Source organism: Squalius cephalus, assembly GCF_949319135.1.
Source record: "Squalius cephalus genome assembly, chromosome: 12".
In the NCBI taxonomy this organism is placed as follows: Eukaryota; Metazoa; Chordata; class Actinopteri; order Cypriniformes; family Leuciscidae; genus Squalius; species Squalius cephalus.
Window position 1 is genome coordinate 25,773,388 of NC_137133.1, and position 106,617 is coordinate 25,880,004.

The 106,617-nt window shown below is 40.9% G+C and overlaps 1 protein-coding gene across 8 annotated transcripts; it reads right to left on the bottom strand.

The window, feature by feature from the left end:
* Window positions 1–24,634: 24,634 nt before the first annotated feature.
* Window positions 24,635–102,266, bottom strand: rock2b (rho-associated, coiled-coil containing protein kinase 2b). 8 transcript variants are annotated; one of them, XM_079887732.1, is made up of 34 exons: window positions 101,571–102,266; window positions 98,189–98,270; window positions 97,020–97,120; window positions 96,407–96,544; window positions 95,361–95,621; window positions 94,077–94,221; window positions 93,839–93,977; window positions 73,949–74,040; window positions 71,703–71,865; window positions 70,641–70,725; window positions 70,204–70,292; window positions 66,094–66,142; window positions 65,852–65,987; window positions 65,371–65,462; window positions 64,299–64,545; window positions 63,011–63,117; window positions 62,741–62,900; window positions 62,183–62,343; window positions 61,657–61,841; window positions 59,415–59,484; window positions 59,192–59,295; window positions 58,752–58,938; window positions 58,539–58,632; window positions 58,342–58,436; window positions 58,010–58,192; window positions 57,722–57,893; window positions 50,469–50,669; window positions 47,833–47,900; window positions 47,661–47,749; window positions 46,584–46,662; window positions 46,225–46,489; window positions 45,264–45,540; window positions 36,542–36,623; window positions 24,636–25,380 (listed from the first exon to the last, which is right to left on the bottom strand). In XM_079887732.1, exons 1-33 carry the CDS (start codon window positions 101,667–101,669, stop codon window positions 36,545–36,547), a joined length of 4,494 nt encoding a protein of 1,497 aa, XP_079743858.1. In that variant the 5' UTR covers window positions 101,670–102,266; the 3' UTR covers window positions 24,636–25,380; window positions 36,542–36,544. The 8 variants fall into 8 exon arrangements, 6 of the variants coding, with proteins under 6 accessions (XP_079743863.1, XP_079743858.1, XP_079743859.1 ...); XM_079887733.1 differs by having other exon boundaries at window positions 36,528–36,623; XR_013822894.1 differs by lacking the exon at window positions 36,542–36,623 and adding an exon at window positions 37,296–37,380 and having other exon boundaries at window positions 24,642–25,380.
* Between the last annotated feature and the right edge of the window lie 4,351 nt (window positions 102,267–106,617).

Here is a 106,617-nt window from a genome sequence, read left to right on the forward strand (position 1 = left end):
TTAATGTAGTTTCATCATGTTGAAAAAGTTTGGTACGAATAAAATAAATAGTTTAAGAGGAGTGGCTAAAAATTCAGAGGCTGATTTTGCAAAAAAATCCACATTCAGACCGAAATATCTGACTTCCTGATGGCCAGAGCTATTGAATGTAAATTAGAAAGTTGTCCGGCTTGATGAGAACAATATACAAACTATTTTTTCTTTACTGTAGTTAAAACTAACCCCCCCACTTTTGTCAAAAGCATGTTGAAAGTGACACACTTCCTGCTGCCAGTTGGTGGCGCTATAACTTTGACTCACAATAGCTACATCCATCTGATCGGCCTCTTACCACGAACACACTGCTGAAGTTTCATCAAGATCAGTTAATGTATGCAGAAGTTATTCCACTTCCGTGTTTCTCTTTTCTCGCCATAAATTCGATTCCTCGCCACAGCCAAACCGTTCGAGATATCAAAAATCCGTCCGCAATTTAGCATCCTCAATGTCTTGACTACATCCACACCGAGTTTGAAGGGGGCACGGTGAATTTTCTAGGAGGAGTATTTCACATTCCACAGCAAGCGTTTTCCAAACAACCCATAATAGCCGACTTCCTGTTGGGCTGGCGTAAAACTTGACCGGGGTAAAGTTGTTCGGCCCGATGAGATCTATGTGTGTACCGAGTTTCATATTAATTCATGCGAGCGTGTTTGATATATGGATCAAGTTTTAGAACCCCGTTCAAGGGGGCGCTGTTGAGCCCCCCAGCCACGCCCGGGTCCCAGCTTCAGCCCGGCCCTGATGGCCGTGGGTTCTGACCTGTGTGCAAAGTTTCAAGAGTTTTTGAGCACGTTAAGGACCCCAAAAGCCCCTGAAACCTTGATTAACAATATAAAAGCAATAGTCAATTCCCCCCCCCCCTCCCCTCACACACACACAGACACAGAGAGGGAGAGAAAATTCTTCAGAAAATCCACATTCAAACCAAAATATCTCTCTTCCTGTTGGTCAGAGATGGTTAATGTAAATTAGAAAGTTGTCCGTCTTGATGAGAACAATACACATACCAAGTTTTGTTGCTGTTGATAAAACTAACACCCCCACTTATGACTAAAGGTGGCGCTACTGAGCCCCTCACCACGCCCGTTTCTGAAACTTTGCACATGTCTACTGGATAATAAATGTGATGTGTCTGTCGAGTTTCATGCAATTTCAAGTATGTTAAGAGTCTCAAAAGCATAAAAAAAGAATATTAAAGTTTGATGCGTTGCCACGGCAACAGTATCTAAGATATCAATAATCCTTTCACAGGTTTACATCTGCCGTGTGTCTACATTGTACACATAAAGTTTGAAGCAAATCTGGTAAAAATAAGACAGTGATTTCAAAGCATTTTAATAGTGATGTACTTCCTGCTGCCTGTTGGTGGCGCTATAACTTTGACTCACAATAGTCACATCTGTGCGATCGGCCTCTTACAACGAACACACTGCTGAAGTTTCATCAAGATCAGTTAATGTATGCAGAAGTTATAACACACTTCCTGTTTCATTTTTTCGCCATAAATTCGTTTCCTCGCCACGGCCAAACCGTTCGAGATATCAAAAATCCGTCCGCAATTTAGCATCCTCAATGTCTTGACTTCATGCTGACCGAGTTTGGAGGAGATTGGATGAATTCTCTAGGAGGAGTACATTAAATTCCACAGCATGCGTTTCCAAACAACCCTAAATAGCAGACTTCCTGTTGGTCTGGCGTAAAACTTAGAGCACGAAAGTTGTTCGGCCCGATGAGATCTATATGTGTACCGAGTTTCATATTATTACATGCAAGCGTGTTTGATTTATGGACCAAGTTTTAGAACCCCGTTCAAGGGGGCGCTGTTGAGCCCCCCAGCCACGCCCGGGTACCAGCTTCAGCCTGTCCCTGATGGCAGGGGGTTCTGACTTGTGTGCAAAGTTTCAAGAGTTTTTGAGCACGTTAAGGACCCCAAAAGCCCCTGAAACCTTGATTTAACAATATAAAAGCAATAGTCAAATTCCCCCCTCCCCTCTCACACACAGAGACACAGAGAGAGGGAGAGAAAATTCTTCAGAAAATCCACATTCAAACCAAAATATCTCTCTTCCTGTTGGTCGGAGGTAGTTAATGTCAATTAGAAAGTTGTCCGTCTTGATGAGAACAATACACATACCAAGTTTTGTTGCTGTTGATAAAACTAACCCCCCCACTTATGACTAAAGGTGGCGCTACTGAGCCCCTCACCACGCCCGTTTACCGTTTTACTTTTGTAAAATAATTTCAAGCAATCCACCCCCCGAAAGGCGCTAATTGTAAAATTAAACTAAAATGCTCATGGCTGCACGGGCATTCATAACAGTGCGCATCCACGGCGAGGAACGAGCAGAACAGAGTGAACGTTTTTCAGTTAATTCCTACTTCCATAGGAATTCATTTGAAACGCTCGCTCAACCACTATCAATGTCAGTGCGGACGAGCATATTTTACTTTCGTTTTTAAGTTGGCGATTCAAAAGCCCCCAGCGGTGTCACACATAGATTAACCAGTGGTAAAATATTCTCACCGTCACAAACCTAGTATATTTTTATGTAGATACAATAGGCCTACCTGATTTTGAACACAAGAGGGCAGTATAGCCCTATGTATGACTTGACTTTTATGGGACTAAATAGTACAATTACTATTTTTAAACTTATAAATAATTATTAAATTGAAAAAAAAAAAGAATAAAATGGGTTTAGTTGTGATATTTGTATACTTTTATATAGAAATAAATGTTTTTTAATTACATTTTTAGAAGATGAGGCTTTTAGTTTCCTTTTTGTACATTACTTTAGTCCCTCACTATAGCAAAACTGTTTGAGATATTTATTATCCATTCACAATTTAGCATATTTAATGTATTTTCATCATGTTGAAAAAGTTTGGTGGGAATAAAATAAATAGTTTAAGAGGAGTGGCTAAAAATTCAGAGGCTGATTTTGCAAAAAAAATCCACATTCAGACCAAAATATCTGACTTCCTGATGGCTGGAGCTAATGAATGTAAATTAGAAAGTTGTCCGGCTTGATGAGAACAATATACGTACAATTTTTTTTTACTGTAGTTAAAACTAACCCCCCCACTTTTGTCAAAAGCATGTTGAAAGTGACACACTTCCTGCTGCCAGTTGGTGGCGCTATAACTTTGGCTCACAATAGTTACATCCATCTGATCGGCCTCTTACCACGAACACACTGGTGAAGTTTCATGAAGATCAGTTAATGTATGCAGAAGTTATTCCACTTCGTGTTTCTCTTTTCTCGCCATAAATTCGATTCCTCGCCACGGCCAAACCGTTCGAGATATCAAAAATCCGTCCGCAATTTAGAATCCTCAATGTCTTGACTTCATGCACACCGAGTTTGGTGGGGATTGGATGAATTCTCTAGGAGGAGTACTTCGCATTCCACAGCAAGCGTTTTCCAAACAACCCATAATAGCCGACTTCCTGTTGGGCTGGCGTAAAACTTGACCGGGGGAAAGTTGTTCGGCCCGATGAGATCTATATGTGTACCGAGTTTCATATTAATTCATGCAAGCGTGTTTGATCTATGGACCAAGTTTTGGGACCCCTTTCAAGGGGGCGCTGTTGAGCCCCCCTGCCACGCCCGGGTACCAGCTTCAGCCCGTCCCTGATGGCAGGGGGTTCTGACTTGTGTGCAAAGTTTCAAGAGTTTTTGAGCATGTTAAGGACCCCAAAAGCCCCTGAAACCTTGATTAACAATATAAAAGCAATAGTCAAATCCCCCCTCCCCTCACACACAGAGACACAGAGAGAGGGAGAGAAAATTCTTCAAAAAATCCACATTCAAACCAAAATATCTCTCTTCCTGTTGGTCGGAGATAGATCATGTAAATTAGAAAGTTGTCCGTCTTGATGAGAACAATAAACATACCAAGTTTTGTTGCTGTTGATAAAACTAACCCCCCCACTTATGACTAAAGGTGGCGCTACTGAGCCCCTCACCACGCCCGTTTCTGAAACTTTGCACATGTCTACGGGCTAATAAATGTGATGTGTCTGTCGAGTTTCATGCAATTTCAAGTATGTTAAGAGTCTCAAAAGCATAAAAAAAGAATATTAAAGTTTGATGCGTTGCCACGGCAACAGTATCTAAGATATCAATAATCCTTTCACAGGTTTACATCTGCCGTGTGTCTACATTGTACACATAAAGTTTGAAGCAAATCTGGTAAAAATAAGACAGTGATTTCAAAGCATTTTAATAGTGATGTACTTCCTGCTGCCTGTTGGTGGCGCTATAACTTTGACTCACAATAGTCACATCTGTGCGATCGGCCTCTTACAACGAACACACTGCTGAAGTTTCATCAAGATCAGTTAATGTATGCAGAAGTTATAACACACTTCCTGTTTCATTTTTTCGCCATAAATTCGTTTCCTCGCCACGGCCAAACCGTTCGAGATATCAAAAATCCGTCCGCAATTTAGCATCCTCAATGTCTTGACTTCATGCTGACCGAGTTTGGAGGAGATTGGATGAATTCTCTAGGAGGAGTACATTAAATTCCACAGCATGCGTTTCCAAACAACCCTAAATAGCAGACTTCCTGTTGGTCTGGCGTAAAACTTAGAGCACGAAAGTTGTTCGGCCCGATGAGATCTATATGTGTACCGAGTTTCATATTATTACATGCAAGCGTGTTTGATTTATGGACACGTGTTCGGATCCCGTTCCAGGGGGCGCTGTCGAGCCCCCCTGCCACGCCCGGGTACCAGCCTCAGCCCGGCCCTGATGGCCGCGGGTTCTGACCTGTGTGCAAAGTTTCAAGAGTTTTCGAGCATGTTAAGGGCCCCAAAAGTGCCCGAAAGGTTGACAAAATAATAATAATAATAATAATAATAATAATAAATATAGCTGCGAGCAGCGATTGCGGGCCCAAGCCGGTGGCACCGCCAACCTGGTGCCTTTAGTTACACTAAAGGCACCGGGGTGGCGGTGTCACCGGCTTGGGCCCTCCATCGCTGCTCGCAGCTATATTTATATATATATATATATATATATATATATATATATATATATATATATATATATATATATATATATATATATATCAGACAAGTAATATTCTTTGTCTTGTCACTTAAAAAAAAAAAAAAAAAAAAATATATATATATATATATAATGACCTTTTTTTGGATGCTAAACTATTGTTTATTATATGCTTTGTACTTCACTCACGTTCCAATATCGAAGGGAAAAATGATCCTCTTCACATGCGCAAAAATGTCCTTGGAAAATTCACAGTGGAGCGGTGCTTACTGTGATTGTACGAATTGTACTACTGACTATTTAGAGCAGTGTAATCTTTATATGTTAGGTTGACCATTTTATTATTATATTTTATTAAGTCTATAATGAACAGGCTGCAATGTCAAGATTGCAATGCTAGTGTGTGTGTGTGTGTGTGTGTGTGTGTGTGTGTGTGTGTGTGTGTGTGTGTGTGTGTGTGTGTGTGTGTTCATGTTTTTCTGTCCCGGTGGGGACTTTAACCTGAATGCACACAGACTCATGGGGACTCGTATCACAGTGGGGACCTAAATAGAGGTCCCCATGGGTAAACAAGCTTCATACAGAATGAGTTTTTTTGGAAATGTAAAAATGCAGAAAGTTTTCAGTGATGGGTAGGTTTAGGGGTAGGGTTAGTGTAAGGATATAAAATATACAGTTTGTACAGTATAAAAATCATTAAATCTATGGAGAGTCCCCAAAAAGATAGTAAACCGTGTGTGTGTGGGTGGGTGTGTGTGTGTGGCGTGGGCGCGTTTGAACAGTGGACACATAAAAACATACTCCGTCATTATACAGGACGACATTCAAACTGCAAAGTGTTAACTTATATTTGTGTACAGTCGCAATAAAACACAACATTGTGCTTTTGTAAAATAATTTCAAGCAATCAACCCCCGAAAGGCTCTAATTTTAAAATTAAACTAAAATGCTCATGGCTGCACGGGCATTCATAACGGTGCACATCCACGGCGAGGAACGAGCAGAACAGAGTGAACTTTTTCAGTTAATTCCTACTTCCATAGGAATTAATTTGAAACGCTCGCTCAACCACTATCAATGTCAGTGTGGACGAACATATTTTACTTTCGTTTTTAAGTTGGCGATTCAAAAGCCCCCAGCGGTGTCACACGTCGATTAACCGGTGGTAAAATATTCTCACCGTCACATACCTAGTATATTTTTAAGTAGATACAATAGGCCTACCTGATTTTTAACACAAGAGGGCAGTATAGCCCTATGTATGACTTGACTTTTATGGGACTAAATAGTACAATTACTATTTTTAAACTTATAAATATTTATTAAATTGAAAAAAAAAGAATAAAACGGGTTTAGTTGTGATATTTTTATACTTTTATATAGAAATAAATGGTGTTTAATTACATTTTTAGAAGATGAGGCTTTAAGTGTTACTTTACTTTAGTCCCTCACTATAGCAAAACCGTTTGAGATGTTTAATATCCGTTCACAATTTAGCATCTTTAATGTATCTTTATCATTTTGAAAAAGTTTGGTGTGAATAAAATAAACCAGTTAGGAAGAGTAGCTAAAAACTCAGAGTCTGAAATATCCAAAAAATCCACATTCAAACCAAAATATCTGACTTCCTTTTGCTCTGAGCTAATAACTGTAAATTAGAAAGTTGTCCGGCTCGGTGAGACCAATATATGTACTGATTTTTGTAACTGTTGGTAAAACTAACCCACCCACTTTTGTCAAACGCATGTTGAAAGTGACACACTTCCTGCTGCCAGTTGGTGGCGCTATAACTTTGACTCACGATAGTTACATCCATCTGATCTGCCTCTTACCACGAACACACTGCTAAAGTTTCATCAAGATCAGTTAATGTATGCAGAAGTTATAACACTTCGTCTCCTCTCTTTTCTCGCCATAAATTTGTTTCCTCGCCACGGCCAAACCGTTCGAGATATCAAAAATCCGTCCGCAATTTAGCATTCTCAATGTCTTGACTTCATGCTGACTGAGTTTGGAGGTGATTGAATGAATTCTCTAGGAGGAGTACATCACATTCCACAGCAAGCGTTTTCCAAACAACCCATAATAGCCGACTTCCTGTTGGGCTGGCGTGAAACTTGACAGAGGGAAAGTTGTTCAGCCCGATGAAATCTATATGTGTACCGAGTTTCATATTAATTCATGCAAGCGTGTTTGATATATGGACCAAGTTTTCAGACCCTGTTCAAGAGGGCGCTGTTGAGCCCCCCTGCCACGCCCGTTTCTGAAACTTTTCACATGTCTACTGGCTAATAAGTGTTATGTGTCTGTCGAGTTTCATCCAATTTCAAGCATGCTAAGAGTTTCAAACGCATCCGAAAAGAATATTAAAATTTGATGCGTTGCCACGGCAACAGTATCTAAGATATCAATAATCCTTTCACAGGTCTACATCTGCCGTGTGTTTACATTATACACATAAAGTTTGAAGCAAATCGGGTAAAAGTAAGAGGGTGACTTCAAAGCATTTTGAAAGTGACACACTTCCTGCTGCCAGTTGGTGGCGCTATAACTTTGACTCACAATAGTCACATCCATGTGATCGGCCTCTTACAACGAATACACTGCTGAAGTTTCATCAAGATCAGTCAATGTATGCAGAAGTTATAACACACTTCCTGTGTCCCATTATTCGCCATAAATTAGTTTCCTCGCCACGGCCAAACCGTTCGAGATATCAAAAATCTGTTCGCAAGAATTCATCCTCAATGTCTTGACTTTATTCTCACCGAGTTTGGTGGCGATCGGATGAAATCCCTAGGAGGAGTATTTCACATTCCATTGTATGCGTTTTCCAAACAACGTATAATAACCGACTTCCTGTTGGGCTTTTGTAAAACTTAGAGCACGAAAGTTGTTCGGCCCGATGAGATCTATATGTGTACTGAGTTTCATATTATTACATGCAAGCGTGTTTGATTTATGGACCAAGTTTTCGGACCCCATTCCAGGGGGCGCCGTCGAGCCCCCCTGCCACGCCACGGTACCAGCTTCAGCCCGGCCCTGATGGCCGCGGGTTCTGACGTGTGTGCAAAATTTCAAGAGTTTTTGAGCATGTTAAGGGCCCCAAAAGTGTCAAAAAGGCAAAAAAAAAAATAATGAAGAAAAAAAAAAAAAATAATCCTTACGGAAACAATAGGGCCTTCGCCCTTTCAGGGCTTGGGCCCTAATAATAATAATAATAATAATCCTAACGAAAACAATAGGGCCTTCGCCCTTTCAGGGCTTGGGCCCTAATAATAATAATAATAATAATAATAATCCTACCGGAAACAATAGGGCCTTCGCCCTTTCAGGGCTTGGGCCCTAAAAAAATAATCCTTACGAAAACAATAGGGCCTTCGCCCTTTCAGGGCTTGGGCCCTAATAATCCTACCGGAAACAATAGGGCCTTCGCCCTTTCAGGGCTTGGGCCCTAATAATCCTACCGAAAACAATAGGGCCTTCGCCCTTTCAGGGCTTGGGCCCTAATAAACAGAGCAATTCCAAGAGGGTCCTCACACCATCGGTGCTCGGGCCCTAATAATAATAATCCTAACGAAAACAATAGGGCCTTCGCCCTTTCAGGGCTTGGGCCCTAATAATAATAATAATCCTAACGAAAACAATAGGGCCTTCGCCCTTTCAGGGCTTGGGCCCTAATAATAATCCTAACGAAAACAATAGGGCCTTCGCCCTTTCAGGGCTTGGGCCCTAATAAATAATCCTACCGGAAACAATAGGGCCTTCGCCCTTTCAGGGCTTGGGCCCTAATAATCCTACCGAAAACAATAGGGCCTTCGCCCTTTCAGGGCTTGGGCCCTAAATATTGTTATGGCTGAGTCATCTGATTCCATATGATTGCACTAAAAGTGGCAGAACATTTAATTTGTTTTATACTGTATTTTCCCATGTGAATATTCATTTGATCCTTGTGAGGCCACTGGAGCTGCACAATGTTTGGTTTTACTACAGTAAGACCACGATTGTGTTAGATTCCACCCATCTATTTATTTATTTTATTTTTTTAATTTTTTTTTTTGTAGTGTAACTAGGCTCTGTCATTTAGAAACATGACTTTTCCTATCACTTAATGACACATATCTCTACCTTTCATTCCAGCCAGAGGATCTGATGGTTGGCTGCTCGCATCTCAGCCTACCTGATGGAAAATTCTTGCTGGATGAATGACCTTCACCTTCAACTCAACCTTGCCAAGACAGACCTGCTTATGGTTTCAGCCAAACCATCCTTGCTGTGTGATCCTGCTGATTTGCCTTATACAACACCAGAAAGATCCGGCCCTTCCTATCGGAGCCACACAACTCCTTGTCTAAGCTCTTGTTCTATCCAGACTGGACTATTGTAATGCTCTCCTGGCAGCTCTTCCAGCATCAGTCAAACCTCTGCAACTGATCCAGATGCTGCAGCAAGACCTAAACTCACTGCTTCAGATCTGTGTCTCCAGAAGCTTGTGTTCTGCAAGTGAACGGCGCCTTGTGGTGCCATCATCCCAAAGAGACACAAAATCACTTTCACTGACCTTTCCCTGGACTGTTCCCTGCTGGTGGGATGACCTGCCCAACTCAACACATTTTCAAGAAACTGCTAAAGATCCATCTTTTCATAAACACTTGACCCAATAATACTAAATCTTTGTTTTAATAAAAAAAAAAAAAAATTGTGCACTGTGCTACACTAACTGGGACTTGTCACTGCACTTGTTGCTTCTATTGTTCTCTTAATATAAATATAAAGTCTTTTAATGTGGAAATTTTTACATGTTCTAAATGATATACTAAGCCTGTATTTCCTATCATTCACGCATATTGATGTTCAGTGTTTGTTTAATGAGTAATACTGTAAATGTGCAGGTATTCCGTACTTGTACCTTTAGTTAATTTAACAGAAATTGACTGTACATTTGCTATTATTAAGTACTTAATTAGAGATTGGTCAAAGTTGTGAAACTGGATCTGCAAAAAAATAAAAACTGTAAATATACAAACTTTGTATTTGAATTTATGGACTTATTACATTTTTATACATAACTTCATAGTTATTTTACATAGAAAAACTATATATTAAAAGATAATTACTGTAGATAGACAGAGCATTATTATAAAATAACTTTATAAAACCCTAAATTTACAGTTTAACCTTAAAGTTAAATGTTCTTTTTATGTAATTTGACATAATTTATCTGTTTTTCCACGGTTTAATAAGCCATTATTAACAGTAATGTACTGTAATTTAATTAATTTTGACCGTAAAGTCAATTCTGTATTTTTACGGTTTTTGCCTGTAATTTTGTGAAATGGTAATTTGCTGTAATTTAACAGAACCCGTCTGGAAACTTTGCTGCCAGAGATTTACCGTTTTTTTACGGGATTTTTTTTTACAGTGCATGCTTAAGTGACACTGTTTAATAAAGCAGATACATTGTGTTATTTAAAGTGATGATTTTACTTGTTTTATTATTAAAAGGTAATATTAAAGGTTAAAAATTACCCACGGTAATAGACCTGCACGATATTGCAAAAAACTGATATTGCAATATTTAATTTTTTCTGCAATATATAATGCAATATGAAAAACTATTTTACCAAATTACTTAAATAGCTGTATTTGGGAAATAATTAATCATTCTAGAATGATTGGTGTGATTTTGTAGGGGTTTCTGCACAGAAAATAATAAATTGCAAGCATAGGTTAAAAAAATGTAACAAAGATGTAAAATAAAAATATTCCCCGTAAGTCTAATTTAGGTACAGAAATTGAGTAATCAACTGTAAAATAACATGGCATAGTCTTTACATAGCCTGACTTCACAAAGGCCTATACTGCAATATCACTACCACAGATAGGTATGAATGATAAAACAATATGTTCATGGCTTTAATGCATCACATAACATGCGTGTTTATTACAGTGTGTCAGGTTATATGTGTCTTGCACCTGTTTTATGAGGACACTGTTTTATGAGGACATCATAAGTACATGTTCCTGATGTTTAACTTGACTAGAATCTCAGTGTGTTGTGTTAGTTTGACAGAATCCTGGTCTATGAGGACACTAGTTTTACCAGGACACATTTAATGGAATATTAGGATCGATACTGATAACCCATAATTCACAGCTCATTGTGGCTATACCAATATCGAAAACTATTTGTGCTTGTTAGATTAAATATAATCATTGAAGAAGTTGGTAAAAATAGCAACCTCTGTTGAAATTGGCTTTCAATAAGTAATACTAAAATTTGTATTTATTTGTCTTTTATATTTTTTATTTGCTCTTCTTTCCTTTTTTCAGATGATAACTGAGAATAATCAGATGAAACCTGAACAAGATAGAGCAACTCTAAAGGTATCTAAGAAGTTTATAATATAAATGTCTTACTGTGTTTCCCAACGTTTTGATTGTTAACAGCCTAGTGTCTTATTCTAGTTGAATGTATTGATAATTTAATATTTTGAAATGAAAGATGGAGCATAGGCCTACATTTAATAAAATTCGGGAAAAAAATACCCTTTATAAAGGTAAAAGGTTTTCCAACAGTGATGCAATGAAACATTGATAATTTAAGTTCTAAGGGAGTAAAGCCTCTGTTTAGGTTATTAAGGAAATGTAATTTTGCCAAAAGAAGAATTTCTTTTAATTTAAATAAATGTTAATTTTAAAGCAGCCTACTTCAGTGTGATATGTTACCATATTATCATGCTTAACACTGAGAATTGAATAATTGTAATGTGATGATCAAATGCAGATATCATATTTTGGGCGGTTGGCGGGTGGATTATTTTTAACAGCGGATTCGGGTGCACCAGATTAATTAATTTATCTTTAAAATGTAAAAAAATGTGTTCATTTTTTGGTCAATTTTTTCCTGGAGGGGCATGCCCCCAGACCCCCCTAGAGGTACTGATCTCCACCCTCAAAAATACTGTGGGAAACACAGTATATGATGGTTTACGAAAAATACTAATTTAATTATCTTACTATTAAAATACATGATCAGGATTTTACCACCTCCGCCTCGTTTTGAGCCAGGAAAAACCGTTAATGTAATAGTAATGTTTTCTTATAATATCTTTGTACTTTTACATTTCATCATATCATTGGGTAACTGTTGAGCAGCTTTTTTTGCTCGAGACCCAGCTTTCTTTCCCATTCAATAGTGCTGCGGCTCTGCAGTTTGATACTATTATGGGCGTCTGTTTTTAAGAGCAAAAACGCTAACTTGACTAAATTTCGGTGCATCCCTAACCTGAACTATCTGTTTTATAATTTAAAACCATGGAGAAGGTTAAATAACAGATGACTGTAATGCTATGAACATTACATGACTAGTGGACAAAGTTCACAGCTGGCAAGATCTTGAATCTGCTCAAAGTACGCCCAAAGATGTTGGATGAATATATTTAAAAATATAGTGTATGGATAATCTTATGCACTGGTAATGTGGTTTAAGAGGTACATTGTCCTAATGAATTCTCCTTCTTTTTGCAGGTCTAATCATTCAGCCCCAGTGAAGCCACACAATGTAAAAGAATAAATGTGAATCAAATAATAAAAATGTAATATTATTGCATTGTTTTGTGTCAGATGTTTATTTCCATCTGGGTTGAGTAAAAAAGCAGGTCTTACTGTATATCATTTTTATTTCAGGTGCATGTTCTTCATTCTTTGCTAAACAAAACCTGAGCTGTAAGCTATTGAAAAGTTGGTGTGCAGCTTATATCAGTTGTGTATAATTGTAATAATAATTCAAATTAATTAATTAAAAACTATAATTAATGTCCTAATTATTAACAGCTAAATGCATTAAACCTACAAATCTTAACCAATACAAAACTGTAATGGAAACCATTAAATATGTGCAATTCAAGACCAATACAAATTTGTAATGAAACCATCAGAACCAATACAAAACTGTAATGAAAACCATTAAATATGTGCAATTCAAGACCAATACAAATTTGTAATGAAACCATCAGAACCAATACAAAACTGTAATGGAAACCATTAAAATACATGACCAATACAAATTTGTAATGGAAACCCTTAAAACCAATAAATCCTAATGGAATATGGCCCAAAACAAACTATGTAATGGACTCCACTTGGTAATGGTTTTAATGGTTAACGGCTGATGGTTTGTAATGGTTTTGTAGTGGAAACCATTAGCAATTCTGTAATGGTTTCTATTGGTTTTTTCAGCAGGGATGTCAGGGGAGGATTTGGAGAAGTTTCACAGAAGACAAACAAGTTTGTCATCAAATATTTTATTGCCCTGTAAACACCCATTTACAGTCTCTGACTAATGTCTGGTGAGGAGAACTGGCCCCATTCATGTTCTTTTAATTTAAATCGACCAACCTTTCACACCTCTGCCGGTAATGAGACTTAAAGGTGCTGTATGTAGTTTTCAGCGACCTCTAGCGGTGATGTTTCAGATTGCAACCAATAAGTTTACAAGCGCGTGCTCTTGCGCGTGCTCGAATTTATGAGCGAGCACTGTGGGTACCTTCAGACTGAGACGCAACACACCGGAGAAAGCATCACACAACATGCTGAAAACTCAGGTAAACTCCCACTGCAACGTTACAATAATAGGCTACTTTTATCAGCTTGACGTTGAACTAATGCTCCATGCTCGTACCATGATAAGTATGGCTATCAACCGTGCCGAATTTTGCCACTGCAAGCACCACTTCACATTTTCTTCAGGAAATGTACATTCTAGGTTTGTAGTAGATAAGGTTTCTCCATGATTCAAATGCCCTGCCGATGTTGATCCGTGTTTTCACATGAAGTTGATCCGATTCACGTCTGGCCTGACGAGCTTCAGCAGATACAACTTTTTTGGTTTTTTATCAATATGTGGAGTTTGTGTTGGAGTCTGTGTTGTGCTGGGAGCAGGTCGTTTCTTAGTGTTATCAAACATGTCATAAGTTGCATAAGTTGCAGTGTCGTCGCTGTTGAGTGCAAAGTCAGTAGGCTAGACGAGGTGAGAGGCTCGGGAGCGCGCATGCAGGTCACGTCACTGGATTTCGCGGTAAATCCGACCCGGCACCTTCACATAAAAATAATACTTGCTTTCTGAGGTAATAGCAAAACCCGCAAAGTGGATCATTTTAATGTGAGATTACAACCCCTTTACACACAGGCAATAAAAAAAGGATTCATTTTAGTAGAAAAGTTACATACAGCACCTTTAATCTTCATTATTCTTTTATCCTTATTCTTTTGTTTCACGAGTTCACACTTACATATAATTTGAAGGGGTAAAGTTTAATGCGTATTTGGCGTGCTGTCCGGAGGGAGGGCTCCGAACCCAGAGTACTCCCCCCGTATGTAAGTGTTTAGGACTAGAAGCGTGGAGAAGGGGTGGTGGAGGGATGCTGCAAAACTGTCAATGGAATGAGGTGAGACTGCTGAGTATATATACACACCTCTTACCATTGATTGCTGAGTGCTCTCCACTTGTGTTAATTATCTGAACGTGTTCCTCCCGAACCTTGTTAATAAAACATCATGTGAATTCAGCCATTATAGCCTTTCTTCTGGCATAACTTAATGCTTGGCCATCGACAGCTGTAACCCCCTAAACACGAAAAAGGGTTTCTTTAAACTGATTCCAGGTAAGCTCTATCCACACTGTAGGATTGAGTGTGAAACAAACACAAATGAATCTTCCCGGTGAATTGTTCAAACATAATTTCTCACAGAACTGAACATTCCAGACACCAAATCACCAACCCCAGAGCCATAAAAGAAGGCTCCAGCCAGCCAGTCTCCGCTGACCAACGAAAACCCCCAGCTAAGAACTTTATGGCCATGCAAGCTTCAAAGAAGATGAGCCCAACTAAAGGAAGAACTGGTCAATGTGAGATAGCTTGGAAAAGAATGATTGGCTCAGAGATAGCACAATTCAGCCCGATCAAGATAACAGCAGAAGCTGCTCGAGCCCACAACATTCCAGACCCCCTCCTCCTTAAGGACCTCTGAACGAACAAACCAATTCTCTTCTTTTCAAACCAGAAAACTGAGATTCTTCCTACAGTATACGTAAAACTCATTCAAGAACAATTTTCAATGGACTTAAAACATCATACATCATTCTAGGTGTTTCCACAATACATGTGTCCATTTAATATGCTTTAATCCCATATAATTCATTTAATTGTTATAACTGTTAGATGTTTGAATGAAAGTGTGTTGTGTTTCATATCAATATGATCGTATGCTCATGATTCAAAAGATGGCTTGATTGAAATCTGTGTAAAATGTTCGTATTCTTATAATAGTAATAATATCTAAACTGTAGCCTCTGTTCTCTCTGCTAGTAAGGAGATCCCAGATAACGCATGATTTATGACTTTGAAAACAAAGCCAGTGTCTAATTGGTCCGATCTCTTCAGGAGGAGGGACAAACTTTGAGTTTAAAAATCTTAGACAGAAACAAAGCTCTCTCTCTGCTCTCGCTCTCTCAGACTAGGAACCATGTAAACGCGCAGACGAAATAACCCAAATCAAGATCTGAAGAACATGGGTTAAACAGCTTCATTCAAGCCATCATCTACTCCTCTCAATTTCCTTTCTTTTCTTAGTTTCCTTTCTTTTCAGTTGTGAGTCTCGGTTCTAAGTTAAGTTTTGCGACAAGATTTCGAGCCACGTTTCTTCTGCAAAGCCAGCTTCAAACAAAGACTTTCATTCCGCCAGCACGCCACGTGACTGACCACGTGACCCAGACATCAGGCACGAGGAGACCAGCCAACGGACCGGGAAAACCCCTTTCATGCAACAAAAGGGAATCCCCAAAAGCAAAGACAAGCAAGTACTGCCTCCAGACTCTTAAGCTGAACTGGTGTATTTGATACAGATTTAATAACCTAGGAAACGATAAAAGGGTTAAACTAATGATTGATGGTTCATTCAGGTTGTGTCTTATAAGTGCATAGAAACTTGGGATTACATCATCTCACTCTTAAACTCGCTCTTAAAACTTAATCTTTCCTTACTCTTTTCTTTCTGCAACGCGTATGAATGTGTATGTGTGTGTTTGTGTTAGAAATTAGTTTTATGTGTTAGAATAATCAATAAAGTCTTGTTTGTATTTTAAAGAGAAATATTACTTGTGTGTAGCGTGGTACGTGTCACACTGGTGAGTATTTCACTATGGGCCAAAGGATCAGAAGATAGGTGCGACTACTGGAGAGAGGAAGGCAGCACAGTGGTGGTGAATTATCGACAGAGTCTGTTTTATGATTCAACTGGGGGTTTTGTATTAAACAAAATTATCTTTTTCTTTTGTTGTTGTTTGAAACATGCAAATCACAAATGTAATCAACTAATTAGCAATGGACAATAAGTGACAATATTTGTTCTCCACAATCTTTTGTAAGTACTTGAATGAGCAACCTTAACAGCTCGACTCAGATGTAAATCAGATTATTCTCTTTGTACAATAAAATAAAATAAAAATAAAACAATTGGAAAAATTCAATACTTCAAGGAAACGGTAAGCAATATTCTCAAACAAAATAATGCATTCACTTGAATACTCAGAATTCGTATAAACAGTCAATTTGATTCAATGTACAGAATGTAATTCTCAATTTCACTTTTCAAATTCAAATAAACACTTTTTCCCACAAAACTGTGGTATTCTTTTCAGGTTGTGAATCAAATGCTCAAGATTCAATTGGTGGAATCGACTCAGACGAACAGAATCAATTGACTCAGTTCAAGAAAATGTTTGTTCGTTTAGGACAGTTCAGTTCAAAGTCAATGTCTTTTGGATGAAGATGGAGAGGAGAAAAATAATAAAAAAAACAGTTCGCAATGAGTCCAAGCTCTTTTTGTCCAAGAGCAACGAAAACAAAAAGAAAGGAATTCTCCTACCAGAGATGATGAGCACAGTTCAACAAGGGAATCGAGTTCGTGGATGGCTCGCCGTGTTTATACGCTTATTGCGTCTCGTGTGTCCGATATGGAACAGGAAAACTTCTGATGGTGAATCACAATCTCTCACAAAAAACCCAGCCTTGTAAAAACACAAGGCAGAACCAATAATTAATACTCAATTCAGTCTCATAAACAATTCACATGTACAGTAAAACACAAATTAACTCAATATTTCAACTTATTAAACACGTTGACAATTAAACATGAATCTGCGTCATATTTCATTGACTCGCTAGCTTTTTTTTTCACATTTGACTAGCTTTAGCCCGCGTGCAGACTAGCTGGCTAGATCGTTATGCACGCACAATCAAGTTAATATCAACCTCATATAAGTTCGCTGAAAATCTGCAACATTTTTTTCTTGTATATTATCAAGTTTATATTTGAAATAGGACTCACCAAGGCAAGAAAATAGTCTATATTCAAGCAGGGAAGTTAATACGCAGCACTTTAAAGTTGCGTTGGTCTGCATCAGTCACTATTTCTTTGACTCGTCCTCTTCTCACTCCGATGACAGCTTATCAACGTTTCATTCAAATATTCAACTTTATTTTATCTGGTCTCTTTTCACTCTGACTCTTAGGGCTCTTTTCACTCTGAATCTTTAGCTTAAATGCGGGAAATTTCTGGAGATTACTCCGCACAGCCGCGTTCTCTGACTTGCTTTATCTCATCTGCCGCTCACATTCAAAGAGGGACTTGCGCAACCTGATGCGCTGCTGCCATTGGCTCACAGAAGTGTCAGTCACTGCAGCGCAATGTGTGATTCTCTTTTCAGTCTAGAACAGTCTTTTTCTCTTTTTTTCAGCTGTTCTTTTTCGATTAACTCACATACTTATTTGTTTACTAGAAGCCTGGGTTACATGTGTTATTGTGCTTACAAATTTAATGTCTTAAACTTCTGATCTAAGTTACCTTGCTAACTATATATAGTGTTTCACTATAGTTCGGATATTTATATCCGTTGCAGAGTTGATAGTTACAGCCAGTTCAAATGAACCGCGAACGAGTCATTTGCTCGGTTGTAATAAGTGACTCTTTTGAATTCCCTATAAATTAATTAATAATTCCTTTGAGCTAAATTGTAATCACTACAAATTACAAATATCTTACAACACACAAAATAGAAGCAGCATTTTTTAAGCCACTACATCATCACCTCTCATAATGGGAGTGGGGGAACGGATTCTGACAGCTGGTTTGTTTGCCGTCGGATTCTGTTCCCCCCGTGTTTCTTACTCAAGGAGGTTCTTCCTATATTAATCACACTGATGGTAATTAGTCCCCCACTGCCTAGTGGTCAGTGCACTGACATTAAAGGGACACTCCACCCATTTGCATTAAGCTTTGCATTGTTAGAAACCCAGTCATACTATTGAATGGTCGTGCAACACTCTATCATTTTCCCCTGAGACGGGAGAAATCCGTTATTTACCTTTTACACTTCCTCCTACAATGACGCAAAAATCGTCATTTTGCGTCATTGTAGGAGGAAGTGTAAGAGGGGGGGGATTTCTGTTGAGACTACAAGCACTAGTTCCTCATCTTTCCCAGGGGGCGGGACCCGCTCACGCTACAGACCTATTACAGATCAGACTTTACTCTCTGAAACTGAAAGCAATATCCTCCATCTTGTTTAAAGCTAAGCTAACAGGCGCTGTGGAGACAGATGTAAAGTAATGACAATAGCGGAGGAGAGTGCTCAATATAGAAGAAGAGGATTTCGGAAGTCTGATGCTTGAATCAGGTGTTTGTGGCTACCTTTACAAGCCGCATTATAGCGAAGAGCAGCCGAGGCAGAAGACCTGCCTGCCGCGGACGAGGAGCCCGGACTGGCTCGAGTTAGGGCGGACTGGTGGCGCCGGTGATCTCACTATGCAACTCATAGACTGTAAGATGCAACTACGAACACAGAGATAGAGTCCGTCTGCGGCAAAGAATTTCAACGATGACAATTTCTCCTGGACGAAATCTCTGAATCAGACGAGGACACAGACGTTTGTGTTGAGAACTATCCTAGTTTCGCACCGCATATGTTCTGACTGAACATCCAGGTACCATGCAATAATTCACCTTTTCGAAAGAAATACAAATGAGGAGTAATGCACTAATGAGTTCGCCAACTAACTAGACATTTTGTGTGAATGTGAAATGAATTTCAAGCTCTGGTGGTAGCTAGCCTTGTAGACGGAAGAGTGATTTCTCTTATAGGCAGATATGCGCTTTCTGGATTAGTGGGAGTGGCTTGCGGAGCTGTGCAATGTGGTGCATTGTGGGAGTTGTTGTCTTTCATACAAATGCGTCCTGAAGTTATTTTTTGTCTTTCCTCGGTCACGAAGGCACCAAATTCAAAATTTATTTTACATTTCGACTACATATATGACCCACTTTAAATAAAAAACAATGTTCAAATGGGTGGAATGCCCCTTTAAGAGTTGATGATTTTTAGGTGACACGAGTTCAAGTCCCGGTTCGTGGACTTTTTTTGATCCTATATTTTCCTATCATAATAAAAGGCAAAAACTCCAAAATGTATTTCTTTAAACTGGTGCCAGGTAAGCTCCATCCACACGCAAAATAGAATCAGCATTTTTAAGCAACTAAATCAACATCTCTCATCATGGGTGTGGGGGAACGGATTTCGACAGCTGGATTGTTTGCCGTCGGATTCCGTTACCCCATGTTTCCCCCCAAGTTGTGTTACGTCCCTTTTAGATTTGGATAGGGGTAAGGGAGTATAACATTTAAATAAAGATGTGTGTGTAACTCAATATGAAGGACAGGGCAATAAAAGGAAAAAGATCAACTCAAAAACTCTGCTCAAAAGTATTTATTTTTACAGTGCCAAAAGTGAAAGAATGAAGAGAAAATAATATTTACAATATTTACACAGACAATGAGGAGAACAAAAAGACAAATAACAATACTAAACAAAAACAAACATAGGTGGGAAGGCGAGCTTGAGAGATGCCAAATAAAATAAATAAATAAAACAGAACAAACTAGCTATAGGATTAATTCAGCTAAACTAACTACCAAACGGAAAATGTAGAAAAGAAAAGTCTTCAGCGTCAAGATGCCCAAACCAAACTACACTGACTGCAATATAACAAAAGTTACAGGGTGTGGCACTCTCCTAAACCTAGTGTGTCTAATACAATTCAAGATGTCCTATGTGGTTCGCAATGTATGTCGTGTGACTTGCTGACCTGCTCCCTCCTTCCCAGCCTCACACACACCGTGATGACTGAACAAGGATGAACAGTATGAAAAACAAAAACACTTCACAACCACTATACGACAATTGATTAACTCACACGATAAACACACAGAAATCAGCGACAGCGAGCCAAACAAAGACAAATGCCAAAGTGAGCAAAAAGCTGGGGACGTGGAAGAGATACGGTATTTGAGGAAGGTGGTGTAATGTGATTGGATGGGTGAACCGGTACGTCATCATCCTTCAGGAAGACTGATAGGCTGTAGATTGATCCAATGAACATCTGAAACACACACACACAACAACAACAACAACAACAACAACAACAACAACAACAACAACAACAACAACAAACTACCCACATATATCCCTTTTGCAACACTCTAAATACGTACACGTACGTAACACTTCCCCCCTTAAAGATTTAAACTTCATAAACATCAGACATTAATTGGTAGACCCCCCAAAAAAATGTATACAGTGGGGAGAACAAGTATTTGATACACTGCCGATTTTGCAGGTTTTCCTACTTACAAAGCATGTAGAGGTCTGTAATTTTATCATAGGTACACTTCAACATTGAGAGACGGAAACTAAAACAAAAATCCAGAAAATCACATGTATGATTTTTAAATAATTAATTTGCATTTTATTGCATGACATAAGTATTTGATCACCTGCCAACCAGTAAGAATTCCGGCTCTCACAGACCTGTTAGTTTTTCTTTAAGAAGCCCTCCTGTTCTCCACTCATTACCTGTATTAAAGCTGCAGTAGGGAGTTTTTAGAAAACGTTGACTTAGCCTGAAAATTTGAACAAGCACAACTTACAGGTCACTCCCCCTGCGCTACAGCCCTCCCTCCACAGCTCCTCCCCCACAACGGAGCCTGCCAGGAACGCGCAGGCTAGTAAGCAGGGCCACCGATGACAGCGGATAAACAGTTATGGCACATTCACTGCTAGGGACGAAACATCAACAATATGCTTTACATTGACTATGGCCTGCCCATACTTTGACTACAAACTTGGTCCTCAAATCATTACATATTTTGCAATACATGTAATGTAACTTTATAACGTTGCACTCTTTCTATAAGTTATAAATAGCTAGTAAGATAATATAACGGTAACTAACGTTACAGTATGTGAGTAATTATTCTAGCGATATGTAATGCTAAATAAGGTTTGCTAGTACATTATTTCAGCAACATGACAAGCCAGTTAATTAGCAGGCTTCAATTTTTGCTTTGCACAGTGCATGACATTTTATCTGTATGTTATGCGGCTAGAGTTTTGACACTGAGTCAATGGGCTCCGACGGGCTTGTTTATCGTCATCAGTCTTTTTCTGTTTACCTGTCTTTGTTGTATGAGCAGGTGCCACTCGAGAAATTGGCAGTTTTGGTTGTTTGTCCGCCATTAGCACATCTTGATTTTGAACGATGGACGGTGCACGCTGTGCAAGAGAGGGGTGTGATCAGCGCGTACACAAGCTTGATTGACACTGCTAAGACATTCCTCCTGGCTCTGATTGGTTGTTTCTGACCGGGAGCGGTGTATTTCTGCAAATGGCAATAGGACCACTGGGAGGAGCCAGAGGAGCTTGATTTTTTCACAGATTATCGGTCTCATATTCTACTGTCAGGACATAATGACAGTTTTAACAAATATGTAAAAAATACATTTTTACAAAAGTTACCTACTGCAGCTTTAACTGCACCTGTTTGAACTCATTACCTGTATAAAAGACACCTGTCCACACACTCAATCAAACAGACTCCAACCTCTCCACAATAGCCAAGACCAGAGAGCTGTGTATGGACATCAGGGATAAAATTGTACACCTGCACAAGGCTGGGATGGGCTACAGGACAATAGGCAAGCAGCTTGGTGAGAAGGCAACAACTGTTCGCGCAATTATTAGAAAATAGAAGAAGTTCAAGATGACGGTCAATCTCCCTCGGTCTGGGGCACCATGCAAGATCTCACCTCGTGGGGCATCAATGATCATGAGGAAGGTGAGGGATCAGCCCAGATCTACACGGCAGGACCTGGTCAATGACCTGAAGAGAGCTGGGACCACAGTCTCAAAGAAAACCAGTAGTAACACACTACGCCATCATGGATTAAAATCCTGCAGCGCACACAAGGTCCCCCTGCTCAAGCCAGCGCATGTCCAGGCCCATCTGAAGTTTGCCAATGACCATCTGGATGATCCAGAGGAGGAATGGGAGAAGGTCATGTGGTCTGATGAGACAAAAATAGAGCTTTTTGGTCTAAACTCCACTCGCCGTGTTTGGAGGAAGAAGAAGGATGAGTACAACCCCAAGAATACCATCCCAACTGTGAAGCATGGAGGTGAAAACATCATTCTTTGGGGATGCTTTTCTGCAAAGGGGACAGGACGACTGCATCGTATTGAGGGGAGGATGTATGGGGCCATGTATCGCGAGATCCTGGCCAACAACCTCCTTCCCTCAGTAAGAGCATTGAAGATCGGTCGTGGCTGGGTCTTCCAGCATGACAACGACCCGAAACACACAGCCAGGGCAACTAAGGAGTGGCTTCGTAAGAAGCATCTCAAGGTCCTTGGAGTGGCCTAGCCAGTCTCCAGACCTGAACCCAATAGAAAATCTTTGGAGGGAGCTGAAAGTCCGTATTCCCCAGCGACAGCCCCGAAACCTGAAGGATCTGGAGAAGGTCTGTATGGAGGAGTGGGCCAAAATCCCTGCTGCAGTGTGTGCAAACCTGGTCAAGAACAACAGGAAACGTATGATCTCTGTAATTGCAAACAAAGGTTTCTGTACCAAATATTAAGTTCTGCTTTTCTGATGTATCAAATACTTATGTCATGCAATAAAATGCAAATGAATTACTTAAAAATTGCATATTTCTGGATTTTTGTTTTAGATTCCATCACTCACAGTTGAAGAATACCTATGATAAAAATTACGGACTTCTACATGCTTTGTAAGTAGGAAAACCTGCGAAATCAGCAGTGTATCAAATACTTGTTCTCCCCACTGTAAATATTTAAACTGATACTGGTTCAGCTCTATCCACACACAGAAAAGAATCAGCATCTGTTAAGCCATTACATCAACATCTCTCATCATTTGAGTGGGGGAACGGATTCCGACAGCTAGATTGTTTGCAGTCGGAATCTGTTCCCCCCTTGTTTCTTACACAATGAGGATCTAATATTTATCAAACTGATGCTGGTTAATCTCCATCCACGCACAGAACAGAATAAGCATCTTTTAAGCCACTTCATCAACATCTCTGTCATGGGGGTGGGGGAACGGATTTCAACAACTGGACTGTTTGCTGTCGGATTCTGTTCTCCCCATGTTTCTTACAAAATATTTAAACTGATACTGGTTAAGCTCAATGCACGCAGGATAGAATCAGCATTTTTTAAGCCACTACATCAACATCTCTCATCATGGGGGTGGGGGAATGGATTCCGACAGCTGGATTGTTTTGCAATCAGATTCTGTTCTCCCCATGTTTCTTACAAAATGAGGTTTTAATATTTACAAAAGTGATGCTGGCTAGTTGGTGCCGATAGCCTTGTGGCCAGCGCATTGCACTGTTGCATTTTGGGCAACCTGGTTTGAATCCAGGCTTTTGGATTTTTCCTTATTCCTTAAAGGATTAGTTCACCTCAAAATGAAAATTTCCTGATAATTTACTCACCCCAATGCCATCCAAGATGTCCATGTCTTTCTTTCTTCAGTGGAAAAGAAATTAAGTTTTATGAGGAAAACATTTCTGCTCACAAAACTGTGCAACTGCTCACCCCACCCTTTCTTCCATTGGGTGTGTTGACACAAGACACATAAAGTGCTGCCTTGGTGGACAGTATACAAATGGCAGAGGAAATATGCTAATACAGGACAGTCCGTCAGTGGTTGTTGGCGGAGCATGAGCAATATGACATCATATTGCTCAGAAAATCCAAACGGCTTAATTATTGAGTGTTTAGGCTTTTTGAGGATAAAAAAAATGGAGTGAATGGATATTTTTCATTGTATGGTGGTTGTGTCCACACACTGCAAAGACACATTAAAATGCAAACACCATGTAAAAGTGAATTTTGCATCCGATGACCCCTTTAAGTTATTATGAACAAGTAATGACAATTATGCTAAATGAAGACATTAATGCAATGTTTATTTTAACATAGTTAATCCCTTATCTTAACTTTTAACATTTCTGTGGGGACATGCACAGCCTAGTCCACTCCAGTGGTGATGTCTGCATAATTTTGTATCCTAGAAACATGTGTTTATAGTTCTATATATATATATATATATATTACAGATGATTTTGGATCATCACACACAGAGAGTCAGAGGTTTTCCATCAAATAAAGCTTTTTTATTAACAATTTCTCAACAGTTTGACAGAAAAATGTTTGGACCGGAGGTCATCATGTTCCACTATGCATACAGTTGTGTCTAATTTTTGTTACAGCATTTAATAAAATGAACTACAAATAGCATCTTTGCATCATGTCTTCAATAATGCATATATTTTGAGCAGATAGTTCTGACAATAAGTAATGCACCTACACCTAATAAGTAATGAAAAGCAGTGTCCTTTCATATAATGCCTGATCAAAAATATAATCTGTTCCACTAAATGTCTTTTTCCTAACAAAAAATAGATACAATACTTGAGTATATAAATTCAGATGATCATATAACTGCAGAACCTAAGTACATATTCTGTTTCAAACACACACAGCCAAACAGACACACTTACTGACAACCTTGTAAGGAATGAGATAAAAATAACCTCTGAAATTTAAAATGCTTTTACTTTAAAAAACGTTTATTTTTATTTTTTTAAGAATTGTATAAATCTACAAAGACATGAAACACTAAAACTGACTTAAAATTTAAACTACACCCTTTAGAGAATTTATGGTTTGAGCTGTATTAATATTAGACCTACCCAGTCATTTATACTTGTGCAGTTTGACACTTGGAAGTCCTGCGATTTGAAAAAAAAAAAAAAAAAAAAAAAAAGAACACACAATGACATTCTCTGCTTTCAAAGTTCCCAGATTGATCATCATCTATCCAGCCTTCACCAATGTTAGCTGAAATTAAGAGAAAGAAGAGAGAGAGAGCATTGAGTAAAAAAAATATATAAAAAAATCCCAAAATCAAATATGGCAGACATACAGTATTGCATCCCATTTTTTTTCAACCACAAGCAACAGTTGACATTGCCACAACACCATCAGTTTTCAAATTCACCTTGTTCAAAGTAAGCAAGATGTTTTTAATTGAGCCAAACATGTACACACAAACATGCCCACGCAGATAAGTACATCAAACACATTGGCAATATCGAAAAACGTACTCGGTTACTAACGTAACCTCGGTTCTCTCTAGAAAAGGGAACGAGTATTGCGTAAGTTCCTTACGCTACGGGTAAAGTCATCTTTTCTCGAGATATTGAAGCCAAAAATTATCCTTCATTTTGTATTTATTGTCAACGCGTTGCAGCAGCTAGCAGACCTAGAGTGGGCTTACTAGCGCGCTCATTGGCTGCCCTGTGGCAACTGCAGCAGCCTATCGCTGAGCCCTGCGTGACGTCGCGCCCCCACTGGACCAAGCCCACGAAGAGGCCATGCCTCTAGTGGAATGAGCCCTAACGCCCAAAAGGCACTGCAGGTCTTTAGACACATATGCTGCCGTGATAGCGTCAACAATCAGGGATGGAAATTAGCACCCGCCACCAGCCAAATGCGGGTGATTTTGTGTTGTGGCGGGTAAACTCGCTTCACCTACCGGCCACCGTGGCGGGTAAATAAAAATAGCATACTGTTTCACACGGATGGCGGACACTTTTAGAGGCACACCTTCAAAAAAATGTGGTGTTACATTGCAGGCGTTAAGAGGTCTGCAGAGAAAACATCTCAGGAGGAGCCAGTGGACAAAGAGGCGAAGGTCAAAAAAACGTTTTTTTTAAAGAACGATGGAGAAAAGAAGACAATGGGGAGTCCCGCGATTGGTTAGTTTACGACGAGACAAGTTCTGCTCGGTATGTTGTCAACACGCTTCAGACGATTGTGTGTGTCAGGCACGGCGCCAGGATTTCAGTTTTGGATGGGCCAGACCAATTGTGGGTGGGCCTTAAATTAAAAACGTTATTCAATCACTGTTTAACCTAATAAAAATTACGAACTAATATACTGTTATATTATCTGTGCGTATAATATAGATTTTAATAGCTTGATGCTCTTTAAATATTTTGTTGCATTGTAAAAAGTGTCGGTGCATAGGACGGACCTCTCCGCGATCGCTCTCCATGGTTCTGACCAAAGAAGAGCGCTTTGTAATCTCCATTACGCATACCTGGCGTTGTCTCTTAGTGCGCTACGAAGACTCTTGAGGTATAATTAAAGGTATACTACCACTAAAGGTATACCATTGCTAGGCGTCTTCAGGGCTATCATCCACTCGCGAGGCAGAGGCGCCAGTGATGCGCGGGTTGATCCGAAATGAGCGGGTGCCTGCGGTCACCCGCGGTTATGAGTCATCCAAAAATATTTGTAATGATATTCGGGTCGCGGTCGGTCGGGTCGTTTGAAATAAAGATGCCAATTAAACCTTTGTAATTTATATAGTACTAGACAATTTTCTATGAAATACATAGGCCTACACTTTATTGGCTGAATAACTGGCGCGAAGATGACACACGAGCTCAGTCTGCAGGTAGAGATGGAGGCGGCAAGAGAAAAGGTGAAGACTGGGGAGTGGAAGCTCCGCAAATACACAAATAGAAAGAGCAAAGTGTGGGAGACATTTGCCGAAATAATGAAAGATGATGACCAAAGTGCTGGCTTTGTCATGTGTACTTGCGATGCTATTTACACATGTGATAGCCACAAAACTGGCACGACCAACCAGGCACGGCGCCAAGATTCCAGTTTTGGATGGGCCAGACCAATTGTGGGTGGGCCTTAAATTAAAAACGTTAAATTAAAACAAAAAACATTATCCAATCACTGCTTAACCTAATAAAAAATATTGACTAATATAGCCTACTGTTATATTATCTGTGCGTATATAATATAGATTTTAATAGCTTGATGCTCTTTAAATATTTTGTTGCATTGTTAAAAGTTTCGGTGCATAGGACGGACCTATCCGCGATCGCTCTCCATGGTTCTGACCAAAGAAGAGCGCTTTGGAATCTCCATTACGCATCATACGCATCATGCGCTACGAAGACTAAGGTATAATTTAACTAAAGGTATACTACCACTAAAGGTATATCATTGCTAGGCGTCTTCAGGGCTATCATCCACTCGCGAGGCAGAGGCGCTGAAAGGCAGAGGCGCTGGCGCCCTCCTACCAACGGCGCTGTTTTTGGTAAAACATGATTTTGACCACTTCATTAAGTTTTGTTTTATAGAAAACTCTTTTTAAAAGATTTTCGTTTTGTATAAATTGTATCTTAATTTTGATCAATGTTTTATCAATCAGTTGGCCGTATTTAATAAATAAGAAGCAAATAGCAGACAATGTAATAAGGCGCCGGCACGATCACTTGCATTGCATGTGAACTGGAGGGCGCCGAAACGCCTCACAGATTTGAGAAATATAGGCTATAAATTACAGAAAGCTTGAAATGTCTACTTTTAAACGAAAATATTCAAACCAAAATAAATAGGCTACTCTCTGATTATAATCCATATGAAATGTGCATTTCTCTCTGGCGTTCATGGCGAGTCTGCAATCTCCGCATCGTCAACTTCATCTTTGCAGCGACACAGAAAACACCAGTTTATTACTAAACAATTAAATGTCTCCTTGCTAATTTAGACAAATTCATAATCATTACTTTAACCGGTTCTTTGTGGCAAGCTTTATGCGTGCGGTCATAACGCTTTTTATTATCCTGTAGGCTATAGCCTATTTAAGTAATTAAGTTAATATAAAAGGGCGATTTGTCCACGAATGGCTTAAATGAACAACCACTAGTTGACTAGAAAAAAAAATTAGTCGGAGGCAGCCCTTATTCCACATATTTTCGAACCAGCAGGCCATTCTGGGTTGAGCGAGCGACCCTGCGGAATGAGTGAGCGGAGCAGAATATTCAGAAATGCGCTCTCCGCTCACGAGCTCTGATCGGAGCTCACACACCCCCGCACCCCTAGTTACTACGTCTATGGCCCAATGACGCTACGATGAGCATTTACTACTTTTAAAAAATGCGGGTCAGGAAGCCCTACAATATTTTCTTTTTCTTTTTTTGCGGTCCGAGTTGCGGGCGGGTTAGTTGAAAACGTCGGTCGGGTGCGGGTTGTTTATACATTGACCCGCGCATCACTAGCCGCGTTTCCATTACAGATTTGCGCAAATGTTTTGCGCTATTATCTAAATATCGATAAAAAACTATTGCGAAATGACGGCGTTTCCATTAACCGATGTTATGCGACTAAAACGTCTTTTTTTCTCTCGCGATAAGTCATTCCTAAAATCACGGCAACGGACGTTGGTTATAATATCACAGCCACCGCATTAGACATTATTATTATTATTAATGGAAGGAGACGTGGCGTGTTATCCAAGCATTAATGGCAGGGAAAGACCCCCGAACGACACATATAAGGAGTTTCTGGGTGTTTCGCCCTCATTTCTGCTCCGATTGTGGCATTTCTTTGAGATTTAGAATCCAGTATTCCTATAGGCTAATTATTGTTTCTTTTATGAATTTAATAAAGAATTCTGTCTCGTATTCTGTCCAAACGATCCATGTAGGCTACTTTTGAGTCTATTTGTTTTTCCTTTTTTAACCCCTAATTGAAAAACGAAAAATGAACGGTGGTTGTCTTTTTAAAACGCAAAGTTGAACACCAAAATTTTAATTTGAACTGGCTACACACAACTGCTGTGCTTTGTTTATGACTTTTTGCCCCTTTATTAAACATTTAAAATATTCACAAATTAATATGGAAAACATGTCGATTTTACTGGTTTTCTAAGGCCAAATTAGAAACTGGAATTGATGTCTTTCCCGCAGTGCTGAATGAGAAGAGCCGTTAATATAATCAATAAACTATTGTTTTCTAAGTGTCGGCTAAAATCACATCTCCATCTCCGCTGTTAAGCAGATGCGCTTTTAGAGAGAAATGCAACTTTCATACGGATTAGCCTACATAATCAGAAGGTATTAGCTTTTAATTCGAATTTGTTAGTTTTAAAGTGGACATTTCAAGCTTTAGCCTAGGCTATATTTTGTTCCAGTTCTCGTGCTCCAGTTTACGGAGATCATGAAAGTGCGTCTGATTGTTTCTTTTATTTTACAAAAGCACAGCGTTTTCTTGTTATTGTGAGTTTACACATATAAAAGTGGTTGAGAATAATGTATTATTATTTTCTGTCTGACCAGAAATGGAGTATTTTAAGTTGTTTCCACTGTTGATAGGAAAATGCAAGTGTTTGCGGCCGCGCCTCCGTGTCATGCAGTGCGCGCTCCACGCTCAGCTTTGTTCCTTTTTTTGCATAAAAGCGTCTTCTAAATATAGCCTATTAAATGTTATAATAAAATAATATAAAATAATTATTTGCGTAGCTATACATGGACTTCAAACACACTGCGTCTTCTAAGTCAGGTGACTGTAAATGCGCAAAAACTGTTTCCATTGCAGTTTTGCGAAATATTCCTTTTTCGAATTGACTGAAAAACCACCTCATGAGAGCGTAAAAACTTTTTTGCGATAAATGGGAGTTTTTGCGAAATTAGCCGCGTTTCCATTACCCTTCAAATTGCGCAAATTGAAATTGCGAATTAAAAATACGCTCAATGGAAACACGTCAATTTCGCAAAAACTCCCGTTTATCGCAAAAAAGTTTTTACGCTCTCATGAGGTGGTTTTTCAGGCAATTCGAAAAAGGAATATTTCGCAAAACTGCAATGGAAACAGTTTTTGCGCATTTACAGTCACCTGACTTAGAAGACGCGGTGTGTTTGAGGTCCATGTATAGCTACGCAAATAGGCCTAATAATTATTTTATATTATTTTATTTTAACATTTAATAATAGGCTATATTTAGAAGACGCTTTTATGCAAAAAAAGAACAAAGCTGAGTGTGGAGCGCGCACTGCATGGCACGGAGGCGCGGTCGCGAACACTTGCATTTTCCTATCAACAGTGGAAACAACTTAAAAATACTCTATCATTTCTGGTCATACAGAAAATAATAATACATTATTCTCAACTACTTTTATTTGTGTAAACTCACAATAACAAAATAAAACGTTGTGCTTGTGTAAAGTAAAAGAAAACAATCAGACGCACTTTCATGATCTCCGTAAACTGGAGCGCGAGAACTGAAACAAATATAGGCTAAAGCTTGAAATGTCCACTTTAAAACGAACAAATTCGAATCGAAAGCTTTACCTTCTGATTTTGTAATTCGAAAGGTGCATTTCTCTCTAAAAGCGCATCTGCTTAACAGCGGAGATGGAGATGTGATTTTAGCCAAAACAATAGTTTATTAATAATATTAATGGCTCTTCTCATTCAGCACTGCGGGAAAAACATCAATTCCAGGTTCTAATTTGGCCTTAGAAAACCAGTAAAATCGACATGTTTTCCATATTAATTTGTGACTATTTTAAATGTTTAATAAAGGGGCAAAAAGTCATAAACAAACATCTGAAAATTCTTCGATATTTACTTTTTTGCGCAGCAGCTGGTGTAGTTCAAATAAAAATTTTGGTGTTCAACTTTGCGTTTTAAAAAGACAACAACCGTTCATTTTTCGTTTTTCAATTACGGGTTAAAAAAGGAAAAACGAATGGACACAAAATAGCCTATGGATCGTTTGGACAGAATACGAGACAGAGTTTTTTATTAAATTCAATAAAAAATAATAATAATTAGACTATAGGAATACTGGATTCTAAATCTCAAAGAAATGCCACAATCAAAACCTCGGAGCAGAAATGAGGGCGAAACACCCAGAAACTCCATGTGTCGTTCGCATTATAAGGGTCTTTCCCTGCCATTAATGCTTGGATAACACGCCACGTCTCCTTCCATTAATAATAATAATGTCTAATGCGGTGGCTGTGATATTATATAAACCAACGTCAGTTGCCGTGATTTTGGGAATGACTTATCGCGAGAGAAAAAAGGACGTTTTAGTCGCATAACATCGGTTAATGGAAACGCCGTCATTTCGCAATAGTTTTTTATCGATATTTAGATAATAGCGCAAAACATTTGCGCAAATCTGTAATGGAAACGCGGCTATTGACGTGTTTCCATTAAGCGTATTTTCAATTCGCAATTTCAATTTGCGCAATTTGAAGGGTAATGGAAACGCGGCTACTGAGAGGCGCTGGCGCCCTCCTAGCAACGGCGCTGGTCGCCGAGAAAGATATGATACATCATGAGAAGCGCAAATATCTCTGGAGACATGACATGTAAGACATGATTTTGACCACTTCATTGAGTTTTGTTTTGTAGAAAGACTCTTTTTAAAAGATTTTCGTTTTGTATAAATTGTATCTTAATTTTGATCAATGTTTTATCAATGTTTTATTGCCTGTATTTAATAAATAAGAAGAAAATATATAGCAGACAAAATGTAAGGCGCCGGCATGATCACTTGCATTGCACATGAACTGAAGGGCGCCGAAACTCAGCTTGTGCCTCACAGATTTGATAAATTGAGGCTATCTATTATAGAAAGCTTGAAATGTCTACTTTTAAACGAAAATATTCAAAACCAAAAGAAATAGGCTCTCTGATTGTGGAATCCATATGAAATGTGCATTTCTCTCTGGCGTTCATGGCGAGTCCACATTGTCAACTTCATCTTTGCAGCGACAAAGAAAACAGCAGTTTATTAATAAATAATTAAATGTCTCCTTGCTATTTTAGACACATTCATAATCATTACTTTTACCGGTTCTTTGTGGCTAGCTTTAAGCGTGCGGTCGTGCGCTTGAGTGCGGCTATATTACGTAAACGCTCATTATCCTGTGTAGGCTATATAGCCTATTTAAGTAGCATAATTAAAATAATATACAACGGTGATTTGTCCACGAATGGCTTAAATGAACAACTAACTACTAGTCGACTAGAAAAATTCTTTTTAAGTCGAGCCAGGCTCAGGCCATTCTGGGTTGAGCGAGCGACCCTGCGGAATGAGCGAGCGGAGTGGAATATTCAGAAATGCGCTCTCCACTCACGAGCTCTGATCGGAACAAACCCGAACTACTGTCTGCTGAATTTGCGCAGAAACATCAAAATAGACATAACCAGCTTTTAAAATTTTTTCAAACTAAACATTTAGACTATTTTAGCACAAATTATGAGGTTATTGACGATTTTTTATAGTTCTTGACAAAATTAGAATATATTAAAGGGTACATAACATGCACAGTTTCACCTAATCTCATGTTAATCTTGAGTACCTATACTATAGAGTAGTAGTGCATCCTTAATATCTCAAAAAAGTGTTTAGTTTTATTATATTTAGAAAAGAAAAATACAGCTTTCCGATTCTCTCCGGAAAAAGCCGAGGTCCTGGAGGCGGAGCTATAGAGTCAAGCGGTAGTACTTGATTTCCAGCAAAAGACAGAAATCTGATCCAGTTGTACTTACATGAATGGGGTCTTTTATCACTGGGACCGCTCCACGTTTTAATAGCAAACGATTTGCAAATCCAGCATCGACCTGAGCCTTGTTAATAAAACATTCGTCACTGAAACGACCAGAACACACAACCGCACTTCCTACACTCCGTTGCTGCCCCGGAAAAACAAACTGCATCCACTGTTCCTGTAACACTGGGTTCTTTAGAAAACTGAACACGGTAAGCTTTCCCTCACATCCAAATACACACTTTTTTGGAGACATTCTTGAACAAATCCTATGCAGCGCTGCCGATGATTTCCTGTTGAAGCGCGTTGATGTGCGCGGTCTCGCTCTCCTCTGGTCGACGTGCTCGCGGGCGAGCTTTTCCGAGAGAAATGCTCATATAAGGAGTTGCACTCTGATCTACGTCATTAGATCCACGATCTAAAAAAAAACAGCCGAAACTTGTACCAACCCGGAAGTAAGATTTTCAGCATAGAAATTCTCCGTTATTCGTCCAAAATATTTTTTTAAAACTTTGCCCATGTTTAGCATGAGAATCTATCTCTTTAACACTGTAAACAACTCTGAATACATGAAACACCATTGTACCCCCCCTTTAAAGGTTTTTTTTTTTTTTTTTTTTTTGGGTGGGCCTGTTGAAAAGTGGATGGGCGGCCTACTAACGCACCCATTACGCCGTGCCTGGTGTGTATAAGAAAGAAAGAAAATGTCAGTATTTCATTGAGACTTGAGATTAAATAAACTGCTTAAGTATTGTAGATCTTGTAGTATTAATTTTCACATGCAGTTACACATTGTCGGTTAAAAACAAGAAAGTGGCTGGTAAAAACATTGAGTGGCTGGTAGATTTTGAAATCCACCAGCCACAGTGGCCGGTGGACAAAAAAGTTAATTTCCATCCCTGTCAACAATCCACCTGGACAGACTCTGTTTCGAGGTGGCGAGACCCTTAGTGCGTCCACCGAACGAAACGAATAGCTGCTCCGAGCGCCTGAAGGCGGCGGAGCGTGCGATGTAAATCCTCAGCGCTCTGACAGGGCAGAGGAGGTTAACATCGACTTTGCTACCGGACCCCGACAGGGCCGATAACGTAATAACCTGCGCTCGGAAAGGAGTGCCGAGCACTTTGGGGACATAACCATGTCTCGGCTTGAGGATGACTTTAGTCATTAGGCCCAAACTCAAGACACGCGGCGTTAACAGATAACGCGTGCAAGTCACCCACGCACCCTGATGACAGGGCTATCAGAAAAGCGGAAAGGCGAAAGGTACTTCAGATCCACGGTCTGTAACGGTTCAAAGGGATGTGCTTTCATGGCCTCCAGGACCACAGAAAGATCCGAAATAGGAACCGACGGGGGTCGCGGGGGATTCATCCTCCTGGCTCCTCTAAGGAAGCGGATGACGAATTCGTTCCTTCCTATTGTCTGGCCGCGCGTCGACTCAGCGAACGCCGCAATGGCCGCAATGTAAACTTTGAGCGTGGAAGGGGACCTGCCCTTTTCCAGCAGCTCTTGAAGGAAAACAAGCACCTCAGAGACCCCACAGGTTTGTGGGTCCAGGTCTTTCCCCGCGCACCAGTTAGTAATCACAGACCATTTCGACGCGTAGAGCCTTCTCGTGGAGGGAGCTCTAGACTGTATGATCGTGTTCACCACCCCTTCTGGCAGGACAACGGGTACCCGTTGATTATCCATGCATGCAGAGACCAGCGCTCTGGATGAGGATGCCAAATTGAACCGCCGGCTTGAGAGAGGAGATCCCTTCTCACCGGGATTGGCCATGGGGCTAGATCGGTCAGCTGCATCAGCTCTGGGAACCAGACTTGGTTCTCCCATCGCGGGGCCACGAGGAGTACCACATGGCCCGCCTCCCTGACTCTCCTGATTACCTGTGGTAACAGCGAGATCGGGGGGAAAGCGTACAGCGGGCAGTCAATCGTTCTTTGAAAAGAACCGTGGGCAATGAGCATTATCTTTCGATGCAAACAGGTCGACTTTCGCTTTGCCGAAACGGCGCCACAGCAGCTGGACTGTCTGAGGATGCAGGGACCATTCTCCCAGGGGAACATTGTCCCTGGACAGTCTGTCTGGACCGTCGTTTAGGCATCCAGGCACATGGGCGGCTCTCAGCGAGAGCAGGGAGTGCTGAGCCCAAACGAGAAGGCGTTCCGCCAGAGCGTTGAGATTTCTGGATCTGAAACCGCCCTGGTGGTTCACGTAGGCTACCACTGACATACTGTCCGTGCGGACCAGCACGTGGTAGCCCTGTAGGTGTGGGAGGAAGTGCCTCAGCACGTTCTCGACCGCCATCATCTCCAGACAGTTTATGTGAAGGCATTTCTCCTGGTCTGACCACTGGCCAAAGACCGGTCTGCCCTCGAACAGGGCACCCCAACCTATGTTGGAGGCGTCTGTCGAGATAACCTTCCGGTATGAGATGGCTCCCATCGTCACCCCGACTGGTACCACATACGTAGCAAACCCAGCTAAAGCACCGCTGCGGCTGAAGCCATGCAGCCTAGCATTCTCTGAAAAATTTTCAGGGGAACAAGGCTGCCCGTCTGGAATGAAGCGGCTAGGTGTCGAATGCGGCGTGTGCGCCGCGTCGACAGGCGGGCCGTCATAGACACAGAGTCCAGATCTATCCCCAGAAAAGAGGTCGTCTGGCTGGGCAGTAACGAGCTCTTGATCCAGTTGACCGTGAGACCCAAATTTTCCAGGTGGCTGAGAAGCCGCGTTCTGTGTGCAATCGTCCAAATAATTCAATATTCGCATTCCCTGACTTCTGAGGGGAGCGAGAGCCGCGTCCATGCACTTCGTAAATGTACGGGGTGCTAGGGACAGGCCAAACGGGGGGACGGTGTGTTGATATACCTGACCATCGAAGGCGAATCTCAAGAATGGCCTGTGACGGGGTATTATCTGAATCTGAAAATATGCGTCTTTCAGATCGAGAGATATAAGCCAGTCCCTCGGGCGAATTTGCGCGAGGATTTGTCTGGTCATAATCATTTTGAACGGTCCCCTCATGAGGGCTTTGTTCAGGTGTCTCAGATCTAAAATGACGGAGGGGGGAGTGTTGTTTGGGGAGGTTTTGGGGTAGTCCTACTATGATATTAGACTACATAGCCTATAATAAAATGAATTTTCAAACCTGAACCAAACATATTTTTATTCAAAGATCAACAGTCTGACATTAATATTTAGTCTGCCACAAAAAAACAACATTAAAATCATGAACTCAAATGTCATTGTGACCAAAAAACAAAACAAAAAAAAAGACTATTGTAACAGTGCGTAAATCAGACATTTCAGGATTCAGGACAATTAGGGCCGGATTCGGGATTCGGGACAACAGCTTAGATTTCGGGACTGTCCCGAATTTTTCGGGACGTCTGGTCACCCTAATCTCGAGAAACGATGACATTACCCATAGCGTAAGCAACTTACGCAATATGAGAGAACCTCTCGTAAGAGAACTTGCCCTAGTTATAGTCCCTCAAGGGGGAACAAAACACACTATTAATACCAAACTTAAAAAAAATATACTTTTAAGCAATAGCATGAACAACACACAGACACAAATACATGCTAATGCTTCACTGCGGTTACCCCACAAACTCAACTCCTCAGAAGTCTAATACATCGTCATCATCCATTTCAACATCAAAAGACCAACCCCAGTCCTTCAGGCCCAACTCAAGCAATCTGGAACAAAGAGGAGTCATTCGGCCTCATGTACAAATATCATTAAAGAAGTCAACATTAAAAAAAATTATGGCCACCCATGTTTAACTGGAAGAATATCGTTTTTAAGCATTTTAAGTGTTTTCTTTAAGCTCTAAAAAGACGTGGGGGTGACAGATGCTGACCTTCATATACAGATTATTGTAATGTAAAATCACATTTTTACCAAGGCAATATTTGGTAGATATTTTTCCCCAAAAAACCCTCATGATATTAGTTTTTTTTATGTGTAGGGGTGAACACTGGGAAGCGGGCACATTTTCCAGTGTTTACCCCTATACATAAGCACGGTTCCCCCGGTGTCATTCACTCATGCAGCTGGCGTAGGCCGCTTATGAAGCTGGCGTAGGCCGCTCGAGTGTTAAATGTAGGAAATGTGCCCACAGATCAAGTATAGGATATTGGGTTGAAAATGTCACAGTTCAGTTAGAATAATATTCCAATATTATTGAATTAAAAGAGAGATTGCATTGTTAGTGGATGTTTTTTTATGTGTTGACACTCAAGCAAAGAGGATTTCTGTTTCAGATACATATAGAGAAGAGTACAGACAGCCACACATCTGAAGGCGAGGTTTTAGAGCTGCACAGGCAAGCAGAAAACCTGGTCGAAGCAGTGATGCAGTGTACTTACTGTCCACACATATGCACAAGTGGGGAAGGTGAAATGTCAAATGTGAACCGGTCAGTGAAGAATGATACGGAGCATGGGGCCAGGGCTATAAAAGTTTAGCAGTATAATGTAAGCAATTGAGAACCTGCACAACTTCACAGCCAAGTCAAAACCAGGTCAACATATACTGTAACAGCACTAAAAACAGCAGAATCTACATTTACCTCAATTAAAGCAGTAGTTCACCCAAAAATGAAAATGCTGCCATTATTTACTCACTCTCTTTTTGTTCCAAACTGTGTAACGTGGAGTTGGAGGGAAGCTAAGCCACGAGGCTATTAGCATAGCTCCGGCATGAAATAAAGTAGCAAGGCAGGAGATGAAGTGGAGGGATTTCCACACTGTATATTTATTTCTCAGATACAGACCATACAAGCCAGGTCTCATGGCATATAAACTATTACCTTCAGCAAAAATAATAACCGGACAGAAATGTTCGTGACCTATAGCCTTCACCAGCGTCCACATTACTCGAGTCAAGGAAGTCGAGAGAGGGTTAAAGGTGATACCCAGTGACAAAACAAAAAGGAGGCACCACCGTGTGGCGTCAACTGGTAATGCTCCGCTACACTCCGGCTGTTACATATTCCCCCCTGGCAATAACAAGGCTGTCCTCAGCCGTACACAAATGAAGAAGCAGCCAAGCTACGCTTAACACCTCATTATACATGAACTTGATGAAAAGTTAGCCGTTACACACAGAGAAAGACACAATGACTAGCCTACAGATATACATATCAATGAACAGAGTATACAATTAAAACAGAGAAATACCTAGTAAACATATCAGGTGAATGAGTACAGTGTAACATCCCAATTTTATAGTGTTTTGCAAAATCTGTTTTTTTTTTTTTTTTTTTTTTTAAATGGTGGCCTATAAAAGCCTGAACCACACAGCAAAAATGAGGAGATAAAGACTTCAGAAACACTCTGCAAGGAAATTTGAACTTTAGCAAAACCTATACCACCAAAGTAGGATACACAATGTAAACACAAGGTATGCAAAAAAAAAAAAATAGTACCATAACTCTGAACTGTGAAAGGTGCATTGCATTTCAATCTATAACACATGCGTTGCATAACAAATCCTTGCTTATTACAGGTCAAGTCTGTCAGTATGGTAAGCGTTTGTCCATCTGCTGGCCGACCAACCGGACGTGATTCTGGGGTGACGTCTTGGTCTGAGGTCGTAACGGTCAGTGTTACCAGGGTTTGAGTCAGACACGCTCATAGCTGAACGGTCCACAGAGTCAAAGTCCATGACTGGCGCTGGGCCAGAGTCAGTGTTACCATACGAGTCAAAACACATGTCTGCAGCAGGGAGGTGAGCCTGGCTGTCAATCTGGGTGATGGGCTCATCGTCATCCCGAGCCCAAGTTTCAGTTTGCTCTTCAGCCGCAGTACGCCTGCCGGGGGAAACAGAGTCCCAAGTGTGGAAAGGTTGCAAGTTAACTACATGAAAGACCCCAGCATCCAAACCGGTGTCCGGCTTAGTCAGTCTGTAGTTGACATCTCCCAGTTTTTGACTAACACGGAGTGGGCCTGTGAACAGGGGTGCCAGTTTAGCAGTAAAGTTGGACTGTGAGTCCGATCTGGGATGCGTCTTAACCCTAACAAGGTCACCAACAGCATAAGAGGCCTGACGGCGTCTCAAGTCATAATAGTGTTTTTGTCTTTTGTGACTGTGGTCAAGAGCCGCTCTTGCGTGGTCATGAGCTTCCTGTAGAGAGGCCCTGAGTGTCTCTGGGTACGGCACACCAGGATCATCCACACCGTCACTGGATGGGTTTGTTATGAGCTCAAGTGGGGTGTCCAGCTCCGGACCATAAAGCATCATGGAGGGGCTGAGGCTTGTGCTGTCATGCGGGGCTGTACGCAGAGCAAAGCAGATTTGTGACAGGTATTTATCCCATGCAGTGTGTTTGTCCCCAACATAGGCACGTATGGCAGTTTTGAGAGTCCTGTTAACGCGTTCAGTCGCATTTGTTTGAGGGTGGTAGGCAGTGGTGAGCCTGTGCACAGATCCCAGAGTGGAAACAACATGTTCAAACAACTCACTGACAAAGGGTGAACCTCTGTCGGAGATCAGGTAGGTTGGGGCACCATGTCTTGCAAACACCTCACTGACAAATTTTCCTGCTGCCACCTGCGCTGTTGCTTCCTTAACTGCACACACTTCAATCCACTTAGAGAAATAGTCAACAAAAACCAGCAAGTGGGAGTTACCAGATGCCGTCCGGGGCAATGGGCCGACGAAATCCACACCTGTGTACTGCCAGGGCTTTTGGGGAGAGATGGGAACCATGAGACCAGCCGGTCTCCTCTGGCTTGGTTTAGTGAGCTGACACACTGAGCAGGACATGACATATCGCTTGACATCTGCTGCTATCTTGGGCCAAAAAAATCTTAACCGCAGCCTTGCTAATGTCTTTGAAAAACCGAGATGACCTGCAGTGGGGTGGTCATGATAATAGGACAGCAAGGTGCCACGGATTGATGTAGGCGCGTAAAGCTTCAGTTCTTTCAGAGGATGCAAACCACATCTGGCTTTCGGGTCAGAGTAGAAAAGCAGACTATCATGAACAACAAACTGTGGGGGGCTGTTTATGTCTGAGTCAGTGTGCGGATTCACCTCTAGATTTCTGAGAAGCTGGCCAATGTCCGGGTCATCATTCTGTAGCTGTTTCAAATGCGAGCGATCTGCCAAGAGCACTGGGGGTAGAGCGCGGAGGTCCAAACTGCCGATAACAGCGTAGTCGGGCAACAGGTCTATGGGAGCGTCGTCAGTCAGGGGCAGGGGGTTGCGTGATAGCGCATCTGGCACAGTGTTGCGAGTGCCGGGCTTGTGCACTATTGAGAAATCAAAGTCTTGGAGTCGCAGTGACCAGCGAGCCAGCCGGCCCGAGGGGTTTGGGCGGGACATGAGCCACCTGAGGCTGTTGTGGTCGGTGAAAATGGTTACATGGAGACCTTCCACGTAAGGTCTGAAATGTTCAAGAGCCCAAATCACAGCCAAACACTCTTTTTCTGGGGTGGAGTATGGCCTTTCTGCTTTGTGAAGAGAGCGACTTGCATAAGCCACAGCAACCTCTCGACCGTCTGAGTCTTTCTGCATCAGTGCAGCTCCAAGCCCAAGGTCACAAGCGTCAGTGTGAATGAAAAAAGATCTTGTGAAGTCGGGGAATCTTAGGACGGGTGCAGATGTGATGAACTTCTTCAAAGTTTCCATGGATTCTTGACATTTGTCATCCCAGCGGAAGACAGCATCTTTCCTCGTGAGCACATGGAGGGGCTCTGCATGGCGAGCGTAGTTCGGGACAAACCGCCGGTAGTATCCGGTCAGTCCGAGGAACTGTCTGACATTTTTCACGGTGGATGGGGCCTGGAACTTTGTCACAGCTTGTATTTTGTCCTCGTCAGGTTTTATGCCAGAGGGTGTGATGCGGTAGCCGAGGAATGTGAGTTCACTCAGACAGAACTGACATTTCTTTAGCTTCAATGAGAGACCGGCGGTTTTGAGTCTTTCAAGTACCTCTTTCAGGTCCTTCAGGTGCTGCTCGAAGGTGGGGGAAGCAACGACGATATCATCTAGATACACAGCACATGTTTTGTAAATGAGACCAGCCAGTACAGTGTTCATTAGCCTCTGAAACGTAGCTGGGGCGTTGCAGAGACCAAAAGGGAGTACACGAAATTGAAAGAGACCACAGTGTGAAATAAAGGCTGTCTTTGATCGTGACTCTTCTGCAACTGCCACCTGCCAGTATCCTCGTGCTAAATCCAGTGTTGTGATGAACTGCCCCCTCGCCAGAAAGTCAAGCGAGTCGTCAATACGTGGTAAGGGGTATGAGTCTTTTTGTGTGACTTGGTTGACGCCTCTATAGTCCACACAGAATCTTGGGTCAGAGCCAGGCCTGTTAACAATAACGACAGGTGCAGCCCACGGGCCAGTGGAAGGCTCAATAATGCCGTCTTGTAACATCTGCTCAACCTGTTCTTCAATGATTCTTTTCTTTGTTGGAGAGGTGCGATAAGGAGGGAGGTTTATGGGCTTCGCGTCCCCAGTGTCAATTTGGTGTTCAGCCATTGAAGTGCGCCCCAGATGACCATCAAACATGTCGCCGAACTGGGTGAGGAGATTGAGCATCGCTGCTTTCTGTCCATCCTCAAGGCTTGCCTCAGCGACTTTGGACCCGAGACTGGTTTGCAAGGCGTCCAGTGACATGATGGCTCCCCCTGCAGTGAATGATTCATCGATACAGTCCTCATCCTCGTCCACCACAGGGCAAGGGATGTCATCCATTAAGACGGTTCTGGATGGGACGTGGATGGTCAGGGAGGCTCGAATCATGAAATCCATGCCTAGGATGAAAGGGGACGACAGGTTAGGGATTATGGCAAAACGTTGGTAGAAGCGTTTCCCCATGAAGCCAATAGAGAGCCAAGTCACACCGTCAGGTGTACATGAATCATTATTGGCAAGGCTCACTGTTGGACCTATCCATTGATGCGTTTTCCTTGGATAAGAGTCATTAACACAGATGAGATCTGCACGCACCGCAGATAGTGAAGCGCCTGTGTCTAAGGTTGCTTTCACAGGCACAGCATTAAAGTTCACTTTAGTTCTCAGTGGTGTATTCCAGGGAGCCTTGGAGTCAGTGTCCTCAACGTGACATAGGACGTGCTGTTCTTGTGGGATTGAGGCAAGTGGATGAGGCTCAGTCAGCGTCTGGAGGGAGGATTGCCTCTGCGAAATGTCCTCCCTCCTCTGAAGTTTCCCGACTGCCTGTATGGAGGTGGTGTGTCAAAAGACAAGCTGTCTGTCTCGACGCGTTGCACACCGACATCTGTAGACACAGGTGCTGGGGTTGAGGAATTTGGTACAGGCTGTGACTTAGGAAGTGATGGCACCTGAGATACAGTGTTGCAGGTTGGGCAGGTGCGAGACGTGAACCCCGGTCGAGAGCATTTATAGCAATGGGGCTCAGTATTCTGGTTTCTCCTCACATGTGGGGGAGGAGACTGGTGTCCACTTGGCCCCAGGACCTCATGGAGTTCATGTGCACGCAGTAACAAGTCCATCACTGAGGGGATAGGGGCTCCATACAGTGCAACTCTATATTTTTCCAAAGAATGTTTACTTATCAGTTCAATCTGCTCTTGTTCAGGTGGTGGGCTCCTTAATTTATTAAACTCCCCCAGCATGTGAGCTACGAATGTTGGGAGAGGCTCATGTGGTGCTTGGACACGGTCGAGAATGCCTCTCAGGACACGTTCTTGGCGGTCAGATGGCAGAAAAACAGTTTTAAACAGCTGGCAGAATTTGGCCCATGTGGTGACATGTGAACTGAGAGCTTTAAACCATTTACCTGGCTCTTTTGCAAGGAAACGTGGCAGCTCGTATAGTATCTGCATGTCTGTCAAGTTTAGTGAAGCTCTGTAGGTGTTGACAGCCTGCAACCAGTCTTCAGGGGGCACTTTACCATCACCGGCAAACACAAGGGGCTCGAGCTTTGCATGATGTAATGCAGCAGCGATCACTCTAGATGTGTTGCTCAGCTCGAGTGAAGGGGGCTGCAGAAAATAGCCTGAGTGATTACCTTGAGCACCAGAATCTGATGTGGGGCCCGATTTGGTAACAGCAGGTGTGAATGGGGTTGAAGTGGCCATGGGGGTTGGTTTCAGTTGCTGAGTGCCAGGACTGACAGAGTGGATTTCATCCCACCGTTTAAGTAAGCCTCGCTGTAGTTCCAGCGAGTCGTTCAGACACTCACGTAGCTTTTCAACCTCCGACTGCAGATCCTGAACTTGGTTTTCTAGGTCCGCAGTAGTGCGGTGGGGGACAGTGTACCCAGTCAAACTTATAAGGTCCATGTCTGGGTCAAAGTCAGAATCACCAGCTTGTGTTTTTGGGCGAGTTGCCATTATCTGCACTTTTAAGTCAAATACCTACAATGAAATCAGCTTTAACGCTGTCAAGGAGCAAGAGTAATATAACTGCCCAACTTTAAACTTAATAACAAAAGCTCTACTAGAATACACTTAGCACTGCATATGAACAACACGTGCACCAAACGCATTAAATACCAAAAAGTATGGCAATATGAGAAAATCAATGAAAATGTGATACTACAGTGGCACAATACAGGCAACTCAAAACTTCAAATACATTTAACTCAATATATATATATATATATATATATATTTTTTTTTTTTTTTTTTTTTTTTTTTTTTGATAGTCACACGGTTCTCCGAAATACTCACAGAGTCCAACTCACAGAGTCCAACTCCCCGAGAGAAAATTATGTTCGCGAGTGTTTAGCAGGCCGTCAGCAGACACATATCCAATGCACTCGGCAGGCAGGGAGGCAACGTGAAGTTCACACAGTTATCAGTTCTCACGGCTGTAATCACGGTAGCTTTAGCTCTAGCAGAAGGGGACACGTGCGTCGAAGAGGACGGCGAAATACACACTCACGCGGACACCCACGGTGGAGAAAAGTACAAAGCAGTCCGGTCCGGTCTAGTCCTTCTTCGCGTGCCCACGCGAGGTCCAGGTAATAATGTTCGGGCGCCAGTTGTAACGTGGAGTTGGAGGGAAGCTAAGCCACGAGGCTATTAGCATAGCTCCGGCATGAAATAAAGTAGCAAGGCAGGAGATGAAGTGGAGGGATTTCCACACTGTATATTTATTTCTCAGATACAGACCATACAAGCCAGGTCTCACGGCATATAAACTATTACCTTCAGCAAAAATAATAACCGGACAGAAATGTTCGTGACCTATAGCCTTCACCAGCGTCCACATTACTCGAGTCAAGGAAGTCGAGAGAGGGTTAAAGGTGATACCCAGTGACAAAACAAAAAGGAGGCACCACCGTGTGGTGTCAACTGGTAATGCTCCGCTACACTCCGGCTGTTACAACTGGTATGTTATTTTGTCCCCATTGTAACAATATATATATATATATATATATATATATATATATATATATATATATATATATATTTTTTTTTTTTTTTTTTTTTTTTTTTTAAGAATTTTACGCTGCTTTGTTTCTAAGTAACCACAACTGCCAAGCTCTAAAGGCCTGTTCACACCAATAACAATAACTATAAAGATAACAATAATTAAATGAGTGTCCACTCCAGCAGACTGACTGTTCTAAGCACGCACTGCAGCTTTGCTGTCTGACACTTTAAATGCTCAAACTCTTAAAGCAGGGTGGATTCTGACTGGCTGTCAATGTTCTTATCGTTCATCAGCTGGAAAAAATACTTCTGAAAGTGATACCAATTGTTTTTCTGTGCGTTCTAACATTAAAGTTGTATATGGACTCTGCTATTCTTTTTCCTTTAGAACAATGTTTAGAACTACATATTTATCGTTATCATTATATTTACCGTCCTTAGACGATAACTATAACAATAAAAATGGACAAAAAAACGCCACAAGATTACTGCAAGTAGTTTATTCATTCAGTTCCTTTTTCACTAATTTAGCAAATGCTGATATATAAAGCAAAAATAAGGAACTATACAAATATAAGTGATTCATTATAAGAAGCAACATCATTAGTAATGCTGAAATACACATTTTGAAAAGATGAGCAGAAGAGTTCAAGCTAATACAAAAGTGTAAGTAGGAAACAGTAAAGCAGATTTTAAAGATTATAGAAAAAGCCTTTGTATAAATGGTTATGAATTATGCATTGAGATGTTCATGGAAGAGCTGTGTCATCAAACACTGATAAAAGATCAGCCTATTCAGACAAAATTGTTGTTAAAAAAATGGCATGGATTTGGCCCCTACATTATATCATCTTAACAGAACTGTATCATATGTTACATGATAGTGTACCTTCATGTAACAGAACTCTTACTCAAGCTCCTTTTAATGAACCTGTTGATCTGTCAAGTGGTTCTCACCTGGTCTTGGTTGAGGGCTGCTGTCTGGTGGAATGCACTTTGACGGCTCCTCTGTGTGAAAGCCTGGGAGATGAATGGGAGGACAGAGGAGGAGAGGGCACAGGGGACAGGCCAGTTGGTGATGCCTCAAGGGCGGGAGAGGCTATAGCTATGCTTGAGGAGTGGGCTATTGGTTTACGCGGGACCCGCTTGAGTAATCGGTTGACCCATTTCTGCTGCTCTTCTGTGGAGTTGGCCAGCAGCAGCAGCTCTTTCGCAGTGGACATATCATAGTTCACTGGAGAAAAAAAAAGGCCAAACAAAACAGGTTAGTTTCAACCCAAAGTACACAATGGGGATGTACAAAAGTCCATGTTTAAATAAATAAACAAACTTTCTACAAAATTATTAAGCAGCACAATTGTTTTCAACATTGACAATAATAAGAAATGTTTCTTAAGCACCAAATCAGCATATTAGAATGATTTCTGAAGGATCATGTGACACTGAAGACTGGAATGATGCTGATTTTTTTTTTGTCATCATAAGAATAAATTACATTTACAACAAAATATATTAAAAATAGTAAACAACAATTGTAGTTTATTTCGATAACATTTTCAGTGAATATTACAGTTTTTACTGTATTTTTGATCAAATAAATGCAGCCTTGGTGAGCATAATAGACTTCTACTCATCTACTAAATCTTACTTTTGAATGATAGAGTAAATAAATAAATACATAAACAATAAGAATTTTTTTTTTTGAATCAATAGTATAAAAAATATTTTATAGCCATAATCTTTATCTATAATGCAGTTATAATATATACAGTCTATGTATATAGTATAACATTGAAAAATTACAAATATAATATGAAAAAAATGATCTATATTAATTATAATTATTATATAGCAGAGCAAATTATTAAATTTTCTAATGTTTAAAAAGCTATAGTGAGTGTGAGTGTGACCTCCTGACCTCTGCAAGGAGCAAGGACCTCTTCCTTGCGATCTATGTGGTCTTTATGGCATTTAACTCGGCACCGCCTGCACTCCAGGGCTGGTGGGGGTTTGAAGACGTGCCACAGAGGCCTTGGACATGCTTCACAGCTAGAGGGGAAGTGGTAAAGCGTGAGCACGAACTCGTGACCTTTGTGTGGGATATAGGACGTCCTTTCAGCTGCTAATAAGGGTTCCACAGCAAGCTCCTCTTTCTTGCTCTCCCCCTCATTAGCATATAATATCTACAGACAGAACAGAAGATGAAAACCGAGGTTTAATAAAGTTAATATCAAAGCATGCTACAACATTTCTTGTAGGACAAATGAATCATGTTACCTGGAAGATGCGTGGGATTTCTCTGGGATCTGCACGGTACACGTCTGTCTGAGTGACAGGTCTCACATGGAAGAGTTTGCTAAGAGGGGAAAATGAGACATTAAAAATAAAGGCTTATGGTGTGCAAGAGAGCAGTAAATGTGTGTACTCAAAAATATTTAGGCCTAAATTTAATATTTATGTAATTGAATCACGTATAAAATTTCCATCCATTTGGATTACACAGATTTTAACATAAATAAACTACAGATTTTCACATAAACAAACTATTAGAGTGGTGCAGGGATGATGTATTTTTGTAGGCCAAAACCTGAAATCTTCGTCCTGAAGTCAATAGGATTTTTGAATGGGTTTTTGGTTAAATGCTTTAAATAAGGACTGAGGAGAACACGAGCTCAAGATATTTTCACGTTTTATTCTACAATATGACATACATCAGTAATACCCTCTTGTGATTTTTTTAAAGCCTTTACTTGTCTTGTAAAAGGCGGTTGCTAACAAGTGGCTAAATGGGACAACAGAGATTGTCTGGGATGTTAAACATCATCACGCCAAACAGGTAAACTCATCTAAAAAGTTGTGTTTATTTGACTATCACTTGATTTAAATACACAATAACCAAGTTTATATATTTATCATTAAATCAATTCAATTACTTTCAATCTCATACATTTTTACTAACTGAATATTGCTTGTTCCACAGCTAGCCATATTTTAACCATGTTCATACTTTTTAACTCAATAAATGTAATTGTTTTGAACAGTTTTAAGCTGATTCGTTTGAACAAATGCAGTTTGAAAATATGATTTAAATATCAATATATCATACTGATATATCGATATTTTAAATATCATCAAATAGATGCAAATTGTTAATAAACCAAATATGCCTTTTTGAGTGCAGATATATTGCTTGTTTCATTGATGACTGATAAATATGCATCACATTAAGTTTATTAGTTTATATGTAAACTGTGTAATGCAAAATAATGGACATTTTTTATGCAATTTAAATACATAAATCGTAAATTTAGGCCAAGATATTTTTTGATTGCGAGTAGCATTTTCCAAACTCACTCTATGTCCAGAATCATGAAGGGGCTGGCCTGCTCTCTCTCTTGCTCTGAGTCATAAAACAGGATCTTCTTGCTGCTGACCACCACATACTGCAATTTACACAGAGATACATGCAAAGATGATCAGACAGGGTTTGTTGATGCGATGTGAGTGTGTATGTTTAAACCTTTACCTTCTTTTCCCATCCAAACCGTTTGGTGTTTTTGGTAGGCATTGAGAGCCATCCCTCAAGATTAGAATCTGTGGTTTAAAAAACAACAACAGAAGAGTATTTTATACATTAGAGAACCACACAGGTTTGAATATGACAAGCAGAGCAAATTTTTCTTAAAGCAATTTCAGAAACTTCAGAAACATCTTTCCCAGGTGCAGAATGCAACCTGTACTAGAAGTCTCTTGGAATAAAAAGGTTTTGCTTTCCGGAGTGTTAAAAGTGCAGTATGTGATTTCTGAGAAATGCTGTTGAAAGTGGATCGGAACGTGCACCACAACACACTGGGGGAGGAGAGAGTGAGCAAAAGGGAGATTTGAAGAAAGACTTAAAAAAAGAGATGGCTGAGAGACTTTACCAAAGAGAAAAGGTCAGAGGAATATCACTGGGCTATGAAGGGCTATGATCAGTCATAAGATTTTTTACCAGTGTTAATATTAGAAAAGCTTTCCAAAGCTGGAGAGACCTAAGCGGGAAGGCCTGAAAACGGACGCAGAGATTGCGTTGTTTCTGCTCCATACCTGAGTAACATTGGTTTTACTGTGTTTCACAGAATCAAGATATGTTGCTGTAATGTTAGCTGTAGAAACAGGACAGTTTTGTGTCTCATTGTCTGGAGCTGGTATGCCGCTGGCGACTCACAACAAACACTTACTTGTATATACTCTTGTGTACTGTATGTTCAATTTTTGTTCTTTCTTTGTAGTTCGTTAGTTATCTTCGCTTTATTTTCCGCAAAGCATTATTTGATAGAGACATCCACTCTTGCATTGCGTGTTTAAGCATTTTGGGGGTCGAGCAATGAAGGAAGCGGTGTATTTGTTTGGGTTGATTTCAGATATCAACACTGTTTCTCAGAAATCGCTGACTGCACCTTTAATGGACTGTTTTAAAACATGCAAGGTGAGTAGTGTGATTATGTGCAAAATAATGTCACAACTAATGAGCATCACACCATGTTGGAAAGTGTGGCTGTGGTTCAAAACATAGTGCAGTGGTTCCCAACCTCTGTCTTAAGCCACCGCAGGAACTTTCCCTAGAAACTACGTTCTTTGGGGTGGTCCTTGGTGCGTTTCGACCGCAGGAACCAGGGTCTAAATTAAGTTCCGGGTAAAAATTCCCCATCAGAAAGTCCCTGCTTGCGAGATAGAACTTTTTCTAAGTTCAGGAACTTTCAGGGTGGGAGTTGGGTGCTGAACATGCTGATTGGTTGAGTTCATGCCGCATTTTGATTGGTTGACTCCATGCAGCATTTCATTTCAACCACCATTTTAAAAAATCTGTTGCGATGCGTGCAGTCCTACTTCACCGGACTAATTTGCCAAATCTTCACGGTACTTTAGACCGCGGTGGGAACACAGAAAGCAACAGGTCTGGGGGAAAAAAGTTCCTGGGACAAATTGTTCTGGGTAATTTCGGTGGAAACGCGGCTTTGCATACTCCAACAGCCCCATTAGGGCTTCATCATCATCAAAACAGAACTGTTGTAGAGAGGATATATTCTGCTACGAGAGTCATCTACACAATTAACTCATCTTAATATCTAAACTATTTTTGGTAACATTATTTTGCAGTGTTCTGTTACATGCACTTACTATAGAAATAACAGTAAATTATGCTAATGCTAAACTAAACCCTTTTCTTAACCCTAACCTTATAGTAAGACCTATTATGCCCTTTTTCAAAGACTTAAATTTGTTTTGTGGGGTCTACTAGAATAAGTAATAATGTTTGATTGTTGAAAAACACATTCTTTTTCACACATTTTACAGCAAGCTCTTTTAATTTGCAGCCTGTCAGTAACGCTCTATTTAGTTCCAGTCTCTATGAAGCCCCTTCTTCCGAAAAGCACAAAGTGCTCTAATTGGTCGGCTGGACTAGTGTGTTGTGACTGGCCACGCCCCTTACACAACAGCAAGTTTCAACACACTACTAACGTGTCAACCAGGCCTTGCCCCTTTTATTTTGTATGCCTTGGGTGGGAATTATTTTATTGAGGAATATTGTGACATGCTCGTTCCCAGAAGAAAACTCAAGACTACAACTGAGGGGTTTCAGGGAGTTCAGGAACAGTGCTTTCTGATATAGAGAATAACTCCCTTTGGAGTAACTTTGTGCTTTGTAACTTTGCAGACCTTTTTCATGTTTAAACGACAACATTACACACTGAAGAAAGTCGAAAATGCAAAAAAGCATAATAGGTCCTCTTTAAATTTCTCAGCATGTTATGCCATTAAATACATAAATTAATCAATAAATAAATATTGTTTTAAGTATTTGCATTTTTTGACATACCTAATCATTTTTAAGTCATTTTATATAGGTTGAACAAAGCAATTATAGGTTAAATAAAGCAAAAGAGAAATATTTCCAAGTACTTCTAGAAACCTGCTTGGGGTATGTGTATACCTGGTTGGAAATCACTGACCTAGTGAGCTGCCTACCAAGTCAGCATTTTTTGGCATCATAGGCTCATTTGAACCTTCACTACGCCCAAAAATGCTGTCTAGGTGTTCAGTATTCAAACTCCACACTGCATAAAAGTGAACGAGAGCAAGGGGCAGTATGCGTGCTAATTTGTTTCCATGCAGGGTCACCTGCAGTCTCTTGCTCAATAGGCTTCTCATATGTCAGGGCAGGCCTTTGCCTCCACTCGTCTTCCTCATCCTCCTCTTCCTCTGAGTCGGAGGGGAAGCAAGAAGTGATCTGGCATGGCCGGGTATCAATACACACTGACTTGGAGCTCCGTTGGTACGTGAAGGACATAGACTCTGAGGTGTGTGAGTGTGTGATGCGCACTACACCGGCATCAAGGTGAGAGGGAAGGAATGAAAGAAGAATGAGGTAAAGAAGCAAAAGGATGAAAATCACCTCCATCCCCAGCTCCTCTCGTCCAGTCACGATTTGGCATTTTCTCTGAATCAGACTAAATTCTTGAATTATGTTGCACATTAAAATATTGAATTAATTATATATCTGCAATACATTCATGTTGGTTCTGTTCAGGTTACTCTAAGGGAGGTTATTGCTGCTCTTATCCATGCTAGGCTGCATGGATGCGCAGGGAGTTCTTGCCCAGAAAAGAACCCTACCGAAATGAAAGGATGAATAAATAACTGACAATTGATTTGCCGGGTGTTTTGAAGTTTGTTTTGAAGTTACAGTGGGTGCTTCTAAAAAAAACAGTGAAGTTCTCTTACGAGAGGTCTCTCGTATTGCGTAAGGTTAGCTTACGCATCGGGAAAGTCTTCTTTCTTCGAGATCTGAAGCCAAAAAATTATCCTTAATTTTGTATACATTGTCAACGCAGTGCAGCAGCCGACAGACCTAGGCAGGCTGTATAAGCGTGCTCATTGGCTGCTCGGCGGCAACTGCTTAAGCCTATCGGTGAGCGCTCTGAACGCGGCAACCAATGAGGGCGCTTCGCGCCCTCCGCACCCTTCTAACCGTCAGAATGGGTGTGGCCAGCGTGTATATATTCAGCGCTCATAGGCTAAAATTCTGATTTTCTTGTCTTCAGCGACGCTCTTCGCATCGCTGGATCTTGAGAGCCGCCGCCGTTGAAACCAGCGACCAGCAAGCTTAGGACAGCGCCTGAGGAAGCCGGCCGTCTTCGCCGCCTTCAGCCATCCGTGCCTGCTACGCTATCCGGCGACATATCCTTTACATTATTACTGTTTCTGTGTGTACTCTAAAAGAGCACGAGGCGTTTTTGTAAAAACGCCTCGTTTTTGCGGCTCGTGCCGCGCCCCGCTCAGCAACGGAGACCGCCACCTCTCTGCGCTCTCCGCCTGGGCCGCGGGCACGCCGCCACCGCACTCTCCGAGTGCGAAGAGCTTTCAATGTCGACCCTGCGGGCTCGACTTGAAGCTTTCGACCAAGCTGTCGCTCCGCCTGTCCCTGCCGGGCCGCGCAATAAGAAGCGCCGCTCGCAGCGACCACCGGAGACTGTTGTGACTGAGGAGCTCGCCGGAACCTCTCCCTCGAGCTCTCTCTCGCCCTCTCCCTCCCGGCCGCTCAACCGCCGGCTCTGCCCGCGCCGCCGCCGCGTCAGGAGATGAGGCGAATGTGATAGATACCCGTACTCTCCCTCTGTTCGAGCCGTGCAACTACACCGCTCACAAGGGATGGCAGAAGCGGACGGTCTCGGAGCGAGTTTCCTCTCCCTCTGTTCGAGCCGCGCAAACTGAGCCGCTCACGAGGGATGGCAGGAGCGGACGGTCTCGGAGCGAGTTTCCTCTCCCTCTCTTCGAGCCGCGCAAACTGCGCCGCTCACAAGGGATGGCAGGAGCGGACGGTCTTGGAGCTCTCTTTACGTTACAAGAAAGCTACTCCGTCCTCGCGCGTCACTCACCGGTGTAAGGGGAACAGAGTGTTTTCGTCCCGCCGTGGCCTGGACTATAACCTCCATTCTCACACATTTCTCAGTCCCCTCTTAAGTCAGGCGACTGGAATTGTTACTATTGCAGTATACGAGCCTGTTATAAATACACGCTCGCCTGCAAGCAAACGCCGTCACAAGGCATGATGACGCTAACCGAATACTAATGTATTCTCCCCTGTGACTCAGTGGCGGAATCCTAGACTGTCAAGCTAGAGACCGGGGTTCGGTCCCCGCTCTCGCGGCAGTTAAAGTTTATGCTGTTCGCTTCTCCGAGCTCGCGGCCAGTTTTTCTTACATACAGAAAACAAGCCCGCTCCTCTCCCTCGTTGGGCCGCGCAGATTGCGCCGTTCAAGGGATGACAAAGCGGACGGTCACGAGCAGCGTTCAGCGTGCGCGCCTCACTCGCCGGCGAAAAGAGAAGAGAGTGTGTTAGTCTCGCTACGGCTGGACAACCGCCAATCCTCACACATTTCTCAGTCCCCTCTTAAGTTCAGGCGACTGGAAATATTACTATTGCAGTAAACGAGCCTGTTTTAAACACACGCACGCCTGCAAACAAACGCCGACGCGACACATGAGGTCGCTTTTTATATGCTCGCGCTAACTGAAAGCTTATGTGTTTTCCCCTGTGGCTCAGTGGCAGAATCATACGCTTTCATGCGAGAGATCCGCGTTCGATCCCAGCTCTCGGGGAAGATAAAATTTTATGCTGCTTGCTTCTCCGAGCTCGCGGCCAGTCTTTCTTACTTACAGAAAGCGAACCCGCCTCTCGCACCACACCTTCTCAGGGTGCTCGAGTATTTTTGAGCGTCTAAACACGAGAGAAGAAAAGACGGTTAAATCCCGCAGCCCTGCGGCTGGACCACCGTCGAAGCTTAACGCTCTGTCAGTCCCCGTTGCCACGGCTACTGCAGCTGTTTACCCCGCAGTCAACGAGCCGGTATCTACCCGCTCGCCTGCGCGCATCCGCCGTTCTCACGGCAACCCAGAAAAATTTCAAAAGAGCATATGTCTGGTTGCACGGCTGACGCCGTATGTGTTTCTAGTACAGTGAATGTGCCCACGTTCTGTGCTCACCCCTGTACACAAGCACTATACATCCCGTGTCTCTCACAGAGCCCACTCTCATGAAGCAGGCAAAAGCCGCTTTAGTGTTAAAAGTAGGTCACGTGTCCACTTCTCCGTGCCCACACCTACTCACTGCCCGCTCTGTCACACGGCCTCGCACGACCGGTCATGTTTTAAATGTAAGTCCTGTGCCCGCCCTCGAGCGCTCACACATACTAACTACATTTTCGCCCCGACGCCGACATCGCGCGTCGCGCCTCACACTATATGTTCCCCGTCCAAAGCCACCGGGACACTGTGTGTAAAATGGCCAGCTATCGCTGCGTGCGATCCGCCGTATCTAACCACCAAGAGCGCGCGCGCCGCGCCCGCCCCTGAATGTAAGTCCTGTGCCCGCCCTCGAGCGCTCACACATACTAACGAACATTTTCGCCCCCGACGCCGCCATCGCGCGTCGCGCCTCACACTTTATGTTCCCCGTCTAAAGCCACCGGGACACTGTGTGTAAAACGGCCAGCTATCGCTGCGTGCGATCCGCCGTATCTAAGCACCAAGAGCGCGCGCGCCGCGCCCGCCCCTCCGTTTCGAGCTCTCGAGCCCGCGATGCGCGGCGATCGGAGCCCGGAGGCCATTCTGCCCCTGGCTGCACACGCAAAAGCGTGGGAAACTATTCCAGGCGCATCAGAACGGGTGCTAAGCACAGTAAAACAGGGCTATACTATGCAGTTCGCTCGCCGCCCTCCGCGCTTTCAAGCGCGTATCGAGACCAGAGTGAATGGGGAAGTAGCACATCTACTTCGAGCAGAAATAGCTACACTTCTGTGCAAAAGGGCTATAGAACCGGTTTCCCCTTCCATGAGCGAGTCGGGCTTTTACAGCCGTTATTTCCTCGTTCCCAAGAAGGACGGAGCTCTCAGACCAATTTTGGATCTGAGACGTTTGAACAAGGCTCTTATGAGAAGACCGTTCAAAATGCTCACAACCAGACAAATTCTCGCGCAAATTCGCCCGAGGGACTGGTTTATATCTCTCGATCTAAAAGACGCGTGCTTTTCAGATCCTGATAATACCCCGTCACAGGCCATTCTTGAGATTCGCCTTCGACGGTCAGGTATATCAGTACACGGCCCGCCTGTCGACACAGCGCGCGCGCTGCATTCGACGCCTGGCCGCATCCCTCCGGCCGGGCAGCACCGTACCTCTCAAAACATTTCAGAGGTTACTAGGTTGTATGGCCTCAGCCGCAGCAGTGCTTCGGCTGGGTCTTTTACGAATGCGCCCGCTACAACGCTGGCTGAATGCCTGAGTGCCTCACAGAGCATGGGCTTCCGGCGGTATCCGCATCAGAGTGACTCAGAGCTGCGTTTCAGCTCTGAAGCCCTGGTTAGCGGACGACTGGTACCAGCGGGGAGTGACAATGGGAGCTATCTCACACCGCAAAGTTATCTCGACGGACGCTTCCACCTCAGGCTGGGGCGCTCTGTTCGAGGGCAAACCGGCTTTTGGCCTGTGGTCAGACCGGGAAAAATGCCTCCACATAAACTGTTTGGAGATGATAGCGGTCGAGAACGCGCTCAGGCGCTTCCTCCCATTCATACGGGATCACCATGTGCTAGTCCGCTCGGACAACACGTCCGTGGTATCCTATGTGAACCGACAGGGCGGTGTCAGATCCAGGAATCTGTGCAGGCTGACAGAACGCCTTCTCATGTGGGCTTACCGCTCGCTGCGCTCGCTGAGAGCCGCGCACGTGCCGGGCCACCTGAATGTCGGTCCAGACAGACTGTCCAGGGACAACATTCCCCCGGGAGAATGGTCTCTGCACCCCCAGACAGTCCAGTTTCTCTGGCGCCTATTCGGCAGAGCGGAAATCGACCTCTTTGCGTCGAAAGACAATGCTCAATGCCCGAAGTTTTATTCGAAGAGCGAGGACGCGCTGTCCCAGACATGGCCCAGCCTCCCGCTGTATGCTTTTCCTCCGATCTCCCTGTTGCCACAGGTCATTTCGAGGATCAGAGAAACGCACCACTCAGTGCTGCTTATAGCCCCGCGATGGGAAAACCAAACTTGGTACCCCAGAGCTAGTGAGGCTGTCGCACTCACCCCCATGGCCGATCCCGGTGAGAAAGGATCTCCTCTCCCAAGCCGGTGGATCGATCTGGCATCCCCATCCAGAGCGCTGGTCGCTGCATGCATGGGTGATCAACGGATACCCGTTGACCTGTCAGAAGGGGTCATGAACACGATCACACAGTCGAGAGCCCCCTCCACGAGACGGCTCTACGCGTCTAAATGGTCGGTGTTTTCTAAATGGTGCGCTACTAAAAACTTGGATCCGCAAGCATGCGGGGTCCCGCGGGTGCTCTCCTTCTTACAAGAGCTGTTGGAAAAGGGCAGATCCCCTTCCACGCTCAAAGTATATGTGGCCGCTATTGCAGCGTTCGCTGAGACGACGCGCGGCCGGGCAATGGGAAGGAATGAGCTCATTATCCGCTTCCTCAGAGGAGCTAGACGGATGAATCCCCCGCGGCCCCCCTCGGTTCCCTCGTGGGATCTGTCCTTGGTCCTAGCGGCCCTAGAGGCTTTTCCCTTTGAACCGCTTGAATCCGCGGATCTAAAGTATCTGTCGCTTAAAACCGTTTTTCTGATAGCTCTGTCTTCAGTCAAACGAGTGGGTGATTTGCACGCGCTATCTGTTAGCCCTGCATGTCTTGAGTTCGGGCCGAATGACTCGAAAGTCATTCTCAGACCGAGACACGGTTACATCCCCAAAGCGATTGGAACCCCGTTTAGGGCACAAGTTATGTCCCTCTCGGCTCTGCCAGCATCCGACAGTGGGGACAGTGATAACCTCCTATGCCCTGTCCGGGCGCTGAGAGTTTACATCACGCGCTCCGCCGCTTTCAGGCGTTCAGAGCAGCTCTTTGTTTCCTTCGGCGGATGCACCAAGGGTCTTGCCGCCTCGAAACAGAGCTTGTCCAGGTGGATAGTGGACGCGATAGCAGCAGCTTATGCCTCCAGACACCTGCAGTGCCCTCTGGGCATCAGAGCCCACTCCACTAGAGGCATGGCCTCGTCGTGGGCCTGGTCCAGCGGAATTTCTAATCACGGTATTTGTATGGCGGCGGGCTGGGCCTCCCCATCAACATTCGTGAGGTTTTATAACCTGGAAGTTCCTGCCCTACAGGCAAAAATACTGTCAGCATAAGTGACATGTATGCTCTGCCCATTTCTCGTGTGCAGACTACGTTCATATGCTGGCGCTATTCTGGTACTATACTCAGGGTGAAGTGTTTGACTCAGACCGGCTGATCCGCTCTGTTTCCTATTTCCCGTTACGCGCTGTTGTCGGTGCTGGCCCGCGCTGCTGGCCGCCCGTATTATTCTCTGTCGCGCGGGAATTTTTCCCTTCATGTGAGACCGACTATGTCGTTTTTCTCCTACCCTTATGAGTGCTTATGTACTGTATGGGCTCGCTCTGCCGGCCCTACTGTTTGTACTGTTATATGTTTATAGACCGGCCGCGCCGCTCTATTTCATATGCTGCATGAAGTGCCTGTACTGCGCTGGCCCGTCTCTCCGACCGGCCACATTTCCCAGCAGAGTGTTTTCCCCGGTTTCCCTGGGATTCATGGGCTGGATGCTCGGCGCACACGGCGTTGACAAAGGGTTCCCGATGCGTAAGCTAACCTTACGCAATACGAGAGACCTCTCGTAAGAGAACGTACTCGGTTACTAATGTAACCTCGGTTCTCTCTAGAAGAGGGAACGAGTATTGCGTAACCTGCCGTGTCGCGCCACGAGCTTTTGCGCTTCAGACTGCGAAAACCAGAATTTTAGCCTATGAGCGCTGAATATATACACGCTGGCCACACCCATTCTGACGGTTAGAAGGGTGCGGAGGGCGCGAAGCGCCCTCATTGGTTGCCGCGTTCAGAGCGCTCACCGATAGGCTTAAGCAGTTGCCGCCGAGCAGCCAATGAGCACGCTTATACAGCCTGCCTAGGTCTGTCGGCTGCTGCACTGCGTTGACAATGTATACAAAATTAAGGATAATTTTTTGGCTTCAGATCTCGAAGAAAGAAGACTTTCCCGATGCGTAAGCTAACCTTACGCAATACTCGTTCCCTCTTCTAGAGAGAACCGAGGTTACATTAGTAACCGAGTACGTTTTGAGTCATTATATACTAAAATTATACATTCATATTGTCTGGTTTGTAATAACAGAATATATTTTATGGTTCTAAATGGATTACATGAAAGACAAAAATTACTATTCAGGGCTTTACTAAAAGCATTTGGGGCTTAAGCTCACCATAGCACCAATTATGCCACATGAATGATAATAAACACATTAGGCAGTCCTGTGCTTGATGGGACGTAACCTGTATAGTTACCTGGATAAGCATCTTCACCCTCCAGGTCGTTTCCCGTGCTACTGATGCTGGTGGTGTCCAAAGAATGGATGCTCAGAGAAGTGATCTGACAGCGCAGACGCTCAATATCACTGTCTTTACTGTCCAGGGCCATCTGCATCTCCAGTCGGACCTGAGAATCCTCTGCTATCATCTGCAAAGAGAACAACACTTCTTCTGTGCTTTGTTTATTTAAGTATTGTAGATAGACCGGTGAATAGGTTTTCTAGTGGTTACGTTTCTTTTGCATTTATATTTAATGTCACTTACAGCCTGCATATCATTCATTTCTTTCTGGTATTTGAAGATGGTGTTGTTGAGTTTTTCTTTCTCGGTGCGGAGCTGCAGCTGGAGCTGTCTGTTCTCCTTCTCCTTCCTTCGGATGTCACTGTTGTTTCCTTGCTGTGGCCTGACATCAGTTTTCTTCATAACCTCTGCCAGCTTGTTTATAGCCTACAATACAGACATCTGATGCTATAATTTACCTGAGACATGCTAGTAACACCTATTTATACTATGAAAATAATGGAGTAACATGTATAGTTACAAACCCTTGATTAAAATTCAATAAACCTTAAGTTAGGTGTTTCTCCAAAACACACCTGAATCTTGAGGGTTTTCTCAGACTGTATCTGCTTCTCTAGGGACAGTGTCAAAGATTTCATCTGTTTCTCTTCTTCTTTGACCATCTCCAGCTCTGTGTATATACATTTATAAATGTTAAAGCACATATATTAACATATGTGGACATTATGACATCAATCCATTCATATTTTATATTAACTTCTGCAACACTCACTTTGCTGTAGGTGTTTGAACTTATTGTTGAGCTCCTCTTTCTCACTAGCCAAGTTGGCCACATCCGCAGTGAGTGTGCGGTTTGATTCCTCCAGCTTACATTATGTAGAAGATTAAATTAAAATGAATTAATGTTTATGTTGTGTGGACACACGCACACATTCACACACATAAACACACATATATCCATTCTTATACTCTCTTGTATTCTCACCGAGCTGATGGTATTGTCCTTTTCGCAGAGCTCCTGCCGATGTCTGGCAATCATATCTTTGATCTCTAGCTCCTTCATGATCTTTTCTTTCTCCAGGTCTGAGTACTGCTCCTCAGCGATGGAGCGTGCCAACTGTTCAGAATCTGCCTTAGTAAGGCTCGCCTCTAGCTGCGTTGCTAACGAGTCCCTATATAAACACACACAAAACAGTTTGTATTGAACGAGAGTTCAGCATATTGTATAAATTGTTATCTGTTAATTCATTCTTTAACTAATTGCATCTAACTACCTTACTTTTCATCTAACCTTTCTCTAATTGATATGGTTTCACCTTTAAAAAAAACATAAGCCCTTTGATATGTCCCAACATCCTTTTTTAATAGCAAACACACACACACACACACACACACACACACACACACACACACACACACACACACCTCTCTTCTAGCAGATCCGCTAGTCTCTGCTGAATATCTTTGTAGAGTTTAGCCTTTTCATCATTCTCCTCTTTCAGCTCTTGAATCTGAGTTTTATACAGTTTCTGGAATCAAGGAAAAATTTTAATTTAAAAACAAATATGAGCAAACAGATACACAAACCAATCCAAATACATCCCTCCACATATTCACTGGCTAAACATAATAAAGCTGGCAGACATACTGTGAAGTACTGCTCTGCCTCCAACTGGTCCTTCAGCTCTTTCAACTGTATGTCAGCTTCTTCTCTCTCCCTGGTTGGACACAGAGAAAAGTGACTTTTTATAGCATGCTGATCCTCAGTGAATAATATTTGTGTGTACTATGAATTATGCTTATTAGTGTATCGCTTTGTAAGTTCAGCAAACAGGCTAAGGGCCTGTTCAGACAAAGAACGATAACTATAATGATAAATATAACTATACATTTATAATAATCATTCTAATTCTATGAGAATAGGGACATCCACACAACAACTATAATGATAACACAGAGGAACAATATCATTGTAATCACTTTCAGAATGATTTTGTTTCCAGCTGATGAATGATAAAAACACTGACAGCCAATTAGAAACCACCCGACTTAAAAGAACTTGAGCAGCAGCTATGACATAACTACAAAAAATAAAATAAAATGAATGTTATCATATGGTGTAGGTGCTAATATATTTATTGTTATAGGTGTGAATATGCACTAACACGCAACTCTATTGGAACTTTGCTATTGAGATAATGCACAATGATGGAGTGTTCCACTATGTTCATTTAATATCAGAATTTTGCTGTACATTTTATTATCTTATTCTTATGTACATCTTATCTATCAATAGATAGATAGATAGATAGATAGATAGATAGATAGATAAACTCAGCAAAAAAAGAAACGTCCTCTGACTTTCAACTGTTTTTACTTTCAGTAAACTTAATGTGTAAATATTTGTATGAACACTAAAAGAGTCAACACCATAAGACATAAACTAAAAATGTTTCACAGACATGTGACTAACAGAAATAGAATAATGTGTCCCTGAATGAAGGGAGGCTCAAAATCAAAAGTACCAGTCAGTATCTGGTGTGGCCACCAGCTGCTTGAAATACTGCAGTGCATCTCTTCCTCATGGACTGGACCAGATTAGTCAGTTCTTGCTGTGAGATGTTACCCCACTCTTCCACCAAGGCACTTGCAAGTTCCTGGACATTTCTGGGGGGAATGGCCCTAGCCCTAGCCCTCACCCTGCGATCCAACAGGTCCCAGACGTGCTCAATGGGATTGAGATCCGGGCTCTTTGCTGGCCATGGCAGAACACTGACATTGCTGTCATGCAGAAACTCACGCACAGAACGAGCAGTATGGCTGGTGGCATTGTCCTGCTGGAGGATCATGTCCGGATGAGCATGCATAAAGGGTACCACATGAGGGAGGAGGATGTCTTCCCTGTACCGCAAGGCATTGAGATTGCCTGCAATGACAACAAGCTCAGTCCGATTGTGATGTGATATACCGCCCCAGACCATGACGGACCCCCCACCTCCAAATCGATCCCGCTCCAGGGTACAGGCCTCGGTGTAACGCTCATTCCTTCGACGATAAACACGAATCCGTCCATCACCCCTGGTGAGACAAAACCGTGACTCATCAGTGAAGAGCACTTTTTGCCACTCCTGTCTGGTCCAGCGAAGGTGGGTTTGTGCCCATAGGCGGTGTTGTTGCTGGTGATGTCTGGTAAGGACCTGCCTTACAACAGGCCTACAAGCCCTCAGTCCAGCCTCTCTCAGCCTATTGCGGACAGTCTGAGCACTGATGGAAGGATTGTGTGTTCCTGGTGTGACTCGGGCAGTTGTTGTGGCCATCCTGTACCTGTCACGCAGGTGTGATATTCGGATGTACCGATCCTGTGCAGGTGTTGTTACATGTGGTCTTCCACTGCGGGGATGATCAGCTGTCCTTCCTGTCTCCCTGTAGCGCTGTCTCACAGTGCGGACATGGCAATTTATTGCCCTAGCCACATCAGCAGTCCTCATGCCTCCCTGCAGCATGCCTAATGCACGTTCACGCAGATGAGCAGTGACCCTGGGCATCTTTCTTTTGGTGTTTTTCACAGTCGGTAGACAAGTCTCTTTAGTGTCCTGCGTTTTTAGAACTGTGACCTTAAATGCCTACTCTCTGTAAGCTGTTAAGGTCTTAACGACCATTCCACAGGTGCATGTTAATTAATTGATTATGGTTAATTGAACATGCATGGAAAACATTGTTTAAACCCTTTACAATGAAGATCTGTAAAGTTATTTGGATTTTTACAACATTATTGTTGAAATACACAGTCCTGAAAAAGGGACGTTTCTTTTTTTGCTGAGTTTAGATATCACTACTCACTAAACACTAGTATCAGCATTGAAAAAATTGTGGATCACTAAGTCATTCACCTGCGCAGTTCCTGATTTAGTTTTTCCAGGCTGAGTTTGAGCTCCAGCAGATGATTGAGTTCTTGTTTGAGCTGTTTCTCCGAGAAGCGTAGGGTGCTGATCTCCTCCCTCTGAACTTTGAGATCATTCTGACACAGAGTCTTCCTCTGAGTCTCCTGATGCACACGCACATTTAGCACCTCCACCTGACACACACACACACACACACACACACACACACACACACACACACACACACACACACACACACTGGATTCAATCAAATATCTTGGACTTCCCATGAACTATGTGATGCATAAATGTAATTTTTAATTGTGTTTTTAATACTTTAGATACATATTTATATGTATATAATATTTATAAAATATATATTTACTTTTATATATTTTTTTAAATTATGTAAAAGAGTGTTGAAAATATGGACAGAAGACACTACATTAACATCCCAGAGCAGTAAGTATGATATAATTAAAATCATGAGGCAGACAGACAGCTACAGCCAAGCAAGAAAAGCAGACAGGTATACCTCCTCAGTGAGTTTTTCTTTGAGTGAGCGGAGCTCCTGAAGCTCGTGTTTGGCTTGTTTGTAATCACAGTCTAATCCTGAGTTTTCCTTCTCCAGCTGCATCAGTCTGTTTTCCAACTGTTGCTTCGCAGATCGTTCTTCCAGCAGCTTATGTTCCATAACTGTCACAAAAACACACCCATCACACAAACACACAACTCCTTGTACTTGTACTACAGACTTCAGAAAGATTTGCTCATCTAGAACAGAATGCAGAAACGATATTTTCGTTTTTATACAGAGGCAGAGATCAGAAATGCAAGGCATGTCTAGAGGAATCAAGTAAATCTTGACGAGAAAGTTTCTAATGTCCAAGTCAAGCCTTATTTTGTATTTTGTTGTGAGTCCAAATTATGTCTCAAATACCTTTAGGGAAGTAGTACTAAGGTAACCAGAATTTGTTTTCCATCAATCTAAACTGTGCTCCCCATAACAACATTTTTAAAATTTGTAGTGAAAATCTGAACAGATATACACATTTTAAGAGTTTTTAAATTAGAGGCTACTGTCTAATCTTACCTTTCAGGGTCTCAGACTTGGCCTCCTCGATGGATTGGTTGATTTTGTTGTTGTCGGCCAATCTGGCTTTAGTGGCTTTATGCTCCGCCTCCTCCTGCTCCAGACTCTGTTGAACTGCTTTGAGTTTAAAGGAGTGATCAATCTCTTGCTTGTTCTTCTCCTGTGGGTGAAGGGACAACATTAATGGGGTTTCACAAAAATACACAACCACACAAACATCATGTGCTGAAATTGTAAATCATTCAATCACTTGCTAAAACACACAAGCACCTTTTCCAGGGCAGTAAGATCCTCCTGTAACTGTCTTTTCTCTACTTCAGCCTTTGATAGAGAACTCTTTATGTGTTTTAACTCGTCCTCCAGTCCGGAGACATGACCTGAGAATGACAGAAAGATAGAAATGCATATAAAAAAACAGAAGACCGAAGTTAAAGTCAAATGTCAGCAATTCAGGTTAACATTAATGTTAAACCTGAAACCATAAAACCATAAATGGGCAGTTTCTTCAACTATGGACACTTTTAGGCCTGAGTGTGGACCTTTAGAAAATAAAATCTCTTAGAACACACTTCACACTCTGACTAGCGGGAATGATGGTGATAGGAATGATATTTTAAACATTATCAGAATAAAAATGGATACAATTAATTAAATATTTTGACAATAATACTAAAATTTATTATTTTTTAAATTAATACTTTAACAAAATTACATATTGATCAGAAATGACTCTGATCAATATGTCTGATCAAACTTAGAAGTGATTTTGCATTGTTTTCTTCACATATCAAACCTCATATTTTACATCAAACATAATCCTAAACTAATTTGTGATAAAACTTGTGGCAAAATCAAAAGACTGAGGAACAGTCAGAATTTGAGTAAAAATAAAAACAGATATAAATTATTTTCACACAATACATTTTGTGTGGTTCATGATTTGTTTATTTCACAATTTGTTTAGATAGATGTGATTACAGTATATTTTTATAATGAATTTTCATATTTTAAGATTAAAGTCTTGGTCTGGGGTAAAAATCAATGAAATCTAAACGTAAAAGACATCTGAAATGTAGCAAAAATGAATAAAGGCATGGTCAAAAGTTTTAAAGTGACCTTCCTTAATTGAAATCTGTTTATTTAAACCACGTAACAATCTACCGGGACATTAAAGAGTCTGCAGAAACAAATCCTTTAAATTATGAAAATATGACCGAAAATAAGATATATTTTCTTGTTTGCCCATTTGTCCGTCTAGCGACATAATATCAGCCTCTGACCTCAAAATAACGCACTACTGATGTTTACATTCGCTGCGAGCAGCTCCACCCCAACACAACAACACTGCCCAGCAGACAAGAGCCCAGTGTGTCTTTCAGCAAGAGCTGACCACTACACGCTCAAACATAAAATCAGCTTTCACTCGCTCACATAGACCGGCACACAAGTGTGATCCCTAGAATGTAACGCAATCTGCTTCTAGGAAGCTCGGTAGATGTTGATTCACAGCTACTTCTGTCTGACGATCACAAACTGGCACAGACCCACATGCACCCACCCTGTAGTTCATTGATGGTCTCTGAGCCAAGGCTTCTCTCTCGCTTCTCCTCCTGCAGTGAGGTTTGCAGACTCAGTTTCTCCTGTTCCAGACCCAGCCTGCCGCTCTCCAGCTGGGCCAGACGCTCCTGGAGCTCCCTGAGAGAGACCTCCAGCTGCTGGGACTGTCTCAACACCTCGCCCTGGGCCTTCTTCAGCCTCTCAGACTCCTCCACCTCAGCCTGAAGCTTAGCATTCACCTCCTCCAACTAAGGACATATTAATTTACTATCAGAATCCCTTTTATTCCATAATACTGAACATCTATATATCCTTAAAACAAAATATAATTTACATTACTGTTCAAAAGTTTAGGGGATTTTGAAAGAAATCTCATGCTCAACAAGGCTGAATTTATTTGATCAAGTAATATTGCGAAATAATTTAAAGAGATAATTTCTATTTTTATATATTTTACAGGTAATTTATTCCGGTGATGGCAATTACTCCAGTCTTCAGCGTCACATGATCCCTCAGAAATCATTATATTATACTAATCTGGTGCTCAAAAAAACAGTTCTGCTTATTTTTTTATTTTTTACCAGGATTCTTTGAATCCAACATAGAAATCTTTTTTAACATTATAAATGTCTTTACTATCACTTTTGCTATAATAACTTACTGACCCCAAACTTTTGTTTATAAGAAGCCAAACTGATATAAGGGCTTTAGAAATGTATAAGAATATAAGCACATTTGAATATAACAGTATTTTATTGCATTAGAAATTGTCTAAGAACATTTAAGAACAAACCTCAAACTATTATTTATTTATTTTACTTTTAAAAAGTTTATTTTTCAATATTTTAAAATATTTTAGCTGGGATAGGAGAAATTATTTTAACACTGGCAAATTACGTTAGTATCAAGCACAAACCTCAGTAGGTTTACTATTTTATTTTTCTTATAGCCATTTTTTTCTGTTTTATAAATGTTTAAAAACTTTTTTAAATGTCCTTGCCTCTGGCTATTTGTTAAATAGTAGTTATTGTTCTGAGGTTAAAGGTTTGGTAAAGTTTTGCTGAGGGACCAACCTGTCTCTCCAGGTGAATGTTCTTCTCAGCAGAGAGATGAGAGTCCTGGTTCTTCTTCTTCAGTTCGGCTAGCTGATCTCTCAGGCTGCCCACTGCAGGACAGAGAAATGCCAAATATGTTAGCATCATAACATCAGCAAAGCAGAACTAATAGTTTCTAGATGGGAGAATGTCAGAGGTTAGTACTGAGCAAATCGTGTAGAAACTTTGGACCAGTGCTTAAGTGAATCAAGAATGAGCGTCAATATTAAACATGCAAAAGCGGCAGAGAAGCTGAAGCAGCATATTCAGTAATGTTGTAGGTTAAGATGGTTAAAGATGCACCAGTTAAAAAGTATGTATGATCATGATTTTTTTGTAGATTGATCCAGTATTATTGTATCAGTGAATAGATTTTTTCCCACCCCTAGTACTCAGTTTAGTCACTGTTCTGTGTCAATGTTGAGTGTCAATGGAGTGTGTTTCTGTCTGCTGTTCTCACCCTCATTCTCAAGAAGACGCTTTCTGTCTGTCTCCTGGCCAGCCTTTCTTATGCTTTCAGAACGCTGGTGCTTCAGTAAAGCTTTCTCTCTCTCCAGTCCCCTCAGAGAGTCTTCTACCATTTGTCTCGCATTCACCTACAACAAGAAACAAACAGTTAGAGGAACTCGTTGCACTTTGTTTCTGAATGGTTTCAAATCAAGTGCCTTTGTTGGGTGAATGCAATTTAAAGATGTGTCTTACTTCTTCTTCAAGCTCTTTGGACAACTTATCCAGCCGCTGATTTGCCGTCCTGTTGAGATACAACATAGTTTACATCTGTTGTAAGTAGGGTTGTAACGGTATGAGATTTTCACGGTATGATAATCGTCTCAGAAAATATCACGGTTTCATGATATACGGTATTAAACAATCATTATTATTATTTGAATCATCTGCTACAATGGCTCTTAAATGAATGAAAACAGATAGGGTTTTTTTGGTTGAACATATGGTTTATTAAAACAAACTTTTTTAATGAAAAGAAAAAAACTTTTTTGTATGAGTCTACCTTTTGAAAAAATAAGAAAGAAAGAAAAAATAAATTCCCATTTGAACAAACATGTCTAAACAATTGAATTCATAAAACCTTAACTTATTTTTATTTTTATTTTTATAAGATAATTATAAGATAGTAGAGTCTTATGAAATGTATTTTATTTCCTCAGAAATTCTGGGTAACTTGTCTGATATAATTTGTCTGGATTCTATGATTTAATACAAATATATTATTGAAAATGCAATCAGATGAAATGTAACAACTTTTATTTGTGTGCATACTCTGCACAACACTAATTAAAACAGATAAAACACTATATTTCTTAATGTTTAAATAAACTTTATTATAATTTTTTGTTGTTATAACTTTAAGTTAGTTATAGCTATTATATTGTACAATAGTAACATATTTCTTTAAGCTAAATCAAACTTTTATTTTGACAGGTTGTACTAAACACCTATGAGTTTTAGTCAGAGTGTATTTGATGATGATTCTTTTAAATAAAAGCAGAGCAGCTCTGGATATGTTCATGTGTTCACGTCCTCATATAGAGCTGGTAAGTCCCGCCCCTTCCGCAAAACCCCGCTGGACCTCAAAGTTGAAAAACCGTCAATGCAAGTGAATGGGAGAAAATAATTATTTTCTGGTCCCGTTTGAATTGTGCCATGAATGTGAACATATGTTGTCTGTGAATTTTTTATATAACTTTTCGTGTAAAGAATGATACAATTTAGCGGGTAGAAGTTTGATACAGTTAGACTTTGTGTGAGAGCACTTTGTGGACTACAACTCTCGACGCGTTTGAAACGTCAACACCACTAGCACACGGACTAGCTCACGGATCCCGCTAAACATGGCTGTGTCTTTGGTGCACTTCACCGCCTTCTTTCAGGGAGAGGACAAAATCATTGAGGTTGGCGAAAACCACAGGTAAGTCAACTTTATGGGGTGACGTCACATAGGCGACATGTAGTCTTTCTCGTTATGTCTTTTCCACAACTGCTAGCCGAAGAATCATACCATATACTGTCAAACTCGTAACATGAAAAGTTATATAAAAAATTCACAGACAACATATGTTCACATTCATGGCACAATTCAAACGGGACCAGAAAATAATTATTTTCTCCCATTCACTTGCATTGACGGTTTTTCAACTTTGAGGTCCAGCGGGGTTTTGCGGAAGGGGCGGGACTTACCAGCTCTATAGACGAATCCGGCGAAACTACCGGAAGTAAGCGGGCGCCATTACTGAGCTGTTGCTGGGTAGCGTTGCGCCATTGCCTCCTATTGGTTTGGTTGCGTCCACTGGAATAAACAGCCCGCGATTTACGACTGTCACTAACGTTACATCTACAACTTTCCTATTCTTCCTCTGCCGAGTTATTTGTACAGTATGAGTGTTGTTAATGGTCTGTGAAAATCGGACAGGTCCTTTTAGAACTAACGTTATGTGTTTATCATCTGGTAGAGTGTGCATTATTTAGCTAACCAAACCATCCGGAGCTCAGATAATTTTTACCCTCAATCAGTGACCTGTAGTTGGCATTTTGTTGATCATCGGATGCCAGGCGAAGGAGAAAATACTCTTGAATACCTTTAAAACAACCGAAGGGGCGCGTTGGGGCAGTAGTAACATTACTTATGTCTGTTGTTAATGTTTGATTTGCTTGACTGTGACTCTCACTCTGAGAACCAACAACGCTAGCAGTTAGCTTTACCACCCTTTCCTTTTGAAATGTGAAAATGAGATAAATAATGGTCACAAATGAAAAACATGAATTCGTTTATTTAATATTCATTTATTTATTGTTGCCAAATGGACAGATCTTTGTATAGTTTCCTCGTTAGCTAGCCTAGCTAGCATAGTTATTGCCAAGCTATTTTCATAAATAATCTGTAAGATCGTTTGTACCTTCATCTGTGACTGGAGCCCACTGTCTAACATCATCAAGTCATACTGACTGGCTGTAGCTGTCATCGATGGTGCGTTATCACGGAGGTTTGTTTATACTAGTAACAGCTCAGTAATGGCGTCGCCACAAGATGGCAGCCTACACAGAACGCTCGTCGGATTCGTCTATAGTGAGTGAGACGGCAGACGCTTAACTGTACGTTCACACCGCCGCCGGCGAGAGCGGCAAAATTCGCTCTCGCCGCCCTGTCACCGACGCCGTAGAAAGATTCGGGGACGCTCTGACGTAGATTAATGCGTGATTTTATAAAAAACTTTATTTAAAGGGGCCACAAAAACCGTTGCTGCAATTGGTCAAAATCATTATTATTTTGAGCAAATGAATTGCATTCCTGCTTAAAAAACAAGCGTTTTTAGTTCAAAGAAGTTCTAGCGCGAAAATGTTGCCTATAAATAGTGTTGCGCAGCTTTTTCTAATCAAACTGACAACACCATGGATGACAAGTCGTACAATAACGGGAAACCCGCAACAGAAATTATTAATTTTTCCTCCATTTTGCTTAGGAACTAATGTGGTGGGAACCAAAGTTTACAGAATTGTGTTCTCTCGTATTCCCTCAGGCGGAGGACTTCTACATTCCGACTGGTTGCCGCCGTTGCCGCCGAACCGCGTCATAGCTTATTACCATAAAGTTGACTTGATTTCAACTCTTCTCGCCGCTCTCGCCGTCCAAGACGCGCCGCGCCGCCCTCGCCGGAGCTCGCCGCCGGCTCTCATTGAAAATGAATGGCTTCCGGCCACTTTGACGCTCTCGCCGCCGGCGGTGTGAACGCACAGTTAAACACCAGAGCGTCACCCATACTTGAGTATGTACTAGGCGAAATGGCGCTGCTCATTCACACAGACACGCAGAACAAGCAGAATATAGTTTTACAGTATAGCAGTTTTTTCCGCTGTATATTAATAGACACACTCATATAGCGATTTGATTAATTGCGCAGCTATATTTTAGATTTATTCATCTATCTATAAAATCGAGCATTTTACGTGACATCTGTTATATTGTAAATTTCCTCAGCAACACGGAAATAATATGGCCTTAAGTTATAAATGGTAAATTTACCATTTATAAATTTATCTGCAGGGAGGGATGGTGTTCGCGAATATGGGAGAACATGTTCGACATATTTCCTCCTTTTGCAGCCACTCTTGGTCCATATTTCTGGACACAACTGGATATCCATCTTAAAGGAAAATCCCGCGTTCGTTTTTCAGATAACCAAAGTATTCCCACACTGCAGATTTTAACTTTGTTTTCGGCGGGGGATAGAGATTAGAATTCGCAGCCTCTGTCTCAGACATTTTCTCTGCTGCACATGTATGGGTGGAGTCTAAGCAGTCAAGTGAAAAGAAGTTGCATATGCGCAGGTGAGATCTGGTTTAATTTTTTTTCCAAAACCGTGGATTAGCAAATGTTTACGATATGATAATCGTACATGCCAATATCGTGATAAATCGCCATACCAGTATACCGTTACAACCCTAGTTGTAAGTGAAGATAGAGAATGTTTTGATTTTTCCATATGTGACACAAATAACAAAAATCTGGATCTCTGAGGAATTTAAACATTCATTATTCACTATACAACAATTACAACATATACATGCATACACACACACACTCTATGTATACATGTGTGTATATATATATATATATATATATATATATATATGTAGAGAGAGAGAGAGAGAGAATTCAAATTCCCACTTAAATTGTTATGCTGATAATATTCTTTTTAAAAAGTTATTTTTAAAGATTTTTTATTTTTTTTTAAAAAATACAAAAAATATGTATTGCAACATTTTACATTTGCACATTATGTTTATGAGTATTTGTACCGGCATTTATTTTCCAGTTCCTCCTTTGCTTGCATTTCATGTTTGACTTTTTCTTCCAACCTTTTCAGCCTCTTCTGCAGGTCACTGGACTAGGGACATGCAAAAAACACATTTGAAGAATCAACAAACAACTGATGCAAAGTTGTTGTTTTCAATTCTATTAAAAGCAGCACTTATCTAAAGAATGTGGAGAAACACTCCAATTATGTTGAGTAACGACACCAAACAAAATGGTTGTGGTAAATTCTGCTGCAGAATAAGTCACATGAGCTATTTTAGTAATCTAAGTGCTAAGTTTGTGCCACACAGCTCTATCAGTAAGGCTCAAGTACCCCTTCATTGACATAAAACAAAAAGATTATAGTGGCTATCATTTAACATAAATCATTATTATTATAATATTATTTAAAAGAAAAATGAAAAAAAAATATATGCACCTCTGCATGGTTTAAACCATGATCCTCAATGAGACTATTAGCACTTGAGTCCTCATCTGAACAGTAATTTTTTGAGGTTAATAACCTGTAAAAGAGAGAGAGAGAGAGAGAGAGAGAGAGAGAGAGAGAGAGTGTGTTATGGAAAATTCCACTCATCACCTGCTAGCGTCGTCCTTGTTTACTCAGCAGCAACACACTTTAAGGTTTCATAAATCAATTCAAGATGAAAAAGACTAAGTCAGAAGAATAAGAAAGAGAGAGGAAATGAAAGAAAGAAAATCTTAAAGCAACTTTTCAATCTCCTCAGCTCTGACAGCGGCCCATGTGGCTTCACTCAGCCACACTGGAGAAACTGAGAGAGCCAGGGAGGAATCAGTGAAAGGATAAGGGAAAAAGGAGGGAATTGTGATGGAACAAATGCAGCACTCATTCACGGCTACCATAACCATGCAAAAATACTGTACATCCTGTCTCTATCAATCCATAACAGGAGCTTGTTTTACAGCTGTTTAGTGTTCATCTGTGAGTGAGCGAGAACAAGATACCTGTGTAAAAGTCAAACAGCGCTACAGTGTTTAAAATGTGGGATTTAAATTTTTTCAGGTCACAGATTTCATTTATTTATCTCTTTTTACAGTATATTAAAAAAAAAAAAAAAAAATCAGATTTTTTCTTTTTTCTTTTCACAGTCACAGAAACTCATTTAAAAAAAAAATTATATCCAGGCCTGGCATAATCAGAATTTTTTATGCGGAATATATTACTTTCTAGTTATGTTCAGCTCAAAAATAATTCACAGGCTAGAAACTGTTCTTTGTAAGAGCAAATCTCTAAAATCTTTATCCAGTAATCAGAAACAGCAGAAAAAGTCATGGAAATTCATTGGCCAAAAAGAGTGGGAACCCTTTTGGGACTCTTTGAATCCTTTTTCCACAACCATTAGTTATTTTACATGACTATAGTATGCAACAAACAAATTATGAAAAATATATATTTTTAAAGAATCCATCAGAATCCATCTAGTCACAAACAAACACAAAATGCACACATTTTCACACTTACTGGTCCTCCCTGAAATAGGTGAAGCCCACAAACGGTAGCTGATTTCCTGCAAAGGCACGGGGAGGGGGGAAGGTCTCGTTTCCTCCAGGATCATCCTTTATATCATCATCAAAGTTACTGGTGTCAGTATCGCTCCTCAGCTCCGGCACCACTGGAGCCATGGCTGAGAGACAGAGAGAAACAGGAGGGGGAGGGGGGGGGGTTGGAGTGTGTGAGAGAATATTGTAAAAGATTTGAGCAAAAATAGTGTCTCCTGTTTGAGTTTGAGTGTATGTGTGTGTGAGCGAGTGAGTGAGTCTCACAGTGAAAGGCTCAGTGTGTGTAGCACACAAAGCAGACACTGTACTGAAGGGAGGAGTGGCACGTATGATTTGCCAAGCTGGCCGGTGCTTACTCACTACCTACTGTGCTTACACACACTCACGCTCACTTACATATCCAAAACACTCCCTGGTTCTGGAGCTAACACACTGAGCATGCTGAGAGAACATGTGTCAAACATCTAATGGGAATGAGGCTGAATTAATTACTGTAATTCCATTGTAGTACAGAGTAGCCTTTCTCTGTACCACAATGGAAACACTCATATTTTCTCAATTTACTTTACAACCACTTTAGACAACTTACCAAAGATGTAGCAAAGAAGAAGATAAAAAAGCATGTCAGAATGTGCCTTCTTTGAATGGGAAGAAAAACAGTCTTGGAGTGAAAATATAATTGGTTTCTTTCCAACAACACAATTTGTTGTATTTTATTCTGAAAACCAAGAAAAGTATATGTTGCCATATGGCAATACCACACCATGCAGATACAGTGCTATGCATAAGTTTAGACACCCATGCTAAAGTTGACTAAAAAGAGGAATAAAAAATCATCTTTTGGAAATTGAACTTAATGCCTTAATTTAAAAAATTAGGAAAAATCCAACCTTTAAGGACACCAATTTTCTTTGAGAATGAATAATGTATCGTAAATAAATAAATGTTCTTCCTTAAAATACAGGGTGCATAAGTTTGGACACCCCTATGTTAAATTCCCATAGAGGCAGGCAGATTTTTATTTTTAAGTATTTTTTATTTTTTTATTTTTAGGATACTATGCATCCTGATAAAGTTCCCTTGGCCTTTGGAATTAAAATAGCCCCACATCATCACATAGCCTTCACCATACCTAGAGATTGGCATGGGGTACTTTCCATAAGATCATCTCTCAATGCAAATCAAACTAGCTATTAGGCTAACTGAAATAAAACCATGCCAATCTCTAGGTATGGTGAAGGCTATGTGATGATGTGGGGCTATTTTAATTTTAAAGAGAGAAGAGGGAAAAACAAGTTTAACTCTGTGGTTTTGAGGCTCTTCTCTCGTTAGTAACTGTGTATGGGCCACATGTTGGGTTCCACCCTTACTAAAACCAACCCAATACCTCTTTAACTCTGTCCCGAGCACCATGCCCCGCCCCACGAAAGGAGCAAAAGTTACAACATGTAATGCATTACTAAGTAATCAACTACTGTAATTGAATTAGTTTTCCTTTGAAAAAAGGATTACTCTTAAATTTTCTGTAATTTAATAACAGTTACTTCTGATGTAATTATAAATACTGTATAGACTTTAGAACAATTCTATATAAAACAATAGTGGATTTAACATAAAAATTTTAAAAACAGCAGAAATCTAATGTTAAAATGTATGTTGTTAATGTAGCTTTCTCCCTTTAAATACTTTGGTCAGTTCAAGAATAATTCATGCAATGCAGGCTTTAGTAATTAGTAGAGTAATCTAATTACACTGTTGTTGAAGTAATTAGTAGCTAGTAATTAATTACTTTTTTTTAAATAACTTACTCAACACTGGTATGCATGACTGAAATTACTTTCCTTTTTACCAGAAGCATAACATGAGGGTGTGAGGTGAATGTTTGCATGTGTGTGGAGAAAAATAAAAAAAGGAGGAATTTCAGGAAATTAAAAAAAAAATCAAAATCAAAATCACATATCTATAATTTGAACAGATACTGTATGAATGACTCAGTTCAAAACTCCTCACTCACAAATGAAATATCCAATCCAAGACTTGAGTATATTCTAAATTTCTTTGATTTTTATCAACCAGTACATGTATAATGTTATAGTAAGTAAATAACACTGACTCAGTCATAAATAGTGATTAGTTGTTATTTTAATGAATAAATGTGACTATTAAGTTATGATCACAGATCAGCCACACTCACACTCAGAGGCTTACTGTCTCGTATGGTGTCGAAGGTCCACTGATCATTCTTGAAGAAGGGGTGACATTTTATTTCATCCACTCCAGTCCGGCCAAGCCTCACCTCCCTGAACATATCAAAACACTGGTCAGCAAACCAAACGGAGAACCACAACCACACTCACTAATCTGCTAAGTGATGTGTGTGTGTGTGAGACTGGAACATCCAACAGCGACTGGCTGATGGGAAATGGCAGAGCATGGATGAGATGAGGAATGAAAGCGACACAAACTGCAACATCCAAAAATAAGGAACAGTCATTCCCCTCCCTTTCCTTGCATCTGGATTCAAAGGGGTGCAGCAGTTTGGACTGCCACATGTGGGACATTCCTGCAGCCCAGAATGCAAAGGGAGGGGTGTGTGTTATGCTTTACATGAACACAAGGAGAAGAAATCATAAAGCCCCTCTCTGGATATTTGATCAGGAATGCTCGTATATGTGCGCACAGGGCCGTTTCTAGGCATAGGCAAACTAGGCGGTCGCCTAGGGCGCAAACAGCTGGGGGGCACCAGTGAGTATTTATATATTCATACAGGACATCATTTAAATTGCAATGTGTTTACTTATATTTATGTACACTCACAATAAAACACAACATTGTGCTTTTGTAAAAAAACATTCAAGCAATCCCACCCCCGAAATGGTGCTATTTTTAAAATGAAACTAAAATGCTCACGGCTGCATGGGCAATATGTGTCTACAGCGAGGAACGAGCAGAACAGAGTGAATGTTTTTTAGTTCATTCCTACTGGACGTCCATATTTCACTTTCGCTTTTAAGGTAGCGATTTAAAAGCCCCCGCCGCGCTGTCACACATCGATTAACCAGTGGGAAAAAATTCTCAGTCACATCGCTAATATATTTATATATAAATACTAGGGGTGTAACGATACGCGTATTCGTATCGAACCGTTCGGTACGAGGCTTTCGGTTCGGTTTTCGGGACGCATTACGTACCGAACGGTTCGTGGACAATTTTTTCTGCCGACCAAAATTACGTTACTTCAAATGAAGGCGCGTCGCGGGTGACAAGCGCGCTTATAGAGGCTGGCGCGACCACATCAACTGGCAAATGCAATGTAAGGAACGAAACTGAGCTACTCTTATTGTGTTTGTGTGGACCGTTTATCAGTTTTGACCTGTAAAGCGGGACTCGCGTAGCCTGACTACGTCAGACTTCGTACTTCCGCTCAATTTCATTTCGCTTCTGTACTCAGTCTGAGACAGCTTCAGAGCTTTCTGTTTGCCACCGGTCTGGAAACAGCCGGGCCAATCAACGAACAGAGGGCGGGCTGAGAGCCGTGACGTACACGCTGATTGTACCGTGGATGCGTAGATTTACTTCACATAATCTGCAAAAGTCGTTCACAGCCATGTTCACTCCGGTATTTCGCTCGATGGTTTTGTTTTCGCATCATACATGTGTTTACAGTTAAAGTTAAATGCGGCTGAGCATGCGCATAACACACGCCATAACCAAACGTTATGTGATTGGCTTACGGGTAACCAATGATTTTAAACTTCAGACAAGCGCCCCCTAGCAAGAGAGAAAACACTTCTCTGTTATGCCATTCCAGACTCTGTCTACGAACCAAAGTGAAGTAGCAGAGTCTGGTATTACCAGGCTAACTTTTGTGAGGCTTGGTCCAAGGATCATGTACGTCCAGTTTCGTGAAGTTCGGACCAAATTTGTGACCTGTGAAACTTTGGTTTAGCTTTCTGTTCAATCCAATATTGCGGACAAACGACATGGACTCGTGATGTCATCTTCGCGAGCAACTTACAGCGGTACTGACCGTACGTTTTAAAGTTGGAACGGTGTCTCTGTCTCAAAGGGCCTAGGCGCAGGAGCTGGCCAAATAGCTGGGGGGGGGTTGCCAAATAATGTAAAATTTTGTAATTTTTTTTTTTTTTTAATCTTGTACATCCTCACATTGGAGTCTCGAGTTAATGTACAAAGTTTGGTTTCGATACGTGACAGCGTTCCTGAAATATGAACTACTTCCTGTTTTGGCGACTACGCCGCTGATTTCGTTTGGCTGTGACGGGCAAACGCTTCCGAAAATCAAAAATCCTTCTAGTAACTTTTGTGAGGCTTGGTCCAAGGATCATGTACGTCTAGTTTCGTGAAGTTCGGACCAAATTTGTGACCTGTGAAACTTTAGTTTCGCTTTCTGTTCAATCCACTATGGCGGACAAACGACATGGACTCGTGATGTCATCTTCGCGAGCAACTTACACCGGTACTGACCGAACGTTTTAAAGTTGGAACGGTGTCTCTGTCTCAAAGGGCCTAGGCGCAGGAGCTGGCCAAAATTTTTCTCCCGGGAATAATAATAACTAGAAAAATGCATTTCCAGAGGAACTGCAAAGTGTGCTTGCTCGGGTGCAGTGCACTAACGTTAGCAGGTAGTGGATAGATGCGAGAAAAAATGCGAGAATGCGAGAAAAAAGATGTCAAACTGTCTTTTATTTTCGAATTTAATTCCTCAATCAGTGCTGGACCGGCATTTTCTGTCTTCCGCTGAGCCCTGGCCGTAGACAGATCATATGTTTAACCCTGTCAATGCAGTGGCCTGCGTTGCGCTGATCTTATTCACACTATTGAGTGTAGGTGCAGCACTCTAACATTGAGTCATAATGAGCTGTTTGTGAAGAAATTATCCGCTTCCAAATTATGTCATTTTAATCACGATATTAAAACATTAAAAAACAATTTGCTCTTTATGGTGTGCGAGTGATAGAGCGCGGCAGCAACGAACCATCAGCTTGCAGCGTAACAACATTGAATGCTCGGCCCAACAGCTGATCATAGCTGTACAGGGCGCCTTATTATTTTCCATCTCCATAAATATATCTAGTAGTAAAGCTAATGCAAGGGCTAGAAATCTATTAATCTTTTGCTAATACTTCCTTAGCTGTGTCTGAAACCGCTCACTCGTTCACTAATCCCTACATAGTGAATGGCAGTTGAGTGCACTACATCAGCAAAGAATTCGGACGCTGACATAATTATCACGCGCCAAAGAGCTCGGACAATTTGTCATAAACATTACCTACCCATCTTTAATATTTCCTTTTTTTGGCTGTATGAATTGTATGCAACAATTGTATGTATGTATTTTTCACGTTTATTGCGTTATTTGATTTAAAAAAAGATAATAAAAACACTTGCTTGTCATATTTATTTACTTTTTACATTTATATGTGAAAATAAAAGAGAACAAAACACTACACAACACATTTGTTTATTCAAATATAGATATAATGGTATATATAAATAAATAACCAGGCGTCTGGTCTTATAAATGATTGTTTTCTAACTCGCGTGCACCGTTGCCATGGTGACATTTGTTTATTTTTCATTCGCACTCTATCGCCTTATCGTGTTGGATTGTGTTGGATTGTGGGAAATAGTGTCTCAGCAAGTGTACATCGTATGTACACTCGAATTCAGAGAGGATTGTGGGTAAAAGTAGTGAAGAATGTAGGGAATGATGTCGTTCACTCAGAATTCGGACACCAAATGGCCAACACCCTAAATAGGGCACTATATAGTGGATAGGGAGCGATTTCAGACACAGCTCTTGTCATCATGGAGAGCGCAGTTCACGATTGCATAGCAACGACAGACGCCACAGGAGAACAAGCGTTGTGGAAAGGAGACAGCGGCGCGCTCGCGCTTTCCACTTGTTTTTACACATCTAATGTGCGTTCCATTCGACAGGGTCCATACGCAGTGTTCACTGCTCCCCTACTCCCTGAGCACAGTATATCAGTTGAAGTGGACTTCATTGACAATAACCGCTCATTTGCAAACGTCATCAAAGAAAGTCAACGTGGTCGCGCATATTATGATATAACATAAATATATATAGGACTACATTCATATTTCAATTTTTATTATTATATTATATATTTACAATTATATTGCACTATTTTACAACTACCTAAAATAAAATCACTTTACTTCACAAACTAGCTAAGCTGCCTGCATTCACTGAGGTAAATTATAATCATCAAAAATAGTATATGTAATATTCACAACCATAACCGTTAAAAATACTGTCATTTGTATAACAATGGCGAAATGTATTGCACACATACGTAAACTCCTCCATCGTTATGACCGTTCTGACTGGTGATGACGTGGTGCGCGAAATGACAGTTGGGTGTGTGATCATCGCTCTCCACTTCCTGTGAAGTGATGTATCGATGTTCCCTTATTCCCTATGCCGTGCGCAAATTATGTAAAATTTTGGATTTTTAAAAAAAAAAAATTATCTTGTACATCCTCACATTGGAGTCTTGAGTTAATGTACAAAGTTTGGTTTCGATACGTGATAGAGTTCCTGAAATATGAACTACTTCCTGTTTTGGCGACTACGCCGCAGATTTCGTTTGGCTGTGACGGGCAAACTCTTCCGAAAATCAAAAATCCTTCTAGTAACTTTTGTGAGGCTTGGTCCAAGGATCATGTACGTCTAGTTTCGTGAAGTTCGGACTAAATTTGTGACCTGTGAAAATTTAGTTTCGCTTTCTGTTCAATCCAGTGTGGCGGACAAACGACATGGACTCGTGATGTCATCTTCGCGAGCAACTTACACCGGTACTGACCGTACGTTTTAAAGTTGGAACGGTGTCTCTGTCTCAAAGGGCCTAGGCGCAGGAGCTGGCCAAAATTTTTCTCCCGGGAATAATAATAATAATAACTAGAAAAATGCATTTCCGGAGGAACTGCAAAGTGTGCTTGCTCGGGTGCAGTGCACTAACGTTAGCAGGTAGTGGATAAGGGTGCGTTGAAGTTTGCTTGATGTGAGAATTTCAACAATAGTACTTTTTTCAAGATTGTGCAAAAAGGTGAAAAGTTATGTGCATTAAGAGACATGTCTGCAATGTAGACTAGTGCCAATGGCATTGTTTATGTGGCTTGGTTGTTGGTTTTGAAATAATTGGTTATGAATATACAGCAGAGAGTGGGAGTGTTTTGGGTGATGAAATAGTATTGAAAAGAAGTTGACAGTCTTCATTTACTGTATCCAATAAGCCAATACAAAACTCACCCAGCTGTTCTGTGGTTGAGTGTTCCCTTTGATTAGGAACAAATTTACTATCTCAAATTAAGGTCAACCGTAATTAGCGATGCTTTGATTGCTGCTGTAAAGATGGTTGTCATCACCTACACAGAAACGCTGATTTTTATAGCCTACCGTCAGTCCTCATATTGTAATTAAATGAAGAACGCTATCAGTTTCACTATTAGCTTACTCTAGCAATGCAATCGCAACAACGTGGATAACGCTGTTTGGCCTTGCCTAACTTTATATGACATATGCGCCATATGCTAGAGTTACACATCCCGCTGCCATTTCAGGGCTTGAATTTCGGTGCGGGAATGTGGGGATTGCACATAATTTAAACCATTCCCGCAAGGTTAGCTTTTATAGTGTGAGAAATTCCCACACAAATATATTCGCTTCATCTCAGAACAAATGATTAAAAAATAAATTCACAGATGCGAGAAAAAAAGATGTCAAACTGTCTTTTATTTTTGAATTTAATTCCTCAATCAGCGCTGGACCGCCATTTTCTGTCTTCCGCTGAGCCCTGGCCGTAGACAGATCATATGTTTCACGCTATCAATGCAGTGGTCTGCGTTGCTGATCTTATTCACATTATTGAGTGTAGGTGCAGCATTCTAACATTGAGTCATAATGAGCTGTTTGTGAAGAAATTATCCGCTTCCAAATTATGTCATTTTAATCACAAAATTGAAACATTAAAAAACAATTTGCTCTTTATGGTGTGCGAGTGATAGAGCGCGGCAGCAACGAACCATCAGCTTGCAGCGTAACAACATTGAATGCTCGGCCGAAAAGCTGATCATAGCTTGGACGCTGACATAATTATCACGCGCCAGAGAGCTCGGACAATTTGTCATAAACATTACCTACCCATCTTTAATATTTCCTTTTTTTGGCTGTATGAATTGTATGTAACAATATTGTATGTAGGCTATGTATTTTTCACGTTTATTGCGTTATTTGATAAAAAAAAAAAGATAATAAAAACACTTGCTTGTCATATTTATTTACTTTTTACATTTATATGTGAAAATAAAAGAGAACAAAACACTACACAACACATTTGATTTTTCAAATATAGATATAACGGTATATATAAATAAATAACCAGGCGTCTGGTCTTATAAAATATTGTTTTCTAACTCGCGTGCACCGTTGCCATGGTGACATTTTTGTTTATTTTTCATTCGCGCTCTATCGCCTTATGGTGTTGGATTGTGGGAAATAGTGTCTCAGCAAGTGTACATCGTATGTACACTCGAATTCAGAGAGGATTGGGTAAAAGTAGTGAAGAATGGAGGGAATGATGTCGTTCCATAGACTGTAAAAAGAGATGGACGACGCCCCTTCGCTCTCTTCCATTGATGAGAACTGAAGCCGCCAGAGTCCCGATATGGCGCTGACATATTGGAACTTGAGTCTGCGCAGTAGCGATTTCGGGACCAGACCTGCGCAGTAGTGAGCAGGAAGTAAAGCCGCGAAATCAACGCTCCGCCCTCACTCTCGCAGGGAAAGTGCATTCTGCATACTTTTTTAAAAATTGATTGCAGTACGACAAGAGGCTTATTAAAATAAAGTAAATACAATCACCTCAGTCCTCCGAAGATCCCGAAAAAAATGTCCGTTGGTGCTTCAGTGACTACTTCGCTCGGAGAACCTGTCAATCACAGCTGTCAATCATGACGTTACACCACCGCATCACGTAACTAACTAAAAACCAACTTATTTTTGAAACAGACACTTGAACTTACATCAGCGTGATAAAAACGACAGCAAATGAAAGAAACCACCTTTGGAAAAAGATATTTGAAGTGTAATTTAATTGTTTAGTTGGTCTCGCGTCCCATTGAATAACACGGGGAGGCGGGGCTCATGACCTATACTAGGACCAGTCACCGGGGGGCGATCGAGACGTTTTGGCTTCACGTTTCAGGGCTTGTGCGGCACGCTTGTGTCGTTCACTCAGAATTCGGACACCTCTACAAAATGGCCGACACCCTAAATAGTGCACTATATAGTGGATTGGGAGCGATTTCAGACACAGCTCTTGTCATCATGGAGAGTGCAGTTCATGGTTGCATAGCAACGACAGACGCCACAGGAGAACAAGCACTTGTGGAAAGGGGACTCGTAAATTTTGGGGCATCTCGCCCGGGGGGCGGGATTACGTCCTGCGTCACATCTCTCATGCGGGTTCTCGTCGACCAGGCCACCAGGGTCAGCGCGCACCATAGCGCACACAGGCAGGCACGGAACTAGCTAGCGAACCTAGGTCTTAAATCTAATAAATTATGTTTTTTACAACACGTTTTTTGACGGAAAAGTGATGTTTAATTTCCATAGTCTTTGTTTAGTGAACGAAAGCGAAATCAGGAATTGCGGTCTTTCAGTTTGTTTATCGTTACCTAGCTACCAAGGGTTTAAGTTGTACAAGATGTGCTGTAGCCTTAATTACAATGGCCAAGTCGCGTTTCATATTAACAGATGAATAGGCTTCGCTCAGTTTATTAAATACATCCAACCTGAAATGTCTCTTACAAACTATGAAGGGACAATGAATCAATACACTGACATGGCAATGCTAGACAGCTAGCCTACTTTGTTTGCACAGTCCTACCGTGATTTTGTCACTCTTCTCTCCACTCCTAGACCTACGTCTGGGAAACTTTTACCTCGATAAAGTTAGGCCTACTTATTGTATTGCAGAAAAGAAAAGTAAACTTACAGTAAACTCCAGTTAACCAGTTCATGTTTCTTCTTTAGGTGATTCAAGCAGTAACGACTAATTAGACTCAATACTGCTATTACAGGTGGAATTATGAAATAGAAACAGGCCTTAATGCAAGATTTTAGTCATGTCATAACCATAGACTGTGGTCATAACACAATAAATAGAACATTTAATTAATAAGTTAATCAATAAGTCAGGACAGCCCATTCATGCAGGTAGTGAAATAGTTCAATCAAATACAAATACACAGTAAAAAAAAAAAAAAAAGTCGTTGTTAACCTTAACCCGTTATCAAGTCAATTAAAAAATATATTTCATGGTGTGCATGGTGTGTTAATTGTTTATGTATGGTGTGTATGTTTTTTTGTTTTTTTTTTGTAATGCAATGTTTTCAACATAGGGAAATATATACAGCATTTGTCAAAATTTCCCATAACCTTAACCGACTTGACCTTTTTCAAGTCGAGCCCGAAGCAAACAGCATAAATTTGTAGCTATCGCGAGAGCCGGGATCGAACACGGGTCTCAAGCGCGAAAGCCTAAGATTCTGCCACTGAGCCACAGGGGGAAAACACATTAACTTTTGGTCAGCGCGAGCATAAGAAAGCATATACGACATTGAGAGCTCTTCGCACTCGGGAGTGCGGTGACGGTTGGAAAAACTATAGAATCTTTGACGGGTCCCCGCTGGTGCGCGCTGACCCTGGTCGACGAGAACCCGCATGAGAGATGTGACGCAGGACGTAACCCCGCCCCCCGGGCGAGATGCCCCAAAATTTATGAATCCCTTGTGGAAAGGAGACAGCGGCGCGCTCGCGCTTTCCACTTGTTTTTCCACATCTAATGTGCGTTCCATTCGACAGGGTCCATATGCAGTGTTCACTGCTCCTCTGCTCCCTGAGCACGGTATATCAGTTGAAGTGGACTTCACTGACTATAACCGCTCTTTTGAAACGCCCTGCAAATGTCATCAAAGAAAGTCAACGACGGAGTCGCGCAGATTATGATATAACATAAATATATATAGGACTACATTCATATTTTAATTTTTATTATTATATTATATATTTACAATTATATTGCACTATTTTACAACTGCCTAAAATAAAATCACTTTACTTCACAAACTAGCTAAGCTGGCTGCATTCACTGAGGTAAATTATAATCATCAAAAATAGTATATGTAATATTCACAACAATAACCATTAAAAATACTGTCATTTGTATAACAATGGCGAAATGTATGAATACTTACACACATACGTAAACTCCTCCATCGTTAGTTATGACCGTTCTGACTGGTGATGACGTGGTGCGCGAAATGACAGTTGGGTGATCATGGCTCTCCACTTCCTGTGAAGTGATGTATCGATGTTCCCTTATTCCCTATGCCGTGCGCAGTGCCCTTCGAACTGAACATGTTCGCTCCCTTCGGATTAGAATCTAACTTAAGATGGCAGAAAACCCTGTGAAGTCCACTTCGCAGTCCACTTATGGTCAAATGGAACGCACCTGTTGATTGTTTGAGCATGTGACTGCGCGTTTCTCCTTGTTTTCTATTGTTATGCGCAGCATATTTCCCGTGCGCACAAACACAGCCACAGACAATGAATTGTTTGTTCGGTTAGAGAAGAAGAGCATGATGTATTTTGTATAAAGTTTTTTTTTTTTTTTTTTTTTATTAACTGCTTTGAGAACTGGAAATGCACAATTCATGCATACAAATCTTTATATATTAATAAATACAGATGATGATTAAATTAGACCAATGCAAAAAACGAAATTCATGCCTGCATTTATTAAGACAAACCTAGTAAAAACTAATGCAGTCTATACACTGACTTGGCAGCTCTGTGAAATGTAATACAACAGTGCCACCTACTGTCTAAATGCATTAACATTAAAAGTGTGAGGAAACTCTTGCATAGACATAGGTAAATGGGTTTGTCTATTAGCCTGAAATAAAAAATGTAAAAAAAAAAATTCAGATCTTGTGCATCCTCAGATTGGAGTCCCGAGTTCATGTATAAAGTTTGGTTTCGATACGTGACAGAGTTCCTGAGATATGGACGACTTCCTGTTTGGCGACTACGCCGCTGATTTCGTTTGGCTGTGACGGGCAAACGCTTCCGAAAATCAAAAATCCTTCTAGTAACTTTTGTGAGGCTTGGTCCAAGGATCATGGACGTCTAGTTTCGTGAAGTTCGGACCAAATTTGTGACCTGTGAAACTTTGGTTTAGCTTTCTGTTCAATCCAATATTGCGGACAAACGACATGGACTCGTGATGTCATCTTCGCGAGCAACTTACAGCGGTACTGACCGGACGTTTTAAAGTTGGAACGGTGTCTCTGTCTCAAAGGGCCTAGGCGCAGGAGCTGGCCAAATAGCTGGGGGGGGGGGGTTGCCAAATGATGTAAAATTTTGGATTTAAAAAAAAAAAAATGTATCTTGTACATCCTCACATTGGAGTCTTGAGTTCATGTACAAAGTTTGGTTTCGATACGTGACAGAGTTCCTGAGATATGGACGACTTCCTGTTTTGGCGACTACGCCGCCGATTTCGTTTGGCTGTGACGGGCAAACGCTTCCGAAAATCAAAAATCCTTCTAGTAACTTTTGTGAGGCTTGGTCCAAGGATCATGTACGTCCAGTTTCGTGAAGTTCGGACTAAATTTGTGACCTGTGAAAATTTAGTTTCGCTTTCTGTTCAATCCAGTGTGGCGGACAAACGACATGGACTCGTGATGTCATCTTCGCGAGCAACTTACACCGGTACTGACCGAACGTTTTAAAGTTGGAACGGTGTCTCTGTCTCAAAGGGCCTAGGCGCAGGAGCTGGCCAAAATGTTTCTCCCGGGAATAATAATAATAACTAGAAAAATGCATTTCCGGAGGAACTGCAAAGTGTGCTTGCTCGGGTGCAGTGCACTAACGTTAGCAGGTAGTGGATAGATGCGAGATGCGAGAAAAAATGCGAGAATGCAAGAAAAAAGATGTAAAACTGTCTTTTATTTTTGAATTTAATTCCTCAATCAGCGCTGGACCGGCATTTTCTGTCTTCCGCTGAGCCCTGGCCGTAGACAGATCATATGTTTTACCCTGTCAATGCAGTGGTCTGCGTTGCGCTGATCTTATTCACACTATCGAGTGTAGGTGCAGCATTCTAACACTGAGTCATAATGAGCTGTTTGTGAAGAAATTATCCGCTTCCAAATTATGTCATTTTAATCACGAAATTGAAACATTAAAAAACAATTTGCTCTTTATGGTGTGCGCGTGATAGAGCGCGGCAGCAACGAACCATCAGCTTGCAGCGTAACAACATTGAATGCTCGGCCGAACAGCTGATCATAGCTGTACAGGGCGCCTTATTATTTTCCATCTCCATAAATATATCTAGTAGTAAAGCTAATGCAAGGGCTAGAAATCTATTAATCTTTTGCTGATACTTCCTTAGCTGTGTCTGAAACTGCTCACTCGTTCACTCGTTCACTAATCCCGTATAGTGAATGGCAGTTGAGTGCACTACATCAGCAAAGAATTCGGACGCTGACATAATTATCACGCGCCAGAAAGCTCAGACAATTTGTCATAAACATTACCTACCCATCTTTAATATTTCCATTTTTTTGGCTGTATGAATTGTATGTAACAATTGTATGTATGTATTTTTCACGTTTATTGCGTTATTTGATTAAAAAAAATAAATAAAAACACTTGCTTGTCATATTTACTTTTTACATTTATATGTGAAAATAAAAGAGAACAAAACACTACACAACACATTTGATTTTTCAAATATAGATATAACGGTATATATAAATAAATAACCAGGCGTCTGGTCTTATAAATGATTGTTTTCTAACTCGCGTGCACCGTTGCCATGGTGACATTTTTGTTTATTTTTCATTCGCGCTCTGTCGCCTTATCGTGTTGGATTGTGGGAAATAGTGTCTCAGCAAGTGTACATCGTACACTCGAATTCAGAGAGGATTGGGTAAAAGTAGTGAAGAATGGAGGGAATGATGTCGTTCACTCAGAATTCGGACACCTCTACAAAATGGCCGACACCCTAAATAGTGCACTATATAGTGGATAGGGAGCGATTTCAGACACAGCTCTTGTCATCATGGAGAGTGCAGTTCATGGTTGCATAGCAACAACAGACGCCACAGGAGAACAAGCGCTTGTGGAAAGGAGACAGCGGCGCGCTCGCGCTTTCCACTTGTTTTTACACATCTAATGTGCGTTCCATTCGACAGGGTCCATATGCAGTGTTCACTGCTCCCCTACTCCCTGAGCACAGTATATCAGTTGAAGTGGACTTCACTGACAATAACCGCTCATTTGAAACGCCCTGCAAATGTCATTAAAGAAAGTCAACGACGGAGTAGCGCAGATTATGATATAACATATATATAGGACTACATTCATATTTTAATTTTTATTATTATATTATATATTTACAATTATATTGCACTATTTTACAACTACCTAAAATAAAATCACTTTACTTCACAAACTAGCTAAGCTGGCTGCATTCACTGAGGTAAATTATAATCATCAAAAATAGTATATGTAATATTCACAACAATAACCGTTAAAAATACTGTCATTTGTATAACAATGGCGAAATGTATGAATACTTACACACATACGTAAACTCCTCCATCGTTAGTTATGACCGTTCTGACTGGTGATGACGTGGTGCGCGAAATGACAGTTGGGTGATCATCGCTCTCCACTTCCTGTGAAGTGATGTATCGATGTTCCCTTATTCCCTAGGCCGTGCCCTTCGAACTGAACATGTTCGCTCCCTTCGGATTAGACTCTAATTTAAGATGGCGGAAAACCCTGTGAAGTCCACTTCGCAGTCCACAACGCATCTCTAGAGCGACGTTGTTGATTGTTTGAGCATGTGACTGCGCGTTTCTTGTTATGCGCAGCATATTTCCCGTACGCACAAACACAGCCACAGACAATGAATTGTTTGTTCGGTTATCGAAGAAGAGCATGATGTATTTTGTATAAAGTTTTTTTTTTTTTTTTTTTTTATTAACTGCTTTGAGGATTGGAAATGCACAATTCATGCATACAAATCTGTATATATTAGTAAATGAAGATGATTAAAATAGACCAATGCAAAAAAACGAAATTCATGCCTGCATTTATTAAGACAAACCTGGTAAAAACGAATGCAGTCTATACACTGACTTGGCTGCTCTGTGAAATGTAATACAACAGTGCCACCTACTGTCTAAATGCATTAACATTAAAAGTGTGAGGTGAACTCATGCATAGACATAGGTAAATGGGTTTGTCTATTAGCCTGAAATAAAAAAAATAAAAAAAAATTTCAGATCTTGTGCTTCCTCACATTGGAGTCCCGAGTTCATGTATAAAGTTTGGTTTCGATACGTGACAGAGTTCCTGAGATATGGACGACTTCCTGTTTGGCGACTACGCCGCTGATTTCGTTTGGCTGTGACGGGCAAACGCTTCAGAAAATCAAAAATCCTTCTAGTAACTTTTGTGAGGCTTGGTCCAAGGATCATGTACGTCCAGTTTCGTGAAGTTCGGACCAAATTTGTGACCTGTGAAACTTTAGTTTAGCTTTCTGTTCAATCCAATATTGCGGACAAACGACATGGACTCATGATGTCATCTTCACGAGCAACTTACACCGGTACTGACCGGACGTTTTAAAGTTGGAACGGTGTCTCTGTCTCTAAGGGCCTAGGCGCAGGAGCTGACCAAATAGCTGGGGGGGGGGGTTGCCAAATTATGTAAAATTTTGGATTTTTAAAAAAAAAAATGTATCTTGTACATCCTCACATTGGAGTCTTGAGTTAATGTACAAAGTTTGGTTTCGATACGTGATAGAGTTCCTGAAATATGAACTACTTCCTGTTTTGGCGACTACGCCGCTGATTTCGTTTGGCTGTGACGGGCAAACGCTTCCGAAAATCAAAAATCCTTCTAGTAACTTTTGTGAGGCTTGGTCCAAGGATCATGTACGTCTAGTTTCGTGAAGTTCGGACTAAATTTGTGACCTGTGAAAATTTAGTTTCGCTTTCTGTTCAATCCAGTGTGGCGGACAAACGACATGGACTCGTGATGTCATCTTCGCAAGCAACTTAAACCGGTACTGACCGTACGTTTTAAAGTTGGAACGGTGTCTCTGTCTCAAAGGGCCTAGGCGCAGGAGCTGGCCAAAATTTTTCTCCCGGGAATAATAAGAAGAAGAAGAAGAAGAAGAAGAAGAAGAAGAAGAAAACTTAAGAAGAACAGTAAGTGTGCTGCTTTCAGCAAGCACACTTAATAAGAAGAAGAAAACTTAAGAAGAACAGTAAGTGTGCTGCTTTCAGCAAGCACACTTAATAATAATAAGAAGAAGAAAACTTAAGAAGAACAGTAAGTGTGCTGCTTTCAGCAAGCACACTTAATAAGAAGAAGAAGAAAACTTAAGAAGAACAATAAGTGTGCTGCTTTCAGCAAGCACACTTAATAAGTGTCGGCTGCAGACTAATAACAAACACATAAATGCATTACATTACAAGTTTATGTAGGATATGTTAATGAATTAACTTAAGACAAGGCACATTTTGTAAAACAGATGTACAATAAGTTATCTCTGACGGATCCGTGAGCGTCATGTTTCCCACTGGCGGCCGAACCACATGCTGACGACGGACCGGGCGACCCGATGAAGGAGCCGGGACAGTGTGCACATATCGCCGGGATTATAATCATCCGGTCTATAGTGAACGCTTCACACTACCGCGTTTTTCAAAGCAGAAGCAGGAGTGAAGTCCCGTCTCTTACCCTGCACAAAACGCACACAGGCACGGAAGATCGCACCGTCCTTTTTCTTATTCGGAAACCTGTGGACTCGATGTCCTGACAGGCCATAATTCACAATCATTTACCACGACGATGATTAATTGAAATACAATAAGCACCGAAAACACACTGAATCATGACCGCTCCAACTGAATACCAACCTACTCCGCACTGAGCGAACGCAGCAGAGCCAAACGACTACCTCATGTGACGTCATATGACGCGATGGTGAAAAAAAGCGGTTTTTCAACACGGTCAAGGAAACCGTCACGTTTTCTATTAAATTTGTGCCCTTATGTCTTGCAAAACAATTTTTAATCCTGCATTTACTTTTCATATGGTATTTTAATACAAGGTTATATTAATTTAAAAAAAAAAAAAAAAAAACCTGCAACATGGGCTTTAAGGTTAGTGATGTCACTAGCCCAGGAGGAAGCTTGTGTAGTCTCCACCAGTTGTTTGTTGTAATCCTTAAAGTAATTTCTGTAAAAAAAAAAAAAAGGTCTCCCTTTGCTTTGAACTTTGATCATCGTAACTTATTCATATTGCAGATATTGTTTATGCTCTGACAGCAACATTACTCTAAAGTTTCTTTCTTTCTTTCTTTCTTTCTTTCTTTCTTTATTTTTCTAACGTCTGTGTCTGTCTTTCTTTTATTTATTTTATTTCTTTCTAACTTATCTATCTTTTTTAACATCTGTCTTTCTTTATTTTCTTTCTTTATTTTTCTAACGTCTGTGTCTGTCTTTCTTTTATTTATTTTATTTCTTTCTAACTTATCTATCTTTTTCTAACATCTGTCTTTCTTACTAATCTTAAGGTTACAGGGGTTAAACACTATGTGATCTGATTCACAGAATTGTACTTTTATGTGTATTTCTTTAAAGTGAACATTATCTGTACTACTTTTGGAGGAACTGCGATTCCATTGTGTTTTTGTGTGTGTGCGTTGAATGCTCTGTGCAGGTCTTGTGATATGCAGCAGCTGACCCCAAGACGCTTTTCTACGACCTTCGAGGTCATCACCGGACCAAATCTTGGACTCGGATGACAATGTCGACTTACCCTCCTATCTATCCATAAGTGTAGAATTGTTTTAACTTTGTTCTTTTGCCAATGAGAAGTAGCCAACCTGTATGTACTGATGTCAATCATGCCCTTGGAAATGGTATAACTGGTGTGAGATTTTGTGTACGGTAGAGTCTCTGGCCTGCGACCCCGTGAGACTCTGACGACTGGCTCTACCGATGAAACTATTCTTCAGTAAATTTTTACTTATTTGATTGAACCTCACGACTCCTGGTCTTCTTTCATCATATCTGGTCCTGGGTCTTTAAGCTGTTATCCTCTAACACTGGAAACATTGTAAATCATGTTAAACCATGCTAGAACATTGTAAAAGTTTTTCAAACTTTCTGGCTAGGCTTTTTCAAGCCAACTGAGTTTTTCTACGAACTTTACCATTTAGTTCAGAATTGTTGATCATTCTGATTTCAGAACAACAAATATCAAGCCTGTTTCAAAAGTTACAGCTGTTTTATAAAACAAAGACAAGAATGTATTGAAATACTACAAATGTAAAACTGAACTTAAATGATAGCAAAATATGATTTTTAAATAAAGGTCATTGAGAATTTTTTTTTGTTTGTTTTAGACAGGACTTTCATTATTTGTTTAATGTTTATGTACGTTTAATAAATATACAATATTATTATATAGTCATTCATTTATGTATATATTTCATTATTTGACAAACGTACACAAATTATATTTATACACGTACAAATTCATAATTTCAAGTGTAGCTTAATGCTTGTTTTTTGTACTATGTCTATGATCTTCGTTACTTAATTTATATTTGATAAACCTTTTTAAATCAATTACAAAATAATTACAAACTTAAGTATTTTATTTAAATAAGTACTGAAATTATATATATACATTGATATAATAATTTATTTGCCTTGCTAAAAGCGGCATCCACCTCCGACTTCCGGTTATTAGCGGCAGCTGACGTCAGCTGCCAGTGGCAGCTACTTCCTGCTGCCAGCTGCCGATTTTTCGCTGAACCCCTACTGGATTTTTCTGTTATCTATGACGTTTTGTGAACTATTACGTCACAGTATTTGCAGCGGAACTGCCAAATAAGGACATTGACTTCCAGCCCAACACTTCGAGCAATCCGCCATTTTTATTTCTCGCTGCAATTTTGTAGTCCAAGCTAAAAGATGCAGAAGTTACGAGAGGGTAAGTTAAAATGTTCGGTTGTTGGATGTAGTAACCCACACGCTTCATTACACCGTCTAATGTAGATGAACTGCCGCGCATGTTTAACTGAAAGAACGAGCAGAGATAGAGAGACCCGGTCGCGCGCACGCACTCTCTCTCTCTTCGGAGCCAGGCGAAAGTGTAAACAAGACAACGTCTCCAAACTAGACGCTGTCTTGCTCTCTCTCCCTCGCACATATTAATCAAAATAAATCGAGACGGCGGTAAAAGGTCGGAAGACCAAAGTTTCATGTGTAAATACAGTAACACACCATTGCGATACATCCATATGAAGACGTTGTTCTGCAGGTTCGTCGTCTTCATTTTCATCTCGCTCCGGCTCCGACTCTGGCTCGAACATGTAAGGCTGGCTGGACAAGTCTTACGTTGTTGACATTTTGTTAATAACATGTGAATAAAAAGTTTCTGTGCGGCTACATAATCGTATCTCTGCTATCAAACTACAAAAATGGCCGAACGGGGTGGAGTTGAACCGAGTGTCACCTGGAGAGGGGGCGGGGTATGAAGTGTCTCAATTGTATTGAGACCGCACCAAAACGAGTTGCTCTCAGACGCACATCAGAAAAGGGGCCTGTGGAGCTATAATAATGAGGAATTCAGACCCAAGCATTGCAGTTCCGCTTTATATAGACTACAAATGTATGATTTATATGTAAAAAGGAACGATTTAAAAGCATGATATGTCTCCTTTAAAGCTTTGCCGGGTAAACATTTCATTGGCGTTCTGTTCTGACATGATGCACTTTTTCTGAGCGCGTACTGAAGTGCGTGCGCACTGTCAAACAGCGCCAAACTGGATTTTTGTTGGGTCAGACCCATCTGATATAGATGGGGGGCTGATACCGCGAGAGCAACATGGAGCTACATGTAAAAGATATGCAGCAAACAAGCCACTTTGAAATGTTGCTGTTTTCATGAATATAAAAGTTGGGTGACCCTCCCCCTAGTGATCTCAAACTCAATTCCTGGAGGGCCGCAGCTCTGCACAGTTTTGCTCCAACCCTAATCAAACACACCTGATCCAGCTAATCAAGGTCTTTAGGATTACTAGAAACTTCCTTGCAGGTGTGAGTTGGAGCTGGTTGAAGCTAAACTGTGCAGAGCTGTGGCCCTCCAGGAATTGAGTTTGAGATCACTGCCCTAGACTAAAAAAAGTTGGATGACCCTCCCCTCAACAAAGAATAAAAAGACATGACCCTCCCCTATTTTCCTCCAGTGGTCCTTTCCATAAATACCGAACGGTCCCTAAAGGGTTTATTTCTTGCAAGTGAAGAAATTAGGACAAAAGTATTGTAATTTTCCTATACTATAGTGTAATGTAAAATATACTTTTGAAATTTTAATTTTAATTTATACAGTAGGCCTACATATTATTGGCTATATGGATTTTACGTCATAGGAATACTTATATAAATCATAAACACCAGTGATAATGTAATGTAGACTGAGACTCTATATCATAACTAAGATGTTTGAGCCCTCTTTAGTGTCCAGGTACAAGTCAATGGTTTTTCTTTGTTCAATGTGCACAGTTCATGGGTTGAAGCTCTTAATTTTTAGCTCTCAAAGTGCACCAGATTGATGCATTAATTTAACCTTAAAATGGACTACATTTTCTTCAGGGGGAGCATGCCCCTGAAACCCCCAGAGGTCAGAGGGGCAGAGGTCCACCCAACAGTTTCACAAAATCCTATGGGAGAGAACGATCATTTATTAACTTTACTCCAGCATAGTGCAACAAAGTCCTTTTAAGTGAGAGTAAAACTGTTAATGCTAAATTATAATTATGGGGGGGGGATGGGGGGATGGGGGGGTGGGAGAGATAGGAATCTTGCCTAGGGTGCCAAAAAGGCTAGAAACAGCCCTGTGTGCGCATGTGAGAGGGAGGGGAAAAATGGAGTTATAGGAAAACAGTTTGAAGTTGTCAGGCTGAAAGAGTGACCAGGTATAAAGATGAAGACATGAAGTTGATGTTTTACCAGTGACTGGCTCTTAAATGCACAAAATGAAAAGGTAGACCGTTACATCATCTTTAAAAAAGTCAAGACTTGAGTTGATTTTATTTTATATATTTTATGCTCTAACATTAAAAGTTTGGTGTTTGTATGATTCTTTTATATATATATATATATATATATATATATATATATATATATATATATATATATATATATATATCTTATGCTCTTCAAGGCTGCATTTATTTGATCAAAAATACAGAACAAATGTTAATAATATTGTGAAATATTATTACCGTTTAAATTAACTGTGCTCTATTTTTGTTAATATATTTTAAAATGTAACTTATTCCTGTGATGGCAGAGCTGAGTTCTCAGCATCTTTACTCTAGTCTTCAGTGTCACATGATCCTTCAGAAATCATTCTAATATGCTGATTTGCTGCTCAAGAAACATCTTATTATCAATATTGAAAACAGTTATGCTGCTTAATATTTTTGTGGAAACTGTGATACATTTATTCCCTCAGGATTCTTTGATGAATAAAAAGTTCAAAAGAACATCATTTATTTGAAATAATTTAGCAACATTATAAATGTCTTTGTTGTCACTTTTAAGGTTTCCTTGCTGAGTATTAATTTCTTCAACAACAAAAAAGACGTACCCCACGGTAAGATTTCATATGACAATAAAATTTGTATTTACTTAATTACAAAACATCATGGTTAAGTCATTATTTTCTATTTTGCGATAAAGTGCAGCCCTATTTTAAATTGAATATATAGTTTTTATTCATATTACTGATGTTCACAATGTATTTATCATTATCAAAATCCACTATCAGCCAAGCTCTAGAAATGAATTAATATTTTTCCATGTTTATTTTGACATTACAGCTAAGGATAATAAGGGACTAATGTTTAATAAAGGAGACTCCATCCAAACCTTATCTCTCACCTGTCAGTCAGAAAGGCACAGATGAGGTTCTTGGCTTCCTTTGACAATTCCATATCATCTGGGAAAGTTAAGCGGTTTTTATGATCCATGATCTTTCCATAGGTTCCCACTAGGGACTCAGCATAAAATGGTGTGTCACCTGCCCAAGTCAACAGAAGAATGAATATGTAGGATGGTAAGAATAGTGAGATGAGATTACAGGAGACAGGAAGATACAGATGAAGTTGGTGCTACTCACCCACTAGCAGCTCATAAATGAAAACGCCAACAGACCACCAGTCACACTCGCGGCCATAGTAACCCGTCCCTCCTTGTGACATCAAAACCTCTGGTGAAATGTAATCAGGAGTCCCGACAGCAGTGTCACAGCGGACCATACCAGTCTAAACACACATACAGATACATACATAATAATTACATTATATAGATTGGTTAAAATAAAGTTTCTGTGTTGTCTGTGCATATTAAGCTGAAATATAATAAGTATTTTAACATTTAAAAAAATACAAATTTCTGCTTTAAAACCACCTTCTAAACAGTGCTGGGAAGATTGCTTACAAATTGTATTCTGTTACTAAATACAAATTACAGAATCGATTACATTACACCTTTTAGGTAATATAATCTGCCTACTTTTGGATTACTTTTGACCAAAGTTGTTTTTCACATCGATTTGAATATGATATCTTGTATCATATTAATATAAAAATACAATTTTTTTTATATTTTCTTTCTTTCTGTAATCAACAACGAGTGCATTAAATATTACACCAGAGATTCCCAAACTATTGCTTTTATAATTCAAACAATAATTAAAATGTGTTTGTCGGAAGTTGATAAGATATGCAGTGTTGCAAAGTTGAGAAAACGCGCCATAGAAGTGAATATGATCTGAAAATCCAGTAGTCAAATGCTGTGGCCTCTCAAATTACCATGTAATTATAGCCACGCAACTAGTGAATGGTATGTGTGTGCAATTGCCTAAAAGTGGAAACTTCCCAAACATATATATGCAATAGGCTTTTTAGATAGATGAAAAAGAAAAATGAAGGAGAGTCAATAAATTAGAAAAAGGTTTTGCTATGCTACAATTTTGAGATTCATGAATCACATAATCAATAAAAAGTAACTGTAGTCTGATTATTAGTATTTTAAAATGTAATATAATCTAATTACAAGCTTTTCATTTTTGGAATCTGATTACAAAATCCAGATTACATATAAATAGTTAATCCCCAGCACTGCTAATCTACTGACAATGTTATCATAATTCAGGCTGCGCTATAAGATCTCTCCACAAGATGGCAGCACTGATATAATTCTAACAGCATGGGGGATTTCTGCAGAGTAAATCCAAGATCGTTTTAAACAGGTTTCCTGAACAGCTTTGTCTTAAAATTGTCAATGCACACTACAATCCTGCATACTACACGATTTGAAACGTAGACCCTCTCTTTCTCTCTCCTGCACACTCAATTACATAAACACACATCAGATACACTTATCACAAGCCAGGACACACCGAGTCCATCTTCATGCATGTTCCAAAGTCAGCGAGTTTAAGGTGTCCGTTACGGTCAAGCAGCATGTTGTCTGGTTTAATGTCTCTGTGGATAAAGCCCAGAGAATGAATAGCGTCTAGTGCCAGCACCACTTCTGCTGTGTAGAACCGAGCCCACTCCTCTGGGATGTCATAGTTACTGGTCAGAGTCACCAGGTCTCCACCGGGCATGAACTCCATCACCAAATAGAGGTACTTCTCATCTTGGAACGCACAGCACAGCTATGTGGACAGAAAGAGTGAGGTGAACAGAGGTGTCATAATACCAACATTTCAAAAGTTGGTACCAATTGTGAAATATATACGACAGCGATATTAAATAGCAACTAATAAGCTACTGAACACAGTCCTTTATTTAATAATAATTTTGTTGATAATAATATAATAATAAGTAATCACAATTGGGAATAATATATTTTAATATTAATATTAACTACATTTAAGTAAATATTTAAATGTATGCATGATCAAATAAATATTATAAATATAAAATTAAATAAAAAGAGGGACATGTAGTCTTCAAGTATCAATTCTTGATAAACAATCTATAATAAAGAACACATTTTGTTCATTAATTTTACCAGTATATCAACATAGCAGCTATTCTATAAGGCTTCAAGGTCTAATGAACAGATCTTACATTTATCTTTCTTCGTTTCTTACGTTCTTACGTTTCTCTTGCCTATTTATATTAGGACATAACTGACCGTCTTTATAGGACTACAACATACACAGGTGCATCATGTGAGGGGCAAGCATTCAAAAACAGCCACCTGTCAGTCAGATAGCACTAGCTTTGCATTTTTACAGTTTATTATGAACTTAGCTTTGAAGTGCTGGTAATTTTGACATCCCTAGAGGTGATTATTTACTTTAATATTTTAGTGTTCTTATATGCACTCATGGTATGCACTATCGTTTTTCAGTTTGTTGAGTTTTCAGATAAAGATATTAAACAACCTAACTAACCATCCTGAATTACACAATACAAAAAATGTGAATCCCACCTGAACTATCCAAGGACTCTTGGAGAATGCCATGATGTCACGCTCCTCCCAGAAGAAGGCAGAGTCAGAGCGCTTAACCATCTCAAACTTGCTGAGTTGCTTCATGGCATACACTTCTTGAGAAGCCTTGTGTCGTACCTATAGGCACATATGTTCATTATAAACATAAACATTTATATAAACCCTTGAAGCAATGTGCATTCTGCAATATGCTGTTTAACGCATATTTAAAAAGTATTTTATGTATCTCACTGTGATGTGTAACTGAACACTTAATTTTTTCAATGCATGCATAAGCAACACATTATGCTCTATCATTGATAAATATTTAAAAAGACTGACTCTGACACTCTTTTCACTGACAAGTGTGAAACTATCAGCTTCCTAAAATAATGAAATATGTTGTGCCTATGCCAAGGACACAAAAGCATGCATGCTCTGTGTTGTTGTAGGTAAGTAGAATCAGGCAGAACATGTGCGTACAAGCCTCACAGGCATTACCATACACATACACACAGACAAAAGGCTATGCCTGAAAACAAACAGCAGATAACAGGGGCAGACTCTCACATAAACACACTTCCACACAACTTTCTGAAACACACTCACTAACCAGCTGCACTGCGCCAAACGCTCCACGACCAATCAGTTTGACTCTTTCGAAATCATCCAGCTTCACCTGTAGTTCCCTAATGCAGCACACAGCCTTTTCATCTAGAGATATTAGACGACACATATTATATGAATGATGTTTATCATTTAATTATAAAAAAACATTATACCAGGGTCAAAAAAATAAAAATACCCCCATTATTTAATTAAATGTTTTAATTTATCAATTAAATTTAAATAAATAAATATTTGATTAAAATAATTATTTCCAAACATTCCTGATAGTTTTATCATATTATAATATAATTTTATAATACACTTTTAGGCATTAAGAAAACAATTTCTCTCAAACTAATTTCCAGGGGTCAAATGATGCCCCTTGATAAAATTATAGTGTCTGATTCTGCTTGACTAGTGAATTTAATAGATTGTTTTTTAATGGTAGAAAGCACAGTGGCCAAAGGCTGATAAAAGTTGATATATTATTTTACTTGTAATATAATATATATACACTATACATACTAATATATGCTATTTTATATGTACTGTACATATATATATATGTATTTATATGAAGACTTCAGATGCAAAAGCCTCTAAGTGCCATCTGAAATTTTCCTTCCATCAGCATTTGCCATCAGCATTTTTATCAAGCTCATATATTTAGGTTCAGTAATTTCAATTAATAGGTAATTTTCATTGCCATTAAAGTGAAATAACTGAACATAAACATACAAGCTTGATAAAAATGATCATTCTAGAAGAAAATTTCAGATGGCACTTAGAGGCTTTTGCATCTGAAGTCTTCAATTATATACATGATATATACAGATATAGATACATACACACACACTGTAATAATGATGCATACTGCTTTCTGAAATTGAGTGAACTAAAAAACAATTAAAGAACTAATTTGATACAATATTTACTCTAAATAACTAAATGCAAATGAAAGGCATCTATTGCGTGTTTACAAGACTGTCAGTAGCGTTTGGATATGTATTGGCATTCCATGTATTGCTATACCAATATATATAGATACACAGGCTGATCTATAAAAAATAATATGCCAGAAAATTTTTTAAGTAATAAGTTATTTTTATTTATTTTTTATATAAAAATAAAGTAATAATTAAAGAGACTTGCATTTGTTCTAAAGAGACTTACATCTGTTTAAGAAGGCATCTATGTTTTTGTTCTTTCTCAGTGCGGGATGGTTCAGATCAAGGGCCAGGGCAGTTACTGAATCCTGCAGAAGAGAAGACAAAAAAAACACACTTAAGATATATAGTTCTTATTTAACTCATATACACACCAATTTCTGTTGCTACTATGGGCTTTCCGCTTTATTCACACAGCTAAAAATACACTCTTTGAGGGAGTTCATAACTCTCCTTTAATCCCTGAACTAAGCTCACTCTGACAGACAGTACTGTTGTGTCATTTTTCTTCGGATCGAAAGGCCTGTATAGCCACCTTTACAGTTAGAATTAAGTAACTATATTCTTATAAATTACTTTAGGAAATGAATGATGTGAATGATATACTGAATGATCCTGGAAATGACCTTACATATCCCTCCAAACACACAAAATGACACTGCAGAGCTAAAAATACAAAGACACACACAAACCACCATCCCCCAAACATTCCCCACCCAAACACTTCCATTTGCTCGAGCCAACATCATAAACAAGTTGGCCCAACATAAAAGGTTAATAAGGGTGTATTGCTGCAGCTGGAAAAAGAAAAACAGCTAATCCAGGGCTCAACAGAAAGAACAGTTCAATCGCACGGGGCTAATGTGAGAGAGTTTCAGGCCAGTCGACAGAACTGCGTTATATCACTGCATCTTACATTCGTTCACCATGTACATACACAAGCTTTCAAAGTCTGGGGTCAGTAAGACTTTTTTTTTAAAGAAATTAATGCTTTTGTTTAGCTAGGATACATTAAATTGATCAAAAGTGAGAGTAAAGGCATTTATTTCATTTCATATAATTAAATATTTATATTAATTATAAATTAATTATTCATTAATTATTATTGCTGCCTCGGTAAGCGCAAGAGGCTTTTTCCAAAAACATTAAAAAAATCTTACCGACCCCAAACCTTTGAACGGTAGTGTACGTTATATACCTTGAAAACATTATTTCATTAATTATGTATTACATGAATTCTGATTCCTTAACAAAAATCAGCACACTCACATACAAACCAAAAACACATACATGCACAATTAACAATGACAGAATCCTGTTTTCCCTGTACCACGAGTCAGTCCACAACAGTGTTCAAAAGTGCAAACACACACTCAAAGGAAGCTGGAGCCAGCTATCTCTCTCCTCAATTGAAGGATGTGACCTCAGCTTCCTGTATGACATTTTCCCTGGTAGCAACACAGCAGGACAATGAGTCTGTATCCAATTTAGATCATTAGTCATTATAAAAAAAAAGTGCTCATAGTTCAGTTGCATCACAAATATTACAATGAAAGTAGAACACAGTGTTAAATGACTTCAGCGTCAGAATGAGTTAGTGATATTGATATTGACAATGACATCACAAAACTAAAATGGAGCTGCTTTGTCTGACAACCATGACGCTTGGAAGGGCATGGGATGGAAGATAGGATATAACAAGCAGATGAGGTGTTGAGTGGATGTATTTAAGTAAACGTGCTGTAGAACGAACCATCTGGGATTTAGTTAGGTCTTTCCCTGGGCCTCATAGCCAGAGAATGATGCACACACACACACACACACACACACATAGGCCTACACCAAAAATACACCCAATAACCTCCAGTGCTTGTTCAAAGATAGCTATCATTTTCCATTAATAAAACAGTTAAGCATAGAATGCTACCTAACCAGAGATTTATAAGGGTTTGTGTGTGTTTAAATATGTATGCATGAATATGTAAGTGCCAAGTTTATTTTAATTAATCATTTTAATTAGTTTGCACGCACACTGGCTGATAACAGTAAGATGTCTTGAACTCATACTGACACCTAGTGGTGTGGATGCAGCATTAGTCAACAAAAGGTTTTACGTACTGATGGCATTGAACAAATGTGCTTCAGTGAGATGAAGTGTCCAATAACAGGGGGCTTATTAAGACATAAATGCACTGTAAGATTTTGATAGTGCTGCACTGTAAAGAATTATCCAGTGAAAGCAGGGTGTGCCAACTTTCAGTCTTGCTCAAAAATGCAGTGCTTGTCTGGAATGAGGGTTTTCTTCTGCAGAGGAGAATGCTGGGCAATAAGGTGAGAGAATTCACTCTTTGATGGAAATTGACAATAGATGCACACATTCTAGTCATTCTCACCCTGTAAAGCTTGCTCGACAAGTCCTCACATTTCACCCTAACATTGATTACACATGCATGGTTTCTTCCTGCTCTCTAATGATATGCGTGTATAATTGAAACCAAGTGATGCCTGATACTTTAGCTGCTGTATTTGGAGAAAATATTATTGTCAAAATACAGCAACATTGCTGTGGTCGTGTTGATAACATACTGATCAGAGATAAGACACAGGAACATTACCACAATCCTCTGGGACAAACATCCACTTATTTGTTTACACCCTCAACATGTAGTGCACTTTTGTTTATAGTGTTGTACAACCTATATGTGTATGAAGAGCTTTCCGGTCTCTTCAATATCTTGCTGGGTGGTATATTGTAGCCTAATATTAACATTGTTTTGTAATATTTTGTCAATATTTAGCCAATGTGGCCCATATATGTAATTTAAATACCAAAAATGTAATATTAAAATTAAGCTTGATATTCTGGTAAAGTCTTTATTCTAAAATTAAGATTCTGCTCCACAGCTCTTTTAAAAATTCATGTACACATCATGTAATCATCATATTCTGAACAAACATGCAATTGCATTCTAGAAATACTGGAGATACCAGCTCTTGCTATTACTGTACATTTTAGTCATTTTGGATTGAATTGAATCAACTTATTATTATTGACAAAAATGTCATGAGAAAAATGTAGGCCAAGATGTTTATAATGTTTGTAAAATAAAATAAAAACTTTCCTTCTCACTGCAAAAGTGTTTTTCTTAAAAAGCAGCTTTTTTTACTGTATTTACCTAATATTATGCAGAATTACTTTTGTTTTGGGCGGATATTATACTCAGTCAGGCCAGCTGGAGAAAGGTGGTGATGATTTCAGCCGAGGGGGGACCCGGGACGTGATTTCGACAACCTGCGGCCTGTGAATAATTATTCTAAATAAGGTGTTTACATGATCCAAATGTCAGCAGCAGTCTCATTTGTTCTTTTTGTTTGTTTGTTTTTTTGTTTTGTTTTTATAAACAACAGTATGTTATGCAATCAAAATGTGTGTGTATAATCAGAATATGACCAAATTAAGATATCACAGTTTGTAAACGCAATGTCATGACACTTCCACAGAAAAGCTAAACCTCCCATGCCCTATGTAAATATGTCAGTTACAATGTGTAGGCCTATCAAAAAAAACTTTTGCATTTGTATAGCATCCCATTATTCTATATCCTTACCAGCAAACTCTCCAAATTCAACGCTGATCGTTGGTCCTTGATTATTGACTCCAGTTTTCTCACCCGAGTTTCTAGTCTCTTTCCTGCTCCGGTCGACATTGCGGCAGTTCGGTGTAATGAAGGTCCCGGTAGACATCAGATTGCGGACTTCAAACGTCCGAATCAAACTTGTCAGTACCTGCCGTACCTCAACGCGACGCTTTATGAAAGCTCACCGGTTCTGGATGAATGAGTTCTTTAGCCAACGACTTCATACATTGCATAAATATACTGAAAACAGTTGTCGTGTGTCCTTTCTTAGGATCCTAAATGACAGTGGCGTTCCGCGTGCTAGCCTACTGCCAGCATATGAAATCAAAGGTTAGACCCAAGCGTTCAGGAAGCAAAGTGTTTCTCCCGCTCCGGTTCAGGGGGAAAACCCTTCCGTCTACGGTCCGTGTTTTTTGCAGTATTATATGGTTTAAAATCACACACTTGATATTCCTGACTCTATTATTATTATTAGTAGGCTACTAGATTAAGCAGAGGGGAGTAATGAGAACATGTAGCCTATGTAAATCTGAATGGCGTTTTTCTTTGTCGCAGCGCGTGTCCCTCCCCTGCGGTCACTGGAATTCTTTGGATCTTATCTCAGCCATCGCTTTTACCAGCCAAACGTCACTCTCTAAATACGACCCGATATACTACACTAGATATATTTAGACGGTCACGTGTATTTTTGACGCCATGCGTAAAATTGAGCTTATATTAGAGACGTCTTTCATGTGCGTATCGTAAATGTAGTGTGGTGTAATTCAGCACTGAAATTATGTGTAGCGGTATAGCCTATACTGATGTCAAAACAGCAGTGACCCATTATGGGCTATTTAAATCTTTTTTTTTTTATGTAAAACAATTTTAAGTCATCCTCTATTATATTAAGGGACACTGCCCTTCTATCTAATTCGTTTAGAGGCATTGTTTTAACCATATAAAATCCCAGATAGCAAACTGACATTGAACCAACATGGAAACGACGTCTCTCCTGACATTGAAACAACATCACTTTGCTCATCGAATTAACGTTGAATCAACGTCAGACACGCCATTCAACCGCATTTCAACATTGAATCAATGTTTTATTTTCAACGTAATAAATAGTAAAGATTGATCCAACGTTGAAATTTGATTGATGATTGATACTAACCTTTACAACTAAGAATCAACGTTGAATCGACGTCTGCCTGCTATCTGGGATGTTATCCACTGATGTCAAATAGCCTTAAACTGAATCCATTCTCAATCATTTCTCACTCATGACTGTTAAAACCATGAGTGAAAGTAGCTATATAGAGGCCGCCCTAAATAAAATCTGTGTATGACCAGAGCCCGTCTACGGAGAGCCTTGGCACTTCCTATTAGCCCCATTGTATCGATCTTGGTTGCAGTTCCATTAGAATTCCACTGGAGGTGATCGCGGGCGAGTGCAGACTGAATGGGAGTCTATGGGGCTATACGGCTAAATGTGTCTCTTTCACCTGATTGCCGTTGAGAAATCTCATATTTTATTGTAGGTTTTGCAAGTTCAACATGGGTTATAGGTCGAAAGTTGAATGAACGAGTACATATTTCTTTTCGATTTCTTACAGGTTGAGTTGTTGTTGCCCATAACACGCTAGCATTCTGCTAATGACGTCAGCATTCTGACGTCATTGACATTTTAAAAGACTTTTTAAACCAAATAAGTGACTCTAAAAAATCTAACACCCAGCAATGTGTAATTTCTTTGCATCTCCTTTCGAATACAACATTCAAATTACTAGACAAAAAATTATATCCTGAGAAAAGTGGATTTTGAGGGTTTTTCGCCATAGACCTCCATTCATTCTGCTCTCGCCTGCGAGCGCCCCCGCATGGACAGAGACGTGTTACTGCAGCCAGTCCAGAAACCGGAAGTAAGCAGAGAGTGCCAATTCTCTTCCTATTAGACATTCTCTGGTATGACACATATTAAACCCATGCGGGCCCCTATTGACATGTTTGCTAATATTGTATTAACTTGTTACTCTCTGTAGCCTTATTAATGCTATGTCTACGAGGACTGGACACATTCACTGTCGTGTTGTGTCAATGGAAAACGTACTTGGTTACTTACGTAACCTTGGTTCCCTTAGAGATAAGGGAACGAGTACTGCGTTGCAAACGTGGGAAAACTCCTTTTCTCGAGAATATTGAAGCCTTTATTTTAAAACGCATTGCTGCAGCACAGGCGAGAGCACCAGGCTCGCACGAGCGAGCTGATAGGCTGTGCTGTGGGCAACTGCACGAACCAATGGCGGATTGGCAGAGGCGCGCGAACCAATCAGGGCGCTTGGCACACTGCCAGTGTCAAGCGCGCGAAACTGCACGTGACCGTAGAATATAAATATAGAGAATAATCTTCCATTTGACAGGTATAATCGACTGAAGCGAAAAACACCTGACATAAGAGAAATAGCACGGCAAGGCAACGCAGTACTCGTTCCCTTATCTCTAAGGGAACCGAGGTTACGTAAGTAACCAAGTACGTTCCCTTACGAGAACGTTCTCTCGTACTGCGTTGCAAACGCTGTGGGAACGCTATTTAAAACGCCGTGCTATTAATCTTTTGGCCGCTCTGACTCACCAGAAGTTCCGGGAAGTTACAGAATAGCCAGGATAAACGAGACCGAACATCGGGCCCAGAGATTATCCAATAATTAAGATCTGGGCCGAGGGCCAGATTAACTTAACCACAATTCAAAGTGACAGCCGTGTGTCCAATTTCAAAACTAGTCTGGGTCCACAGAGCCAGGGTCTAGATGGAAAAAACTTGTGTCTGCAAAGCAGAGTCATTTAAGTTGTAAAAACTCACAAATGTGGACGGAGCGGACCAACCGGCTGCCACACAATTGTCCTGGATAGGAACACTCACGTGTTCAGGTCTAAAGTCAGACTGGGTCCGCAGAGCCAGGGTCTAAACAGAAAGAACTCGTGCCTGCAGAGCAGGAATATCTAAGCTGTAGAATCTAACAAATGTGGACGGAACGGACCAACCGGCCGCCGCACAAATGTCTTAGATAGGAAAACTCATGTGTCCGAGTCCTACAGTCAGTCTGGGTCCGCAAAGCCAGGGTCTAGACAGAAAGAACTCGTGCCTGCAGGGCAGGAACATCTAGGTTGTAGAATCTCACAAATGTGGACGGAACAGACCAGCCGGCCGCCACACAAATGTCCTCAATAGGAACACCACTCGACCAAGCCCACGAAGAGGCGACACCTCTCGTGGAGTGAGCTCTAACACCTATGGGACAAGAGAGGCCCAGTGAGGTGTAAGCCAGAGCAATGGCGTCAACTATCCATCTGGACAGCGTGAGCTTAGTAACAGGAAGGCCCTTGGTTCGGCCCCCGAAACAAACGAAGAGCTGTTCAGACTGTCTGAAAGAGGCCGAACGCTCCAGATAAATTCTCAAAGCTCTGACGGGGCAAAGCGTGAGAGAATCACTGTCCTCTTCAGAGGAGGGAAGAGCTGACAGAGAGATAACCTGGGCTCTGAACGGAGTTAAGAGCACCTTAGGCACATATCCATGTCTTGGCCTAAGAATGACCTTGGAGTCATTAGGGCCAAACTCCAGCTAGTAGAAAGCGCCTGCAAGTCCCCTACTCTTTTAACTGACACCAGTGCTAGAAGCAGGGCGGTTTTCAGAGAGAGGGGCTTGAGATCTCCCGACTGAAGTGGTTCAAAGGGAGGTCCCCTAAGAGCCCGCAGGACCAGAGAAAGGTCCCAGGCCGGTACAGACGGTGGCCGAGGCGGGTTAAGCCTTCTGGCGCCCTTAAGGAAATGAACTATAAGGTCGCTTTTACCTAAGGAGGCTCCGGCTTCCAATACGTGAAAAGCAGCAATGGCTGCCACGTACACTTTGAGAGTGGAGGGGGAGCGACCCGCATCCAACATCTCTTGCAGAAAAGAAAGCACTTTTGGCACTTCACAAGTGTGTGGGTCGAGGTTTCGAGCTAAACACCAGCTGGAGAACACTGACCATTTAAGGTGATAGAGGCGTCTAGTAGACGGAGCTCTAGCCTCCATAATAGTGTTCAGGACACCCTCTGGGAGATCCTGGGGTACCCGTTGAGTGGCCATACATGTAGGGCCCACAAGTCGGGACGGGGATGCCAGATTGTCCTGTTGGCCTGAGCCAGAAGGTCGCACCTCAGGGGAATTGGCCACGGGTCTGTTACAGACAGTTGCATCAACTCTGGGAACCAAATCTGGGTCCGCCAGAGAGGAGCCACCAAAAGAACCGCGCTTTTGGTGTTCCTGATCCGTTCGATGACCTGAGGGAGCATCGAGACCGGAGGAAACGCATAGAGAGGAAGGTTGGGCCAGTCGTGGGCCAACGCATCCCTGTTCTTTGAAAAGAAGACTGGGCAGTGACAGTTGTCTTCTGAGGCAAAAAGATCTACTTCTGCCTTCCCGAAGACCTCCCAAAGCAGGAGAACTGTCTGAGGGTGGAGAGACCATTCCTCTGGGGGAACTCTGCCCCGAGAGAGCATGTCTGCTCCTGTGTTCAACGTGCCTGGCACGTGAGCTGCCCTGAGCGAGCGCAGGTTGGTGTGAGCCCATAGTAGGAGCTGCGTGGCTATGGCAAACAGGTTGCGGGACCTGAGGCCGCCCTGGCGATTTATGTAAGAGACCACCGACATATTGTCCGTTCGGACCAGCACGTGGTGTCCAGCCAGGTGTGGGAGGAAGGTTTTTAGGGCTATAAAAACTGCTCTCATTTCGAGGCAGTTGATGTGTAGGCGTTTCTCCGAGCTCGACCAGAGGCCGGAGGCAGGCCTGCCCTCGTACAGAGCTCCCCAACCCGAGTTGGAAGCGTCTGTTGAAATCACCCTCCTCTCTGAGACCACCCCCATGCTTACGCCCTGCTGGTACCAGCTGGCGTCTTTCCAAGGGGCCAGGGCTTGAACACAGCGCTGGTCCACCTTGATAATCAAGTGGCCTGAGTGCCAGGCGTGGGGTGGCACCAGAGGTGCTAGCCACAGCTGA

Coding starts and splice junctions, on each gene's coding strand:
- rock2b (XM_079887732.1), bottom strand. CDS start 101,669: ATGTCGACCGGAGCAGGAAAGAGACTAGAAACTCGGGTGAGAAAACTG. Junction 70,726..71,702: donor ACCTATTTCAGGGAGGACCA/GTAAGTGTGAAA, acceptor TCTCTTTTACAG/GTTATTAACCTCAAAAAATT. Junction 58,633..58,751: donor AGGACAATACCATCAGCTCG/GTGAGAATACAA, acceptor ACATAATGTAAG/CTGGAGGAATCAAACCGCAC.